At 44.5% G+C, this 105,392-nt stretch overlaps 1 protein-coding gene and 2 pseudogenes across 1 annotated transcript; 2 read left to right on the top strand and 1 right to left on the bottom strand.

Moving 5' to 3' along the window:
• The first annotated feature begins 691 nt into the window (after positions 1–691).
• On the top strand, positions 692–75,969 carry Prr5l (proline rich 5 like). Its single transcript, XM_042691444.1, has 9 exons — positions 692–771; positions 22,250–22,537; positions 24,024–24,104; positions 38,945–38,993; positions 50,601–50,658; positions 56,072–56,163; positions 59,750–59,887; positions 65,414–65,540; positions 73,244–75,969. Exons 2-9 carry the CDS (start codon positions 22,374–22,376, stop codon positions 73,636–73,638), a joined length of 1,104 nt encoding a protein of 367 aa, XP_042547378.1. The 5' UTR covers positions 692–771; positions 22,250–22,373; the 3' UTR covers positions 73,639–75,969.
• Positions 75,970–75,987: 18 nt separating this feature from the next.
• On the top strand, positions 75,988–79,431 carry LOC122117865 (annotated as a pseudogene).
• A 21,413-nt stretch (positions 79,432–100,844) lies between these two features.
• LOC122117943 lies at positions 100,845–100,945 on the bottom strand (annotated as a pseudogene).
• Positions 100,946–105,392: the final 4,447 nt, after the last annotated feature.

The following is a 105,392-nucleotide window of genomic DNA, read 5'->3' as shown; positions in this document are numbered from 1 at the left end:
CCAGTCGGCTCCTTTACACAGGACCCCCAAACCAACTCTTGGCAGAATTTCCCATCCTGGGGTACGGGTGGGAGGCAGATCTCCTCTTTGAGTGAGAGGAACACAAGGCTCCCTTGACCTGCGCCTTCCTCCTCGGCTTTCAAGTCGAAGAGCTTGGATTTCCTGAAATTGTGGAACTGGATGCACGCGATGCACCCCCCCCCCCCGCCCCTTTCCCTTCTCCCCCTTTTCTCCAGAAGGGTGAGACTAGCAGGAGGGGAGGAGCAGTGGGATGCGGTGGGCCCGGGCAGTTGGAGAGAGACTAAAGCGATGTGCACCAGACAGGAAAAGTGGGAGGAGGAGGGAGGGGGAAGAGAAGGAGGAGGTGGAAGAAGAGGAGGAGGAGGAGGAGGAGGATCGCGGCGTAAAGGAGGAGGAGGAGGAGGTGGTGGTGGAGGAAGAGGAGGAGGAGGCGGCCGTAAACCGAGAGAAGAGGAGGGGGGAGGTAAGAAGTGTCACCAGCCGGACTTCGGGCGCTCCGCGCGCGGGGACAACGGGAGCGCAACCCAGGCTGGACGCCTGGCTGGAGGGTAGACTTGAAACGGGGATCGGGAGAGAAGAAGCGAGGAAGGAAAACTACCCCAGGTCGCGTGTCTCTTGCAGCGAGCAAACTTCTCTTCGGAACACCAGGAACTTTTTTTTTTTTTTTTTTTCCTGCGCGCGCAGTCTGACACCCAGGAGAGCGACGGGTGCGAACGGGCTTCGGTGACCCATGCCCGGGACCCCAAAGGGGTGAGTTGGGGGCTAAGTCCCAGCAGGTTCAGCCGTGGCCCAGGATCGAGAAGGAAATTTCCCAGGCAACGATCCGGCGGGACCCAGGGTGGAGCGAACAGCCGGGCTGGGGACCCCTACATGGTTCAGAATCCTCCCCCCCCCCACTTCCCCGATCAGATGTTGCAGGCGGGTTTAGGGGGAAGCAGACTCAATGATCATCAACTTGGGGAGCAGGCCACATTCAGAATCAGCCTTGGTGGGGGGTCAGGGGTGTGTGTGTGTGTGAGATTTGGGGGTGGCCGCCAATGGTGGGACCCCCCCAACCCCACCGGCCAGAGGATCGAAAAAGAAAGTTTGCCTGCCTGTTAGTCTCGTTCTCTCTCTCGGCCCCAGGAGGCAAATCTCTGCAGGGCTGCGCTCGCTCCGGGGCGTGCAGTCTTCCCCCCCCCCCCACCGTCGCGCCCCCTCCCCACTTTCCCGCGTCCACCCCCCCGCCCCCACACCTAGAGGAGGCGTGGGAGAGGAGGCGTGGGAGAGGAGGGCGGGGAAGGCCACCGATGGGTCCTGCGCGCGCGCCCCGGACGCACGCAGCCTTGGCCGACTGGGCGGGCCCGGGCGCTGCCCGGCCGGAGCCCCCGGCGTTGGAGGGGCGGCGGGAAGGCCCGGGACAGCCTGCGGCCGCGGCTCGGTGTCGCCTTTCCGCTTCATCTTTTCGCGCGCGCCCCGGCCTTTGGCCAGAGGGCTTTTCCATCGCGCGCCTACTTAACCGTGCGCGCACCTCCTGCTTGTGCGCGCAGGGGGGCGCTCTGGAGCTCCGGTCCCGAGGCCCGGACCCTCCCCCCCTTCCCGCCCCCCACCCCACACACACTTTCCCAACCTTTTCGAGGGAGTGGACTGCAGTCCGTCCCATCGCTCTGTGTACTGCCCCGGGGGTGCCTCCTTGATTGTCACCCCGCTCCCCGCCACCTCCCCCCCCCTACACCTCGTCCTACTCCGTTTCCCCGGCCCGTGATCCCATGCTCCTCCCCCTCCTCCCCACCCGTGGCCGGAGAGCCCGTGTTTTGTTTTGTTTGTCAGCAGTAAGGCGGCGAATATTTATAGCCGCCCGCTCCAATCCTGTGGTGCGTAAGGTTTCAATTACAGAACGGCGCGCCGCGCCGCACAAGATGCAAGCTGGGTTCCCGCAGGCCGGGGCTCAGACGCACGTTAGTTGCTCGAGGGTGGTGGGGGGGGGAACCCCACGGCAAAAGCACTGGAGCCGTAGCCCCGGCCATCCCTCCCCGAGGCCGAGTTCTGACCTGTTGCCAACGCAGTACGTGCGTATTCAAATACATAGTCATGAGCAATCCGGGGACGGCCAGGGTTCCAGCCGCTTCCTCCCCCAGCAACCCCTTCAAGTGAACCTCCGGGAGCTCCCCTCTTGACCTCCCTTTGGGGATCCGGGGATCCTGACCACCGAGAAAGGCTTGCCGTTTTGACATTTTATTGCCCTACATACTGCAAAATGTCACAGTGCTGATCTCTGGTAAATCGCTCTGAACGTGGAAGGCGTGGATACTGAGAACAAGAAGCAGCAAGTCGTTCAGGAGGGGAAATGGAGCTTGCAGAAGCCAAGCCACATTTTGAGTTCAGCTCTGGTTGAAGTTGTCCGTCCAGCTGCAGCAAGGATGTTAGTCCATCCCGTGGAACTTGGCAGGTCAGCTTCTCGGCTTGCAGCCCGGAGCCTTAGACTCCATCAAGGGCCTGGCGAACAGTGGGCTCTGAAGATAGGGTTGTGACATTTGGTCAGTTCACAAAAAGGCCTTTGGTTTCCCATCCCCAGCCATTGTTATTTTAGCGTCTTATTGATGCTAGTACCATTAATCTGTAAAGGAAGCAAGGCAGTAGCTAGTTTAGTCTTAGTCTAACCTGTTTCTTAAGAGTAGGATCTCATTTCTTTCAGGAGCAGAAGACCATGGGTGTGTATATTTATTTCCGTGGATGTGATTCCTATTGAACGTTACAAAAATGTTGTTTATCTTACATAAGATGTTACACTTTGAACTAAGAGCTTGATGGGCACTGAAAACAGTGGTGTGGGTGTTCCCTTCTACCTTGAGAATGTAAGCAGTCTGTAAAGCCACATGGTAGAGCTCAGAATGGATATCAAGTGAAACGCTAGGCTTACAGGCCAAGATGTCTTTCCCCATCCATTCCCCAGTTGTTGATGAGATCTTCCCTACACTGGTGGTTTCGTGGCATCGAGTGGCAGAAGGTTTGAGAAAGCCCCTATCCTTCTTTTGAGAGAATTGTGATAGATCAGCTATCTGAACACTTCATGTTGATAGTCTTGGCTGGAATGTATAATCTTCTGTTTGTTCATTGACTTAAGGTATGTTCACCATTTAAGCCATTTCTCTGTAGAAAAGTGAACTCAAAAGGGGCTTTGCACCTCCATCTTTCTTTCAGATTCTCTGTGCCTCTGAGCCATGGCTCTGTGTGTGTGTGTGTGTGTGTGTGTGTGTCTGTGTGTGTCCATTCCCCTGTGAGCTTTCCTTTTGCATTGTTCTTTTACCAAGTGAAGTAGGCAGAAATTTTTCTGGAATTGTGCCCCCCCCTTTCTTTTTCTTTTCTTTTTTTTCCTTTTTGGTCAGTTGTGGGCTTGAACTCTGGGCCTGGGGGTGTCCCTCAGCTCTTCAGATCAAGGTGAGAACACTCTACCACTTGAGCCACAGCACCACTTTCCCGTTTCCTGGTGGTTTATTGGAGATAAGAGTCTCATGGACTTTCCTGCCCAGGTTGCCTTTGAACTGCAATCCTCAGATCTCAGCCTCTTGAGTAGCTAGGATTACAAGCGTGAACTACTGGTGCCTGGCTACCTTTTCTTTTTCCTCCTTCTTTCTTTTTTATCTTAATAGATCTAGACCAAATTCAGAATTCATGTGGGTCCCTCTGAAAGAGTCCTTCAGAATCTATTATTAGAGAGCTATATGCAGAATGAAAATACTTATTATAGGCAACACAGTGTTCATTTGTTAATGTGTTCAGTGTGAATTAGCATCTGAGTTATAGAAATTTGGAGGCAAATTATTTTGAAGATTTTTGTTGTTGTTCAGGTTAAGGAGTTTGAAATTTTTATTTATTTTTATTTTTGTCAGTTGTGGGGCTTGAACTTTGGGCTTGGGCTCTGTCCGTGTGTTCTTCAGCTCAAGGCGAGCACTCTACCACTTAAGCCACAGCACCACTTCCAGTTTTCTAGTGGTTTATTGGAGATAAGAGTCTCATAGACTTTCCTGCCCAGTCTGGCTTTGAACTGTGATCCTCAGATCTCAGCCTCCTGAGTAGCTAGGATTATAGGTGTGAGCCACTGGTACCTGGCAAGGAGTTTGAAATTTGATACAGAAAAACTGGTGCCCCAAGAAGCAGACTGTTCCCTTTTATAAGGGAAACCACATTACAGCAAGAAAGGGGCTGGATGGCAAAGTAGTCACGGGCATCAGAGACCAATCTGAGTTGGCTCATATTTTCATTAGTATCCAGGGATGAGAGTTAAAAGAAATAAATCAATTAATGTTTGGGCAATTATAGTTATGGTTACCTTTCTGCAACCAGGGCAGAGAGATACTATTTTCTGTTTTAAGATAAGACAAGAGGCTCCAAGAGGTTATCTTCCTAGTGTCTTGCAGCTATTAAGTCTCTTCAGTAATTTAAAAAACTATATTTATTTTTTGTTTGTTTTGGCAGAGAGCGGGTCTTGAACTTAAGGCCTTACACTCTGTCTTGGCTCTTTTCACTCAAGGCTGGTGGTCTGTCACTTCAGCCACAGCTCTACTTCTGGCTTTTTGGTGGTTAATTGGAGATGGAAGTCTCACAGATTTTTCTACCTGGGCTGACTCTGACTCATCATCTTCAGATCTCAACCTCATGAGTAGCTAGGAGTATAGAGGTGAGCCGCTGGCTCCTGGCTTCAGTACTTCTTTGTTTTTAATTGTGAAAATACTGTACAGAGGGGTTACAATCACATGAGCAAGGTAATGGTTACATTTCTTATCAAACATTATAGCCTCCTCCTTTGTTTCCCCTTCCCATCCCTTCCCATCTCTCCTGCCCCCTGCCCAGCACGCCAGTCCCCCCTCTCCCCCCTGCCAAAGTTGTAAAGTTCGTTTTTCACATAACGTCTTATACATCTCATTGTTGCATATGGGTCCACCTGTATCCTTATTTAAACAATTTGTTTTTTTCCCTTCCCTTCCCCAAATTATACCAACATCAAATACAGTAAAAATAGGGGTTATACCATTGGGGAGAGACATACAAAGCAACAAAGAAATCATCTTATAAATATGTTAGAAATAATAGCAAGAAAGAAAAACCATTTGAGTCCTTATCTTTGGGTTCATTTCTCCTAAAATCAACTTATCAGACCATTTCTGCTTGTCTCAGACATACACTAGTTATTGCAAATAAGAGAAACTATGGTACCTATGTTTCTTTGGGCCTGGCTTACTTCACTTAATATAATTCTTTCCAAGTCTTTCCATTTCCTAACAAATGGGGCGATGTCATTCTTTCCGATGGAGGCATAGAATTCCATTGTGTATATATACCACATTTTCTTGATCCATTCATCTACTGAGGGGCATCTGGGTTGGTTCCATAATTACTTGAGCTGATTCAAAACTTTGGCAAAGTAGCAGGGTATAAGATTAACCCTCAAAAATCAATGGCTTTTCTGTATGCCAACAATGAGAAGAGTGTGGCTGAAATCAGGACAGCAACTCCATTTGTAATAGCCCCACAAAAAATAAAATACCTAGGAATTAACTTAATCAAAGAAGTGAAGGACTTCTATGATGAAAACTTTAAAAACCTGAAAAAGGAAATCAAAACAGAACTTAGAAAATGGCAAAAACTCCCAAGCTCCTGGATTGGAAAAATCAACATCGTGAAAATGGCAATACTTCCAAGGCTATCTTCAAATTCCATGTGATACCTACCAATATTCCAACCTCATTCTTCAAGGAAATAGAAGAGGCAATCCAAAAATTTATATGGAACAATAAAAACCCCAAATAGCAAAACCGATCCTTAACAGAAAGAACAGTGCTGGAGGAAGATCAATACCAAATTTCTACATACCCTAGGCTGACTATACTCTGCTGCAGTACATTTTGATAACTCCCCCTTAAAAGCCTTTCATGAAAAACCCAAGCTCCTGAGTTCTCAGGAGAGCTGTAGTAACTACATGGACATTTCTGGATCAGTCATTGCTGGAACAGTGTGGGAAGTCTGTAATGAGGGGTAGAAGATAGTGGAAATGAAGATTCTGACGGGACAGGCTGGATCGTTCTGACAGCAGTGACAACCTGTAAGCCAAGCAGAAGTCTAGCTCTGTGGGTCTGGAATGGGGGAAGGATTAACCAGCGTTTGGCCCGGAAAGGGGAGGGGAGGCTGGCACATGTCAGAGCAAGACGTAAGACGTGGTGACTGATGTACTAGAGAGGGTTCCCAGAGCTGGAAGTGGGGAAGTAAGTCCCCCACTGCCTTGGGAATGGGTCCATGTAAATTAAAGAGCCTGTGAGACCTGTTTCCAGTTTAATTAGACTTTGCCCTTTGAGGTAACAGTTCACCCAATCTTTCTCTTTAAATATTCTTTTCTTATGCTTTGCCAGTTTATGGCCTTTGTAGATCAATCCTTGGATTTCATGTAGGGGAAAGAGAGAGAGACAGAGACAGAGACAGAGGAGAGAGAAAGCAAAGGTTAGTGATTACCTAAATTGGATTAAGTTCTGTCTAGCAGCATTTAAAGAAATACTGCTTGCTCTCTAATTACCATCCACTAAGCATTTAAACGGTCTATTAAATTTAAGCTGACTTTTTTTTAACTGCAGTATTTCCATCTCTAACTTATTCGGGAATTCTAGAGGGTTTTATGTATATTTTCAAATGTGTAGAGGACATTCTCTGCCCCACTTTTAAAATATTATGTTTTTATTGCAGATAATATATAATATCATTATACAGATTTCATTAAGAAGCAGGAACTTGTGGCCAAGTTCAGCCAGCCTTAGGGAGCTGGGTTAACTGAGAGTGATGGAACTTTACAGAACCAGTGATAGAACTCACTGAATCTCTCTCCCTCCCCTCCTTCCTTCCTTTTTTTTTTTGGAGCTGATACTAGAGCTTGAACTCAGGGCCTGGGTACTGCCCCTTAGTTTTTTCGATCAAGGCTAGAGCTTTACCACTTGAGCCACATCTTCACTTCTGGCTTTTTGGTGGCTCGTGGACTTTCTTGTGCAGGTTGGCTTTGAACCATGATCCTCAGGATCAGTCTCCTGAGTAGCTAGTATTACAGATGTGAGTCTTCTTCTCCTTTGAACATAGCCTATGGGAAGACGTGGCAGAGATCTATTCCTACTTTGCACTCACTGATCCTATTATTTGTGTAATGTACTAGATTGTATATCTATTCTTATATCTCTGGGCTTTCTTTACCTTTATCTCCTCAAGTTTGAGGTGTCTGTAGGGTACCCTCACACAGCAGTACTGAAGCTTACTCTGGCACCATACTTGCCAAACAGCAACATGTCCAGCTTCTCCATTCTTCTCTCCCTTCCCTTGTTATAGAACTTTCTCCAACATTGTTTCTGTTTGTTCCAGTACTGGAGCTTGAAGTCAAGGCCTGGATGCTGTCCCTGAGCTTTATTGCTCATGGCTAGCGCTCTACCTCTTGAGCTATAGCTCCGCTTCTGGCTTTTCAGTGGCTAATTGGAGGTATGGGTTTCATGGACTTTCCCCGGCTTGGCTCTGAATCATGATCCTCAGATCTCAGCCTCCTAGGTAGCTAGGATTAGAGGTATGTGCCACCAGTGCTCAACTAGCTCTCTGGTTCTTCACCAACCCCCTGGTTTCTTTTGACACTTGTGGATTTCTTCCCTATTTTGATGACGTGCGGTACTACTGACAGCATTAGGGTTTCTTGCAAATCCAAGGATTAAGAAACTGTACTCTATGTCAGCTAATAGGATGTTTCTGTCCCCCTGGCTCAGCTGTGTGTCTGTATTTCCCAACACGAAGTGGCCTCATGCCCTGCCACAACCTGCTAGCCACTTCAGCTGCCTAAGCCCTCAGGGCTAAACCCCTTCACACTTGCCTGGTGTTTAATTCTGAATACTCCTTTGAAATGGATTCAGCATCCTTCAGCATCCTCCAGCATCCTCCACATGTCTGGGGTGGGAAGGAGACTGGGGGAGACCGCATGGATTATGGCACGTCTCCTCTGGGGAGAGACTGCATGGATTGTGGCACGTGTGTGGGGTGGGAGGAGACTGGAGGAGACTACGTGGATTGTGGCTGTCATTTGAAGAACTCAGCAGTTATATCAGGCCGCAGCTAGCCTCCCCTCCCTATCCTGGGGGGGATGAGTGGCTGCTTTCCTTGTAAAGTATCTGCAGGCAAAATTAGTGGGTAAACATCTTAATCTTCTGTGGTGTTTGAGATAATGTTTCAAAAATTCTTCCATAGGACAATAGCTCCCTTTCAGGTCTCAGAAGAACCCTCCTGACCTTCCTGCCCACTGCCCCTCACCTCCCAAACATCAGTCCTTGCCTTCCAGAGAGAGAGGTTTGGCCCAGGTGGCATCTGTGACACAGGTGGGGAATTGAGATCTGGAACTGGAGGATCAGGAACTAGCTCAGCCACAAGCAAAAGCTCTGTGGCTGTGGGGGAGTTGCTCAGTTGCTCTGGGACTCAGTTTTCCTTTCTACAAAAATGAAACTTGCTGGGCACTGGTTTATAATCCTAGCTACTCAGGAGGTTGACGTGTGAGGATCATGGTTCAAAGCCTGCATGGGAAGACAAATCCTTAAGACTCTTACCTCCAATTAAACCGGCAAAAAGTCAGGAGATGGTGGCTCAAGTGTAGAGTGTCAGCCTTGATTGAAAAATACTAAGGAAAAGTGTTAGGCCCTGTACCTAGTACCCTTATGGGGGTGTGTGTGTGTGAGGGGAAGGGACAGATAGGGAAGAGGCAGATAGGGAAGGGGAGGAAAAGAGGGGAAGAGAAAGGAGGGGAGGAGAGGAGGTAGGTTTATTGTAGGGGAGCCAACTATGAAGGCCAGAGCCATGTTATGGTCCAGAGCCATAATTCTTAAAGTACACGTGCAAATGTGTTAAACCACACCATCTGCATTTGGGCTGTGTGGGGCCTGGATTTCTAACACATTTCCATGGCTTGAGTACCCAGACACTAAGGTCTGGAGCTGGGCTTCTTGACAGTGGCCTTCCTGACATTTTAGGCTGGAGAAGTCTTTGTTGTGGATCTGTCCTTTGCATTGTATGACTACTCCCTGGATCCTCATAGCCACAGTCATCTTTAACCTTTAGAGTGATGACAACCGTTAAGTGTCCCCATATATGCTGAATGTCTCCTGGGGTCCAAAGGACATTCAGCCTGCACTGGGAATCTTGATGCAGGTCACTGTTATCCATCGTGTTTGTACATCCAAATCATCACGAAGAAAATTCAGTACACATGTCAGCACCAAACCTCAGGCCTAATATTAGCAGAATCATCAGGGGAAATTCTAGAAATCTATTCAATAGCTCCCCGACCCCAGCCTGATTCTTTTACTTTGCTTCATGTCAGTTAACCACACTCCACCCCAGTTAAAAAAAAAATTACATGGGAAACTCCAGAAATAAACCAGTTTTGATGTGTTAAATTGTGCACCCTGCTGAGCAGTGTAATAAAGTCTCATACTATTGCTCTCTGTCCTGCCTTGGTCATATCCTCGGTGGCGAGTCTCCACGTGGCATACACTACCTGCTGGCAGAGCTATAGTCAGATCGCTGTCTTATCCATCCCGGATGTAATTGCTCCATTATGCGAGTCTCGGCTACCCTAATACTTGTGTCTAGACTTTTTAGCTTATCACTCTGGATGGCATTTATGGGCCACACCTAAATCATGTGCACTCACTCCTGGGAACTTGATCCTTAAAGTGAGGCTTCTAGACGAGTATCTAAGACGTGACGTGCGGTGTTTCCCACCGTCTCGCTTCGTTGGTACCAAACAAGAGGTTTCTTTCCCCTAGTGATTACACAGTGGTTTGTGGGTCCAAATGATGGTGGGATGGTAGAATGACTTCTAGGTGGAGCTAAATTGCTGTGTCCTGTCTCCTGTGGATGGTTAGTGACCCTTCAGTTTGCATCCAGCCTGCTCCAGTAGTTACTGATACCCAAATTTGGACTCCTCAGTCTTCGATGTGCACTGGGTTTCCAGGGAGGGCTAAGACAGTAGTCTCAAGCTTCCTGCCCCACCTCTTCTGTGGTCTGAACTTGACTCTCAGCATATTCTTGTCTGTAGGAATTAGTGTCCATCTCCGAGGAGTTTTTAAGTGTTCGGTCTCTTAAGAAGGTTGATCCTTAATTGAGATTAATGTTCTCTGCTCTAGAGCCCATGTGTTTATGGTACACAGTGCTATGTCTGTTGTGCTGTGTATGCTGATCCATATGCTCCAGATCCTCATCCCTGTGGGCAGTAAGGCTTGGGTGGAATTATGGTCAGTTAGGAAGAAAAGAGATTTCTTTTTTCCTGTTTCCTCAGAAACACTTCTGTTTCCTGGGGGCTTGGAACACCACTTTTTATCCTATCATTTAAAAGTATTTATTAGCCGTATGCCTGTCGCTCATGCTTGTAATCCTAGCTACTTAGGAGGCTGAGATCTCAGGATCGCCTGTTCAAAGTCAGCCCGGGCATTGAAGTCTGTGAGACTTTTCTCTCCAGTTAACCACTGGAAAACCAGAAGTGGTGTTGTGGCTCAACATGGTAGAACACTACCCTTGAATGAAAGAGCTCAGGGACAGTGCCCGGGCTCTGAGTTCAAGCCCCATGCTTGTCCCCCGTCCCACCTTTCACCTTCTTGTCCACCAGAGTTTATTTTCTGGCTGTGTGTCCCTACATATGACATCACTGCTGTGCAATAAGTGCTGAAAAATAATTTTGTGTTAAATGAGGGAACGAACTGTAATTGGTAGGTCAAACTTGGGATCAGTAGTCAAGTTCAACTGTGACTTCATCCTGAGCACTGAGCCAGTATTTCACGAACTCTTTGATTTTTTTGGAAAGAGAGAGGAGGTGGCCACTGTTGCTGTCTTTCTTTATTTTAAGAAGTAGTCCAGCCTCACATGTCAAGACTCAGGGTAGTACAGAGGGGCTTGTGGGGAGAAAAGCTGCTGTTACACAGCTGTCTGCCCTAAAGTTGACCAGGATTACCTACCATCTTCTGGCTCATCCTTCAGGGTACTTTAGTAACATGCAATGAAACATACACATGATTCTATGCTCTCAGCTTTTTTTTTTCCTTCATTTCAAGCCTTGCTGCAAAGTACCTGTCAGTATGTGGCACATTATTCTTCTTTTAGGTCTGCAATGCACTTGCAGGTCTCTGTGGGGGAGCATTTAGCTTACCCCTAGCCTGTTGCTTGCATAAGAGGACAACAGTGAATTCTTATTCCTTACCCCATGTACACGTTTTAGAAGTAGAGGAATGGCTCATCAGAGGGTATAACTTGTGTCACTTCGGTAGCGCTTGTCAAATTTCCATCAGTGGGAATTGCTATCTGTTCTCTCTCCAGCTATGTGAGTCAGCACTTCTCTCATGCTCTGGGTACCTTTTGCAGGCCAGAGGATTTTGTAAAGAACACAGTATATATATATATATACTGATTGAAGGCATTGCTCAGTTGGTAGAGTGCTAGCCAATGAGCAAAAGCATCAGGTACTGACTTTGCCTAATCTTGGATCAAAAATTAAAACAGAATGACACTAGTTATAACATTTTTAGTCTATCTATCATGCTAGGCTCTTAAGGATCTTATTTATAATCTTAACCCTGAGATAAGCATAGCACTTATTTGATAGAGAAAGTAAAATTTCAGAGTATATGAGTAACTTACCTAGATTTCCCAGTAATCAACAGAAGGGGCTGGCTTTGAACAGGAGTTCGGTTAGATTTCAGTATCATCACGTTTATATATGCTGGAAACCTGTGTGACTTTAGGTATTGACGTTCTGAGCTGACACTTGCTGTGGATCACGGGTCTCCTAGACATAGTCCTCCTGTATATCTGACTGCTTCTCTCATCCAGTGAAGATCTATGGAGCACCTTGATGATGCAGTAAGCCTGGAGACTTATCTGAGAACAGATGGACTTAGTGCCTTACATTATGGGCCTCAAGAAAGCTATAACAACTCTGGGGTGGTGTAGACCTTAATAAGACTTCAAAGATTATGGGGGGAGATCTTCCATAAGCAAATAAAAGGTGGATTATAAAAGAGTGTGGTGGTTGAGGTAGAGAGCTGGGTGGGAAAATTTTCATGTAGAGTGCACAGCATGTGTAAAGGTCTTGGGGCAGAGAAGAGCACTGAACTGGTGTGCAGAGGAGCAGGAGGTTGGGGTGTGAGGATGGAGCTTGGGGGTTTATTCTAAGAGCCACAGGGAGCCTTTGAAGGCATTGAAGTGACAGAATGTCATGCATATGTGGGTCTTATGGTCTTGAGTTCCTGACTTAGTTCATTGTCTCATAAATTAGTGACCTTAAACTTAATAGCTTGATACCTCCATGTCCCTCTCTATGTAACAGAGTCAGTAGCAGCCCCTGGCTGCTGGTGGTTATGAGGGTCTGACACTGTGCTTTTGCACAGTTTTGATTGCTACATGTAGTACAATGTACTTTGACTCAGTGAATTAAGGGCAGGTGAGTTGGGGTGTGTGTGTGCGCGCGCATGCGTGTGCGTGTGTGTGTGCGTGTGTGTGTGTGTGTGTGTGTGTGTGTGTGTGTGTGTGTGTGTGTCCTGGAGCTTGAACTCAAGGCTTATCTTCTTTGCTCAAGGCTAATGGTCTACCACTTGAGCCACTGCTCCATTTCTAGCCATTTGGAGATAAGAGTCTCATGGACTTTCCTGTTTCGGCTGGCTTTGAACTACAATCTCCTTCCTCAGATCTCAGCCTCCTAAGTGGCTGGGATTATAGGTATGAGCCACTGGCACCCAGCCCTCAGGTCATTTTTCAGACACTGAGGTAAGCATGACCAGTGCCCACCAAGCAGGTAGCTCCCTGTAAGGTGCTGTCATTAGAGGATGGAGGACGGTCAGTGTTTGAGTCCTGGTGACCTGGGAGGGCCTTTGATGTTGGTTCAGGGTGTATGTCGCTAGACTCTGGTCACTGAGCTCCAAGGGCATCTGTGAAATGATCATCTCTTGTCTCCCAGAACACTGGCTTCTCCCTAAGTTCTGGAAGGTCCTATCAGAGCATAGGGCTCAGTTGTCTTTGACATTGTCATTTACTCTCAGAAAGGCTTTTTCTTGGAAGACTCAGAGTCATTATAAGATACTCACTTCTTTATTTGAAGTTTTGTTGTGCTGTGACTCTGTACTTTCTTTCTTTCTTTTTTTTTTTTTTTGAGTAAGAGGTTGAGGCCTTACTGTAGCTTATTTGCATTTTTTCACTTAGCACAGTGTCTTCTACCTCTGGCCCAGGCCCTGTCTGGCAACTGTAAGGAGACAGTGAAGCCACATAGTCTCTTCCTCCAAGAAGCCCTCGTTAGCTCCTAGGTGCATAGTGTTTCCAGGACATTGTGTGCAGTACATATTGAGACCAAGCCAACCAGTTTCCCCAATGACCCGTAACCATCTCTGCACTTCATGGATCTTGGACCTCAGCTATCTGCCTCCTGGAAGCATATCCTTTTGTACCCCAAACTTACTAATTAAAACCATCCCCAGGGGACAATGAAAGCAGCATTGTCCTCCCTCCCTCCCTTCTTCCCTCCCTTTTTCCCTCCCTCCTGTCCTCCTTCCTTCCTTCCTTCCTTCCTTCCTTCCTTCCTTCCTTCCTTGCTTCTTTCTTTGTTGGACCAGGGGCTTGAACTTAGGGCCTAGGTGCTGTCCCTGAGCCGCTTGTGTTCAAGGCTAGCACTCTAACACTTGAGCCACCTTGCCACTTACAGCTTTTTCTGAGTAGTTTATTGGAGATGAGTCTCATGGACTTTTCTGCCTCTTAGATCTTAGATCTTAGCCTCTTGAATAGCTAGAATGACAGGCATGAGCCACTGGCATTCTAGTAGATCTAAACTCTAGTTTCTTTAAAAATTAGACTAGACTCTAGTTTCTTTAATTCAGAAACACTAGCCTTAGAACTTGTGATGGTGCTGATGATGGTGGTCACAAATATGGGCTGAATTGTGTCTCCTCCCAAATCCATATTTTCAAACCTTAACCCCAGAATGTGATTGTACTTGGGGCCAGTGTCTTTAAAGAGGAAACTGGGTTAAAATGAAACTGTTAAGGCATCTGTAATCCTATATGACCCAATAAGGAAGAAGCCATGGGGCACAAGAAGACACAGGGTGAGTGGAGGTAGAGGAAAGATCCAGCATAAAGGTGGCTATTTGTATATCAACCCCACAGGCACCTGGTTCATATGTAAGCCACCCAGGCTGTGAGATTTATGATACCAGTTCTGACTTACTGAGAGGAGTGGCAATAAAAACAAATACATGGGTAGCAGTTGTCAGGCACCTATTCTATGCTTTTTTGAAATATTTCCCACTCATGCCTCTTCAGATTGCCTGCCCTGGGTCCTCCAGGAAATGGCTGTGTTGTGTCTTTCCCATGCTTTGCTGTATCTGGCCTTGCACCTACACAGTGGACCAAGGCAAGTCCCCCAGCCAGTCTTTCTGGTTTTCATTGCAACTCTCCAAGGAAACTCTCCTTATTTCCAGTTTTCAGATGTGGAAACTGAAGTTCATGGGGTGAATATATTCATGTCTTGGGGCTGCTCTAACAATTTTGTTTGTGTGTGTGTGTGTGTGTGTGTGTGTGTGTGTATGCTGGTACTAGGGATTTAACTCAGGGACTAGGCACTTAATTTTGTTGTTGTTATTGTTTGTTTTTACTCAAGGCTAACCCTCTACCACTTGAGCCACAGCTCTACTTTTAACTTTTTTTTTTATTGTGAAGATACTGTACAGGGGAGTTTCAATTACATGGGCAAGATAATGAGTACATTTCTTATCAAGCATTGTAGCCTCCTCCTTTGTTTCCCCTTCCCATCCCTTCTCATCCTCCCTACTTTTAACTTTTTGGTAGTTTGGTCCTAAGAGTCTTGTAGACTTACCTGCCTGGACTGGCTTTGAACCATGATCTTCAAACCCTCAAGGTTCCTGAGTAGTTGGAATGACATCCATGAGCCACCTGCACTGGGCTCCTACTTATTTATTTTCCAAAGTCCTGAATCAACATGTTTCAGGAATGTACTTCTGAAAGTTCCAGGAGAATAGTTGTTTCTTTCCCCTTTTGGTTCTGAGGGTTGCTGGCATTCCTTGGCTTGTGGTGCATCACTGCTTCTGATTCCACATTCCCTTCTGCACCCTCACAAGGATGCATACTGTTGTACTTAGGACCTACCTGTATAATCCAGGACAGATGGCTGCTTTGGAGACCTTTAACACATCCTTTTCCATTTAGCCTTACCTTCATAACTTCTGGATTCAGAAGTACAGGCACCTCTTAGGGCATTTTTTATTGCTGCTCTGAGTGAATGGTGGAGGAGTCTTGATGCCAGGGCTCCTCTGACTCTAAAGTCTTGATGTCTCCTATGTCTACTTAGCCTCTGCTGCCACTGACACCCCACCCGGCATTGTCCTGCAGCACTAAGTTGGGGCTGCCATTGGAGTGGGTGTCAGGGAGTGAATACAGCTAAGGACCCCTGCAACTCCTCTTGTGAGAATGCAATCTACAAAGTCCATCCTGTGGTCTCTGAGACTCCCAGAAATGCCTGTCCGATATGCAGGGATAAGGGAAGGTGGCCATGATGTGGTACCAAGAGGAAAGAAAAAAATTACCCATCCATTTCCTTTTTCTCTTTCTGGTTTTGGAGTAAGGAGTACTGGAGTTTGAACTCAGTGCCTTGCACTCACTAGGCAGGCACCTGTCACTTGAGTCAGGCCTCCAGTCCCTTCATGCCTTGGCTATCCTTCCTTCCTTCCTTCCTTCTTTCCTTCGTTCGTTCGTTCCTTCCTTCCTCTCTCTCTCTCTCTCTCTCTCTCTCTCTCTCTCTCTCTCTCTCTCTCTCTCTCTTTCTTTGTCAGTCCTGGGGCTTGAACTCTGGGCCTTCAGTTCAAGGTGTTCAAGGTGAACGCTCTACCACTTGAGCCACAGTGCCACTTCTGGTTTTCTGGTGGTTAATTGGAGATAAGAGTCTCATGGACTTTCCTGCCCTGGCTGGCTTTGAACTATGATCCTCAGATCTTGGCCTCTTAAATAGCTAGGATTACAGGTGTGAGCCACCAGTGCCCAGCTCCTTGACTATTTTCAAAGTAGGGTCTTGCTCTGTTTCTGCTGGACTGGTTGAACTGGGCTGACATCCGCTTACATGTGCTTTACCACGCCACTGGGGATGCAGGCACACTTCATTGTGCCCAGCCTTTGTGCTGAGCACAATAAAAGGCAGGCAGGCACCACCTTGCTTTTCAGCCACTAAGTGAGATGGAGTCTCATGAACTTTTATGCCTGGACTGGCCTAGAACTGTAATTCCTCTGATCTCTACCTCATACGTAGCTAGGATTATGGGCTTGAGCCATCATGCCTAGATAAAAATTACTCATTATTGTTAAAATATTATGTAGATGGCTATTTAGCTGGAAATAAAATTAAAATTCAGCTGCAGTAGCTACATTTCAAGAGTTCAGTGTCCATGTATGGCTAATGACAATAGCACAGAACTGCAGAGATTTGAGACTTTGCTGTCATTTCAGCGTGAGACTTCTATACCATCAGGCTTCTCTGCACTGTTAGTAAGGTAAGAAGGAAGACTTCTACTCCATTAAAGACTTAGTTGAACATTATAAATATGCTCTCCAAGAACTGTTGGAGTCATGATGATAGGCACAAAAATAAAGAATTGTCTCAGCAAGGCAAATGGTACTTCTGCAGAAGGAAACAGAAATCTGGCAAGCAGGCACACAGAGCAGGCAGGCTGCTCCTCTATTTATCCCTAATGTAACAGCCCCCGCTGCTCTGCTCAGATTGGTTGAGCTCAAGTTCACTATCTGCTCATGATTGGCTAGTTTGAATAGGGTAAGATATTTTCCTATAAGGTGACTTTGAAATAAAATTAACATTACCTAAGTAATCTCAAAATGTACTCAAAACTCTCTGCTATCTCTAGAAAAATCTGAGGTGTATCTTAATTCCTTCTTGAAAAGAAGCCAGTTTAAGACAATCTTACATTTCAAAATTCCTTCCTTATCCCAAAGCATTTCCTTCTTTCCTAAACTAGAGCTAAGCTACCAAACCAATGAAGGAACTTTTCTTTGCCTGGGAGCTGTTTTTGTTTTTTTTTTGCTCCAGGCTAGTGTTCTATTCCTTTGAGCTACTGTACCACTTCTGTTTTTCTAGTAGTTAATTGGAGATAAGAGTCTCTTTTTCCTTCCTGGGCTGCCTTTGAACTGCAGATCCTCAGATCTCATTCTCAAGTAGCTAGGATTGCAGATGTGAGGTACCAGTGCCTGGCCAAAGCAGGAACTTTTAAACGACACACTTTCATAGAAAAGACAGTTTTTCTCACAGTGAATATGTTATTTATAAGCAAGCATGTATGCTATGATCCCCACACTTTAGATGAGCTGGCTGGGAAGGTGGCTTAGTGGTAGAGTGCTTGCCTACATGCACGAAGCCCTGGGTTTGATTCCTCAGTACCACATAAACTGAAAAAGCCAGAAGGGGTGCTGTAGCTCAAGTGTTGAGTGCTATCCTTGAGCAAAAGAAGCTCAGGGACAGTGCCGCCCTGAGTTCAAGCCCCAGAACTGTTAAAAAAAAATAAAAAGAAAGAAATGAATAGTTGAGCTACGCTAGTGTGTGTGTATGGTGGGGGCGGGGATGGGGGGTACGCTCAAGGGTGTCAGTGGCAGGACTTGAACTCAGGGCCTTGTGCTCTGACTCAGCTTACTTGTTCATGGTTGGTACTCTACCACTTGAGCCATGCCTCCAGCTTGACTTTGCTTTTGCTAGTTCATTGGTTTTTCAATGAACTATGATCTTTTTTTCAAACTATGATCTTTCAGGTCTCAGCCTTCCCCTGTGTCACTAAGATTACAGGCATGAAACACAGGTGCCTAGACTTATGTATACACTCTTCAGTATGATTCTCAATGAAAATATTTTGCTACATACAAAAAAAAAGACGGAAGAGCCTCAGCTGGCCTAATTATTCTCTGGCCTTTACTGAGCTCCCTGCCCCCACTTACTGCTCCAACCTCAGTTTCTCCATTCGTAGTAGTTCCCTTGTTCTTCCTGCTGTGTAGGGTTGGGGTGAGACTCAGAAGCCATGGCTGTGAGCAGAGGTGGGCAGGGTCGATCACTAAAACTGACTTACCCAAGGCCTGAACCGGCAGAGCCCCAGTGTGCTGGCCTGCTCCCAATTGACATTCTCCCCCCCCAGCCCCCTCTGCTGAGGTCACCTAAAGCAGGGAAATTGTGCAGCTAAGGAATATCTGCTGTGGTACAAAAACAGTAACAGTGTTGTCTTGTTCATTTGTGCAGCACCTAAATTGAGCTTGTTCTTTGTCAGCTACCATTCTAGAAGTGCTTTGCCAGTCTTCACTTTTCCAAACTCCTCTGTGGCAGTTAGCCTCAGAGAGCTGAAGACCCCTGCCCGAGGTCACATAGCTAGTGAGGAGTGGTCATCTATCTGAAGTAATCTGAGCTTCCCCTGGTTTTCCTCCCTCTCCCTCTCCCCACCCCACTCCTCCTGTCCCCATCCGATAGAGTTACTTATAGTCACTTATTTGCCTTAGGGATGATATGCAGTTTTGTGGGTAGTGTTCCTACCTGACTTAGTAGTTTGGGTTCTGGTTTTCTTTTTTTTTTTTTCTTTTTGCCAGTCCTGGGACTTGAACTCAGGGCCTGGGCACTGTCCCTGAGTTTCTTTTTTTCTCAAGGCTAGCACTCTACCACTTGAGCCACAGGGCCACTTGTGGCTTTTTCTATTTATGTGGCACTGAGGAATCGAGCCCAGGGCTTCATGCATGATAGGTAAGTACTCTACCACTAAGCCACATTCCCAGCCCAAAGGTTCTGGTTTTCTGATTAAGGTTGGTGGCATGGCAAGGTGGGAATAATATGGGGAATTAGCCAACATTGGTCCAGATCATTATACTGTTAATTAGCTGTGTGACCTCGGCTAGATTCCTTACCTCCTCTGTCTTTGAGTGGCATTTTGTGAAGGTAGAGTACATTCTCCTGGCACTGAGTCAGGCTGGAAGCTGGAGCCTTATTGACTATCATCTTCTCTTTCTTCTGAAGCAGTGAGCTGCGGGGCTCAGGGGTACATAAATACATGCCTATATTCGTGGAGTTTACAGAACAGCATCCATGAGGAGTACCCAGCCTGCTGGTTCAGTTGTTGGGGAGCCTGAGTTCCAACGGGTCCTGGATTTCTCCTTACCTCAGAGGCCTTGGGTAAGGCCTTCCCTCCACCCGAGGCCCTGTGTGTCTAGTCATTTTCTGGCTTGTAGCAGGTAACAGCTGGCTATGCCTGCCTTTCCTCCTAGGCCACTTTCACCATGGCCTCTTGTAGCCTTCTCTGTGGTCCTGGGAGAAATCTCTTTGCTCTCTTCCCAAGTGGAAGTAGAGGAGAACCTGTACTCCCCACAGCCTATCAGGACGAGACTCAAGACCGGAGCAGAATTTGGAGGGAAGGGGGAGTCCAAGGCAGCTCTTTGCTTGTGCTTGTGGCACCAAGCTGGAGCTGTGGCACTGTGGTCAGCATACACCCTTTAGGCTGGGCCATACCCAGCTGGCTTGGAACTGGAGGGCTTGGGGGGAGCCCTAGCTGAGAAGGGGAGGTACATGAGATCTATCCCCCCCTTCCCCACTTTCTCGAGAAGGCAGAAGGTCAATGCCTGGGACAAGGAACTTTGTTTCCCTGGGCCAGCACCACAGAGTGGGAGTTGCTCATCATCTCAAGTTTAAGATCCTTGTAAAGGGAGTTAATATCCTGTAATTACATGAACTTCACAGGGCCTTTTAAGGAAGGGTGGTGAAATGCATCCTGTCTTAACAGCGACCTTTCCTGGCAAGGAAATCCCTCTGCCCAGATAATGATAGCAATCTGAGAGGACCCATGGCTGCATTTTATCTCTGGGGCCTAGATCTTCCTGAATTTGATAGCACTTGGGAAGTTATTGAGACTTCTCTGAAGCTTAACAGGCTTATTTACAACTTACTCAGCGCTTGCTGAGCATATGTAGTAATTATTCACTCATTCTGAGCATGGGGTGACGGGGCAGAGGGTGTGTATGAAGACATGGTAGATCAGTTCGCTCCCCTTAAAGAAATAATTGGACTGGGAACACATACCTGTAGTGCTGTTACTCCAGAGGGCAGAAAGAGGAGTATCTCGGACTGAGGTCAGTCAGGGCAAAACAAAATAAAAGCAGAAGGACTGGGGGTGGGTCTAGTGGTAGAGTATCTACTTAGCACACATGAGGCCCTAAATTCAATCCCCAGTTCTGGGACAAACCGTTTCTCTTTTGGCCCTCAGTATCGCCAGTCTGTCATCACTCTGCCTGTTGGTGCAGACAGCCACCAGCACCTCAGCCCAGAGGAGAGAAAGAGGTGCTTCTGAAGGGAGGTAACTAGTCTTGGGATCTGCCATCCTTGCTGGCCATGTCCTCTGACCTCATTTTTGCTCCTCTGCAGTCCTGTGAAATTAGTACTGGAAATACTTGAGGACTTTCGACACACAACTAAAATTGTGTGTCCAAAGTCACACAATTGAGGAATGGCCAAGTTAAGACATGAACCTATGTTCCCTCCAAAGCCACTGTCTTTTTAATTTGGTTTAATTGTAAAGATGCTGTACAGTTCCATGAGTAAGGTAATGAGTACATTTCTTGTCGAGCATTGTTACCCCTTCTCTGTTGTTCTCCCACTCAAAGCCACTGTCTTTAACTAAGAAGTCATAAAATACCCTGTGGTCTGCCAGAAGGAACTGTACTCTTGAGTCAACTCTACAAGGGTACTTGGATTTAGATAAACAAAGGGCCTGAGGAAGGGAAATCTGGGCGAGGGCTGCACTAGATGGGATCTGAGGCCTGGGGAAAGCCAATGAGCTGGACAGGAAGCGGTGCCCGGGGCAGGACCTGCAGACAGGCAGATGGTCCCAAGGGCCCCATCACTTCCTGCCTGTGTCTCTTGCCTGGAGTGTGTGGTGCAAAAGAAATTGGAATCATTTCCCATGGACTAGAGGTTCTGTGGAGGGCAGGGCCTAGGCCTTAGAACCATTGGATCTATCTGTCTGTCTGTCTATCTATCTATCTATCTATCTATCTATCTTATGAGCAGTTAATTCATAGGAAGCACTCATTCACTCCTGGAGGAGTGAATGAACTACTCCAAATGGAATGAGCCAATGGCAGGGACATGAGACCTTGGTTCATCCCTGTTAGGGATGGGGCGGGGTGGGGTGGGGGATTCCTTAAAGAAGAGTTGCTATTCAATGTACATACTACAAAATTAAGAAAAGTGAAGACAAGGTTGGGTTGGGGGGGCATGAGAATGTTGAAAAGGATAACACCGATCAAGATGCTTTGTATACATAAACTGTTAAATGGCACCTAGGTACAACTACTTAAGGATAACACAAAACTAAAAAACAAAGGAGAAGAGGTGCTGATGCTTTGGGACAGATTGACTAATCCACACATGAGGACAGAACGCACTGTGGAAAGTCTTTGGTACCAGGACTAGGACCTCCTGTGGTCTCCTTGAGGCAGTTCTTAGAAAGCTGTGTTTTAGGGCTGGGGATGTAGCTCAGTGGTAGTGTGCTTGCCTACCATGCTTGAGGCTCTGGATTTGAGTCCAAGCACTACCAAAAAAAAATTGCCTAAGTCACAACACCAGGACACAAGGGTGTATAGAACCTAGCAGTGCTCAAAGTGATGTGTGTGTATCAAGCATAGCTTAGAGGTCAACGTTTTTTGTAAGACTGGCTTCTACTTGGCCAATTGGTCACTACTTTCTCAATCCGGGATCCTCACAGTTAAAACCAAAAAGAAGCCAGGCTTCAGTGGCCCATGCCTGCAAGCCTAGCTACTCAAGAGATTGAGATCTGAGAAGAGTGGTTCAAAGCCAGACCAGGCAGACACATCTTTGAGACTCTTATTTCCACTTAACCAGCAAAAAGCCAGAAGTCAAGGTGTGGCTCAAGTGGTAGAGTGACAACCTTGAGTGAAAAAGGTAAGGGACAGCTCCCAGGCCCTGAGTTCAAGCATTGGTACAAGCACAGACACAGAGAGAGACGGGGGTGGGGCTCGTGAGAACTTGCAAAAGGGAGCCCAAGATGAAGCTGTTTTTAAGAGAGTTTGGTTAGAGAGTTCCAGCAACTTTCTTTATCATGTGACCTCTTTAGTCCAGGAGTTCTCAATAACAGCTTCCTTCTCTTTTTCAGGTGTTGGTTGAGTGTGTGGTTTTAAGAAAGCCTCAGGACCAGGAAGGGGCCCTGGGAGGAGGCCTTTCTGGGAGCCCCTGGAACGTCTGGTCCTAGAAGTGAAGCTAAACCACCACCTGGACTTATGACCCGTGGCCTGACTCCTACGCTGCCCATCGAGTTCCACAAGATGGGCTCCTTCCGCAGGCCCAGGCCGAGATTCATGAGCTCCCCAGTGCTCAGTGACCTGCCCCGATTTCAGGCCACTCGACAGGCCCTGCAGTTGAGCTCCAACTCAGCCTGGAACAGGTAAAGGAATGGATGGGGGGGAGGGGGTGGGCAGGAGGGCTTGTCACAGCCAGGCAGGGCCAGGGGACATCTGGAGACTGGTTGAGTGGCTATGCCTACTGCTTCTTGGCTCTCTACTCTGGAAGTCTGTGATGATTGGGACAAATGAAAGTAACGTTTCCCCTTTTCTCCCCCTCCCCCCCTTAACATCTGCGTGTCCATTCACTTTCTGTATTCAGAGGGAGACATTACCCCACTGGATCATCATAGTCAGCGAACCAGCCTGGGATACCTGGGTTGGAATGGCCAGTTAGAGTTTTTGCCTTGTAGCCCCTCCTTAGACACTGAGCATCCAAAAGTGAGGTCGTGTAACAGACCTCAATCAATCTGCTTCCCCTCTGGGAAGACTAGACGTGGGGTTGTGAGGAATTCAGTCAAGTAATCTGAACTACAGATGCATGACCCCTGTGAGCCACATGGCTTTGGGAACTCTTGAGAGTATCTGATCTTGCACACCATACCTAGGGTTGACTGAGTCAGTGCTGTCTCACTGTAGGTAACTCGTTTCAAATCTATGCAGGTCCTCTTTGGATTAATTAAATGCATCACGCTTTTAAAGCATTACAGAATTCTGTATGTTCTCATGGAGTTTGTTGATAAATAAGCATAAAGGACCACTCTTTTCTCTCCCCATCAGGGGAGAGAGGACCTAGATGTTTTAAGCAGATCCTTGTTCTTTATAAAAGAACAGCATGGCCGGGTGTTGGTGGCTCATGCTTGTAATTCTAGCTACTCAAGAGTTCAAAGCCAGCCTGGACAAGAAAGTCTATGAGTGTTATCTCCAAAATCAGAAAACCGGAAGTGGTGCTGTGGATTTAAGTGGTAGAACACTAGACTTGAGGAAAAGAGGTCAGGGACAGCACTCAAGCCTGGAGTTCAAGCCCCATGACTAACAACAAAAAAGAGCACCCTGGGCATGCACAAGATTATAACCTGCTCTCTTGTTGATATTTGTGTTGGAGTCCCTAAGAATGATGAGTGAGGCCCAAACTGTGGTCCCTCGAAGGACTCTACCCATTTACCTCCCCAGGTAGGAATGGATAAGGCAAGGATCCTCTCCCACAGGACATCTTATTAGAAAGGCAAGGAATGATTGTGTCTAGTACCCCAGGACACAAGCAGCTCTGGAAAGACAGACTATGGCCTCCCAGCTGAAAAACCCAGATAGGGGCAAGCCCTGCTTGCTGGGCGAATTTCCTTACACTCTCTCAGGACAGTGGTACTGGCCACAAAGTTTCCTGAAAGCTGATCAGCCGCCTGCCTTTGATCAGGGCTGCCAACCAGACGAGGCTAGATGAGGGCAGAAGTCCAGGTGGTTGGCAGGGGAGTTCTGTGTTGTGTTTATGCCATGAATTTTCTGGCCCTTCCATCTACCTTCACCCCAAGCTGTTCGTGGAAACAGCTTAGGGAAGGCTGATGGTCTAGCCAAGGCTTGTTTCCCTTGCAGTGTCCAGACAGCTGTGATCAACGTTTTCAAAGGGGGAGGCTTGCAAAGCAATGAGCTCTTCACGTTGAATGAAAACATCAGGTATGTGACCAGGCAGGTCAGCACGTGTCTCCTGTGGAGACTTACATTTTGAGGCTCTATTTTATTTTCCTGCTTGTTTCTTCTGTTGTCCATTATGTTGCTCTGATATCTATTGAGGTTTTTATTTGTTCATTTGCTTTTTTCCGCCAGTCCTAAGGATTGAACTCAGGACCTGGGCACTGTCCCTGAGCATTTTTTGCTCAAGGCTAGTGCTCTACCACTTAAGCCATAACACCTACTTCTGGCTTTTTGGTGGTTAATTAAAGATAAGAGTCTCATGGACTTTCCAGCCTGGGCTGGCTTTGAACCATGATCCTTAGTTCTCAGTCTCCTGCCAAGCCAGGATGACAGGCCTAGTCACCAGCGCTTGGTGCTGATTCCATTTTGAGATAGTTAGCTAGATTTCTGGCTCAGACTTAGTTTATCTGTGTATTATTTATATAATATGTTTTGAGGGGCATGGAAGAGTAGAGGATTGCTGTCACTTATTTCTGCAAACATTTATTGTGCTCTACTTGATGGTTAAATATCGTATTAGGGCATAGGACTTAGTGATCAGAACTAGACTGCTTGGGATTTATTGCTGTCCTTTTTAATAAGGGACTTGCCGACAGACAGTGCTTATCTCTCTGATGGCCAGGTACTGGAGAGATGGGGGAAAAAAGACAGAGGTGGACTCTACTCTCCTGGAATTTATATTTGGTCAAAGAGATAACAATTAGTCCACTAATCATTCATACAAAATATAAAAGTTCTGTGACCTAGCCAGTGCGATAGAAGTACTTTAATGTTTCTTGATCTTGTCCAAGAGGTAGGCACAACAGAGGTGATGTGTGTGCTGTGATCCAAGGGCCCATGGAGATGTAGTACATGGATAAAGAGGGCTCCATGTGGTAGAAACTGGAGGTGGAAAAGTCCTGTGGTTACAGTGAACAAGGGACTGTAAAAAAAAGGTTCGTGTGCACAAAGCACTGGAAGTTGAGTAGTGGTTGGGTTTGTGCCTCAGAGAAATGAGAGCAGAGAGTCAGGCAGGGCTCTGACTATCAGGCTGTGCTAGGAATAAGAGGATGAACCAATGCTCTCGTGGCTCTGCATACATGTCCAGTTTGGGTTTGCCAAGTGAGAAAGAACTTCAAGGCTGAAGACTGAGGCCTGGAGTGAGCAGAACAATAATTATTATTCTGCCATTATTCAGGTCCTGTTGACCCTGAGTTAAGACCTGTGTTATATAAGGTTGTATAAGGATCTCTGCTTTCATTTAAGCCTTTAGCATTCATGAGTAAACAGAATTGTGCTGAATTTCTACCTGTCTTGAATTTCATGTCACAACTACATAAATGTGGGAAAAGACAAAAGCTTACCCACCAAATGCCTCATTAGAGGGGAGGAAGATGAGATTCCAGGAATGTGTGTGATAGGGGTAAAGCTGGGTCACTTACCCCCAAGTTACTCCAAGAACAGAGGTCCCAGCCTTCCCAACAGGAGTATAAATAAATAAAACAGGGACTCAGGAATGCGCGAATTGTTCTCACTTGGCCAGAGGAATCCTCACATTGTACTTGAAAGCTCTTTGTGGGCAGCTCGGAAACACACAGGCCAGGCGTGATGTCACCAGCTCCGTGGGCCCCAGGGCTGCCAAGTGAGCCAAAGGGGCATCTCGGGGTGAAGCGCAGTCCTGGTGCCTGGAAAGAAGCTCCTGACCTTTGTGGAAAGGAGAATTATGCTGCCAGGACATGGCTCCAGTGGCAGTTCATCTTATTTCCCAAGAAGAACCGGAAATTGTGATTTTATTTTTTTAGAAATGTGAAATTTCCTGACTTTTAAATGTTGATAAATAATCCAGATTTTCCCCTAAACATTGGTGCAGGCCAACTACAACACGTCTGCAGACACAGACGGGCCATGGTGTCATGAAGACATCAAGGCTGGGAAGTGATGTGTCCTAGGCTTAACCTCCGAGCCTGGGCACTATCCCTGAGCTTTTTTGCTCAAATCTAGTGCTCTACCACTTGAACCAGAGCTCCACCGCCAGCTTTTTTGATGCTTAATTGGATGTAAGTCTCACAGGCTTGCCCTGCTGGCTTTGAACCGTTATCTTCAGATCTCAGCCTCCTGAGTAGCTAGGATTACAGGCGTGAGCCACCAATGCTTGGCTTATTTTTTTCTTTGAGTGTGAAGTGATTACACCACCGTGTTTTTATGATGGCATTCCAGATGTGCATGTATTGTATTCTTCTCAGAATAACTTTCTCTATCACTTTCTCTTTCCTCACCCTGAAACCCCTCACCCTTCAAATCAGCAGCATTCATTGAGATGATCTATGTGGTCTTTATACAGAGTTTCACTGTATTTCCAAACTATTCACTCTCCATCTTCCTTTTTGCCTCTTCCCTTCCCCTCAGCCCCCTACATAGTTCTATAGTTAGAATTATGTTGCATGAATATGCAGATATATATGTGTATATACATACATTTACATATAGGTATGTCTATATATGTACATATCCATGAACATGTATATCATTTAGGTCTTGCATTTACTTATGAGTAAAAACATGATATTTGACATTTTGAGTCCCCTGACCTTTTACTTATGTCTTTGAACCCTGGAGAGGAACTCTATGTTGTCCCTTATTAGGAATGTAACAGATCTTGAGGGTCCTGACTTTTTGACCTCATCTAAACCTAATTCCTTCCCTGAAGTTTCACCTGTAAGTACTCTCACCTTGAGAGGTAGGGCTTAGGCAGGCACTGGAATTTGGAGATAGATGGGCACAATTCAGTTCATGGTAACACCCTCACGCCCTGTACCATCTTGCGTCAGTGAGAGATTCTACATTGGTAGTACAGTTAGGCCAATGGCTCCTGATCCGTCTTTCTGCTATTATTCCTTTTATGGAGCCTATCTCTTGAATTTGCATAAATTAATTGTATGAATAGGTTTCACTGTGATACTTACACATATGCATGGAATGTGGTTTGATTGATTTCACCTGGCCTCTATTTCTCTTCCTTAATTGTCTTCCTTGTGAATCGTTTGTAGTGAGTCTCATTAAGCTATTTCCATATGCACTTTGGTCCTGTCCATCCCCATTACTTTTCTTTCTGGTGTTGGGGCACTATCAGATGCTAGTCTCAGGGGAATGACAGATGGCTGGGGCTGGAAACTGCTCAGATGTGAACTAAACCCAGACTAACTCATGACTCTCAGAAACCGGAGCTTGTTCCGCCTTTGTTTCTGTATCTTCTGCCCTTTGGCTTTGAAGAGAGTGGCTCAAGTGGAGACAGGCTTTCCCCTCATGGAAGCTTGGAGTACCACTAGGAACTGGAAGTGGGTTCCAGGCATATACATGACTTGGGCATCTCAAGGGGCATTAAACACTCTGACCCAAGTCTGCATCTACATCTGCAAGAGCCTTTCTGGAAATAAATCCAGCTGTTCCTGTTGAAGACCTAATACACTGACAGGGACATGCTGTGCTCTGGCTGGGTTCTAAAGTCCAGACATTCAGAACACTTAGGTTTTGAATTTCCTTTTGGATAGCCAGTTTGCAGAAGAGATTCATAAACTTAACAGGGCTGAAGTACGATGGTGGATAAAACAGAGGACATGGGATGGATTGTCAGAAAGAAGACATGGAAGGCTAGAAGGCCAAGTTGTTCCCAAGCTCATTGTTCAGTCAGTTGTGACAGTGCCCAGTGTGTGCTGGGTTCAGTAGAATGTTTTGACTTAAATGAGCAGCTTCTGAATTCAGAGGCCTGGGGAGCAAGACTGAACTAACTCATGGAGTTCCTTCCTTCCTTCCTTCCTTCCATCCTTCCTTCCCTGCTTCTTTCCTTCCCTCCTTCCTTCCTTCCCTCCTTCTTTTCTTCCCTCCTTCCTTCTTTCCCTCCTTTCCATTTTCCTTTCTTCCTCTGACAGTACTGGGTCTTGAACTCAAGGCCAAAGCATTCTCCCCTAGCTTTTTTGCTTAAGGCTGGTACTCTACCATTTGAGCCCCATCTCTACTTCCACCTTTTTTGTGTGGTTAATTGCAGATAAGAGTCTCACAGACTTTTCTGCCCAAGCTGGCTTCAAGCTTCAAGCTTCAGAGTTTAGTCTCCTGAGTAGCTAGGATTACAGGCCTGAGCTAATGGCTACTGATTCAATATACTCAATATTTCTTTTTCTTTTTCTTTTTCTTTGCTTTGCTTTTCCTTCCTTCCTTCCTTCCTTCCTTCCTTCCTTCCTTCCTTCCTTCCTTCCTTCCTTCCTTCCTTCCTTCCTTCCTTCCTTCCTTCCTTCCTTCTTTCCTTCCTTCCTTCCTTTCTTTCCTTCTTTCTTTCTTTCCTTCTTTTTTTCTTTCTCTCTCTTCCTTCCTTCCTTCTTTCTTTCTTTCTTCCTTTCTTTCTTTTTTTTGTCCAGTCCTGGGGCTTGAATTCATGGGCACTGTCCCTAAGCTTCTATTGCCCAAGGTTAGCACTCCACCACTTGAGCCACAGTGCTACTTCTGACTTTTTTTCTGTTTATATGGTACTGAGGAATCAAACCCAGGGCTTCATGCATGCTAGGCAAGCACTCTACCACTAAGCCACATTCCCAGCCATCAATATAATTCTTGTTGTGAATATCTAAGAACAATATGTGGTTATGTGATACACATACAGGTTAGCAATGGGTGAGTGTCCTATAGCCAGTCCTGCAGATCTATTTCTCCAGAGTTTGGGTGAGGTGAGTTCCCTGTCAACTGGCAGCTCCTGAAAGACACTTGGAACTGAAGGTTGGGTGATGTTACTTTCTTACCAGGCAGCTGTTTCTTCTTTCTACTGAGACAAGAACAAGAGGAAACGACTTTCTCGGTTCTGCAATCTCTTCAGGCCAAATGCTAATAATTTTTTTTTTGGGGGGGGCGGTGGTTGGGTTACCTAAGTCCTATGTCAAAACTTGAATCATCTTCCCTGGGTTACTTCCCCCTGGGGCCTCTTTCAAACCGTGGAGTATTTGGGAGAGGTTAATATATATAAATATTAGCTCTTGTAAAGGAAGGTCAAGAATGCAGAGGGTTTTATGTAATTGGGTCACCTAATGCAGCCATTGTAAATCTGGCCCTCCTTTTAAAAAAAATCATGTTATTCATAATGAACTCTATATTTTAGCCACCTTTGATGTAGCTGTGATGCAGAGCTTTGGATAGTTGGTGGCCAAACTGGATTTAGAGATAACTACTCCCCTACTTTCGGGATAAATCCATCAGAATAAATAATTCCATCAGAAACAGAGTCACCAATTTCTCCCCCGAATAAAAGTCAAAACACAAAGCTAGATGATGGTGGCTCATACCTATAACCCTAGCTACTCAGGAAGCTGAGATCTGAGGATCTTGATTCATAGCCTGCCTGGGCAGGAAACTTTGTGAGACCCTTATTTGCAATTAAGCACACACACAAAAAGCTGAAGTAGAATGCTAACCTTGAGCAAAAGTCTCAGGGTCAGCTCCAGGTCCAGGACAGTTCCCCAGGACACAAACAAACAAAAAGTCAAATCTCATAATCTATTGATAAGAAAACCATAAATCAGAATGTTTTCTGAAGAAACTACCAATGAAGGAAGCAGAGCTTGCACAACGTTCTATCCCTAAAGGCAAGAAAATGGCCTTCTGGAATAGACATATTCTGGCTAACTCACAACCGACAGTTGTGGCTTTCTTGAATTTCCATCTGCCTTGGCTTGGTCTGACCCTGAATTCACATCCTCTCATTTGAATTCTCTGTGGGACAGTGGTTTTAACACCCCTGTCCAGGCTCAGCCTGATTGCTTATATCTGGGGAGTAAGGCCAAGCTCAGCATGAAGGCCTGGGGCTCACAAATCCTTCCAGAATCAGGAGTGTCTGACACCAAGCAGCAGCCAACCCTTCTACTGACTTAGGTAGCTTGGAAGAGCCAGAAAAGTATGGATTTAGTCACCACCTGTGCAGTGGGTTGTTCAGGAGACTTTGCATTTTGAGTAATTGGGATGTGGACAGAGCAGAGCAGTCAGTGACGCTATTGTTCATGTATTGAATGCGTGTGTGGTGTGCTCTACTGGTCCTGGGCATATAGTGAAACACTCATTAAGGTGGTTGGCTCTTGGGAATCTTTTTTTTTTCTGGTCTCAGGGCTCAAACAACAAGGTCTCAAGCTCTTGCTTGACTTTTCCACTCAAGGCTAGTGCTCTACCACTTCAGCCACAGCTCCATTTCTGGCTTTTTTTTTTTTTTTGGTGGTTAATTGGAGATAAAAGTCTCACAGATTTTTCTACCCAGGCTGGCTTTGAACTATGATAGTCAGATCTCAGCCTCCTGAGTAGCTGGAATTATAAGCATGAGCCATGGGCACCCAGCTTAACTGTCTATGTTTTAAAGTGGCTGGTGGGAAACACTCTAATGCTGGGCTCTGTGGAGAGGATGGGCATGTAATTAGATTTAGGGGGGAAATGATACTTAAGTTGAAATATGGAGATCACAGGTAGCTGTAAAGCAGAAAGGGCAGCTGACTGCATAACTGTCTTACCACCACACATCCTGTGCTTGTGACCCCCTAGAAGAGCCTTTTCTCTGCAGATATAAGGGCTGGGTACTGAGGTTTCTGGAAGCCAGAGATGAGTTATCTGCAGTTGTTCCTGAGGCAGGAAATGTACATTTTCCTTCTTCCAACCATCCTGTTTCTGTTCTGGGGGAGGAAGGAGGTGATGTGAAGGAAAGCTTTGAGCTATTCAAGGAAAAGGGGAGCTTCTGAGAGCCATACTTGATCTCTGAGTGGACCTTGGAGGGAAATCTGTCTTTCCTTCCATCTGTCTGTTGACTGTAGTGGGATTCCAATTGGGGTAGATGAGAAGAGGAGGCTGGGTCCCGCCCATAGGCTGGTCTATGGCCAGAGTTCACCAGCCGATTAAAGCAGATGCTTGCAGATTGTGGTGTGTGCCAGGGCCCTTGCAAGGGCTGAGTGTGTGTCCCCTCTTGTGCAATCCCCAGGTCACCTCCTGTCTTACAGATAAGGAAGATCGGGCCTATGGGAGTGAAATAACTCCTCATATGCATCTCTTTAGGGAGTGCCTGAGCATGGAGTTGGCATTTTCTAGATTCAAGCTTGACGTCCCTATGTGTGAGCTCAACAGTAGATCATGAAGTAAATGGAAACATTCTTTTCCCCAAGTTAGAGAAGGACTAAAGTGACATCTGTGGTCTTGGCTGGCTCTGACTGATCTTGTCTTCTTGGTACTTTGTGCCTGTGGTTGAGAAATAGACTTGCCTTGGGACACAGGAAGATATTTAGAGGGCAGTGGTGGCTGGAAGTCTATGCAGCTGGCCCATGTCGTGTTGGGCTTAAATACTGCTCAGAAACCTGGCCATTTCCACTATAATTCTAGATTTCTAGTCTCTCTGAAAACCAGATGTGGCAGTAGTCTGGAATAGGTATTGGGAACTGAAGCCTGGCTGTTGGGTTTACAGGGATTTTCCTCAGCCCTCTCCCTTCCTGGCTTGGTGTGTGGAGACTGGGGTGCTGCTGGCTAATGGCGCTGTTCTAAGCATCTCTCATTTGCAAAGGACAGAGAATGCCTGCCCAGAGGGTGATTACGTCAAGTCCCTCTGCCCTTGCTGGTGCTGGTGCTCCTCTTTCTCAGCTGGAACCCAGCTTTGGGGTGCCTGGCTATCTCCCCTGTGCCCAGGAGTGACCGTCAGAAGTGAGATCTCTGGTCTGTGTACCAGGAAGCCTGGACAGCTGGAGGAACACCTCAGTCTGGGAGGGAAAAGGGATGAGTCAGCACAGACCAGTGAATGCTGCTCCTCTTCTTCCTATTATCACTGGGCTTCTGACTGAACTCCATGTCACTTCCCTGTGTGTCTGGGTCTCCTTCCCTTCCTATTGCTCTGTACTCCCTGCTTCCTTCTCCTTCTAGTTCCCGTGGCTCCATCTGGGGTAGATGGAGTGTTAGCAGCAGCGTTCGGTTTCCAAATGAAGCTGGGCATTGAAATGGTGTCTGGAATGTGAAACAACTCCTGTGGGAATTGCCCTCCCCACCTCTCCCCCCTCTAATCCCAGCAGCCCTTTCTTCCAGCTGTCTCCACCTTTCACCTTCCAGGCCTAGATGTCTGGCCCTGACATCTAGGCCCTTCAGGCATCTCCCCTGGATCTTTAATCCAAGGCTTAGGCAGTGCTAGGCTGGGGTTCTGGTAAGGAAGAGGAACTGAAGGATGGAGTCCGCAGAGGTGGGGTTTCAAGTCCAGCAGACTTAGGTAGAACCTTAGTGACCAATACTTGCCTAGCCTTCCCTAAGCCAGATGTTGTTCTGGGAACTTCGTGATGATTACCCTTTCAGCCATCCTTCAAAGTAGGTGTCTTCAGTCTCCTCACATCTGTGCAGGCTGTTGCTAACAATAGCTAGGAAGTGGCTGTTGGGATCCACGCTCCAGCAGCGACCTCAAGCCCACCTGCACTCAACCAGATCCTGCCCATTTCTGGGGTCAGTGTCTTGGTAAGTACTAAAAAAAATGAGGTGAGCCGGGTGCTGCTGATGGCTCCCACCTGTAATCCTAGCTACTCAGGAAGCTGAGAACTGAGGATTGAAGCCAGCCTGGGCAGAAAGTTCCGTGAGCCTTTTTATCTCCAATAAACTATCCAAAAAAGCCAGAAGTGGAGGTGTGGCTCAAGTAGTCTCTTTGGGCAAAAGAAACACAAAGATATAGTATCCAGGCCCTGAGTTCAAGCCCCAAGACTGCAACATACCTATTTAAAGAAAAAAAAAAAAAGCAGAGCTGAGACTGCTCCCTTGTCCTAATGGTTTAGGCTAAAATGCAGAAGCAACACGCTGACAGCGGTGCCTGGCGCCTAGCCAGGGCTTAGTATACTTGAACTGGAAAAAAGCCAGGCTCTGTCTGGGGAATAGATTTTTTTTTATTCTTTATTGTTTGGTTTTGTTTTCTTTTGTCTTATGTTATTTTATATTTTAGTTTGCTTATCCAGCAAGTAATTTGCCTTTCTGTTGACAGAGAAGAAATCCTAGAAACAACTGGGCCTTCTGGGCCCCTAAGCCTTAAAGGAAGTTGCGCAGCAGGTACTGGGAATCAGGACTTTCACCTTCTTTTTTTTGTATACACACACACACACACACACACACACACACACACACACACACACACACACACGTCAGGGCAGCAGAGATGCACAGGCTGAAATCAGAGCAGAACAATCCCCTCTCCTCCACTCCCACATGCAAACACACTGCAACCTGGCTCACTAATTTAATTTGTAAAGCACAAAGAGCAAGAAAAAAAAGCAGGAGGAAGAAAGCCAAAGGCTGTGGTTTGTTCTCGATGTACACACAAATGCTTGCGTGAGGATTGAAACTCAGGACCTTGCACTTGCTTAGGTCAATACTCTAACACATGATCTAAGCCCCTAGTCCCACATATATAATTTTTAAGTTTTATTCGGATAGGGTCTGATGCTAACTTTGTCCATACTAACTTCAAACCACAATCCTACACTGGCCTTCACAATAGCCTGGATTGCAAGTGTGCACCACCACACACAGCTTGTTTTAGAGAGAAAGTCTCTAATGTTTTTGCCACCTTGTCTCTGCCCCTTGAATCACTGGCATTGCAGGCATGTGATATCATACCTGACTTGATGTTTCTTCTCTTTTCTTTTTTATCTTGATTTTTGATAAGCTGCACTTAGGCACTTCATGAGAAAGCATCTCAAGCAGGAGAAAATCATGGAGCTGTTGATTTATTTCTTCTTACAGCTAGCACCATGACAGATACAAAATAGTTTGATAGTAACTTGTTATGATTCAAAGGATTATTGAGATCTTGTTCTCTATTAATTGCGCTCTCTTTCTCTCTGTTGCTTTTTTTTTAAGATAAGGGGGAACTGTCTCCTTTTTCTTCATTTCTTTTTTCAGATTTAAAATTAATGTATACTAATTGTACAAAGGTGTTTCATTGTGATATTTCTATACATGCATATACTTTTTTATTGTTGGAGTCAGTTCAAAGGCTTGAACTCAGAGCCTTGTGCATGCTAGGCAGGCACTCTACTGCTGAACCACACCTCCAGCACATGCACTGTACTTTGATAATACTCATCCCATCAGTTAGGAAGTGTGTCTCTTAGGTGGGGAAACCTTCTGAGATGGCATTATTAAGAGAGAGAAGTAGAAAGCCTCCTTTTGTCTCAGGAGCCGGGACAAGGGTAGAGTTTTTCAGAAGTATCCTTCCCCTGGAGGCCAAGTGCAAGCAGAGGAGACACAGCACGTAGAAGTGAATTTTGCCTCTGGCTCAGCTGTGGTCTGCCCACAGGCCAGCCTGGCCAGCGCTGCTCTGGCCCCTTGCCTTTGTTCTCCTTTCCTCAGCTCCTCTAGCTCTGTATGACCTAGGAGCAAAAGTTCTCAGGTCAGTACCCGAGGCAGGTCCTGAGGGGCAGGTTCCTGTGACTTTCAGGATTCTCTCCCTCCCCTGCTCCAGCCACTCCTGACTCTGTGCCTGGGCTGGGGACCCCCTCCCTTTTTTTTCTCAGCCTTCGGACCACTCCATAGTAACCTTAGCAGGGACTCCTGTTAGAATCTTTAAGGGTTTTGAATAGGACTTTATTCACATGGTTTAAAAATATTGAAGTCTATAAGAAAATGGAAGATTTCCTTTTCCTATATCCCAGAGGCCTAGCTCCTATCCTTTGCTCTTCAAGTTGAGTATTGTAATAGCCGTTGCTTATTGGGTATCTCTCCTCTCCCCTCCCCTCCCTTCCTTTCCCTTCTCCCCACCCTCCCCTTCTACCCTTCCTCTTTCCTCCCTATGTTCCTTTCTTCCTCTCCCCTTTTGTTTTCTTTGCTCCCTCCTTTTCAGTGAAAAACTGTTATTCATATGCAGTGACCCTATCTCATAACATGCTCAGATAGAAATAAGACAATATTTTCCCATTCAGGACAACATAATCCTCCTCCTCTTCCTCTTCCTTCTCCTCCTCCTCTTCCTCTTTTTCCTCCTCCTCTTCCTTCCTCCTCCTTCCTCCTCCTCCTCCCCTTCCTTCCTCCTCCTCTTCCTCCTCCTTCTTCTTTCTCCCTCTCTCCCTCCTCCCACTCTCTCTCTCTCAGCAGGATTAGGTTTGAGCTCAGTACTTGGCAGATGCTCTACACCATTTGAGACAGCCTCAGCCTAACAAAATCTTGACTTAAATGATCAGATAGGTCTTTCTATTCAAATAACTTTACATAGTAATGCCTAACTGGGTATGGTGGTGTATGACTGTAATCCCAGCATTCAAAAGACTGAGACATAATGATCTTGAGTTGGGTGCCAGTCTGGGCTACACAGAGATTTCAAGATTAGCCTGGACTAAAAACAAAGGAGGTAACAATGCTTGATAAGCAATGTACTCATTACCTTGCTCATGTGATTGTAACCCCTCTGTACAGTATTTTCACAATAAAAAACTTATTTTAAACAAACAAAAACCATAACTGTGTTATACAGAAAAGAAAAGGGCCAGTGGAGATCAGAACTGACAAATAAGTAGTTCTGTTATATCTGGTCATAATCCATCACACTAAAAGCAATTAAAGCAGGTTCTGACTTCTGTGTCTAGTTCTCCTCACTAAGAACTGGTTGTCAAGGAACCTCTTCCTGTCCTATTCATTCTGTTTCAGTTTTTATTTTTGTTTTGTCAGTCATGAGGCTTGAACTCAGGGCCTGGGTGTTGTCCCTGATCTCTTTTGCTCAAAGCTAGTGCTCTACCACTTTGAACTACAGCACCACTTCTGGTTTTCTAGTAGTTAATTGAAGATAAGAGTCTTGAGAATGTTCCTGCCCAGGCTGACTTTGAACTCAGCCTCCTGAGTAGAGACTGGGTTACTGGCATGAGCCACCAACCTACTCATTTTTATCTGTCACCATCTTGTCACTCTGATCTGCTTGTTTCTAGCCTCAGAGTCCTTTTGCTAAGTCTTTGTGACAGTAGTGGCTTCAAGTCTGCTCTTAGCTTTTGATCCTTTAGCACCTGATTCTGCCAAATGCTTCGCCTTCCTGTCACCATGCGTGGCTTACTGTAGCCCTTGCCTGCAAGGTGAGGGTGCTGCACTTACCTCACTGTGGTTATGTTTTCTGTCCTCATAGCAGTTGCAGAAACCTTCTTGGATCCTCCTGCTGGGCAGCATCGGAACACTCCCTCGGTACCACTACAGGTATCCCAGGGTGATCGCCATATCCAGCCTCAACTCATGATAATCGCAGAGGTTTAGATCCCACTTCCTTGTCTCTCTAGGAAATGGCTCTCCTTTTTAATCTTGATGGGCTTGCCTTCCCATTGATCTTCTTTCTCTTTCCTATTCTCCTGCAGCATCTTCATGAACATGGGGTTTTCTCAGCCTGGGTTCCTCAGAGTACCAATACCACAGCATGTTATTTGATCTCAGAACTATGGTTAGCTGCCCAGCATTGCGCGTCCCCAGGATATCCTCAGGAAGTTCTGCCCTAAGGAACCCTTACTAGGCCTCTTAAATTTCTCTCACAAGCTCAGCTTCTTCATTTGTGCTCTGGAGATTTCCCAGTGGCCACAGAGGAGATAGGCGTTAGGAGAGCTGTGTTTCTCCCATGGCCAGAGGCAGCCTCCGTCCATTTGTGTCTGTCCACCGGGCTTGTTTTCTGTTCTGAAGATGCTTCTATCTCTGACCTTGAATTTGTTGACCCAAAGCCAGAACTTTGAGTCAATGAATGACCCACACTCAGTCCAATAACCTTTCTTTTTGGTGGTAATAGGGTTTGAACTCAGAGCTTTATACTTTCTAGAAAGTCTCTTGTTTGAGCCATGCCTCCAAATCTTTACTCACGCGGATTATTTTTGAGACAACGTCTTGTTCTTTCCCATTCTAGTTTAGACCATAATCCTGCCATTTATGCTTCTTCTGTAGATGTGGTAGTGGTTGTTTGCTCATGGCTCTGTCCAGCATTTGGTTGAGATGGGGCCTCTGAACTTCTTGCCTGAGCTAGCCTGGCCCATGATCTTTTCAGCCTCATGAGTATCTAGAACTACAAATGTGAACCCTCCCCCCCCCCCCCCCCCCCCAATGCCGGACTTAGCCCATTGACTTTTGATGGAGACCTGCCTGCCCTTGTTGAGGAGAATTCTGGTAGGTTTTCATTAAAAGGAATCTCAAAACAAAGCATAGACCACTGGATGTATTTTAAGTTGTAGGAAAAAGGAGGCATTTTATTGGTTCACATCTTGCAGCTTTCTAGGGCTCTTTCTGGAAGTTAGAATGCGAATGTTTCTGTCTTCTGGCTCAGCATTCTTGATCCTGTATTCCATACAGAGTAATTTTCTCACCAGTACTCGCTCCCTAGCCTTCAGTGGGATTGTGGGCATGTTTGGGGGAGGTAATCCAATGAAGGCTGTGAAAAGTTTGAGTATTCTCCTTAATAGCTGCAGCCACTGGGAGGAGCGAATGAGATCATGAGAAGCCATCGAGAGTTCACTCCCTGGGGAGCTGACTGGTTCTCAGGAGCCAGTTATTCTTGTTTTTAGCTTCCTCTACTGGTCTGAGTCAAATTAAACAGCGGCAGTAATGACCCCATTATTTGTCATAGGGAGAAGAAATCTGGTGCCAAACTCTTATTTATTTTTCATTTTAATTTTTCTTAGCACTTAAAACTCTTTGAAATTACCTTGAGCCAGGCATCAGAGGCTCATGCCTATAATCTTAGTTACTCAGAAGGTTAAGATCAGGAGGATTGCGGTTTGAAGCCAGTCATAAAAGTTCATGAGATTCTATCACCAAAAGAACCAGCAAAAAACAGGGCTGGAGGCATGGATCAAGTGAGCAAGCAAGCCCAACAAACAAGCTCCGGGACCAATAAACACAAACAAGAAATTGCCTTGTGTCAAACTGGTCCCTTCAAGAATAGAACTCTGAAAGCAGAAATATTGTTAATCTTCTCCCTTGTTCTCCCACTGATAGGGAGATGTGTAGCATGTAGAGATTTGCTAAGTCGATGTCTGTCATTGGACACATAGACTCTCTGCTCTCGGGTAGTCCCCTTTGAAGACTACGTCTGCCTGTTCACAGTGAGTGGTCAAGTGGAGTTTCAGGTCTGAGTGTCTGTGTGATTTAGAGAAGGGAGAAAGTTATGGAATAAAATGTTCAGTTTGCTTAAAATCTGGGTTTGAGTCGTGACTCTGTCATTACTTAGTTGTAAAACTTCTCTGAGCCTTAATTTCTTGATCTGTACAGGATGAATAATAATTTTACCCTTAGACCCTTCCCCATCTCATTCCCCTCCCAACTTACTTTAAATCCTTGGTTGAATAATGTATGAAAATTGTGTTTTAATGTATAAGATGCTTTGCAAATGGGAAGAACTTCAAAATAAATTTCTATCCTGTGCATTAAAAAAATACTTTGGTAAGCTATCATTGCGGTCAATATTACCCTTTTGCCTAGTGGAACACAGTGTGTTTAAACACAAAATTTCCAATAAAAATGGCATACTTTGCATTTTTTGGTTTTTATTGCCTCCTTCTTCTTCCTTCCTCTTCTCTTTCTTCTCCTTTTTCTTCTTCACACAAAGCCAGTCTTGGTTAACTCTGTTAGCACTAGGAGTTCCAGCATCTGCCTTCTAAGCACAAAATGAGGAACGGCTCTTTCTCTAGGATCTCCATCCCTGGGATGACACTGGGCAGGGGTGTTAGCAGGATGTAGGAGGGTGCACACCCTCTTTAGGTCTGACTTCCCCATGCTGCTGGTGAGCGCCTGTCAGCACCCACGGGGAACTTGTCACCACAACCCCTGGCCACCAAGGGCTGCCTGACATATTTCTCTCTTCCTAGGCGACTGCTGAAGAGTGAACTAGGATCATTCATCTCAGACTATTTCCAGGTAAGCTGTGTGGGTCTGAGCATCCATTGTTATCATGTGGGGGGCGGGGCACAGGTACCCAGGGGGCTGGAGATGTGGATACCTGGATGTTCCTCCAACACTTGCTGTAGTGCCGAGTAGGCTGCAAGGGTCCCTAGAAGAATGTGGCCCCTGGGGTTAGAGAGGCAACTGTCATGGCTTTTGGTTTCAAGAGCGCTAGCTCTTGAGCTGAAAAGCTCAGGGACAGTGCCCAGGGCCAGAGTTCAAGCCCCATGACTGACAAAAAAAAGAGAAAGAAAAAGAAATGAAGTCGTAGCAATTGGTGGTGGGGCTACTGATGTTTTGCATGTATTCTAAGCACAAAGGACTTGGTAATGGGCTACTAATGCATCTGGACAGATGAACCGATCCTGATGTCAACCTAAGCTCTGGTCACCATTGCGTATAAATATGGGTTTCATTAGAAATATAAATTCCTCACTTAAGTTTTCAGGTTTTAGAACCATAGCTACCATAATGTTTGAACATCATGCATGTTTGTTGATGGCTTTTTATGCATATAAATGCAGTGACCTATGGCTTTAAATGTTTGTTTCTACGGCAATGTTTGTTATTCTAGCCAATCGGTATTTCTAGGAAAATGGAGCATGTAATTGTTCTTTATGTTCAGGAACTGTCCCTTGCTAAACCTCAATCGCTGATTTGTCCTAAGATGACTTGTAAAAACTAAAATGCAGTGATTCAAGAGGAGCTGAAATTCCAAAAGGAAAGTTAAGAAGTTGAAGCTTCAAAATTCATTTAAGTGTTAAACCTATTAATGGTAATAAAGCTAGTACTTTTATGAAAAAAATAGCTGTGAGAATAAAGGATGATAACAAGACTAGAACTGTCTTACGTGTGTGCAAATCTCTCTGGCTGCTTCCTGGGGTAGCTGGCCAGCCTGTCTGCTTTACATTCTATCTGTGACAACATCCTACATTATGTATTTTGGGACAGTGTCACTGCACAGGCTAGGAATGGCAAAAACAGCTCTCTTGGTATTACTGTGGAAGTAGTTTTGGCCATGTGGATGTCTTGAAAAGACGGGATCTCCCCTGGCCACCCAGATCATGCTTGTTGCCATGAGCGCTTTTCCTCCCAGCCTTGTGTATGGTATATGATTGCGTTACTTTTACATACTCTGGAACCAAGTTATTTGTTCTTACAGAGCTTCCTAGTCTGTTCTGTTGAAGAACTGGATCTTCCCTCTAGCCTGTAGCTATGATTACAGGACCACTGAGTTCAAGGTTCCTGGTCCATGTCTAGGAGTTTCTAATCCTGACTTTCCTGACTCTAACCAAAGGTGTGTGGGCAGGTGTTGGAGGACAGTGAGTAACTGACTGGCACTTCAACAAAGTCAGGGCCATGCTTTTTATTAGTCTGTTGAGTATGAAAGTGGCTTCAGTTTCTTCATCTGTAACTTTAGAATAAAAATGCTGTTTACCTTTATAAGGTTAGAAGGTATGGTTTACATGAGATAAGCCAGGTGAAGAACTCAGCACTAGTGTTCAAGGGCAGTAGAAGGTGGTTTGTGATCAAGGTTATGGGCCTTCAAGACAAGGAATCTGGATTCAGCGTCTGATTCTCTGTGATGGGGATGATAGGACCTAACTGTATATAGGTCGTTAGTGCAAGGGACTAGCAGGGACTAAGCTAAGAAAAAGTAATAGGGTTTATTAAATTTAGGTGGGTTCCTATGTGTTATTCAAAAATGTCACCCAGCCCCCTTAATGGGGAAATCACGTAAAAATACATGATCTTGATTTCAGTTAGGTTGTACTATTTTTTTTATTTATTTTGTATTATCATTAAGTAGTTGTACAAAGGGGATTCAATTCAGCAGTTATATTATTTTATGGCCAAGTAGAGCATACTTTTAAGACAGTTTAAAGAGATTTTTTTGGTTTTAAAAACATAAATACTCTTGTATTATTATTTTTTTCCAAATTTTCCTCCCAAGTTTCAGGAAGCATAAACCTTTACGAATACTTTAGAAGAATGGTAACTGTCAGTTACACACACACACACACACACACACACACACACACACACATGGAAATAAAAGAAAATAAAAATTGAAAAGCTGCCCTCAAGCTGGGACCCTGGGATTCAGTGGGGTCAGATGTCTTAGCTTCTTGGAAGAAAGCTCTTATTCAGGAAGAAGAAACCTGAAGACTAAGAGAGAGATAATTAGTCACAAATAAAGATCAGGCTGACTCAAAGGTCAGCCTTGGCCTTGGCCTTCTCTCCTCCTCTGCCTTCTTGGTTGATTGATTTTTAAACCCAGCTACAGAGAAACACTTTTTCAATCAGGCCTTGAGAACCCCCCCTCCCCTGGGCTGGGCTGCCTTTCTTGATGACATTTGAAAGACACTGGGTTTGGTGTGGTTTCAATCAGGTTTTAAAATGTCAGCTGTCTGTTGGGGGCTAGGACAGTAGGAAGGGTGTGTTTGGGTGGGGACCCATTTCTATGGGAGGCCCTTGAGGTTTTCAGGGGCTGTTCATACTGTGTACAAAGCATGCCAGAGAACTTAAAAACTAATAACCACATCTGGCCTCTTATCAGAGGGGAAATCAGAGAAGCTGCTTGGTGATTATGACTCTTTTTATGAGGGTGTAGTGTGGGGAGTCTGGGGTTTTCTGTATTTAAGGTCCTAGATTGGAAAGAAGGCTCTTCTAGACAGTTTTGTAAAATATTGATTTTAGAATCAGATAGGCACATGTTCTGTTCTTGCTGTTGCTTTGAACTCGTTGATTTCCTAGCCTGTGAAGAATACCAAGTAGATGTTCAGGGAACAGTCTTGGGAGTGCAGGAAGAATTGTTTACCACTGAAACTTGGATTGATTTTAGGTGACCCACACAAGGCATTTAGTAGCATTAGGGGTCATGGAGACTTTTCTTTCTTTCTTTCTTTCTTTTTTTGTAAGTTGTGGGGCCTGAACTCAGGACCTGGTCACTGTCCCTAAGCTCTTTTTGCTCAAGGCTAGTTTTCTCTTGCCGTGAGCCACAGTACCACTTCTGGTTTTCTGGTTGGAGACCTCTCATGGAGAGCCGGGAGCCGGTGGCTCACGCCTGTAATCCTAGCCACTAAGGACGCTAAGATCTGAGGATCATGGTTCAAAGCCAGCCTGGGCAGGAAAGCCCAAGAGGTCCTTATCTCCAATAAACCGCCAGAAAACCGAAAGTGGTGCTGTGGCTCAAGTGGTAGAGTGCTAGCCTTGAGCTGAAGAACTTAGGGACGGTGCCGAGGCCCAGAGTTCAAGCTCCATGACTGAGGGAAAAAAAAAAAAAAGAGTATCATGGACTTTCTTGCTTGGGATGGCTTTGAACCTTGATGCTCAGATCTCAGCCTCCTGAGTAGCTAGGTTTACAGGTGTGAGCCACCAGCGCCCTATGAGACTTTAACTTTTTAAATTATGTTTTAGTCCTTATGGTTATGCCAGAGAAGGTCTTGGGCAGTGTGCCATTGTGTCTCCTCTTTTCCAGGACTTAACACTCTTGTTCAAAGAAGAAGAATCAGGCTGAACTTAGAAACTTCAACTAAAGGACATGGCCTAGTTAAGGCTGTGTGTGTGTGCCAGTCCTGGGACTTGAACTCAGAGCCTGGATGCTCTCCTTTAGGTTCTTAACTCAAGGCTGGCACTCTGCCACTTGAGTCACAACTCTACTTCTGGCTTTTTGATGATTAGTTGGAGATAAGAGTCTCACAAACTTTTCTGCCTGGGTTGGCTTTGAACTGTGATTGTCAGCCCTCAGCCTCCTCAGTAGTTAGGATTATAGGTGTGAGCCACTGGCTCCTGGCTTTCGTTAGGATTTTGTAGTGTTACTTTGCTTGTATTGAATTGATTCTTCAGTGTTATATGAAGTCCCCACTATTCTCTTTTTTAAACATGGTGGCATTGATTTAAGAAACACAGCATGAAAAGAAGAATAATAGAGTAGGTGGGCTGGGCCATGGCTCTGACTTGGCAAGCAAGTTCAATGTGGGGACACTTTCCTACGTAGACCAAATCGCCCTGAGTGGAGGAAGACCCAGCTCATAGGGGCAGGCTTAGCTTCACATCCAGCTTACTAGGTATAGGTTTTTTGTTTTAAATCCAAATCAGGCTCCAGAAAAAAAGGTAGGAGGAAGGAGTGGGTGCATGAGCAGCAGAACTGAAAACTGGGCAGGGGGGTCCCCACAACTGTGGCTGAGGTGGCTTGGGACAGGGGAGAATGAGCTTTGAAAGGGTGAGCCGTGGCTACCACCAGGCACCTGTATGAGGCTGTGAGGTCCCGTCCCTTCCCAGGATCCCTCCTTCCCAATCAGAGCAGAGCTGTCTTTGTGGCTCTGCTCGTGCAAGGGAGTGTTTTCTTTTTATTACAGCTTTAAAAGAAAGCCTTGCAGAAAGAGTATCTGCAGTGAGGAATAATCAGAATGACCCCAGGTTAGGCGGGGGAAGCAGGTGGGACACGTGCTTATCTCCTGTCTGCACACACAGAAAACAGGCTGTTTGATCCACAGAAGCCTAGGGAGATTTCCCAGAGACACTGGCCGGAAAAACCTCTGACATTTCCACTACTGAACTTTTTTTTCTTCTCCTCTCTCTGTCTGTTTTGAATTGTGACTGGAAGGAAAATTGGAAACTCTATATCCTAGTGGCAGCTCTAAGGGATAATTGGTTCCATATAATGTTTGAAACTGAGGATATGAAATGTTTGGCATTTTTTAATAGCCTAGGTAGGCATCTTGGTGGTTCAGGGGATAGGGGGGCGGGGGGGCAGTGCAGATGGAGGAGTTACACCGAACGCTTGGCCAATTCAGCATCTGCATCCTATATTAAAGGCTTTTCCCAGCCTAGAAAGTTCAGTCTTGGCCAGGTGCCAGTAGCTACTCAGGAGGCTGAGATCTGAGGATCATGGTTCAAAGCCAGCCTGGGTAGGAAAATCCGTGAGACTCTTTTATCTCCAATAAACTACCAGCAAACCAGAAGTGGCGCGGTAGCTCAAGTGGTAGAGTGCTAGCCTTGAGCTGAAGTGCTGAGGGACAATGCCCAGGCCTGGAGTTCAAGCCCCATGACCAACAAAAACAAAACAAAACAAGAAAGGTCCAGTCTTTTTGTGTTGTTTTTGTTTTTTATTTTTTCATAGCTAGAGTTTTGCTTGATACAGAAAGTTGAGCTAGAATCAATGACCGAGTCAGTCTGAGGGAGAAGAGAAACAGCTATAGTAGTCGGTAGTGTTTATAGATATGTGTGTATGTATATATACACATGCGTATATGTATATATGTGCATGTGTATTTTCCCATTTGCCGATATGTGTTCATGTGCATAGATGTATATGTGTATACATGTGTACATGTGTTCATATAGTTGTGTATATGTGTGAATACACACGCGTGCATGCATATATGTGTGTGTGCATAGGTGCATCCATTCGCTACTCATCTCCTCAAGAGTCCACAAAGTGGATTTGTCATGGTAGGAACGTGAAGGGCTTTTGGCATGTGGCAGATGGCAGAAAAGGAGAGCTTTGCGAAATACCCTGGTACCCTTGAAGTTTATCATTGAAGACAAGTGCAGGCGGATAGTTGAATCTATACCAGGGGACTGATAAATAAGCCCAGAAGGAATAAATACACATTGTAGGAACAAGATAGGAATGATAAAGGACACATGGAGTGGAGAGAAGACATTCGTGAAAACAGCTTTGATTTACAGCCCCAAACTGAATAGGGGAGAGAAGTTTCAGCTCTTGCTTGATCAGCCTGGGATGGCTGATCTTTAACTAGGTATGACTGCAAAACAGGAGAGAGAACTAAAGAAGTAGACAGCAAGGAGTGGAGAAATTCCATATGTTCCCTGCTTTGAAGGTGAACTTGGGGCCGGTATTATTCAAAGGGACTCTGAACATTCATAGCAGGGTTCTCTCAGAGGACAAGGGCTGGGGATTAGGGGTTATGTCACTAGAGTTGCATTGTGGGTTTGACCAGTTCTTGGGGTCGGGGGTTGGGGGAGGCATAGTGAAGTATGTGAACAACAGAGTGACCACACTGATGGGAGAGAGTGGGCGGAGCTAACTAGGGGTTCAGGGAGTACCCCCCCCCACCATGGTTGTGGCTGCTCCCTGAATGGCTGTCCACCAGCTGGTGCTTGTCTTTTAGCAGCTTTTCTGGGCTTAGTCTCCTCGGTAGTTACTGTGAAATTATGTGTATACTTTGATGGTGAATTTCTCCCCCCCGCCCCACTACTTTATGGAGCTAGAGTGAAAAATGGGTCTTGAGTAACCACTGGCCTTCATATATTTGAGATACCGATGAAAATCAACAGGCCTGCTGAAAGAGCCATTCCTTAGCCCCATTGGACTCAGGTTGATGCACACTCAATTGTAAAGGAAGGAATCTATAGGTGTACAATGCTGAAGATTTATCACTGAAGATGAGCTCTGAGGAGTGAGGGTCTGCCTAGGAAACTCCCAACCCTTTTTAACTGTATGGGACCAGAATTCCTCCTGCATTATGTAATTGTATTGTTTCTCATGAGAATATAGTTTCAGAGACAATTATGTATGCTATTGGGTGATTTCTTGTAGACAGGCACAGTGTGTCAAGAGCTATGTTTAGAGCAGAGAGAGGAGGCAGAGTAGTAGATGCTGGGGATGTGGTGTTAAAATAAGCAGAAGTGTTTGGTCAATCAATGGACAGGGAATGTCAAGGCTGTGTTGGAAATTGTGTGTGTGTGTGTGTGTGTGTGTGTGTGTGTGTGTGTGTGTGTGTGTGTGTGTGTGTTGGGGGCCAGTTGTGAGGCTTGAACTCTGGGCCTGGATGCTAGCCCTGAGCTCTTCCTCTCTAGGCAAGTGCTCTACCACTTGAACCACAGCACCACTTCCAGTTTTCTGGTGATCAATTGGACATAAAAGTCTCACAGACTTTCCTGCCTGGGCTGGCTTTGAACTGCAATCCTCAGATCTCAGCCTCCTGAGTAGCTAGGATGACAAGCACAAGCCACCTGCACCCAGCTGTGTTGGAAATTTTTGTTCAATATGGAAGGCATAACTCTGTGTATGTGTGTGTGTGTGTGTGTGTGCGCGCGTGCGTGCACATGTGTATGCATGCTCACATATCAACACTGGTGCTTGAATTCAGGACCTAGGCACTCTCCCTTAGCTTTTTAAATTCATCTTTACTTCTGGCTTTTTGCTGGTTAATTGAAGATGAGAGTCTCATGGGCTTTCCTGCTCTTCCTGTCTTTGAACTTCCATCCTTAGAGCTCAGGCTCCTGAGTAGCTAGGATAACAGGTGCAAACCACTAGTGTCTGGCAAGAAACTTTTCTGAAGGCTTTTCAAGACTTATTAAAAGGGCGAAAATGGTAAAGTGTTAATGTACTTACATGCCGGACACTGTTCTAAGTCAGTGGTTCTCAAAGTGTGGTCCCTGGTTCACATGTTCATCATCATCTCAATCTCAGCCTACAGGAAGGCAGATTCTCAGGCCTTGCCCACTCACTGGGAGCAAAGAGGAGCCTGGGTAATTCTATGCATGCTCAAGTCTGAGAACACTAACTCACTGGGCTAACTCCTTTCTTCCTCCTAAAGGCCAAAAAAGGGATTGTGTTATGATGAACTCCTTTCTACAGGCTCCGAACCTTCTGTCTCTTAGATCTTTGGAAAAGCTGGAGCAAAGAGCCACCTAGGTCATGGGAGCCATCCTTGAAATGTTAAAATGTCTTCAAGGTTTCCTTTGTAAAAGTGAAGCCCTAGGGGAGAAAGAGTTTCAGGATTTGTGTTTTTGAGTGTCTAGCCAATAAGACACGGACTGATTTTTTTTTGCTTCCTTATAAAAATCATTTTAAAAGTGCAAATCTACTTTTTAAATTATTACTGTCATGGTGCTGAAGGGAGAATTCACATTGGTGCTATTTTTGATCTTTGCTACTTTGCCATCTGGGGATTTTTTCCTGCTCTCTTCATGCGTGCCCACACTGGGACTGGTTTATTAGGAGTTCTCTGGGTCTGCAGGGTGAATTGTGTTGGTGAGGCCATTTTATTGCTTGAGTAGGAAAGGCATCTAGGTTCACAGGAAATGCAGGCATTGTTAGAGTTGGTGGCTGGCCTTTGAGTCACAGGAAAAACATGGAGGTAGTCAGTGATTCCATCATGGAGTTCTTGCCAATAACAGGAACCTTTGAAGACATCGATACCACCAGAAACAGGTGTCCGGGATGGATGCTGGCTAACTAACCTAAATTCTTAATAGGCAGAGTGGTGTAGCCAACAGATCCCTTTTGGGAATGGGATCCTCTAAGATTCACCCTTGCTAAACACTGGAATGTGGATGGTGGAAAGGAAGGTGCTGGAAAAGTGCTTTCAAAGAGGTGGAAGTTGGGCAGTTGGGGATAGGGCTGGGCAGCAGAAACAATCCACGTGGATGGAAACCTTCTGGTAGAACCTTGTTCTGTGGCCTGGGTGCTGCCAAGCTCTGTCCTATGTCTGAGCCTGATACGGACCTCATCTCTTCCTCCTGGCAAGCACACCAGACGCTCCTCCAGGGCAGGGCAGCTTGATGTTAAATGTACACCAGGCCTTCTCCCAGGTAGACCTGGATTCCAATCCTTGCTAGGATGCTTACAAGCTATGTGTCCTCAGGCTTGCTACTTAGCCTCTCTGAATCTGTTTTCTTAATAGTAATACGGGAATCACGGTGCCTACTTCTTAAGTGAAGTATAATACTAAGTGAGATGACCTTCAAGGGCTTGGTATACAGTGAGCAGTCCACCACCAACAGCTTAGTATTTTTATAGTAAGTGGTGGTGGTGATGCAGGGAAAGGTGAGAAAGGAGATAGGCTCGGAGTTTAGACTAACTCAGCATATTTCTGGCTGAGTGATTCTCTGGGCCTCCCTCAGTTCCTTCATCTGTAAGGGAAGACTAGGTTCATGGAAAAGGCAAAATGAGATAATACATGAAAAAGGTGTATTCCTGGCCTGCCCAAGCCAAAGCAGTAAGCAGCTGCAGAAGCATTAAATCTTGGTATTCAGAGTTTGTACTCAGTGTGGAAAGTTGCTGCTGGAAAATAGAATTAGCTATATTCATTTTTCCTTTCCCCAAGTTGTTCCTCCTCCTCCTCTTTCTCCCCTTCCTCTTATTCCTCCTCTTCCTCCTCTTCCTCCTCCTCTTCCTCCTCTTCCTCCTCTTCCTCCTCTTATTATTCCTCCTCCTCCTCTTCCTCCTCCTTCTCCTCTTCCCCTTCCTTTTCCCCTTCCTCCTCCTCTTTTTCCTCCTCCTCCTCCTCTTCCTCCTCCTCCTCCCCTTCTTCCACCTCCTCCTCCTCCTCTTCTTTCTTGTTCTCCTCTTCCAACACCTCATCGTCTTCTGGAGATTAGATTCCAGGTTTTGGCTAACTGGACAAGTGCTCTACCACTTGAACTGGGAGGAGTCCCCCAGTCCTTTTGCTTTTTTTTTTTTTTTTCTTTTTTAGGTAGTCTCATTTTCACCTGGGTTGGCCTCAAATCATGATCCTCCTACCTCCACCTCTCAGGTAGCTGGGATTATAGGCATGTTGCACTATACCTGGCTCCCTAGTATTCTTAGTTACTTCTGTTTTTTTTTTTTCCTTCTGGGTCCCTCTCACCAGGTTGAAAGATGCCTACTGATGAGGTGTATAAATCCCACCCCTCAAATCTGCTCCCCCTTTTCTCTACTCACCTCCACTGCCTCACACCCACCAATGAGCTAGGATGAGCTGGGTCTGCTCTTCCCATGAAAGCCATGTGGCTGGGATCTCTCTCCCTAGATGTGGCTGCTTGCATTTCTTCTTAACTGAGCCTCATATTTCTGTTTACAGCCCATTTTCCTGTGTCTGAGGGGGAAAAAAATGTCAGCTCTCTTTTCACTTCCAGATCCCTCTGCCACTTCATTAAAGTGCAATTTCATCCGTGTCCAAGGTCACTGTGGTGAGGGGGAAGATGCATGAAGTGCACCAGGCCCTTGGCCAAGCCCCAGGTCGTGGCCGCTATCAGATTTCACTGTTGTTGGCTGGAAGCCTTTGGGTGGGGAGCAGGAGAGAGTCAGGCAGGAGAGAAGCAGGGTCTTCAGCTCTGCCACCCCACAGCTGGGAACATCCATGGAGAACATTGCGGAGGCGACATTTGCCAGGGATGGGGACAAGCAGAGGTGATAGCCTGGGAGAACAGATACTTCTAGAGGTGTCTTTCTCCTCCCTCTTTCCCTCCCTCTTTCCTTCCTTGCCTTCTTTCTTTCTTCTCCTTTCTTTCTCCTTCCTTTCTTCCTTCTTTTCTCCCTCCTTTGTTCCCTCCCTCCCTGCTTCCCTCCCTCCTTCTTGTGTATCAAAACCTTTGTACCTGTATAGTCTATGTGACTATAGGTACCCAAGAAAGGGTCACTGTGTCACTAGCAAATGTGACGATGCTGCCAGGCCAGGCCAGGCCAAGGACAGCTGCCATCGTGTCCCTGGTCAAAATAATGCAGACACATGCCCAACCTGACCTCCTCCTGTGCCATGACTAGGTCCCACAATGCCACCCTGTCACCGCTCAGGAGTAGAGTGACATTGTGGTGGGATGAGAAGGGGAGTCTGGGTGCAGCCCAGGTAACCATGGTGTAAACATCAGGTGCCTGAAAACTCCCGGGGAGGGGGCTGGAGGCAGGACTCCAAGGAAAGGAAGCTCTGTCCTCCCAGGACCTGCCTCCCCGCCTCCCCAGACTTTATGTATAAAGCACAACTTCAAAGATAGACATGGTGGTAATTGAAGACAGGAACTGAAGAGTGTTAAACTCCACGTGCAGAGCCCAGGTTCCCCAGGAACATGAGAGCACAGGCCTTCGCTACTCTGACAAGAAAGGTGTGGAGGGAGACTAACCATCACTGATCTCCAAGCTTCTGTGACTCAGGGGGGCTGCTCTATGTCTTAGGGACCAGATGTACCCCCTCTGAGGGAGGGATGGAGGTCTAGGCAAGAGAATAGCTCAGAAGGCACCAAAGGAGGAGGGGAAAGAGCCAAGTTTCTAGACCCAGGAAGAGCAGCTCTGCCCGCCATGCGTGGGACTCTTCGCTGCCATGAGTACCAACCGGATAGGACTGAATTCAGTGAGATGAAGGAGTTACAGCTCTGGCAGGTGCAGGACACCACCCACCACCCACTGCTAGCTGAAGGGTTGAGAGGACTTAGCTTGATTTCACACCCTCGCCGAGGAACGCATGCTGCTACTGCTGTTTAAGATTTTATAAAGTCTCTTTCATGTGAGTGTGAGAGATCCCAAATTTATCTTTTAAAAAAATCCCTACATAACCTTCCATTACCTCCAGAGTCCCTTTGAGGCCTCAGGGACACTGGGTATCAACAACAAACGGACCCTGACAAACCCGTGTTTTGTCCCTTCCCTAGTGACGTGACATGTGACATTTGGTCGTTGGCCAACGAGTAGCAGTCAGTGTTCTCTCAAGACCTTGGCCTTCCAAGAGAACAAAGGAACCGCTTCAGCTTGTGGGGGGCAGGAGACCACACACCCGTGCCTAGAACTCTACACTCTTGCCGCTTGAAAGTGGAGGAGTTGCTCAACTCCTGTGTTCTTTTGTTCTCTTTTGGCAGAACCAGCTTCTGGCGAAGGGGCTGTTCTTTGTGGAAGAGAAGGTCAAGCTGTGTGAAGGCAAGTACCCTATTACAACCCCCCTCCTCCCAACATGGATTGTGGATCTGGGCCTCTCTCTCTCTCTGTGACTCAGCCTCTCCATGACTCAGCCTTTGATGTCTGGACCTTTGAGACGATTCTGTCCTAAAGTGCGAGGTGCCAGCCAATGAGTCAGCCCCGTCCACTTTGTCCCAACCATTAAGTCAGCCGCTCAGGGTAAGGCCATGCATGACAGAGCTGTACATGGAAAAATGAAGAAGTTGGATTGGGGTAGGTTTCTTGGAGACCTCCGGGAAGGGATTTCCATGGCACTTCCTAGTGGTCTCCTTGGAAGGGGTTCATTATAGAGTAGATCCTGCTATGTCTTTCTCTGTGATCAGCTCCAGGCTATTTTCTGTGGGTCTTCCTCATACTTACTGGGCTCCTCATGGACGGGACATTCAGACATGCTGGCCCCCACTCCATGAGGTCTGATTGGATAAAGGGAAGTTTCCATCTATGCTAAGGTTCTGGAATCTAACTGACCGGCTAGAAAGAAGCTGGTTGCCGATGGGAGATGGTTGCAAAGGCAAGCACTGGCCAACTTGCCAGCTCTACCAAGGGCTACTCTTGGTGACTGCCAACATAGAACGTGATCAGAGCACGACAGCTACTTCCTGGGTGACTTGGCAAGCTAGTAGCTTCCCTGGTGGTTATCATTTTTAAAGTGACAACATGGAGTGAGGTCCTATGGAGCATGTAAGTCACGTGGTTAATGTGATATCACCTCTGGCACACAGTAGGTCTACATGCTGGGGCCTGGATTTATTTTATTTTATTTTTCTCTAGTCTTCCCTTTCTTCTTCCTCTTTGTTCTAGTCATTCTCAGGCAGTGTCTAGGAAAGAAGGAGGACATTGGAGAAGGAACATGAGAAACAGATGCTGGAAAGTTCTAGTGTTTGGCATATAGCAAGTACCACCCCTGCCCATCCTCTCCCACTCCCAGGCTTATGGAAGAAGTTAACCTCTGCCTATCTGAGATCGCATTGAGCTGTGGTTTCCTTCCCCCTACAGCAACTCTGTGCTGTGACTTTTTATGCCTGAGGCTTTATGTCACAAGTTCTCACTATTTAGCCCCAGCTGACCCTTAAACGGAGGATTCTCCTGAGTGATGAGATTACAGCTTCGTGCTGTGATTTTTTTTTCAAGTTTATAAATGCCTGTTAAACCAAATTATTTTTTTGAATTATAAAAAAGTGAATGACACAAAATGTTTAATTTTAGCCATATCACAGTTCAGTGGCGTTTACTGTTTTCCCATTTTTACATAGCAAAGCTCCAGGATTTTTTTTTTTAACCTTACAAAACTTACTAGACGTTGCCCTTTGCCCTCTCTTATAGCCCCTGATAACAACTATTATGTTTTGTTTCCATAAATTTGACTATTCTAGGAGCCTCATGTGCATGGATCACATAGCATTTGTTTTCCCTCCATGGCTGGTTTATCTCATTTAATGTGATGTTGTCAAAGTTCATCCATGTAGGATTCCCCTCTATTTTTTTTAAGGCTGAACAATATTTCAGTGTATGAGTGCCCAACGTTTCTTCATCCACTCATGTACCAAGGGAGACCTTACTTTTAAGTGACTTGCTTAGACGAAGGACATTTGCATTTTGGAGTTAGATTGGTACACAGGTGTGCAGGAAGGTACAGTACAAGAAGCATTTTCCCTAGCTACATTTTGTGTGTGGGGGGAGGGCACTTGGAAAACTAGCTGTATGACAAAAAAAAAATCTTGGTTAAGACCGGAGATTCAAATGCTCTGCAGAGGGGAAGCTAGACATCTCTCAGCCTTCAACTGAGCAACATATGTAGTGAAGACTTAGAAACAGCCAGGCAGGGTGAGCAATGGTTACCTAAAATTGTTTGATGCGAGGCTCACAGACATCAAATGTCTGTGTCAATGTATTGGATTCTACGTGTTTTATATGTTTGTGCTTGCTGTGTATATAAAGCCCTGCTTGGTGACAGAGAAGAAAGGACAGGTGGACTTTTATGTCCAGTTGTCATAGTCTTGTGGGCAGAAGACATCATGTTATTTGAGAGTTTAATGACCTTCATCTTGACCTACAGGAAATTCCTTGTACCTTCTTACATATTTCTGGTGACCTCAAATCCTGAGGTACATCACAAGGCAGATATCTATCATCTTCCATGTAAACCTCTTTCCTTTTTGCAGAGAGTTAAGTCCCTGACTCATGGGGCCATTTTTTCTGGGAGTGAAATTATCTGCTTCCTTTACCTCTTTCTTCCCTGAGGAGTGCCACTTTGTGTGGACCTCAGTTTCCCTGATACTCATTTTGAGAGCCCTTTTTTTTTTGGGGGGGGGGGTCTGGTCGTGGGGCCTGAACTCTGGGCCTGGGTGCTGTCCCTCAGCTCTTCAGCTCAAGGCTAGTACTCTACCACTTGAGCTACAGCACCGCTTCTGGCTTTTTTCTTTTTGCTTATGTGGTGCTGAGGAATCGAACCCAGGGCCTCAGGCATGCAAGGCAAGCGCTCTACCACTGAGCCACCTTCCTAGCCCCTTGAGAGCCCTTTCTAAACCTCCATTATTCTCTGAAGTTTGTCCTCAGCAATTGGCTCAGCTTCCCAGCAGGAGGCAGTCACTGACTTGGTCACACTCTGTGGGCTACCGGGCTCCCCTGTGGTAGATCTCCATCTTGGCACTGAAGCCAGCCAGGCCCAAGCAGGGCCTTCTCCTACCTTCTTATGTCTTCAGGGTCTCTGCTGGTCTTTGTTGTGGATGGTTTAAGGTAAGAACCATCAACAAGGCAACTAAACTTTGTCCCTTCTGGGGTATGTCCTTTAGTTGTTGGGATTCACTTTGGATTTAGGAACTAGGGTGACCTAACATTACAGTCTTTTGGACTTTCCTGCCACTCTGCCCCTTTTGGTGAAGGGGAACCTAGCATGTAAACCTCTACCCTTTCTATGTGCCATTCATTCATCTGGTGGATCTTAAAAATTAATTGATAGCTGGGTGCTGGTGGCTCACACCTATAATCCTAGCTGTTCAGGAGGCTGAGATCTGAGGATCATGGTTTGAAGTCAGCCTGGGCAGGAAAAGTCCATGAGACTCTTATCTCCAATTAACGACTGAAAAGCCTAAAATGGAGCTCTGGTTCAAGTATAGTGCCAGACTTGAGCAAAAAGCTAAGGGACAGTGCCTAGGCCCTGAGTTCAAACTCTAGTATTGGCATGCCCATGTGTGTGCACACACACACATTCTCTCATACACACACACTCTCCCCCCCCCATACATACACACACACACACACTTGATTTATTGATGTGTCAGGAGCTCTACTAAATACCAGAAAAGGACTGTCAAGGAGGATCCACTGGGGCCTGTGCATCACTGCTATTCTAGTGGAGGAGGCAAGGGAGTAAAGGAAGCCATTGAGTAAGTAAGGTGAGCAGAGGGATCTGAGGATCTGCACTGTTCCCTGTATTTTACACACACACACACACACACACACACACACACACACACACACACACACACACACACACACACACACACACACACACACAGAGTTTGTAAGCTCATGGGGCTGTTAGCAACTGTTTACACCCTTTTCCTCTTCTGTGCTCTTACTATCCTTGAAATTAATAGATGGGGACGCTAGCTGAATCAAGAGCTGTTCAGCGGAATGGGCAGTGTTTTTGCCAAACACGTCTCTTGGTGTCTTAATCTTGGCTGACCTAGTTTCTCTGCCTAGGATGAGCAAAGGCAGCACCCTGCCAGCTCGGATATCTGGGTCATTAACCAGCAGCCGCCCAGCAGGCTCCCCGGGCCTGCGCCGGTCTCCCCGGCCTGCAGCAGGCTCCCCCAGCCCGCGCCTGTCCCACGCCGGTCTCCCCCTGCCCGCGCCGGTCCCTGCTCCTTTCCCCTCACAGGGTTCCTCCCACAACCCTCTGCTGTGCAGGGCAACTTGTGTCTTCTTAGCTAGTGAGTGGTGCTTGGCCAGAGCCCAGGCTTCCTAGTCCTGGGGACGAGGAGGCGTGAATCAGGTGGGTCCTGTGTTTTGGAGGTGACCTCTTCAGAGCACAATCCCCTCCCAGCTACCAGAAAGCAGTGGGTGGAGGTGACAGTTTTCAGATCTGTGTATCTCTGACAGCTCAAACCCTGAAGAAGGGCACTGAATTAGTGGCTAAGACAGAAAAGAGCAGAGCGTAACTGTGTACTCTTCCTGGATTGGGGTGGTAAAGAGAGAAAGTTCTGGAATCCCAGCTCTGCCTTCAAGCAGTATGACTTTGGACCAATTACTAGGCTTCCTGAGCCTATCAAATAGGCTAGCAGAGTCACCTGGTGTGATGTCTCGTGTGTAAATTAACTCACTTTCCGAGACTGTTATAAACATTTGTGTGGTGATAACATTTGTGTGTGTGTGTGTGTGTGTGTGTGTGTGTGTGTGTAATTTTTTAGTTTCAGCTCTCTTTTGGGGGGAATGGTGGTTGGGAGGTAGAAAGGTATACTTGCCTATTTCTAGACCAGTCTTTTTTCCATTGCTATCAGAAAATCTCTAAGATTGGACACCTGGTAAAGGGGTTTGTTTTGGTTGCAGTTTGGGATGGCTTAAAGTTTAGGAGCTGGTGGGCTCTGGGTTTGGTCTCCGATAAAGGCTTCATGGGGGATTGTATCACAGAGGTGGGCTACGTGTGTATGAGAGGAGTATGGCAAAGCAGGCAGCCAGACAGGTTCCCTCTTCTAAATAGCCCCTCTCCAGGGAATTAACTCTTCCTCTCTTCCCCCAATGACCTAACCACCTTCCACTAGATCCTGATCCCTTAAAGTTATCATCACCTCTAAATACTAACACACTGGGGACACCACTGAGAGATAAACCACTCAAATGTGGGCCTCAAATGGTTGTGCATTTTACGGCAGTAACTCTTGTTGGTCTAGTGTCTGTGGTGAAGGGAGTTGTGATGCAGTGTGAATCCTAGTGAAACTAAGTATATTTCTGCCCTGAGAATTTCTGGTGGTTTTAGCCAGGAACAAAGACACTGCACCACCACTACTACGCTGCTTTTACAGCTCCTGGCTTCCTGTTTTTCTTCTCTTTTTCTTTTTGCCAGTCCTGGGGCTTGAACTCAGGGCCTGGGCACTGTCCCTGAGCTTCTTTTTTGCTCAAGGCTAGCACTCTACCACTTGAGCCACAGTGCCACTTGTGGCTTTTTCTGTTTATGTGGTACTGAGGAATCGAACCCAGGGATTCATGCATGCTAGGCAAGCTTTCGACTAAGCCACATTCCCAGTCCCTGGCTTCACATAGGCCATTTTACATTTGAGATGGAGCTGTCTGGTGGCCTCTCCCTCAAGTAATGACAAATTCTTCTCTTTCTCTCTCCCCCTCCATCTTCTTGCCCCCTCCCCGCCTTGTGTAGGTGAAAATCGCATTGAGGTGCTGGCCGAAGTCTGGGACCACTTCTTCACCGAGACCCTCCCCACCCTGCAGGCAATATTTTACCCCGTTCAGGTCAGTGGACTCCGTGTCTGTTTCCTTTAACCTTGACAAGCTGAGGCCTCCTTCCTAATGGAGGAGAGATGGGGCCTCTAGTCCATGAGGGACCATGAAGGGCTCTGGAGGGCTCTCTGTTCTATATTAAGCTCCTAAATTTCAAACAGAGATGAGAGCCTGAATAACTAGCAATTTTAAGCTCTGGTTACTTGCTTGGTTTTCAGTATGTTTTTATATTCTTGGAGTGGTTTGGTTTGGGTCTTTCTTACTTTTCTGAAGTAGAGAAGACTGAGAGGGAAACTTTGCTTTCTCTCTCCTCACCCCCAACCTTCCTTTTCCTCCAAGTTTTGGAAACATAATTAAAAATATTTATTAGTGTATATTAATTGTACAAAATAATGGGTTTTGTGATATTTTCATACATGCATCACATAGGCTTTGGTCATATTCAACCTTCTTCATTGCGCTCTTTTGTCCCTCTCCCCTTCATCACTGTTCTCTTTAAACACTGTGTGTGTGTGTGTGTGTGTGTGTGTGTGTGTGTGTGTACTACTGGGATATAAAGTTGGGGCCTTGAACTTGTTAGGCAGGTGTTCTAGCACTTGAGCCAGGTTCCCAACCCCTTTTTTGCTTTAGCTATTTTTCAAGTACTATTTTATAGTTCCTAATTATCCTATTTAGCATGCATCAGCATGCCTGGCTTATTGGTGGGGATGTGGGTGGTAATGTCTCATGAACTCTTGGACCTGGATGGTCTCGAACTTCCATCCCACCTGATCTCCACCCATTCCAGTAGCAGGGATTACAGGAGTGAACTACTCTGCCCAATTTGAGGCACAATTTTTAAGCAAACTGTTGTTGTCCCGAAACCCTCAGAAAAAGGTAATAATATTCCTTACCCTCCATAAGGGATTCTGAGATAGAACTATATGATATAGTAGAAACAGTGCTAAGTAAAGAATCAGATTTGAGGTGGTGTGTGGTTTTGGGTAAAGTCGTGTGAATTCTGTGGAGATTCTACCAGGCCCGAGTCCCCTCTTTCCCTTTGGAGAGAGTATGTTCTGTGTCTGTCTCTCTCTCACCGCCCTCACCAGGGAGCTCACATTCCACCCTTCCCCTGGGGTTGAAGCTTCCTGTAATAAGGCTTTGCTGAAGTTGGAGTCCAATATTCAGAATAGGAGCCTAGCTATTAACACAATGGTTGGAATTTCCCCATACCACAGGGAAGGGCCCTTGAGGACTGTGGTTGAATAGTGTTTTAAAGGGACTTAGAATTGCTTCAAATATAGCCCAAGTATTTCACACCTGGGAGGCTGGGCCTGCAGACTTCCTTTCTGGCTCAGAACTGCCCCTCACTTTTCCAGTAAGTCACAGCAGGTAGCAACTCCAGGCTGTAGCCCACTCCCTCTCCTCCTAGTCCAGGCTCACCTACCCAGCATCCCTACCCCCTTCCTTTTCTCTAGATAGCCACTCTCTGGCCAGCCATGGATCTTAGGAAGAAACTTGAGAAAAGGGTTGCCTGACTTAGCAAATAAACATGCAGTATACTTACTAAGTTATATTTGAATGAAAATAAACAAGTAGTGCAATACTGGGATATGTTTATTCCAAAGCATGGCTCAGATTTAACTGGACATCCTGCATTTGTCCCTTGTGGAAGGGCATGCATGGACCGATAGGGATCTGTTAGGGTGCCCAAGTGGGGAATGTGGGAACTGAGTGGCACAGCTCCAGTACAGCCAGAGGCAGACAATGATGGGACCTCTGACGCTGAGAGCCTGTCAGGATCCCTGTCCATGAGTCTCAGCATGGTACTATTATAGTTCTCTTGAAAACTCAGATCTGGAAGTAACTGACACTGCCCTGTTCAATCTCATCTTCCCACAACAGACTTGAATTTTGCTTGCGCTCTGTTCTACCACAGCCTCCTCCCTGCTGACTGCCTTCTCCTGTCAGCTTCCTAGGACATTTGCATGTGCTAACCTGTTTTAGTTAGCTACCTGAGATGGGTAAGGGGGACAAGCATTTAGAGTGTGGCATGGGAATACTGGGAGGTGGGAAGGCCGCAGCTAATGGATGTTAGGAGAGAGGGTGGCAGAAGGGGCCAGCTGCCTCCCTCCTCCTCTTTTTCTCCACTGACCTGGCCACATGTTCATAATTTTCTGGGATGTGGAATTTTTTGCTTTTACTCTTTCTTTGGGCTCTGCCCAGGGGAACTGTGTGGAGCCTCGGGAACCACGCAAATGCATTTTCTGTACCTTTTTGGATGACAGAGGTTATGAGGAGATGGGCTAGGTGGTGACTATGCTTTCTTTTCTAGCCTAAAACAATTGGAGAAGCCAGTTTTGGATTAATATGAATCCCCTCTCTTGATTCACTGTGAACTGAAGGGGTAGCAGGGCCTCGTGACAAGCCAGTGAATGGCTAGAATTTCAGGTGTGAGCCGCCGGCGCCCAGCTGGCTTGTTTCTTCATAGATGGCAACTTGTTGAATCTTCACATAGTGAAAGGGACCTGGGTCTCTCTAGGGCCTGTTTTGTTTTATAAGGCATTAATCCCACCACTTACAAGGGATCACCAAGGGATCCCAAATGCCCCACATCTAGAGTCCATTACCTTGGGGTTTGGGATTTCAACGTATGAATTTAAGAGGGGCCCAAACATTCAGACCACAGCAGTGGTTGTGAGGGATGTGTGTTATTTCCACCTGAAATAGTCAGAATCGTGTCTAACATATTATCAGAGCCTAATACATGCCAGCTCTTGTGTCTACTTGTTATTATTTTCATCTTTGACCCTCCCTCTTCATTCCCCCAAACTCCTTCCTTCTACTTTTCCAATTATTTTTCTTCCTACGTTATTTGTGTGTATGAAGGAACTACAAATCTTCTCTAAACCTCTACAGTCTGATGTTTTCTTGAACTTCCTGGAAGATTATGGGTGTAGAAATATTTGTTCAATATCGGTTCATTCGTTGTTTTAAATTAGGGTGTATAGGAATCCTGAGCTAGTGAACTTCTTTACAACTAGGATTGCATTTTGTAAAATGTCCCTTTTGTTGGCAGTGAGATGACAGAAAGATGAACGAAATTCAGTGGTTATTTTAGAAAGAAAAGAAAAAAATACCTCATAGATATTTTCATGACAAATGTTATTCTTTTTCAATGTTATCTTTAGCTATACAAAGGGGTTTCAGCTCAACATGTCAGCTTATGAATACAATGTATCTTGATCAGTGTCATTCTAGAAATGTTGATGAACTTGAAGAAGTAGCCATGACTGGAGAAGGGACATTGATCTCTCTTGTTTTCCCCCATTTTCCTTCTTCCTAACCACTCACAGACTGTCAGCACTGCCTGGATCATGTGGACTTTGTATTGTCTTTAGGCCATTTAAGTATGTTGAGTCACCTCTGTCTTATACAAAGCCCTAATTCCAGAGGACAGATCTTGGCCTTCAGCTTTGCCAGCCTCCCAGGGCTTTACAGATATCTGTTTCTGGCCCATCTGGATGTTCTGTAAACACATACTGTCCTGAACTCTTTATGGTTGGAAGCAGATCAGTCAAATGCTCACCTTTCACCCTCTCTCATCTCTTCTCTCCAGGGACAGGAACTGACCATCCGCCAGATCTCCCTGCTGGGCTTCCGAGACCTGGTCCTGCTGAAGGTAAAGCTGGGTGATTTGCTGCTGTCACAGTCCAAGCTACCCTCATCCATTGTCCAGATGCTGCTGATTCTGCAGGTGAGGCCCTCATGCAGGTATGCCCATCCAGCCTAGGGAGGGAATGAAAGAGGAGATGGCCATCATGGGGTAAGCGGAAGAGAACAAGTGACAAACACTTTAGCTTAGCTAGGTGTTCTTCATCAGTTTGTGGATGTTTCCTTTTTGTAGGTCATGGGGCTTGAACTCAGGGCCTGAGTGCTGTCCCTGAGCTCTTTTGCTCAAGGCCAGTGCTCTACCACTTTGAGCCACAGTGCCACTTACCGTTTTCTGGTGGTTAGTTGGAGATAAGAGTCTTATGGACTTTCTTCCCTGGGCTGGCTTCAAACTGTGATTCTCAGATCTCACCCTTCTGGGTAGCTAGGATTACAGGCATGAGTCATGGGTGCCAGGCTTGTGTATGTTTTTTGGTTCATTTGTATGATGTGTATTCACTGAGTACCTGTTTGGTCCCTGCTACTGTGCTGGGTAATGGCATTGCAGTAGGGAGGGAATGAAAGATGATCCTCCATTCAGGAAGTAGACATCCTTTTCCCCAAAAATGTCAGGAAGTCAAAGGTTGCAAGTATCAACAAAGAATCCACTTTAACCTAGCATGAGCCAGACCAGAAATCTATCAGGTGGCTCCCAGGGAGATAGGCTTTCTGATGGAGGAAGACCACAGTCAGTTCACAGAGCCAAGGCATTTCTTCACTATTAAGTCTATAATAATGTCTGGTTTTTGTGTGTGATTTTTCCCCCCTCTCTTTCTCTCTGATGCTGCCTCACCTGGCTTTGCTAAGCTGTTCTTGGACTTGGTTTTTCTGGGCCTATAGAATTGTGACCATTGCTTTGGTTTGCATCAGGTCAAACATGGCATGTCTCAGCTTGTGGGTTTGCATCAAGAGACACAGATGGCTGCCTACTGTGTCTCTTAATCCTAGTTCTAAACCAGTAACAAGAAAATGAGCTAATGCTTGTTAGTCCCTGGCTGTTTTTCAAGCACAGACCAAGGACTTGAAATGTATTGCTTTTTTAAATAAGCCAAACAAACACCAATGAGAAAACAAAAACCTATAGAGTTTACACACTTGCATGGAATCTCCTAGCTGGCAAAAGATAGTTCAATTTAAAATTATACCTAACTTTAAAAGGGATCGGATTGACTTACCTTGAGCTGGGTGATTTCCCTTTTCCCAGTCAGATGTAACCTTTAATTAGAATCAAATAGGGGCTTAGTTCCAGCAGGGGAACTAAGGTTCCTTCTGATAGGTGAAGCATACTGCATCAGGCTCATGGTGACCTCTTGGAGCCTTACAACAAGAATGGCACATCAGACATGGGGACATCTGGGGCTCCTGCCTCACCCAACTGCTGTTTTCTTTTGATTCTCTAAGCTGGGCCATCCTTCTGGGCTTTCTGCCCTTTTCCTGTCCTCAGAGAGGAGGAAGAGCTGCCTTAAGGCATGGAGGTTGGGTATTACTGACTAGAATTAGATGTCAGCCCCAACCTTGTTATGTCAAGAAAGGAGAAGGAGTGGGGATAGAAAAGTCTGTGTAGCTTACCTCCCAGAAAGCCTCACTCGGGCTTGGCACCCAAAAATTTTGGGTAAAAAATGAGCTGTTGAGGATTCTGGTTGTCAGAGTAGGGACATTGGGATTCCAACATCCTGTTTTTATTTGTGTTTTGAAGATAAGGCATTTATATACACACACACACACATACACACACACACACACACACACACACACACACACACACACACACACACACACACACACACACACACACACACGTTTTCTCTTTTTTCCTTTGGAGAAGGAGAATCGACCCAGTTCTTCAGGTGAGGGAGTCTCACCTGTTGACCCCTCATTTCGTTTAGTGATGCTGGAACAGGAGGACTATCTCTTTTTTTTTTTTCTGTCAGTCATGTGGTTTGAACTCAGGGCTTGGGCACTTGGGATTGTTTCTATATAATGAAAAACATCAACCACATGGTAAGGTTCTTAATCCTGTGCCAAGACAGTCTGACAGCCATCATCTATCAGAATTCCCCAGCTAGCCTAAGAGAGCCATCTTCCATCCACTCCAGTACTAGCCCCAATTTGCTTTCTTTGGGGCAGCATCAAACTCTTGCCAGTTGATCTCAGTAACTGGGCCTGGGTTCCCTCCCACCTCTTCAGCCTGACCTGGAACCTGACTTACCTGGTGGGATGGCCTTTGGCCTCCATGACAGCAGGAACTTGCTGTTTGCTGTTCCCTCCTCTCAGAACACTCTGTCCTTGGGATTCCTAACCCTCCTTCCAGTCAAAGCAGATACTTGTGCTTTGTGTTCCCACTTGTGTCCTCACACTTTGTCTCATAGTAGGCATTGATTAGCCACCATTCGGTGAATGACAGTACCAGCTAGTGAGAGTTTGGACAGGACCCCAGGTCGCTGGCCTCAGATCCCGTGATGCCCTTACCCAGGGATCCTCCCTGACCCAAGAGAAGTACAGAGAAGCTCCATGGTCCTGGAAAATGCCTGGGGAAGTTGGGCAAAGAGAGTTCCTTCTGTGACTTTTGTCCTTCTGTGAGTCAAGCAGAGATGGAGATTCAGGCCTTGGCTCACTAGCTCAAGATCACATAGAGATTTGTGTAGAGCTAGGCTGTTCAGCCACACATCAGCCCTGGTTCTTTCTCTTCTCTGCTCAGCCTTTCTGGCCACTGCTGCCTTCTTTCCCATTGCCTCCTAGGTATTAGAAGCATGGTTTCTCCCAAGTGTCCTGGCCATGCTCTTTCTCACACAGGAGGTAGGGAGCCTGGGCTGGGAGGCTCAGTGATGAATATGGGCCTTAACCTAGCCCAAGTCCTCCTCCAGCAGCAGGCGCACCAGCCTGTGGGTCTGATAGAACAACCAGGTTGGCTATGCCCTTGGGGCTTGTTCCTGCCTCAGACAATTTCAGCCTCTGTGCTTAGAACTGTCCATTCTCCCCCTGGGCTCTCACTCTCCAGGGTGATGAGACATGAGGCTGATTTTTTCCAAATGACCTGACTCTAGCACAGAGAAAAGCCCCATTTCCCAGTCTTCTACTCACCCCTTTTTGTCTCTTTTCCAAGTATTTTTGAAGCAACTCCTCCCTTCCTAAGATACAAGAGGTCCTCCTACTATGGCAGAAGTCCTCCTTCTGTTGTCAGGGTGTCTCAGAAAGAGACAGATCCAGAAACTGGGACTGTTGAGGCCCACCCCCCCTCACTCACTCAAATCTCTGTGTGTATGTGTGTGTGTGTGTGTGTGTGTGTGTGTGTGTGTGTGTGTGTGTGTGTGTGTACGTACATGCGTATGTATGTACGTTTTACCACCAGTACTGGGCTTGAACTCAGGGCCTTATACTCTCACTTGGCTTTTTCTATTCAAGACTGGTACTTTACCACTTGAGTCATATCTCCATTTCTGGCTTTCTGCTGGTTAGTTGGAGATAAACATTTCATAGACTTTTCTAGCCAACTGGCTTTGAACCTCAGTCTTCACATTTCAGCTACCCCCTGAATAGGTAGGATTACAGGAGTGAGCCACCAGCTTCTGGCAGACTCAAATGTTCTTAATGTTTTATTGAACAAAGGGACCTTGCATCTTCATTTTGCTCGGAGCCATGAAGATCTCATAAATGTCATTACCAGTGTTGAAGCCAAGCAGAGGGATGAGGGCAGATCCATTTTGGAGGGCTCTGTGTAAGCCAAGTTTTCAAGAGATGAGTTTCTGGGAAACCATCCAGTGTCAGGTTGTATGCCCATTGTCCATTTCCTTCCACCTTTTGACAGTTTTGTATTTTCTATAACCTCTCCCTGTCTAGTGTTTATGGGTTATGGGGAGGAAGTTTAGAGGGGGAACCCAGGTAAGAGTTACCAAGGACAAAAATAAAGAGAGAAAGAAGAGTTCTTGGGCTTTGAAAATCTAGTCGAGGTGGTTTTGTGGTTGAAACTGCTCTCACTGCTTTGAGGTATGGCATAGTTCCCTCAGAGCATAAATAAGGACCTGCTTTTTTTTCTCTCTACTGACAGGAGGATTCCCAGTTCACTTAGAATTCTGTTTACATCTTCTGAAGTGAAGTGTGTGTGTGTGTGTGTGTGTGTGTGTGTGTGTGTGTGTGTGTGTATGTGTGGTGTATGTGTGGTGTATGCATGCATGTGCATGCCAGTACAGAGGCTTGAATGCAGGCCTGGATTCTGTCCCTTAGTATTTTTGCTCAAGGTTGTGTCCTACCATTTGAGACACACCTCTACTTCTGGTTTTTTTTGTGTGTGTGTGTGTGTTTTTTTTTCTTTTTGGTGGTTCATTGGAGATAACGAGTCTCACGGAATTTCCTATGCAGGCTGGCTTTGAACTGCAATCTTCAGATCTGAGCCTCCTGAACAGGTAGAAGGATTATAGGTGTGAGCCACCATCACCTGGCTTGCTTTTTCTTTCCTTTTTTTTTCTGATGCCAATTTTTTGCACGCTTTAAATGCAGTATGAGTGGAACTGGAGCAGAGGGCATGGAGAGCCACCTTGCCACCTACTTCCCATCACCGCCATAAAGTGTCAGGCAGCCTGTTGGCATTCTGCCCACTCATTTTCTCTGCAACTCTTCTCTTCTTTGCCCTTTCCAGCCCTAGCCTGTGCCTACCAGCTTCTCTTCCTCCTATGGTTTTTTGCACCACTTGGGGGAATCCATACTCCTGAACATACCTATGTCCTCATCTCTGTGATGCAGCCAAGAAGGACCAAGAAAGGACCAAGGACCAAAAAGAAGACTTTGTTTCTTCAGAAACTGTGGCCCATGCAGGGGTCCTTGGCCAGCAGGAATTTCCCTTGCTCTGCCTCCTTATCCAACAAGCTTCTCCAGCCCTAAAGCACCTCAATGCCCTGCAGAGCTTTTACCTTTTAAGTGAGGGCACACTTTAGAAATGTGCCGTTTTTATTTTTTAGACTGAAAACAACCCCACAGAACCTGGTTGGGCTCCTGCTCAGCCTCATCCCTTGCCACGTGGTTCCTGTATCCTTGCAGTCCCTCTGCAGAGCATGCCTGTAACTCCATTCCACTAAGAAGCTGCATTCCCAAGGCGCCTGCCAGTTTTCTAGGACACGGTAGTTACAGGCTGCTTTTCTTTCTTTCTTGGTTGTTGGGGCCATTCGCTGTGGTTGGTGTTTACCCATGGCTTAGTTCTGAAGGCTCCTGTCATGCTGAGCTTTTGAAGTGGCTCATCACCCTGCCACTGAAAGCCTACTACTACTAAAGCAACACTTTTCTGCTCCTCAGAGCTAGAGAGCTTGGGATCCAGCTCAGGATGTTTGTCCTTTACTGGCTGTGTTGGGCTGGGCAAGCTACTTAAACTCACTGGGTTGTTATCTCCCATCTATAGAAGGAGGACCAGAAAAGAACCCTTGTCTCTTGCTTGTTGGTGGTCTAAGTGAAGTGCTGAAATAAGATTTATGCCTGTGTGCCTAAGGCGTTGTACACATGGGAAGGCAATCTGGATATGTTGATGCGGGCCTGCTATGGTAGCAATTGTCTCTGACCTGTGTGCGTCTACCTTGTTCATTTGCAGAGTGTTCATGAACCCACAGGCCCCAGTGAGGGCTATCTGCAACTGGAAGAGCTGGTGAAGCAAGTGGTTTCTCCCTTCCTTGGCCTCAGTGGGGACCGTGGCTGCTCAGGCCCTACATTCATGCTGGGTAAGGGGTGAAGCTCTTAAGCTCCCGGGGAGCCTTGTGCCTAGTGATAGCTGCTACATGGTGCTGAGTAGTTTGCTCGGGATGTGGCCAATGCAAATCCGTACATGTTAATCACTCATATTCTAGTCACATTCTGTGTCACAGTAACCCTCTCCCTAGCCCCCTGAGGTGATTCCTCTCCAGAGACTGAATCCCTGATCTCTGCAGTGGTACCTGTCTCTTCCACATCTTTGATCAGTGGCTTTGATCTTTCTTATGTGTCCAGAACATTAGTTTGATCTTCCTTATGAGCCTTGGAAATTAGTTTAGTTTAGTTTCTTTTTTTTCCTGTGTCTAATAACACAAACTGTGCATTATTACACCCTTCCCTGACCTGATTGGACAACCTGTCATAATGGATTTCTTTGAAAGCAGCTCAAGATGTGAAGCTAGCCAGCTTGATGCTTCCATACACCAGACCTTATGGAGCTGCTATCCCCTCGGTGCACCGCCGCCTCCCCCCCCATTGGTGTGGGTGCTGCTGTGGACTTTGCTGAAGAAGAAGAAAAGGGGCTCCTGGATTTGGGAGCAAATCCTGCTGGGTCTTTTTTTTTTTTTTTTTTTTTTTGGTGTCTGTGAAGCTACATTGGCATCAGACTCCGTACAAGGCCAGTGGAAAATCTAGACATAAATCAGATCTGCTTCTTTTATGGGTGAGACCACATCAGTGGGGTTCCTTATAAACAGCTGTATAGCACAGTATAAGATCATATGAGGGGCTGGGAAGGTGGCTGAGTGGTTGAGTACTTGCCTTGCATGCATGAAGCCCTGGGTTTGATTCCTCAGCACCACATACACAGAAAAAGCTGGAAGTGGAGCTGTGTTTCAAGTGGTAGAGCATTAGCCTTGAGCTGAAGAGCTGTGGGACAGTGCCCAGGCCCAGCATTCAGGCCCCATGACTGACCGAAAAAAAAAAAAATCATATGAAATAGTTCTCAGCAAAGCCACAGTCTCAGTAGGAGCAGCCATGGAGTGAAGCTTATAATAAAGATATTCCCTAGTTTTTGCCTAAAATGGAAGCTGTCAGAATATAGTAATGTGGTCAGAGAAGGCACTCAAAAAATATGTGCTAGGTGGACAGCAGCCAGCTGTACTCTGAGGTAGCCAGCACCCAGGTAACACCATAGGATTTGGAATCTGTTGCTTCTCTTTTCATTATAATGGCTTCAAGTCCTGGGAGTAAAGGAGTAGCTTCCAGAATGGTGCCTTCCCTTCCTGGGCTTCTCTCCTCCCAGAAAAGGCCAGGCCTCTTCCTGGCAGTTTTCCTGGCCTTAGTCGTATTTCTAGGGAAACACTAGCTTAACCTCAGCCACCACAGATCGGAGGGTACTGGCCCCAGCCTGATGCCTGCCAGTTTTTCCCCTCCCTTGCTCCCAATTACTCACTCCACCAGAGCTGGAAAGAACTAGAGTTGAAATGATACTGAAGGAAAATAGTCGCCTGCTTTCCCTGGCCCAGGACTGGATGCCATATTGCTGTGGACTCCTTAGAGCCTATCTTCCTGCTACTGGCTCAACTCACCAAGTTTCTGAGGTGGGAGGATGCCAGTGGGTTGGTTGGGCCATGGCAAGGATTCAGCTACTGACTGGGCCTAACATAATGTAGAGTAAGAAAAACATTTTTTTTCTTTAATTCTCATAAGTTCTTGGATGAGACCAGGCCCTATTACAGATTTAACAAGACAAAAGGAAACAAGTTGATTGACACATATAATTCATAGACACCTGGGAGACACCGAGGCAACAAGTAGCTTTAAATTCCAGCTATTTCAACATAAAACAAGAAGAAATAACAAGAGGAAAATAACTTAGAAATTCTAAGGACCTATGGAGAGGCAAGAAAATGGCAGGTAGTGGCTTCTTAGTAAAGCTTGTCAGTGGAGACTCTTGGTACTGCCCCCAGGTGACAAGGCCTAAAGTTGTCTAGAATGGTTAACCATTTCCTTCTGGGAGAAGGGAGACAGAATACCTTCTTTCTTCATAAGTCTGTGTCTTACTTTTAGGTTAAATGGGAACAGTACAGAGAACCCCCGCCAAAAAAAATCTACTTTTTTTTTTGTCTGTTGTGGGGCCTGAACTCTGGGCTTGGGTGCTGTCCCTCAGCTCTTGCTCACGGGTAGCACTCTACCACTTGAGCCACAGTGCCACTTCCGGCTTTTTCTGCTTATGTGGTGCTGAGGAATCGAACCCAGGGCCTTATGCATACAAGGCAAGCACTCTACCACTGAGCCACCTTCCCAGCCCCCAAAATCTACTTCTCAGTGGCATGCTTCAACAATCCTTGAACCCTTCCAGTTCAGAGTAGTGTCTTATTGTCTTCCATATAAGAAACATGGTAGAGCTGGGCGCTGGTGGCTCACACTTGTAATCCTAGCTATTCAGGAGGCTGAGATCTGAGGATCACGGTTCAAAGCCAGCCCAGGCAGGAAAGTCTGTGAGACTCATCTCCAATAAACCACTCAAAAACCAGAACTGGTGTTGTGTCTCAAGTGGTAGAGTGCTCGCCTTGATCTGAAGAGCACAGGGACAGGGCCCAGGCCCAGAGTTCAAGCCCCACAACCGACCAAAAAAAAGAAAAAAAAAAAGGAACATGGTAGATTTGCAAGTTTGGACTCCCTCTAAGAGGAGGTACTTCTGAATTCTAGCTAAAATTTGAGTGCTATCCATTTTTGTCAAGGTATAAGGCAAAAATCTGAACCTTTATTAGACCCACGGACAGTCCTTACTTTTAGAATTATCTCACTAGGGACAGAGAGGAAAGGACATACTCTTCTTTGAACAAGTTTTATCTTATTATTATTTTAGCAAATGTACCCTGAAACCCTACCCCAAGTACCTTGAGAGGTGTTGCAGCCATATCTGTGATAAAAGCACACACATCCCTTCCCTCTAAGGCCCATGGTCCAATGAAGAGGTCACAAACACGGTGACTCATCGTGTACCCATCTGAGCTCTGAGGGGAAGTGCAGGGGAAACCACAGCAGGGACTTCATCTGGACCAGGAAATTCCGGAAAGTTCCCTGGAGGAAGTGAGGTCTATGGGGGAGAACTGTCGGATGAATAGGAGTTGGCTGAGTAAGCAGGGAGGGAAGACTGTCCAAGCAAAGGCAAGTAGCAGAACATTTGACAGTGAATCAAAACAAAACAAAACACAAAACAAAAATGGATCCCCAGTACAATGGCTCACGGGTCCCTCAGATCTTCCCTCTCTCCCAAGCAAAAACTGGGCTTCTGGGTTTCTCTCATAGAAATCCGCAGGTTCCCACAGACCTCCCTCTCTTGTGTCCCCGGGTGGCCCCTCTTTGGGGGGTGCCCTGTTTCAGGACACTGTGACTTCTCTGCATGACAAGTAGGCCTCTGGGTCTTTTCAAGGCCTGGGATGAGGAGCCACTATGGGCTTGGATAGAGGGGCAATAATGGCTGCTTTATGGCAAGCCTGGGAGATCAAAGGCCTGGGAACCAGTCCCCAACAAAGGGCAAAGGACAGTCTTATTGAGCCTTTGCTTCTTTTGAGATCTGAAAGGAGCTGTGGCCATTGTTGGCTACAGAGCAATGAATGGCCAAGCTCAGCAGGGTACCTGTACGTGAGGAAGGAATAAAGGCTGCCCACGGCTCTACTCTTCATGAAATTCTAGAAGGACAGGGATATGTGGCTTGGCAGGTAGGTGCCAGCTAAGGTGGCATCCTTCCTTCTGAGAGAGACCAGTCTTTAGGTCCACAGGGGATGTGAGTACCCCCCCAGCATGACCTGTTCTTTGGTAGCAGATTCCTTCCCCCCTGTGATGGTCTTGCTTTTGCTGCTGCAAAGAAAAGATGGAGGAGGGGGAGGTAGAGAGCTAAAAAAGTAAGTGTGGGTAGCTGTCTGTCAGCCCAGCTAGCCTTTGGTTTCCAGGCCTTCCAGGGACCCCATCAGGGACTGACAAAGCTCGACCTGTCTGACCTTCACTTGCCTGAAGGTTGGCTCTGGAGACTGGCAAGAGTTTGGTAAGGAAGCACTGACACAGCCATATAGCCCCTGGGGTCTCTGCTCTGCCCATACCTAGCTGGGAAGGAGAACATTCCAGAAAGCAAAAGGAGGAGCTGTAGGCTTCCCTCAAGAATCATTGCAGCGTGAGGGAGGCAGCAGCAGTGTGTGAAGATAGGGGGCCTTGACAGCCATAACTGTCGAGGCCTGGAATCCGTTACTTAGGTTCTCTGAGCTGCAGAGTGCTGAACACGAGGCCTTGTCCTTCCACTGGGGGAATGCAGGAGGAGGAAAGTGCTCTGTCTTAGGGCAGGGCCAGCCGGTATTGCTACTTGCTGGGTGACAGCTCTCAGGTAGTGGTGGTATGACTCCCAGAGAACCATTCCAGGTAGGAGGTTGTATGTGCTTCCTACTCTCCATCTCCTGGACCCCCAAAGCCTTGTCATGCTGTGTGGCCATTGTCTGATTATTTGTCAGTCTTCCTCTTAGACCATGTGCTCCTTGAGAGCAAGGAACAAGTTCTTTGTATACCAGGATTTACACAGATCTCCCCAGTAAGTGAATATGTGGCATATTAGTCCAGTCTAGAAGTCAGTCTACAATAATCCACCTTGTGATCCTTGTTCACTTTTCCTCGTCATCCTCTGCACTTGCAGGGTAGTTTCTGTGACTCTGCCTGGATACTTTCTACACAACCTTGTTTTAGCAGTTATCCATGTGAAGGTCGTGAGCAGCAACTCTGTTGCAGACATTGAGTTTGAGTCCTGCTATTTATTTATTTATTACCAGTCCTGGGGCTAGAACTCAGGACTGTCCCTGAGCTTCTTTGATTCAAGGCTAGTACTCTACCACTTGAACCACAGCTCCACTTCCTGTTTTTTGTTTTTGTTTTGTTTTGTTTTCTGAGCAGGTTGATTGGCCATATGAGCCTCAGGGCCTTTCCTGAATGGACTGGCTTTGAACCATGATGCTCAGATCTCAGCCTCCTGAGTAGCTAGGATTACAGATGCCTGGCTCTGGTTTTTTATCATAGACCATGATCATAGTCATGTAACCCCTCAACTGCAAGATCCCCTTCTGCAAAAATATCAGCATATTGTATCAGTGAAATGCCTTGTTTGGGATACCTACAACATATTGGACATTGGGTAAATGATTGCTTCTGGGACAGTGGACCTCCACCCCCACCACGTGTGTGTGTGTGTGTGTGTGTGTGTGTGTGTGTGTGTGTGTGTATGTGTGCTGGGATGCAGCATCTCCTGGGAGTGCTGGTGCTGCCAGGCTCTCCTTGCTGGGATGGGGGCTGCCCTCTCTGGGTTTTCAAGGTATCCAGGAAGGGCACCATGGAAAGCAGTGGCCTGTGGCAGCTGGGGAGAGGTCTAATCTGGCCAACAGGGAGGTGAAAGGAAGAAAGAGAGTCCTGAAGCTGAAGCTTCCTGTTCTCAGCCTTCTGCAGCTCTGTTTCTGGCATCTCCACCCTTTCAAATTTGCTCTCTCCTGACCACACTGACGAGTGGTCATTCATCCAGCTTAGACTGTGTGGGCTGAGTGGAGTGTTAAGGAGAAGCATGGGTCAGGGATTGCCCTGAGATGGAGGTACACGGACATACCATGATCTTCATATGCCCCAGACTGTAGGCCTCTGTATTGACACAGTCCCTGTGAAGGTGGGGAGAGGCCAAGGAAAATGGAGGTTGCTGCTTGATCTGCTTCTTCCTGTGAGAATCTTCTCTCTGGACTTCAGTTACCCACTTGGTTCTTCTCTAGCCTCTCCCATCATCCTAGGGTTGCCCAGTTTAGACACTCAGCTTATGCTTGGGCCCCAGTTTCAGCTTTATTTATTTGGTTGTTTTTTTAATCTCCTTGTATTTTATCTCTTTGTAATTTTTTTTGTAGGTTGTGGGGCTTGAACTCTGGTCCCTGAGCTCTTCAGCTCAAGGCTAGCACTCTACCACTTGAGCCACAGCGCCACTTCTGTTTTTCTGAGTGGTTTATTGGAGATCAGAGTCTCATGGACTTTCCTTCCTGGGCTGGCTTTGAACTGTGATCCTCAGATCTCAGACTCCGGAGTAGCTAGGATTACAGGCATGAGCCACCAGTGCAGGCCCCTTTGTAATTGCAAGACAGGTCATCTAATATCCCTGTATGCCTTAATTTCCCCACTCATAAAATGATCATTAGGTGCTGATTTAATTCATTATAATCACAAGAAGCCTAGAACTGTGGCCAGCATGCTTAAGTACTGGCCTGTGTGTTAACTCTTAGGACTTTATTCCTGTTTTAGCCCCTGTCATTTCATCTACCCCTGTACACCCGATTACCTGTCATCTTTACTCATATTAGCATTCTTTTTCCTTCTCTACTCAAAATGCATATTTGTTATAGAAAAGGCTTCCTCGGCCCTCTTCCTGGCTTTCCTCAGTTCTCATCTCTTACTTGTCCTCACCCATCCTTCACAGGCCTGCCAAGGCCTCTTCCTGAAGCACTTCCCCATCCTGCCTGCCATGTCACAGATGCTTCCATCTGACATCCCAGCGCCCTCCTAGGATACACGTATCCGGCCTGAGTGGGCACATCTCCATTGTTCTGTGCCTCCCTGTGCCAGCCAGCCTGGGAGGAACACCTGTCTCAACAACTTGCTCAAGCTGTTCCCATTGTTGAGAAAGTTATCTGGCACCCTCTACCCATTCTGATAGTTCTCCATCATCCTCCAATGTGCCTCCTCCTTGGCATTGTCCCAGGGTACCTTTTCTACCCCACTGGCTTGACCCTTCCTATAGGACCTGTGCCTATTACAGTTATTCATGGGCTTTGCTTGGGCCTCCAGGTCGAGTGAGGTCTGGAGAGAGAAAGAGCTTGTTTGAGTCCCAGCTTGACTATATTCTAGCTGTGTAACCTGTGATTACTTCTGATACTCAGTTTTCTCATCTGCAAAGCAGAAGCTAATGGTATATAATTAGTTACATTCAATTTCTAAGAGGATTCAAAAGATGCATGGTAAGATTTGGCATAGTTTCAGGGACATGGTATATACTCAGAAGCAGTGGTTTTATAGTTACTTGAGTCCAGCCCTGCCTCTTTGGAGGCTATCCCTAGAGTTTAGCTATTCTTCCAGGCTTGATTTGAACATAGATCTCGGCACATCATTCGGGTGGGAGGTGAGAGCCCTTAGTGCCCTGGTTCATGATCGGCAGGATGGTCCACTGCCTTGGCTTGCTTGTATAGGTGAGGAAATGTTCTCCATAGTCCTTTCTTCCTCTGGATTAAACTGAGCATTATGATTTAGCAGTGTGGATGCCACATTCTGAACAGAGCCAAAAGCTTCTTTGGAGCTGACCAAGCCAACTACTCAGTACCTCTTCAGACAAAGTGGTTGAAATGGAATGTAGACACATCCAGTGAGGCTTGGGGGGACAGCTGGAAAGAGAGGAAAATCCATGGGGGTAGGGGGAAGTCCTTGAGGATCAGCTCTGATGGGGAAAGAGTGGCTCCGGAGCAGGAGCAGGTACAGTGGGTAAATTATAAGACAGTCACACATGTGGACATGACCAGACCTCCTGCATGTCTGTGGGGCTCTCCCTAAAGCTGTTTCCAAAGGCTGGGCCACCATTTCTCTCTTCCTCCAACTGATGAGAGATTTCTGATGACCTCTACCCCCTCCTCAATTACAGACTTGATTGGTCCCTCCTCCCCCCTTGCAGCTAGGCGATATTCCAGAGTCCGACCCAAGGTGACTCTCCTCAACTATGGCCCTCCAATGGCCACTGTCAGCCGGCCACTGAATGAGATGGCCTTGACGCCACTGACGGAGCAGGAAGGAGAGGCCTACCTGGAGAAATGCGGCAGTGTGCGGCGGCACACGGTGGCCAACGCCCACTCGGACATCCAGCTGCTGGCTATGGCCGGCATGATGCACTCAGGCTTGGGGGAAGAGGCTGGCAGTGAGGACAAGTGCTTGCTTCTGCCACCCAGCTTCACCCCACCCCACCGGCAATGCTCCAGCGAGCCCAGCATCCCAGACAGTCCTGACGAACTGGAGGAGATAGTCAGCGGCAGCCAGGAAGACTCGGAGCTGAACTGTGCTTCCCTGAGCTGAGCCTCCAGGATTTCCCAGCTACTTCTGTGCATGCAGGAGGAAGACAGCCCAACCCCATGGATGGCCAGGGGACTCTTCCTTTGGGCAATGAGGCCTTATTTCCTTTAGAACAGACCCAATCTAAGTGCATTTGGGGAAACTCTTGTAAACCTCTTCATTCTGGTGTTTGGGACCAGCTCCTTACAAACACACAGACCTAACTGCCTATTGTTTGCCTTCCCACTTCCAGCCTGGTTTTTCCAACTTGGATCTTCATCTCCAAGCTCTTTTCTCTCGTACTGGACTGCCTGCTGATTCCAATGATATATCCCAGTGCCTCTGGTATTAATGTAGCAGGAGGTTGTCTGGATCGTACACAAACCAATTGATAGTGTGCTGGGCATTTGCGGTTCTCCTTCAGGCTCCTGCAGAGTCCTATGGAGGAAAAGAGAGATTTGTATGGAATTAAAGAACACTACAACTCCTGTCATGCATCCCTGGGATACATCCTCATTACTGTAGTTTTAGAATCACTGGGAAAGCATTCATTGTTCCACTAGTGCATGACAGTCCATCTCACCTACATCCAGATACTACATGCTACCTACACCAAAGTCTTTGGCCTGTGGCCCAAAAGAGCCATGAGGCTATAGAGCCCTATCTGTCATAAAGTCTTTGTATTTCCCTCTCAAGCTTCCTCCCCAAATCAAGGACTAAACTCCTTATGGGTCGCTGGTGCCTTAATCCTGCCCTTTCACAAACAGACCACATTCCCATTGTAGGTGTGAAGGGCTGGCTGACATCTGCCAAGTAGTCTGTACCTGGATTTGACTTGAATTTCTAAAATGTGTGTTGTTTCAAAAGATTGTTTGCAAATATTTGCTCATAGGGTCTTGCACTGATCATTTCCAAGGACGTAGGTGTTCAAGTTCACGGACAAATAGAGCTCTGAGAAAAGAAATACGAGGAATGGCTTGGAGCAAAGTAATCTCTATGGTAGAGAGAGGGTTCATGTCCACAAGCCTCTAGGAACAACTGGAGTTAAGTTGGGAACAACTTGCATTTGTGTTATGGTTTCTGAAAAGAAGCTGCATTGGGCTGGCTCTCTGGGCAGAGAATTGTGTTTTTTGGTTGAGGGAGACAAGGGAGATGTAGGGAAGATCTTGGACAGAGATTTAATATCAAAACTGCTATTTGAGACAGCAGGCTGTGGTACTGTTCTTAGTCCTTACCTATATATCCCAAAGCCTCTGTTCCCTCCCGGTCTGGGTTTGTTTTTTTTTTAATCACCATTCAGTCCCTATCCTCTTTGTATTTGTCTATGCTGATAACAGCTCCAGAAAAGGGGAGAGGGGAACTCCTCTGTCCTTTCTGGTGGCCCATGGCGGTCTTTGAGATCCTGTTAATTGTTGTAAGTTTTGTTGATGAAATCTCAAGATAGAAACCACCTCATCATCCAATATTACTACAAAGGGGACTGAGAAAGTGTGAGGAGCCATGTAAACTGCCAGCAGAAGAAACCTAACCTCATCTAAGTCCTGATATTTCTTTTCTGAGTGCAGACCTGCATTACGACAAGAATTATGCTTTAGATGACTTATGACTTGGACATTTTGTTTTTAAAAAGTTGTTTCAATTTCATCCTTCTACAAGAATGGTGGAATGGAAACATCCAAAGGAGATCTCTTGAGAGTTGCAAACAAAGAAATCTGTGTATGTGTTGTGTAAAGTCTACACATACATAAGCAAATGGGACATTAGTAGGTAACAGTAACAGGATTTGTTACAAGTTCTTGTCCTTGTTAGGGCCTTGTATACACACACTTCAGGCGGCTATTTATTGATCCAGGCAAAGTAATTAACCATGCTTGGGTTTGCTTTTTGGGTTGATTAGGTTAACAATATATTGAAAATGCTGTTGCCAGATCTCAGGTGCCTCTCATGAGGACAGCAGTCATCAATTACATGTAGAAGCTCCCAGGTTGGGAATGGGTGTCAGAGTACAGACTTGTGTGCATTGTTGCTGCTGATTGTGAGTTTACAACTTTACCTTTGTGCACACCTGATACTAGTACAGTTAATACTTCCGCTGTACACGTAAAAACTTCATGGATATTTATGGGCATTTTGGCTCTTGGGGTCTACTGCAAGAGTGAATGATACCTGCAGTACTTCAAACCACTTTTCCTCCCTTTTGTGAGATGAAGTCTCATTTGCATTATTTTGTGCCAGGATTTTCCTGTAGCTGAGGTTTGATAACAGGAAGCCCTCACCACTCCGGACTCCTGAGTGTTCACAAACCAAAACTCTAGTTCATATTGTCTGTATCCAAACTAAGTCCAATAAATGCCATTTTTTACGTGTTACCCTATGCCGTGCCTCAATTTTGTCTTGACTGAATTTTCTGGGTGCTTCCTGCCCTTGGTCTCCAGGTACCTGCTCATCTTGCCACTGCTACCTTGTCCCTTTTCCTGTTACCTTTTCTCCAGAGTCAGCTAAATGTAAACAATCCTCTTCTGGACTGGATGGGCAAGTCAATTTTTGGAGAAACAGCTTATTTGTGGAGTTTATAAAATACCGAGACATCCGAGAAGCAAGGCCACTTTGAAAACAAACATGGGGTCTCTTCACTGAGTGCTTGACCTAGAGGGGGCACTTGCTGTATTCACTCATAGACTTGCTCCTCTCATACTCCCCTTTGATTGAACTGGGCAGGGTAAATTTGTATCTTACTTTGCATGAATACTTTCAGGAAGGCAGCGTTAGTTGGAGACCTTGCAAGACTTACTAAGAGTGTTGGAAGAAGTATGCTGGAAACTGATTAATAATTCTCCATTTTTGCTGAGTTTATAGGCTGCTACTAAGATAAGTGCCCACTGAGCATGCTGCGATGTTGTAGGTCACTGACAAGTCCATGATGTTAGCATGCTGCCATATCCATCCATCTGTCAGTCTATCCATCCATCCACCCCCTCATCTACCTATCAAATACTTTGTGGAGTTTCCACTGTGGGTAGGCATTTTGTTCGATGCTTGGTTTAGCATGATAAATAATCAAAGACCTGTTCCCTGGAAGCAGTGGGGAAAGCTGGAAATCAGGTCAACGCAGCATTTCAAGTAATGATCAAGATTGGAGCCCATGACTATAGAGATGATGAGAATGTGACCAGGAGTGGCTAGAAGAGGTCCTTTTTGGATGTTAATCTGAGAGGAGAACTCAATGAAGAGGGATCCAGACTTACACAGTCCACCTTTACTACCACATCAAATGAATTTATTATCTCACAGTTTTGTAGAAGTCTAACATGGTTCTTCAAGTGTTTTCAGGACTGTGTTACTGCCTGGAAGTTCTACAGGGCTGGGTACATTGGTTCATGACTATAATCCCAGCTACTTGGGAAAGAGAGGTCAGGAGGCTTCAGATTGAGGCCAACCAGGGGAAAAAGTTCATGAGATTCCATATCAACAAAGATGCTAGAAGAAGTGGCATGTGCCCAGCTACACAGGAGGCACTGAGAAGAGGATCATAGTCTGAGGCTAGCTTGCAGCAAAAGTATGGGATGCTATCTAAAAGGTAACTAAAAAGCAAAAACAAAAAACTAAAAAAAGGGCTGGAGGAGTAGCTCATGTGTTAGAGTTTGTCTAGGAAACAGGAGGCCTGCTCAAACCCAGAACTGCCAAAATAACCCTCATCACCAATACCATCTGATTACTTGCCAACTTCTAGAGGCTGTTCCTACATTCCTTGGTTCCTGACCTTTTCCACCTTCAAAGCCAGCAGTAAATCGCGTGAGTGTCTCCAGTCTGCATTATACCACTCTCCCGCTTTATCAGACCCAAGTGATTATTAGGTCCCTGGGTCACCAGGATAGTCTCCATCTTAAGGTACATAATCACAGCTATAAATCCCTTTCATTCTGTAATGTTATAGATTCTGAGGACCCAGACTTTTCTTTCACTGCTGATGGCCCTTTATGGGTAGAAAGTTGTGGATCAGATCACCTGAACTACTTGGGAAATTCCTTATCCACCTGTTTATTTGTGGGGGGTCTCATTTCAGTGAAATCTCTTGGGGAGGTGGGGATAACAGCAACCAAAATAGACAAAATAGTCTTCCCGAAGGGTGAGCCTGTTGGTGTTGCTCAAGGAGCTGCAGTCAGTCAGCTAAGGCTCTTCTGAAAGTCTGGGGATGCCCTTGAACTCCCACCTTAGCTAGAGATGGGCTGGTTTCCTCTCCAATACATTCCCTCTGGTCTTTGTGACTTCCCCAGCTAGACTTCTGTGGGTGCTACACTTTATGCCCCTCTGTTCCTACAAGAGAAAGACCAGCCAAGCGTCAGTGGCTCATGCCTGTAATCCTAACTACTCAAGAGGCTGAGATCTGAGGATGGTGGTTCAAAGCTAGCGTGAGCAGGAAAGTCCTTGAGACTCTTATCTCCAATAAACCCCTCAGAAAACTGGAAGTGGTGCTGTGGCTCAAGTGGTAGAACCCTTGCTTTGAATTGAAGAGCTAAGGTAGTACCTAGGCCCAGAGTTCAAGCCCCATGACTGACGGGGGGGGGGGGGGGGGAGAAGGAGGGAGGGAGGGAGGGAGACCAGCCCTGTGGTTTCCTCGAGACCCCAGAAAGATGAGACTACAGCATGCAGGTGCTGGTCTCACTGTTCAGGGGAGACTGGGTGGTCCCATGGTGATTCTGCATAAAACTTCCTCTGCTTAAAACTTTTCCTGGGGGCTGGGAAGGTGGCTTAGTGGCAGAGTGCTTGCCTTGCATGCATGAGGCACCACATAAGCAGAAAAGCCTGAAGTGGCGTTGTGGCTCAAGTGGTAAGGTGCTAGCCTGGAGCTGAAGAGTTGAGGGACAGCGCCCAGGCCCAGAGTTCAGGCCCCATGACCGGCAAGGTTAAAAAAACAAAAAACAAAAAACTTTTCCTGGTTTTTGTTCTTTCTGTAAGCGAAAAAACTTTTCCTGGTTTTTGTTCTTTCTGTAAGCAGCCTGAAGTGATCTGTGAAAATAGTTCGCTATTCTCTTGACCCAGAAAACCCCACAACATCATGCAAGTCACGAGTTTCAAATCTTCATGTTCACTTTTTAAGACCACCAGAGACACAGTGGAGGCCATCAAGGGTATGCAGATCTAAAAAGCTACCAAGTATCTGAAAGATGTCTTTTTTTCCCCCTATCAGTATGGGTGCTGTCTCCAAGCTCTTTGGCTTAAGGCTAGCATCCTACCATTTTGAGCCATAGAGCTCAATGTTTCATTTTGTTTGTTTTGAATAGTTAATTGGAGATAAGAGTTTCCTGGGGACTTTTCTGCCTGGTCTGGCTTCAAACTATGGTCCTCAGATCTCAGCCTCTTGAGTAGCTAGCTAGGATTACAAGGTGTGAGCCACCTCTACCAGGCTGAAAGATGTCATTTTAAAGAATCAATGTGTGCCATTCCAGTGTTATAATGTTGGAGTTGGCAAGTGTGTCCAGGCTAAACAATGGGCTGTTGATGGCCCCAAATGAGTGCTGAATTTCTGCTGCACAAGCTTAAGAATGCAGAGAATCATGCTGAACTGAAGGGTTTAGCTGCAGACTCCCTGGTCATTGAACACATCCAGGTGAACAAAGCACCCGAGACGTGCCACGGAACTCACAGCGTTCACGGTAGGATTAACCCATACATGAGCTCCTCCTGCCACACTGAGATGATCCTGAAAAGGAGCAGATAGTTCCTAAACCAGGAGAGGAAGTTACACAGAAGAAAATGTATCCTGAAAAAACTGGAGAAACAAAAACATGGCACAAGAATAAATTTAGCATAAAATAAATTCAAATGAATGTTGGTTACCTTTATTTAAAAAAAAAAAAAGCCAAAATCTTCCCCTGGTTTCCAATAAAATCGACACCACCCGCTCCTTCATAGGTTCTAGGCACTGTTGGGCCTTCTGGCTACTTTGATTCCCCTGTAAGCCCTAATCCTCCCCTGCCTAGCTCTCATCTTCCCTCTCTCCTACTGCTCCTTCACTTATTTCTTTACCTTCTCAGGTGCTTTCCTCCAGGAAAGGACCTGTGGGATTTATGTTTGTATGCCTTAGGACTAGCAATACAGATACGGTCCTGAGTCACATGTATTCCACATGTGACCCATCTCCACCCTTTTCCTTCCTCTCTAGGACAGGATCTTCCCATGCTTTCTAAGTATGCTCCAGGTGAGTCTTTGTGGCCAAGAGACCCAGTGGTCACAGTTTACAGGACCTTTAATTGCAGAGAATTAACTCTGCCCATGAGGAACTAACTGTTGTTTTGCTACAGAGCCAGTGGCCTCTTTCTTGTCCTGCCCTCTTTCTGAATGTTGGGAAATTCCTTTGGCATCTAGAACATCTTTCTGAGGAAGAGGAAGACAAGCCTGTATTATATGCCACAAGCCATCTCTCTGAAGGTTCCTTCTTACCAAGAAATAAGAGGGAATGTCCCAGGTCAGTGGACTCTCTCAGCACTCAGGATCCCAAAGAAGGCGAGACTAAAGCTCTACCGTTCTCCTGGGCAACATTACGCTCTTCCTCACTATGTCCTTGCAAGGTAGCTATCACTTCCTCCTCCCATTTGCAGAGGAAGAAACTCAGGCTAATGTCATTTAAGAGACAGAGCTGGGTAGGTCATGCCTTTCCTTGCTGGATATCAAGGAGGGAGAGAGAATGGCTAACTGGGTGCATAGGTAGGTAGTGATGGGTTACAGTTTTCAGAGAGGCTGAGGCCAAAGCTGTACCTCTTACTCTTCCCTCAACAGCTACTTCTGGACTACTCAGGGTAGGGAGAGTGGGAAAGGTGATACCTGTGTTCTGGACAGTGAGTTTTCTTCTTTCCTTCTCTTTCTTTCTTTCTTTCGTTCTTTCTTTCTTTCTTTCTTTCTTTCTTTCTTTCTTTCTTTCTTTCTTTCTTTCTTTTTCTTTCTTTCTTTCTTTTTTCCTTCCTTTCTTTCTTTTTTTTTTTTTTGCCAGTACTAGGCTTGGACTGTTAGGCCAAGGTCGCAGGACCCCCACCAAGAAGACCACCGAGAGTCAGACTCTACAGCTGTTTTATTTAAAGGGGCTGCAGCTGGGGCCTCATCCTACACTCAGACACAGCGGAGTCCAGGAGGAGGGCCCCGAGCTAAGGATTTGCAGGTCTTATAAGGGCACACAACCAGGTGGTTTAGCATCACGTGTTGCTCTGCTCTGAAACAAGCAACAAATGGTCAATGCCTCAAATACTCTAACTTTTCAGAACTCTCTTGCCAATCTCATTTTTTACTGGTTAAGTTGAGATAGAATTTCTTGGGTTTTCCAGCCCAGAGTCACCTCAAACCACCATCCTCCAGATTTCAGCCTCCTGAGTAGCTAGATTACAGGTATGAGCCTCTGGTGACTAGCTAGTGAGTTTCTTATGTGGGAAAGATGTCTCAGTAGGTTTGCCCCCTTTAAGCCAAATGATAAACCAGTTTTAAATTGGCTTTAAAAATTCATATTTATATAGTTTAATAATTTTAATAATGTAATAAATAAGAAAACAATGTTGTCTTTAGACTCAACCAGCAAATTCAACCACCTTTTTCAGGCTTTTAAGTTCAGCTTACAAATTTTATTCTATTTATAAATCTAGTGTGTTTTAACAATAACTTCAGAGGAGCCTTTGAATAATGCTTGGTCCTATGCACAAGCTTAGCTCAGCACTTCAAACCCTTATGAGTGAATTTATAAATTTAATATGCTTATTTCTTTTTTTAAATACTCCAATTTTTTTCTGACAGCAAGCAAAACCACCCCAGAACCTAAGAAATTACAGAAGCCAATAAAATAAGCTCATAAATAAAGGAAACCTAAAGTCCCATTAAATGATTTTATGCTACTTGCTGTAAACTCAGATGTCACCATAAAAAAACCACAAGTCTAAATTAATTCACAATTACACATTTTAAGTAGAGTTATAAAACCTCCACTCCAGGAAGCTTCATTCTCTAAAATATCACACATTTCTATAGCACTGACTATTCACAAATTCCTTCCTAACATAAAAATATTCATTAGTGCTTTAGCTTTGTTTTTCAGTCTTTCTGCACTTAAAGCTACATCTTCCTGGAGAGTTGGCTGGTTATGCTGTTGTCTCTCAGATGCAGCCCCTTTCTAGAGTTGGGATGGTGTGACTGAGATTGCGTAAAATCACATTATGCATGTCAGTTGGGTGCCTAATAGGCTCTGCCAGTGGTGTCTCCCCCACAAGCTGGTGGGAGGTGTGTGTGGGGATGCTGGGAGAGTTAGAAGAGATGGGTGCATCCTGTCTTTGTCACCATCACCTGGCAGGGATTGGCTCCAGGAACAGCAGTGAGTTCCTATTTGCAGTTTTTCCGCGTTCTCAGAACTAGCCTTAATATCTTCCATAAAACATACCAGCCCCAGAGGCCCCGGCCTGTCTTCTGAAGTCTGAAGCCTAGCCCTTGGGTTCATTCTAACCTTTCAATAGAAACAGTTCTTTCTGTTTCCCGAGTTCTAAGGATAGTGGATACTTTCTGTAGTGATCACCTTTGTGATCCTCTGCACTCCCTCTTTGCTATATTATTTGCCCAATACATGATTAATAATGTGTATATTAAACTCTCTTTTGGAAGAATTGATGTGGATTTTGCCCTCTTATTACACCTCGATGGAGCCAGAGTTGAAAAACTACACACTCATCAGGGGAGATAATAATCTAGGTAGCCAAGGTTATCCACTTAGGTGAGTAAACAGAGCTGGAGGCACTCAGAGCAAGTCTTCTCATCTCCACCTAAGAAGAAATGGTGATTTCTCCTCAGCCCTCTTGCTTTTACAGGACATAGGCTACACCAGAGCACCCACAAACAGTAAGGCCCAATTATGGTTTCATAGTCAATGGCTTCAGCATTCAGAAGTACAGTATAGCCCTTGTGTCTGTACTGTGAAATTGTCTACCTCTTCAAAAGAATGCCTTTCTCACTGAATCACTCATTAGATTCGCTTTTACTTCCTTTGGCTCCTCTGGGGCTGGGTATAATGAACATTGAGAGGAATCCTAAACAACTGTAAATATCTTTAGTGTAATAAAGTCTTCAATTCTTTCATATTCCCAGTTCCATAGAACTCTTTCACAAATGCCTAAATTTTAACCTGATTTCAGTCAAATGTCTCAACTAGCTTTCTTTGTGGTCCCACTTAGGAGGTCATTCCATTCGCTGTAGACTGTAGGTGAATCAAATCAGCTGACTGCCCTGAGAACTTCTGCCACCCACTTGAGCAGTTTTGAGAAGGGCTTAATAAATGGAAATGGCATAAGGCTTCTGGTGATGGCTACAGGAAATTGGCTTGCATCTGATTAATCTCTCTGCCAAAATAATGATAAAAGCTAGTCAAAATACAAAAAGCAACTGTTTGAAGAAGTGGAGAGTTCACAAGGCAGGCTGGACTTCAGAAGCTCTGGTCACTGATACAAAGCAAACCCCTGGGACAAACTTTATAAACATCCTGGCTCTTCCCCTGAGAGTATTTTCTCCAGTAACTTGGGGGTTGAGGATTGGAGGGAGTAGTATTAGTGGAAAACAGCAGTCTTTCTGGACTAGAAGAAAGTTTAAAGTTGTCAGAGTAGCTGAACTTGAGGGTAAATAATAGATATGAGTGAGTGAAAATTTTGCATACACCTTCCCCTTAAGTTGTTGAATGATTCTTATGCTGAATATATGCTAGGGTTTGGATTTTAAATGTCCTCCAAAAGCTATATGTGGAAGGCTTGGTTGCCAGCCTGTGGTGCTACTGGCAGGTGAGGTTTGGTGTAAGGAAGTTAGGTCACCGGAGGCATGCCCTTGAAGCAGATATTCAAGAGCCAGAGGTAAAGTTCAAGTGGTAGCACTCTTGTGTGGCACCTGCAAGATCCTGAGCTTGAATCCCAGTAAAAAGAAGGAAGAGAAAAGGGGAAAAAAGGAAGGAAGGAAAGGAAGAAGGGAGGAAGGAAGGAAGAAAGGATGGAATGGAGGAAGGAAAGAAGGAAGCCATCATGAGATAAGAAGAACTTTGCTTCATGATGTATGTGAATTGGAAGGAGAGAAAGAAAAGGAGGAAAAAAGGAAGGAGGAAGGAAGGAAGGATAATGATCCTACAAGGCAAGAAGCTTTGCTTTCCTGGGCTGGGGAGGTGGCTCAGTGATAGAGTGTTTGCCTTGCATGCATGAGGCCCTGGGTTCGATTCCTTAGCACCACATAAGCAGAAAAAGGTGTAGCTGTGGCTCAAGTGGTAGAGCACTAGCCTTGTGCTGAAGAGCTGAGGGACAGTGCCCAGGCCCAGAGTTCAGGCCCTATGACCACCACCACCACCAACAACAACAACAAAAAGAAGCATTACTTTCCTATATGCTCTTTCCTAACCACAGGATTGACAACAGAGCCAAGAAACTGTGGATCTGAAACATGTAAAACTGGGAGCTATGATAAGCTTTTCATCTTATTGAGATGATTATGCTAACATAGCATACAAGGTGAGAAATAAAAGAAATTGGCAGAAAGGGAAAGATGGGATGGCCACTTGAACCAATTTCACCTCCAAAATAACACCAAGAAGATGTTGGTTCAGGCTATGCCAAGGTGGGAGGTATTGGCAAACATCTTCAACTTTTGTTGAGATCCTAGCAGGGCCTCACCCCAAGACAAGAGTCATAACCAAAGCAAGATGTTGAACTTAAATTGCAACTGCATCAGTAATTATATTAGATGTAAATGGACTAAACAAGCCAATAAAAAAACAAGATGGGGGCTGGGAAGGTGGCTCAGTGGTAGAGCGCTTGCCTTGCATGCATGAGGCCCTGGGTTCGATTCCTCAGCACCACATAAGCAAAAAGAAAAAAGCTGGAAGTGGCACTGTGGCTCAAGTGGTAGAGTGCTAGCCTTGAGCTAAAGAGCTGAGGGACAGAGCCTAGGCCCACAGTTCAGGCCCCACGACTGGACCCAAAACTTAAAAAAAAAAATGGTAAGGTGAGAGAAAAAATAGTAATCAGCTCATCAGAGATACCATTTAAATATCAGGAAACACAAAGATTCATAATAAAAGGATGGGAAAAGATATGCCATATAAAATAAGCGTTAACAACAGAAATTCGGAGTTGCTAAAGCATTCATACTTCATAATAGTAAAAGGTCAATTCAAAGGAGAGATATGAGTTATAATACATGAAGTGTTAGAATATATGAATTATCATTTATTATTCATCAACTGCAAGCCATGCAATACCTTCATTCAGCATTTCACATTAGTTGTTCTGTATAAGTCCTCTGAGCAGTTTTATAAAGTAAATCTGATTGCCCCAATTTTACTAGATAGGAAATTAAATTGCAGAGAAGTTTGTTGAAGGTCACACAACTAGAAAATGGCAGAGACAGGATTCAAACCTAGTTCTGTCTGATCTCTTGCCAAAGAGTTTTAATCACTGTTCTCTATTTGTAAGTATCATAATGCACATTGCTTGTTTAAACTAGTCAGAAAGGGCTTGAGGGCTCAGGACCATTATTTAACCCAAGGGCAGACATTCTGAAGGAAGTTCAGGAACTCTGGCCCGGAAACCATTAAACACTATAGGAGTCTGTCTATGATGACACTCTCTCTCTCTCTCTCTCTCACACACACACACACACACACATGTATGTATGTCTATGCAAATGCTCTGTTCTTCTATATACATGATTTCAAAAATGTATCCCAACCTGAGTCTAAGTTCTCAGAGTACAGCTCCAATTTCTTTAAATTGCCTAACTCAAATTTTGAGAACCAGACTTATCTGGTTCAAAAGTCAAGTGTCCATCTTGGTCCACTTTATTTGAGGGTGACCTCCCCTATCATTTCAGATTATAGCCCCTTCTAAGTGGAGGGCAGGGGTAGGTCAGCAGTTCTCTGGAAACAGGAGAGATAATTTTGGTCTACAATGCTGCATATATGAATGAGTGGGATCAATAGCAGAAAAAATCTGGTTCGTCCTTTCTGATCTTTCCTTAAAACATAAATCTGTACAGAAAGGGGGACAGGTAATAAGCTCATGTACAAGGAACTCTGGAATCCCGGGGGGGGGGGTGGGGTATGTGGGAAGAGCATCAAATGCACCTGTCATCAGGGTAGGTAGGGAAAACATGGAAGAAACCACCAAACAGAAGCACTTCTTAAAGTAATACCCTGGAGTTGGAGGTCTCTCTGTGCCCTGAAGCTATCCAGGATTATTGCCCTGTGTTGCCTTTCCCTCACTACCTACCAAGACAACTGCAAATGCCTACTGGGAAAGCAGGTTAAAGTTGTGGGCATAGTGTGCTGGAGTGATGGAGAGTCAAGATGTTGTCTAGTTACCCAAAGGAATTAATTCGGTAGCAAGTAATTATAATAACTTAATCAGGCTTTACTTTGGCCAGGGGCTGGTATAAGTCTTGTGCTATCTCTCCTATCTCATTTAAATCTCATAATGTAGCAAGATCAATACTACTACTCATATTTTACACATGGAGAAACAGAGACATAGGCAAGATAACTTATCCAAGGCTCAGGTAATAATAAATAAATGGAAGCATCAGAATGTGAAGCAAGACAGTCTAGCTTCAGAGAGATTTTAACCACTGTTGAAAATTCATCCTATACTCTGGAAAATGTAGATCACCAAGCAGAATTATGTTCACTAAGAAAGACAGGAGCTGGCCAGGTAACCCTTCACAGCCCCTGTTTTCCTACATAGGAGATGTTGCATTTGAGGGAAATCAGTGTGAATGCCAAGAGATACCATCCTCCAAACCTGCCACCAGGGATCCAGTGAGCATGAGATAGGGAGCCAGATCCATGGAGAAACCAAATGCCACCACATTGGATTTAAAGCTCACCCTGTCTTCTCTATCACTCTGTGAGCAAATAGTACCACAAAGTGATCAGACACTTTGCTATGCCCAGCTAAACTAGCAGGGTAGTCTTCAGCAAATTAACTTGCCGTTTCCTTTTCTGCAAAACACAGCTAATTATGCCCACCTGCACTACTACAGGCACATGTGCACATGCACATGCACACACACACACACTCACACACACACACACACACACATTTCTTCATTTGCAGGTAACATGATCTTAAATAAAAACCTTCAGAAATTCCATTTAAAACTAATGGTTAAGTACAACAACAAAACCATAGGATATAAAACTGAAGTTTAAAAACAAAAAAATTCTGAATGTAAAATTAGGAATATATTTAGTTATGATAGCATAAAATGGAATATAGTTAGCAGAAGTCTAAGCCTCATGCAGTGAAAACTACAAATTGTTCTGAGGAAAGCAAAGGATCATTCATATAAGTGGAGAAACATGTTTTTGTTCCTGAATTGGAAGTCTCAGTATTGTATCACAATTAACCTTAACCTGGAATTCTGGTCAGCTGCAATGCAATTCTGAGCAGAATTCCAGGAGACTTTTGGCAGAAATGTACAAACACACTCTAATATGTATATAGACATTCAAAACAGCTCTAATAACTCAGATAACTTTTGAGAAAGAAGAACAAAGTTGGTGAACTTTCACTTCTCTTTTTCAAATTTTTATTATAGCTCCAATAATGAAGACAAAAAGTTCCTATTATAAAGCCTAGCATGGCGGTTAATAGAACAGAGATTAGAAACAAATCTTATATTTACAGTTAATTGTGTTTTCACAAATGTGTAAAGCAATTGAGTGGACTTCAGTTTCAACCTCTAACTCCCCAAAATACAAATTAAATTAATTTAAAAAACAAGATATATTCTTGGTTTAAAAGAGGAAAACGCAAAAATAAATAAATAAAGCCCAAAGAAGAAATAGAATATAAGGCAATCTTGTTAGTGAATTGAAACACCTGAAAGAAGTGTGTTCAAAACATTACTAAGTTTTAATTTGACATGGAATTAGTAGAAGGAACTGGAATGAAGAAGTGGTTAAATTTCAAGTATTCATTCACAACAGTTATTCATTTCTAAACTACCCTGAAAGGTTAAATGAAGTTATGAAAAAAACACTCAAGTTTAGTTGAGACACACAGTTTTTCTACTTAAAATAAGGTTTCTTGATTGTCTCCAGTGGACAACTACAGACATAAGAGGATGTTTTTGATCTTTAAAAAAGCACCTGGAGCTGGGCGCTGGTGGCTCACGCCTGTAATCCTAGCTACTCAGGAGGCTGAGATCTGAGGAACCCGTTTCAATGTCAGCCTGGGCAGGAAAGTCTGTGAAACTCTTTTTTTTGGGGGGGGGGTGGTCCAGTTGTGGGGCCTGAACTCTGGGCCTGGGTGCTGTCCCTCAGCTCTTCAGCTCAAGGCTAGCGCTCTACCACTTGAGCCACAGCGCCACTTCCGGCTTTTTTCTATGTGGTGCTGAGGAATCGAACCCAGGGCCTCATGCATTGCAAGGCAAGCGCTCTACCACTGAGCCACCTTCCCAGCCCCTCTGTGAAACTCTTATCTCCAATAAACCACCAGAAAACCAGAAGTGGCACTGTGGCTCAAGTGGTAGAGAGCTAGCCTTAAACACCTGGATTTTTATATTAAAAACAAAAAGCACCAAGTTAAAAACCTTGGCAAAAACCTTAGTAAATTTCTAATGGATCTTCTTACAAAATGACTAGTTTTTAAACAAAATAACTAAAGATAGACAAATCACTTAAAGCAGGAAGAAGTGACTGTAGCTCATGTCTAGAATGTAAGGAGGTTACCGATGAATTCTGAATCTCAGTCAGTTACTCCTCCTCCTGAATTAATTGGTCTTTGTTTTAGAACATTATCTGCTCCAGTCTGAATTTTCTCCCTCAGAGGTGTGGAGTCTATTAAGTTCGTGTTCTGCTGCTGCCACGTACTGTGAAAAACAATCATTTGCAACTTGGAAATTAGATTAAAAATTGAGCAGCTTGTCCTCTCAATGTCAAACTGGAGTATTAGTTAACAAGCCTACCCAAAGATGATTCAATTATCTGAAATACTGACTTTGCAATTTTTTTTAACTTTAGAGCTCACTGTGAATTACACATTAATTTATATCTCAAAAGTTAGTTTTATTAAATGAAAGGTCATTACTAATTTTGTCTATCACCTAGTAATCTTACTCTGATTTTCTTTGTTTTGAAAATGGTTTTCCTGCCAGGTGCCCGTGGCTCACACCTATAATCATAGCTACTCAGTAGACTGAGATCTGAGGATCTCGGTTCAAAGCCAGGCCAGGCAGTAAAGTCTGTGAGACTCTTATCTCCAATTAACCACCAGAAAACTAGAAGTGGTGCTGTGGCTCAAGTGGTAGAGTGCTTGTCATGAGCTGAAGAGCTCAGGGACAGTGCTCAGGCCCAGAGTTCAAGCCCCATGACTGGCAAAAAACAAAAAAGAAAGAAAGAAAGAAAAAAAGGTTTTCCAGGTGGATTATATAAATTCTTTTCCTCAAATGTCTTTGAATCAGCTTTACCATCAAAGGGTTCAATCTCAAATTAATGAATTGAAAAAAATATTTTGTATGTGTCCATTCTATATTGAACTACATCAGTTTAATAATTACATTTTTGTATCCCCTTTTATAATTTTAATGTGTTTCATTATTCCACGTTTATACATGCATATAGTTTTTTCCCATAATACTCACCCATAATCACCCTCTTCTTTCATCTACCCCCTGCCAGTAGACCCTCCTGGCAGTCCCCTTTTACATTTATATCATTTTGCCTTTAGGTCTAGTTCCACATATAAGAGAAAATATGTGATACCTGCCTTTCAAAGTCTGGGTTATTTCACGTGATAATCTCAGGTTCCATCATTCATCTGCTACTTAGCTGAAAATGTTTATAAGGTCTAAGTTTTTTTTTTGGTGGAGTAAGTAGGATCTTTTAAATATAGGGTCATATCATCTGCAAATAGGGGTATTTTGACTTGTCCCGAATAATCCAAACACTATACTAAATAACAGTAGATACTTGTTTTATTACTGAATTTAAAGAACATGCTTTTTAGTTTTTCCCTGTTTAGTACAATATTGGCTTTAAGTTTGTTGTATATTTTACATTCCTCTTCTTTTCTTTCTCTTCTTCCTTCCTCCACCTTTTCTTCCCTCCTAGCTTTCATCTTTGCCTAGTTTGACTTCAAAATACAATCCTCAAATATCAGGTCTCTGAATAGTTAGAATTACAGGAGACCAGTTTCTGGTTTCTTCATTTTCTATTTCATGGAAAATTTGAGAAGAATGAATGTTTGTTCTTTATAGATGTGGTAGAAATCTGGGCAATAGTGGCTTATGCCTATAATCCTAACTACTGTAGTTAGTAAACTAAGACCTGCAAGACTGAGGTTTGAACCCAGGCAGAAAAGTTTGAGAGATGTGGGGCTGGGAAGGTGGCTCAGTGGTAGAGCACTTGCCTTGCATGCTTGAGGCCCTGGGTTTGATTCCTCAGCACCACATATCAAAAAGAAAAAAAAAAGCCAGAAAGTGATGCTGTGGCTCAAGTGGTAGAGCGCTAACCTTGAGCTGAAGAGCTGAGGGACAGTGCCCAGGCCAAGAGATCAGGCCCCACTACCGGACCCAAAAAAAAAAAAAAAGTTTGAGAGATTCTATATCCAACTAGCAAAGCCAGTTAGAATAGATAGCCATTTTGTATTGAGTAGAACAACCTACTAAAAAGAAATAACAATTGTAAACATATCTGCACCAAAGGTTGAACATCAAAATAAAAATCCTAACACAATAATGGTGGTGCTTTAAAATACCCTGTTCTCACCAATATGTCATCCAGATCCCACAAATACATAAACAAGATCTCAGAAATGAATGAAACTATACATCAAATGGACTTAAAATATCTACAGGATATTCCACTCAAAGGCATAACTAAACATTTTTCCCAGAAGCCCACAGAACTTTGTCAAAATAGATCATATTTTAGGACATAAAACATGCCTTAGTAAGTAGAAGAAAAACGGAGTAACTTTCTATATTTTGTCAGACCACAATGGAATAGATCTTGAAATCAAAAACAAAGTAAACTAGAAAAGTATGCAGACACACAGAGCCTGAATATAGTTCAGAATGATCAGGTAATCACCAGAGAAATAAAGGGGAAAATAAAAAGTTCTTGTAATCAAATTAAAATGGGTACACAGCTTATCAGAACTTTGGAGGTCTGGCAAAAGCAGTGCTTAGAGGAAATCTTATAGCTCTGAGTGTTGGCATTAGAAATACAGGCAGATCTCAAAAAAAACTAAAAATGCACCTCATACCTTTAGGGAACAAGAAGTCAGACTCCAAATTAGTAGGTGGAAAGAAACAATAATGATAGAGGCAAAAAGTAATGAAATGGAGACTGACATAAAGAATCAAAGAATTGGTTCACTGAAAAGATAAAGGAGAGTGACAAACTTACTCAAGCTAATCAAAAGAACAAGAATGCCTACTAAAACAGATTCTCAACGAAATTCTAATTACTTTTGTTTGCTTTCAAGTCCATTTGTTTGAATATCTTTTTGTACCTTTTTTACTTCAGTATTGTGTTTTTCTTTTTCTCTTGTGCATTTCTTGTAGCAAAAAATGATTGCAACTTTTTTTAATCCAACCCACCAGTTTATGTTACTACAACCCATCAGATTACTGATGTTCAAAGTTACTATTAAAAAGAATGTATTATTGAAAACGGTATAGTTTTTATTGTTCTTATAATGTGTTCTTTCCTAAACTCAATTTTCTTATCTACTTGTCCAATGAAAGAGTTTTTCCCCCCCTATGTTTTAATGTTTGTGGTTTCTCTTCTCTGTGTAGAATTTCTTGAAGTGTCTTCAGCATGATCATGAATTGCTTTGTTTTTTGTTTATCATGGGAGATTTTATTTCTCCACTTAGGAAGGATAGCTTCTCTGGCTATAGTAATCTAGGTTGACAGTTATTTTCTTTTCAGTACATCAAATAGCATCATCCTTTGACTTCCTTGGCTTTAGAATTTCTTTTAAAATATCTGCTCTGGGACAGAGTAGGAGAGACACTTGAACTTATAGGCACAGGCAGGAGCTTCCTGAACAGAGTCCCAGGGGCACAACAAATTGGAGAGAGACTCGACAAATGGGACTACCTTAAAACAAAAAGTTTCTGCACAGCTAAAGCTATAGCAGCCAAGCTAGAAAGACAAACTAATTGGGAAAAATATTTACCAGCAGTATATCAGACAAGGGGTTAATATCCAGTATATACAGGGAACTCAAGAAACTAATCCCTCCCAAAACCTAACAAACCAATTCCTAAATGAGCAAGGGAACTAAAGAGAGATTTCTCAGAAGAAGAGATAAAAATGGCAAAGAAACACATGAGGAAATGTTCACCATCCTTAGTTGTGAAGGAAATGTAAATAAAGACAACCCTGAGATACCACCTTACCCCAGTCAGAATGTCCCACATCCTCAAGTCAGTCAACAACAAATGCTGAAGGAGATGTGGAGAAAGAGGAACCCTATTACACTGCTGGTGGGAATGTACACTTATACAACCACTTTGGAAAGCAGTCTGGAGGGTCCTTAGAAAGCTAAATATTGACCTCCCTTATGACCCACTCATACCACTTCTAGGCATCTATCCTGAACAACAGGAACCAGTATACAAGGATACATGCACCTCCATGTTTATTGCAGCACTGTTCACAATAGCCAGGATATGGAAACAATCCAGATGCCCCACCACAGATGAATGGACCCAAAAATTGTGGTATCTATATACAATGGAATATTATGCAGCCATTAGAAAGGACAAAATAATGGCATTTTCAGGGAAATGGATGGAGCTAGAAGATATCATGTTGAGCGAGGTAAGCCAGGTACAAAGAGACAAATGGCACATGGTCTCCCTGATAAGTGGGTGTTAGTTCCAAAATGTTAGGTGATATGACAAAATTAACAGGACTTAAGAAGCAAAGGACTTCCACTCATCTAGTCAAATCACTATTAAATAACCCCATGCTGCTAATCACATGTATGGTATATATGTGCACACCAGAGGGAAACCAGGAGGATGACAGAACTAGAGGGAATCAGGGAAAAACATACACCAGCGGGACCCATCAGCTGCACTAGACATTGACCAAAATGAACTAAGCAACACAATGGCAGCGATGGGAGGGAGGGAACAAGAGGGAAAGAGGGAACAGCTGATGCTATGCAAAACAAAAGAAATGTACATATCACCCAATGTGGAAGAAATAACTGTATTGCAAAGCTCATAGAACTCATAACTGTTATAGACCATGATAGACAATTTGCTCCATGAAAGTTAGAATGTGTTTGTGACTTTAACTAAGCATCACTATCCTACATACTGTGAAATTTGGGAAATTATATAACTACTTAATCACAACTAAAAATTTGGAAAAAAATAAAATAAAATATCTGCTCTTATTCTGTTGGCTTTGCCTCTGTGTGTGACTTGGTGTTGCTCTTTCAGCTTTCAAGATTTTTCTCCCTTGTTCTGAATAGCTAATGTTTTAACTGTAATAATATGCAGAGAGCTCTTCTTATCTGTTTGGTTCTCTAAAAGCCTCCTGAACCAGGATGGCCATTTCTTTCCCAATGTTTAGCTATTTACGCAATTGATTTCCTATTCTTTTAGATTGTACTTCTTCTCCTTCAAGTATTCCTCTCATTTATACGTTTTGTCTTTTAACTATGGCCCAGAGATTTTTGTGTGTTCTGGCCAAACTTTCTACCCTTTATCCTTGTCTCAGTGTTTGGATTCATCTTTGTCTTCGAGTCGATAGTTTTCAACTTGATCTGGTCCATTGCTGAAGTTTTCTACTGAGTTTTAAAATCTGACTTATTGTACTTTTCATTTTCAGAAGTTTAATTTGACTTTTCTCAGAATTTCATATCCTGCATTGTCTTCCTTATTTCATTCAACTTGCATTACTTGTATTCTCTTGGAATCCACTTATATTCATCCCTGTTTGTTTTAATTTTGTTGATTATTCCTATAATCATTCTTTTGTCTGAGTTTTCATTCACTTCTCTATCATTAGAGTTCATTGTTCTGAAACTATGAACTTTTTCTTCATATATTTGTATATATGTAATATTTTTCCATTAGGATTTGCATACTTGAGGCCAAGTTGGAGGTTTCAATCATTTGTAGCCTTTCAGTTGATGTATTCTCAATGATCAGTCAGGAATGGATAGTGGCAGTTGTATTGCAGTTTCTTACTACTGAACTCTGGGTATAGCTCAGTGGCCAAACATTCAATGACATACTCATAGCACCAGGTTCAATCTCCATCACCACTCAAGAGAGAAGAACACAAGTTGGAGTTTCTCTTAGTTCCTACTGTACAGACTGATGTAGTATGTGGGCTGAGAGTAGCCAGTCAAAGGTCAATTGTCTTCTCTAGAGCTACTTTCACATGGAAAGCTTTCCTTATTTTTATGCTGGGAATTGCTGCTGGCTACCAGGAGCTTTGAAGTCTATGGATTGGGAAGGCTCCTATTTGTACTACAGGTTTCTCTTTCCCAATTTGTGCTCCTAGAAGCAACATGCAATCAAGCATAAGTTTTGCATGTATTGCAAAGCATAAAGTTCTGCACTGGAGGAAGAGAACTCAATCATTATGGTGTTTTGTTGTTGCATGTTGTTTTTGGTGGTACTGAGGTTTGAATTTAGGGCTTCATGTTCACTCAGACTTGCTTGCTTGCCTGGGTGGTAATCTAAGACTTGAGTTACACTTCCAATCCTGCTTTTTGCTGATTATTTTTAGACATGAAGTTTCAGGAACTTTTCTGCCCATGCTGGCTTCAAGCTATAATCCTCTAGATTTCAGCCTCCTGAATACTTAGAATTACAGAATGATCCACTAGTACCCTGGTAACAATTATATTTTGATAGCTGACTTATCTTGACTTACATTTTTCTCCTCTCATATATTGTGATGACTTTCTTTTCAGTAGGAGCCTCCTATAAGGTAAATTCCCCATACTACCTCTCTCAGTCTAATTCAAGGGGTTTGGTATGGGTCATGGTGATAGGCTGTGTATGTATGTGTGTATGGGTGTGTGAAAGGGGGTGGGGGGAGAAGAGAGTATACACCCTGCTGGGACTAAATCCAAGGTCTTATGCATACTAGTCAAATAATTTACCATTGACATATGTATAGTCTTTAGCAGGCATTTTACTACGTACTTTTTAGGAGATTCTGAGGCCCTGGGGCTCAGGCCAAGTATCCTGTGAAATTCTCACAGTGAACTCGGTACTTCTGAGAATCCTAATGCCATATTGGTTCTCACTGTTCACAGACAATGGAAATGGCTATAGTTAAATGTTGAAGTCTTGGGATGGATTGGGGTCTATTTCCCTAAACTTTGAAATGGACAAGGCAGTTGATCTCAAATGATCATCCTTCCAATAGGTAGTAAAAACAGAGTAGGTTTGGGAAACATCAAAAAACTGAATATATAGTTTGGGCTGTGTAAAATTGCCAATATTTAACTCTCTACTGGTCTCACAAAAATAGCAGCTTTATATGGTTTGACCTAATGACTTCTCATGTGTTTCTAGCTTGAAGCTGATTTGGCAACCAACATGTAAGTACAACAGTTGGGATAAAGAATGCCTATCATTTGGGCAACACGTGTCATGGCTTTCATTAAGTTTAAAGGAAAAAAAATTAAAGATTGTTTTCTAGGAAAAATACATCTAGTACAACTTTTTGCAGACAGTCTCAGGGGGAATTTATGGACTCCTTACAGCCCAAGGACTTGTGGCTAGGCCTATTTCACAAAATTATTTTTGAACACTGCATTCATGAAGAGTTTTGCTGCCATCTACTGCCACAGTTTTTAAGCTGAGTTTGCTCAGTTGACTTGTCAGTCATTCAGTTCTAGTCTACAGTTCTGTAGGAGCTGTAAGCTGTTGTCTTACACAAAATGATGTAGTAGTCCAATTTTAAGCTGAAATGGGTAACTGAAACTTATTTATTTATAATCTATACATGGCATTTGGGTTATTGTTAGTACAGGGTATGGGGTGAATTGTGTCCATTAGTAGGACATTATGTGTTGAATAGTCTAGCAGACACTCTTTAGGTTTATCTAGTTCTGAACCTAAGGAAACTTTATTTACAACTTGTAGATAACTCATAGTAATACTAAATAATTCTTGTTTTTAGAATGCAAATGGAGTCCAGTTCCCTTGACTTCCTTCCCACCCTGTCAAAGCTCATTTTGCTATATTTGCATATTATTTTAATATTTCTGTGTTCTATGTTCTTTGACTTCTCCTTTGAACTTAGTTTCCTCATTAAGATTAATAAAATCTCTAACACATAATCATTTGATATATCTGTATGAAAGTAATGATATTTCTCATTTGAATATTTTCCTTTAACAAGGCCAAGGTCATATTAGATATCCCTTTTCTTTTCTTTTTATTTACTTATTTATTTATTTATTTTTTTGGGTCCGGTCGTGGGGCCTGAACTCTGGGCCTGGGCACTGTCCCTCAGCTCTTCAGCTCAAGGCTAGCACTCTATCACTTGAGCCACAGCACCACTTCCGGCCTTTTTCTTTTTGCTTATGTGGTGCTGAGGAATCGAACCCAGGGCCTCATGCATTGCAAGGCAAGCACTCTACCACTGAGCCATCTTCCCAGCCCCATAGATATCCCTTTTTTTTTCTATCTAGGAGAGGACCTGTTCTTTCTTTGAAAGATCTGTCCAATTAAGGCAATGTTTAAGGATCTAGTTTTAAAAGATTTTAATAAATTCCCCACTTTCCTCTTTTCCCTGATCCTCCATTTAAACAGGTAAGAATCCCACCTCAAGGGAGATACATGTACAAGACAAGGAGATTGGAGATTTTGTTTTCCTAAAGCTTAAGTCCTCAGAAGATTGTAAAGTAGTAGAGAGAGGACCTGGACCTTGGAGAAGTAGAAAGAGATGCTTTTCTTCCACCAAACCCTGAGAGTATCCCCAGATGAGAGGAGGGGGGCAATGGTAGGAATTGGACCAGGCCAAACTGCAGGAGGTCTGAGGGTGTGCCTGTGAGGGGAGATACTGAGGGCCCTGTCCCTTTCTGTTTTTCTTTGCTTCTATTATGTGTGACGTTCCATTGTGCACTGTGCTGCAACATGCCCAAAGCAACAGGGCCAATCATGGACTCAAACCACTGAAGCCACAAGCCACAGAAAAACCTCCTTTAGATTATCCCAGTTATTTTGTCACAGCAATGAAGAGCCAACAACATCCCCAATGCAATAAAATCCCCTTATTTTGCATCATTCTATTTTCTTATGAAATAATCTTGCTCCCACTGGCTCTAGCACACACACACACAAATTAACCTTTAAAATGTCGCAAACTTAATTGCCTCTCACAGAAAGACTGAGAAGATATTAAGTGTTCAGCTTACTCAAAACAGAAGTGGAGTGCTAAAAAAAACATTATTGCTTAATACTGGGGTTACTAATAGTATTTCACTTTTGGACATTTAAAATTAAGGTGGCAATTTGTAAAGAAAGCACCAACATCTTACCAACTTTTACACCCCACTCAGGGAAGTTGAGTGCATTTTAGAAAAGAGATAGGTTAGGAAGTGGTACTGTGTGGAGCACATGGGCAGCAAAGATGGCGCTGGGAGGGGGTTGAGTGGGCAGAGCCTAATTTACTGGAGAGCACATGGCCAGCCAAGATGGCTCTGGGAGGGGGTTGAGTGGGCAGACCCCAATTGATCTTCTGATCAGTGCCTAACCAGCCCGTGAAGGCTCAGGTGAATGATAGGGTGTGACCTTGACAGTGATTGGTTCCTCTTCCTCCCTTACCATGCCACCCACCCTTGTTGTCTTTAAAAGGGGCTGCTCTCTGTTAATAAACGAGTTTTTCTACCTGCTGGATTTGGCTCCCCGCTGTGTCTGATTGTCTCCTGGGCTGAGGGAGGCTAGGGAACGGGCGAGCACCGCACTTACCTTTCCTCGGACCCCGTCCGTCTTTTGTGGGACGGACGAAGACCCAACAGTACTGTGGCTCAAGTGATAGAGCACTAGCCTTGAGCTGAAGAGCTGAGGAAGAGCGCCCAAGCCCAGAGTTCAAGCCCCACAACCAAAAAAAAAAAAAAAAAAGACATAGGCTAAACCTTAAAAAGTTCCCAAAAGAGGCTCTTAATAGTCCCCAAATGGAGAAAGCTTTATTAAAAACCCATTTGATGTCGGGTGCAGGTGGCTCATGCCTGTAATCACTTCTACTCAGAAGGCTGAGATCTGAGGATCACCATTCAAAGCCAGCTGGGGCAGGAAAGTCCATGAGATTCTTATCTCCAATTAACCATCAGAAAACTGTTAAGTGGTGCTGTGGCTCAAGTTGCAGAGCACTAGCCTTGAGTTGAAGAGCTCAAGGACAGCATCCAGGCCCAGAGTTCAAGCCCCATGACCAACCAAAAGAGAGAGAGAGAGAGAGAGAGAGAGAGAGAGAGAGAGAGAGAGAGAGAGAGAGAGAGAGAGAGAGAGAGAGAGAGAGAGAGAGGGAGAGGGAGAGGGAGAGGGAGAGAGAGAGAGAGAGAAGAAATCCATTTGAGGAATTTACTAAGGAGAAGATAGGGACACAGTCACAGACCTGGAGTTGGGGAGGAAGGAAATGATACTGGCATCTGGATTCACTTTATATCTACACTTGTTTTTCTCATTGGGCCTAAAGTGGTTGTAGAAATTCCTCTGTTTAAAGTGAAAACTAGTGTTTGGTATTGTTCTTCCTTTCCAATATAATCAGTTAGCTTCCAAAATAGAATAATGCTAAAGTAAAAAATCAAAGTAGTCTATTGTATTTTTTAAAAAAAAAACACTTGAAGAGAGAAACATATTTATACCTATATAACATTTCTCTACATTTTACAAAGACATCTGTACCTATCAACCATCATTACCAATATCTTACTTTTGGGCAATGTTTTTAATTCTAATTTGCAATCTATGCAATAAAACTTAGTAATACAAAAAACCCACTTGGAATATTGCTATTATTTAAATATATAATTCATTTTAATTAAGAGAATGTTCATATCAATATTGGGCAATATACAGACTGGTAAGGGAGCAAGAATAGAGGTGAGGGAGTTAGGCATATTAAGTCTGGCATTTGTTTTCTCCCAAATTTGCATTCAATAAAATGCCACTAAAGGAGCATTATTTTGGTCATATTCTCCCAACAACTAAGGATATAAAACTCCAGGTGCCTTTGTGAGATAAATGTGAATCCATTCATAACCTGGGCTGAGAGAGAATAGGTCACACTTATCTATTAAATGGAGTTCAGGGAGCCTGCTTATCCCTCCATCCTTCCCCCTCCGTCAGCCCTGAAATTCAATTGTATTGACCTGATGGAGACCATCTGAGACAAAGCTGCTAGCAGCAATGGGGCTTGTTTTATGTGGGGACAGTAATGGAGAGTGGATAACTCATCCGGATAATTCATCTTCCTCTTCAATATGACCTGCTCTTAAACGGAGTATTGATCAGTCTTTCTATTATCACTAACACTCCATCTCTATATCCTCTCCCTCTCAGAAACACGTATTTACAAAGTTCTGAAAGGACTAGAAAGATCACTTGCATATTCCACCGCAATGTAGTTTCTAGTCAACAGTATGATTGCTGTCACTTTGACTAGTAGATGTTTCAGATTGTCAAAAGTCAGCTTTCATTACGTAATTTGTTAAACTGTTATAAAATTCTAAATAACCTCCCTAGATTCTCAAGATATCTTTAGAAATAGATTTGGGCATTCATAAATGTTACCCACTACATAATGCCTCAATTTCAAGTTCTACTTCCCACATCCCAGGTAGATAGAGCATTGAACACACTAAAAGAACCTGATTGGCTTATGGCTAGTTTGGAGTAAATATCCTAGCTTCTAATTTAGTGGTGTCTATGTTAAATTGCACCGCATCTTTAGCCCCTGGGGAATATAATCCTGGAACCCTGTATAAGCAAAATAGAAGGCTCAAAATTACATTTCACTCAGGAAATTAATTGGATAATTTATCAAGTGTGAAAACAACATTAGAATATTCTGCACAATTGACCAAGGACTTTCAAATAAATCCATTACTGAAAAAAATACCCCTTCAGGCAAAAATAAATATGAGTAAAATTGAGCATAAAACTCATACAAAGGTTTAAAATTAGCTTACAGGAAGGGATACAAAGTCAGTTTCAGCATAAATATCATGTTTTCCCCCAAACTTTTAGAACAGAATTTCAAAGTGATAAATGATAAAGCAAATGTAGCCAATTGGTATTATAGATATTACGTGGTCTACTCACTATGTTTCAACACTTCTGTATGTTGGAAAAAACTTGTCAACTAAAACTTACATAGCAATTATGCTCAACCCTTGCTCCCATTAAGTATCTCTACATAGTTGAGTGTGCCAGGCACACTCTATGTGCCAGGCACTGTGTTGAAGGAGGGGACTCAGCAGTGAGCTGAATATGCACTTGATCTTCTCCTGAAACATTGTTAATATTTTAGCAAGATGATGTTATCAAGTCCTTAATCCATGGTGCTACTGGGAAGGAGTAGAACCTTTAGATGGAAGAGCTCTCACCTGAGCCAGCACAGAATGAAATTGTGGTCACTATTGATTTGCCAGACCTGTAAACTTCCACAACAAAAAAAGCCTCACCTTCCTTCCCTCCTGTCTGGACAGCAGAGCTAATGTCCTGCTGAGAAAGCACTCTAACAGAAAAAGGAGTGCATCATTTCCTTGTTGCACAAAATGTCTTTCCCTTCTAGGATGATCTTTCTGCAGTACATTGTAATAACCAGAATCTTGTTGGTAGGTAGGAGGGTAGGGGGGGCCTTAAGACATTAAAGACATAAGTGACAGTGAAAGAAGTGTTTCCTGCCAGTGTCTCTGACTCAGAGCGAGGGCTATATTTGTGACATATAAGCTTCTGAGATGTATTCAATCATCTATCTTTCTGGATACTGGGAATTTGGAAATGTCAATCCATCCTCTGAACATAATGACAGCACCTGTGAAACAATTTATAGCCTATCATGTTAATCTGAGAATTTAAAAAGAATATTATCCTTTTTCATTTCCTCAAGACAAAGGAACTAGATAGCCAAAAGAAAAGAAAAAATTACCTAGTGGAATTTTATATAAGACAATGATTAGAATTTCAATGAGGTGAGCGAAGAGCTGTGCTAATAACTAAAGTACTTGTCTTTTAAAAAAACATATGGAAAACTTTATGAATGTGCATGTCATCCTTGTACATTGGCTGTACTAATCTCTGTATTGCTCCCAGTTCAGTCTATCTCCTGCTGACGTGAGCACCTTCTAAGTCTTAAATTGCCGAATTGCTCTAATAATTAAAAATGCTTTGTGGTCACTAGAGATTTGCAGAATCGTTGGATAAAGAAATTGCTCCTCTGTAAAAAGAATGTCTTCTAATTATATACATAATTCACAAGCATATTCTTAGACTGTCTGTGACTTACTGGTATAAAACCAGTAATGGAGAACATAATTTTACATGGATCTCAAAACTTAATTGCTAGACATCATCCAGCATCTCAGTTGATCACTAAGGATTAAAAAAAAATCCGCCTTTCATTCTTGATACTTTTCCTACTATTTATCCTCAAAATAAAAGTTGTAGAATAGCCAGAAATTGTCTGCTGTACTGAGCAAGGAACATCATTAAACTATGGACCTACATATCACCATCCAGACTCATCCAACAGCGAAATATCTGATGTATAACAAATTTCACACTATTGGTTATTTCTGGAAATAGAGGAAACAGTTAAAAAGTTAGCAATGTCCTACTGTTGGAGAGAAATCAGAGGAGCCACATTTTTTAAGTAAGTTTTTTTAATTGTGAAAATACTGTACAGAGGGGTTATAGTTACATGAGCAAGGTAATGAGTACATTTCTTATCCAGCACTGTTGCCGCCTCCTTTGTTTTTCCCGTACCATCCCTTCTCTCCCACCTTCTCAAATACACCCCCCCACATCCCCCACCCCCACCTAAATTGTAAAGTTCATTTTTTGACATAGCATCTTGTACATCTCATTGTTGCAATGAGTCCACCTGTATCCCTATTTAAACATTTTTTTCCCTTCCCCTCCCCAAATTATACCAACATCAAATACAGTAAAAACAGGGGTTATACCATGGGGGAGGGACATACAAAGCAACAAAAAAAAAAATCACATGGTACCTTATAAATACGTTAGAAACAATAGCAAGGAAGAAAAAAAAAACACTTGTGTCCCTATCTTGGGGTTCATTTCGCTTAACATCATCTTATCTGAGCTTTTTTGCTTGTCCCAGACATATACTAGTTATTGCAAATAAGGGAAACCATGGGACCTATGTTTCTTTGGGCCTGGCTTACTTCACAATATAATTTTTTTTCAAGTCTTTCCATTTCCTAACAAATGGGGTGATGTCATTGTCATTCTTTCTGATGGAAGCATAGAATTCCACTGTGTATATATACCACATTTTCTTGATCCATTCATCTACTGAGGGGCATCTGGGTTGGTTCCATGTCTTAGCTATGGTAAATAAACATAGTTATGCTGGTAGCTTTAGTATGGTCTTGTTTGTAATCACTCGGGTAAATGCCCAAAAGTGGGATTGCTGGGTCATAGGGGAGCTCTATGTGGAGTCTTTTGAGGAACCTCCATACTACTTTCCAAAGTGTTGAACACGTTTATACTCCTACCAACAATGCAGTATTGTTCCCTTCTGTCCACATTCCCTCCAGCATCTGTTGCTATTAGAGTTCTTGATTATAGCCATTCTAACTGGGGTGAGGTGGAATCTCAATGTTGTTTTGATTTGCATTTCTTTTATGGCTAAAGAGGTTGAGCATTTGAGAAGCCACATTTTGAGAGGCTGAATCTTGGAGTCTTTATAAAAAAACTGGCGACTGCATAGTGGACTCCTATCTCAAAGCCAGTAGCCAGCAAACACTTAACACTGTTAGGAAACTGTGCCATGTAGGCCAGAGAGGAAAGAAAGAACAATACCAATAAGCCAATTCAGCTCCAATAGAGAACTGAATTGGGATGCCATGTTTACTGGAGAACAATCAGGAGACTGGAGACAGGACAGGAACACAGAAACATGTGCCAGGGAGTAATGGCATCTGAGCTGGTCTGGGCCTACATAGGGTCAGGCCAGGGGGTAGGGTCACAGGAAAACTCCCAGTCCCAGGCACTGGACTGACAGGTTTAGTAACCTATCAGCTAAGTGCTGACCCTGCCTCCAAGGATTCAGCATGCCCATCACCTGGGAGGTGGGCGCTTCTCTTCCCACCATGAAGACAAGATGCTAGACCATATATTTGTCATGTGGTCAAGATGCCACCGGCCAGAGCTGATTTCCCTATTTCACTACTGCCAAAAGATGGCTGTCTCATGTTTTCTTTTGTATTTGAAATCTAGCACAAGTGTAAAATTAATTTGAAATTAAAAATTACATGAAAGGGGGAAACAGTAATAGAGGAGAAAATATGATCAAAACATTATATATCACAATAAACCCCTTTGTACAGTTAACATGCGTATAAAAAAATAAAAGCGAGGTGCTGTTGGCTCATGCCTGTAATCTTAGCTACTCAGGAAGCTGAAATCTGAGAATTGCGGTTCAAAGCCAGCCCAGGCAGTAAAGTTCGTGAGACTCTTATCTCCAATTAACCATTAAAAATGCCCAAAGTAGAGCTATGGTTCAAACAGTCGAGCATCAGCCTTGATCAAAAAAACTTAATGACAGTATCCAGGGCCTGAGTTCAACTCCAAGTACTGGCAAAAATCTGAATAAACAACCTATAGATACTCAAATGCTTATAAACTGGATGAAACTAAAATGTTTAAGAGTGGAGGCCATACTCAGATGCCATTAGCTCACTTGGAGGCTGAGGATGTAGTTAAGATCTGGGGATTATACAGCCAGCCATGGTAGAAAAGTCTGTGAAATTCCATTCCCCAAATAACCAGCAAAAAGCAGTGCTGGAGAAATAGGAGGTGTGGTTCCAGAGGTAGAGCATCCAGACAGCAGAGCCAGCGAAGCCCAGTGTTCAAATGGGAGTACCAAAAAGAAAAATGAGGTTCATTAAAAATATGAAGAACCATCATTTTAGGTTAAGACTTGATTCTGATTGAAGCTTACCAAGGTTTTCTATTTGAATGACAGCTTGAAGATTATTTCTACTCTGCATTCACAATAAATGACTGGCAAAAATTAGCAGTTCATTACCAAGTGCCACATATTGGGAGTTACAAAACTGCTTAAGATATGGCTCAGATGATGTATACTAAATTGAAATAAAGCATTAATGTCAGCAAGGAGAAAGTTAATTTTTTATGGGTAAAATCTCTTGGTAAGTGTTTTGCCAATGTTCTTAAATTTCTGAAGACAGAATTTAATGGTGGGAGGGAACCTGGGAAACATCTAGTTTTACTCATTTTATAGATGGGAAACATGAAGCTACAAAGAAGTTGAATGTAAGCAAAAAGCAGTTAAAATTCCTTAGGCATTAAGAAAAAATAAAACATAAAGCAGGAAATGACTTTTCTTGTACCGAATACAGACATGCTTTTAATAGAAATCTGACCAGGAAGTTTTTAAATATCATTTCCTTTTTTTAAAGAGGTGTGTGTGGGGGAGGGAGGAGGAGGAGTTTGATGTTTTGTAGCAAGTTAATTTTCTTCTGGGAATAAAAAATACGTATTTATAGTAGAAAAATGTAAATCATGCAAGAGCACATAAAGAAAACAGAGCCATCAAAAACAGTTCAGTTTTATTTCCTTTAGGCTTTTTCTATACAAATACAAAAATAACTACTGCTTACTTTTTAAATTGGATTTGATAATGATTTATTCACTGGAAAACAATCAGAGGAGTAGCAGCAGGGCAGGTTTCCCTACCTAGAAGATGGTGTTGCAATGATGTATACAAGAATGGTTAAGAGGCTCAAATGTCCAGGAATAACCTGGTAGCTAGTGACAAGCTGTGGTATTGACATAGTATATGGAAACAAGGTCTCTTGACCTTAGTTCCACTTTAACAAGAGACTAAAAATTGGGAGGGGGAGGAGACAGGGGAAAGATCAAAGTGATACTTGCTTGGAGTTGAAAACTAGAGTCGTTTTGGCAGAGAAGGTCCATAGTATTCTCTTGAAACTGATGCAGATCTTGAACAGTGGTCTGGGGCTGTTTTGGCCTCTTGAAAGGTGCAATACCATCTTTCATTTTCTCTCATTAAATAATCTTGTGTAAACGGCAGTGGATGGATCCTCTTAGATTCTTAAGAGTTCACCCTATAGGTGTGGTACTCTTTGAGAACTAGATTCCATAGCATTTTATATATACAGGCCTTAATAAATACAGAATGGCACAAAAATCATCTCTACTAGGAACATTTGGCCACTTCAATACATTCCACAGGATGGGCCTCAGAACCTAGTGTGAACTGCTGACTAAAGCAACTCACTTCAACTGTCATGATATAGCCACTATGATGTCTAACCCTGGGGTTAGTGAGTGACCTCTCTCAGGGACTTCTGACAATGTCCCAAGTTTTAAAAAAGTTTGGTTTTTGGCAGTACTAGGGTTTGAACTCAAGGGTCTTGTGCTTGCTAGGCAGGTGCTCTCCCTCTGAGCCATACTTCAAGCCTTCTTTTGCATTGATTCATGCTCCTGCTCAGGAACATGCCTGAGCCATTATCCACCTCTTTTAGGCTTTCCTAAATTCCCGATAGTGTA

This window comes from Dipodomys spectabilis, unplaced genomic scaffold (genome assembly GCF_019054845.1).
Source record: "Dipodomys spectabilis isolate Male_0828 unplaced genomic scaffold, ASM1905484v1 ptg000145l, whole genome shotgun sequence".
In the NCBI taxonomy this organism is placed as follows: domain Eukaryota; kingdom Metazoa; phylum Chordata; class Mammalia; order Rodentia; family Heteromyidae; genus Dipodomys; species Dipodomys spectabilis.
This window is presented reverse-complemented; position numbering and strand designations above follow the sequence as displayed.

Excerpts from the sequence above, each read along its gene's own strand:
- Prr5l (XM_042691444.1), top strand. The coding sequence starts at position 22,374 with ATGACCCGTGGCCTGACTCCTACGCTGCCCATCGAGTTCCACAAGATG. Across the intron at positions 59,888-65,413 it reads AGATGCTGCTGATTCTGCAG|AGTGTTCATGAACCCACAGG; the intron begins GTGAGGCCCTCA and ends GTTCATTTGCAG. Across the intron at positions 65,541-73,243 it reads AGGCCCTACATTCATGCTGG|CTAGGCGATATTCCAGAGTC; the intron begins GTAAGGGGTGAA and ends CCCCCCTTGCAG.